This window comes from Prunus avium, chromosome 5 (assembly GCF_965620075.1).
Source record: "Prunus avium chromosome 5, drPruAviu1.hap1.1, whole genome shotgun sequence".
Taxonomy (NCBI): Eukaryota; Viridiplantae; Streptophyta; class Magnoliopsida; order Rosales; family Rosaceae; genus Prunus; species Prunus avium.
Window position 1 is genome coordinate 15,830,936 of NC_142288.1, and position 108,140 is coordinate 15,939,075.

The following is a 108,140-nucleotide window of genomic DNA, read 5'->3' on the forward strand; positions in this document are numbered from 1 at the left end:
TTAATTATTTAAGTATTGGAGTGAACAAAGAAAAGTGTGGAGTTTAAATAAAAAAACCTCTTTTCTTTTTCAATTATCTCTCCTTTTTAATTTGATTTCATGTCTATTTCCCAACTTCATAACCCATCTCCCTGTGCAGCTCTGTTACTTCCGCAACTCCCTTTGTACATAATATGCTTGGAAAATATCTTATTGCACTAATTAAGATAACTATAGTGAGAATCTCCCTTTACATATTCAATGAAATCCAATAGGAGATATCCTTTTTTTTATTTCTTTCAACAAAGTAGTTTTATATTGATTTTTTCTTTTGTAATGGGCGGGTCGAGGAACCCATTCCCAACGAAGGTGGGGATGGGGAATCCCCGATATGAATATTGTGGGTATGAAGGCGGGGATGGGGAAAAAAGCTTAACGGGGATGGGAATGGCATACCCACCCCAGATTCGACCGATTCCATCCATACCCAAGCAGATATAGATTATTTATTCATCAACCTCACACCCCACACTTACTTTTTGCATTTCATTTTCTTCTCTCGCATATTATTATGTGTTATGGTAATATCATGTGGCATATGTTATGTGTCGCTATAAGTTCACTCAAATTATAACATTTGTAATATTATAAACTCTAAAATTATATGTGTGTTATAATATAGGTTTATAAGAAAATCTGATGTCTCACAAGGAGTATATTTCTTTGTCCCCCAATACTTATTATGTGACCATTTTATGTGAGGGCTATAAACATATAGGAATATATCCCAGAATGCAAGTAAGATTCTCTCATAGACATAAATTTTATGTGCGATATTGTCGAAAATGTACCAATAACATATCGATATATTTTGTTACCAAAAATAATATCGACACATAATAAATGATATATCAAAAATTCATTTTTAATAAAGAATGAACGTCTAAACTATAGCCGGACTACTCTAAAGAATTCATAATTCCACACATATCACGCCATGTTACCCCCACCACACCTATGCAAGTAGTAAAAATAAAGAATAAAATAAGAGAGCAAACAAGTTCCAAGTTGTAGACTTATTTGGCAGTTGATTGCAAGAGATGATTATTCCCCGGAATACTTTATCCACTATATTCACTCTCTGGTCTCAACTGCAAGTTGTAAAAACACTTAAAAAACAACTAATGGTTTCCATGGAATCACACCGACCCTGCAGATTATTACCATTACTGAATCCTTCTCTTCCTCTCAAAATCTTTCATCCTAGAGAGACAATGTTCCCGGAAAACGAAAGAAAAATCACTGCTTTCCCAGAAAATGATCGAGCCAGAAGAGGAAAGCCAAACTCAAGCCATTCCGCCAAAGTCAAAGAACGTGGTAGACGACAGAGAAGCTGCGCTCATGGAGTTTGTGCTAAAATATGAATATGGGTTTGAATATGTTCAGGTTCTTATTTTATTCTTCTCCATAAGGAGGTATATATAAGAGTTTACATGAGTGCTTTACAAGGAATTAGATCTAGTAAAGGATTAGGAAAATATCTCCTAATTATACAATGATTTGACAACTATATAAAATAGGAAAGTAAATCCCTTAATTAACCAAGGAAATAAATCTATAAAATAAGAAAGTAAATCCCTTAATTAATCAAGGAAATAAATCTCCTTGATTAATTAGGAGACTCACTTCAACACTCCTCCTCAAGTTTGTGCATATACGTCACAAATGCCCAACTTGGTAAGTGAGTCATGAAATTTGTAGCACCCAAGTCGATAATCCATGCAATTTTTGAGAACATTAATCCTTTTCCAAGGGTTAACTTTAAGTACCTTAAGATTCGATCAACTGCATTCCTATGAGACACACTGTGCCCATGTGTCATTCTTCTGGAGAGCTCGCATTTCTTCATTCTTGACTTCTTTCCATTTTTTTGGTCTTCTAGTGCTTCAATTACACTATTGGGAACAGGTATGTCGGCTAACTGCTTCACAAAGTGTACCCGTGACTCTGATAATCTGTTGAGGGATACATAATTGTTGATGAGATATTTTCCATTTGCATTAAGATCTTCTTCGTAGTGAACTGGAGGTTTACCACGATTCTTCCTTTTTTTAGAATCTGATATGCAGGCTCTGTGCCTTCTGAATGACGTCCTCAGCAGGTGATTGGTGTGGTACTGGAGCTGAAGAATTCTCCAGAGCGGGCACAAACTCCTCAATTTTCTCCTCCTGAGTGTGATGGCAGGGAGATGACTGAAGCGGAAAAAAAATCTCATAAGATGGTTCAATTTCCTCCTCCTGATTTTGACAGCGTGGAGAGAACTGATCGTTTTCCTCTGGTGACCGGTCGCTGGATTTTGGCAGCCAGTCGGTTTGAAACAGCTTCTTTGGCTACTAGTCGCTTTCCACTGGCGACCGGTAGTTTTGAAGCAGATTCTCCGTGTTCAAAGAACTAGGGGGGCAGGTCGCTTTCCACTGGCGACCGACCATTTGATTTAGGAACTTGATTTGAGGAATTTGATGTATGAATTGGATTTGGATTCGGATTCAGGTTGGAAGGTTGGGATTCAAATTCGGATTCGGATTCAGATTCGGATTCAGGTTGGAAGGTTGAGATTCGGATTCGGATTCGGATTTGGATTTGGATTTGGATTTGGATACGATATCCATGGCAGCGGAAGGATTTAAGAATAAGATAAAAAAGATGTGTTTTAGGGTTTCGGGATTCAGGATTCAGGATTCAGAGTGTGTTTAGGGTTTCGGGGTGTGTTTAGGGTTTCGGGATTCAGGATTCAGGATTCAGAGTTTCAGGATTCAGGGTTTCGGGATTCAGGATTCAGGATTCAGGGATTCAGGATTCAGGATTCAGGATTCAGAGTTTCAGGATTCAGGGTTTCGGGATTCAGGATTCAGGATTCAGGATTCAGAGTTTCAGGATTCAGGGTTTCGGGATTCAGGATTCAGGATTCAGGGATTCAGGATACAAGGATACGGGTTCGTGTTTCAAGGAATTCGATACGAGGGATTCGGGTTTAGATCTGAATCTGAAACAAGGAATTTGATTTAGGATACGAGGATACGATACGAGGATATGAGGAATGCGATACGATGATACGAGGATTTAGAGAACACAGAAACCCTGTGAACACGGTTAAAGGACACAGAAACCCTGTGAACACGGCTAAGGACATAGAAACTTCTCTTCAATTCTCTTCTCCCCCTGAAGAGAAGGGTATGTCGGAGTCAAGAAAGAGGCAAAATCTCCATAATAAAGAGAAACAGATCCGTTTTCACTCCCCCTCCCCCCCTTGAAGAGGAGGGGAGGAGAAATTTTGATATGAGAATTTAGAGACAACCGAGGATCGATTGCTTTGATACCATGCTAAAATATGAATATGGGTTTGAATATGTTCAGGTTCTTATTTTATTCTTCTCCATAAGGAGGTATATATAAGAGTTTACATGAGTGCTTTACAAGGAATTAGATCTAGTAAAGGATTAGGAAAATATCTCCTAATTATACAATGATTTGACAACTATATAAAATAGGAAAGTAAATCCCTTAATTAACCAAGGAAATAAATCTATAAAATAAGAAAGTAAATCCCTTAATTAATCAAGGAAATAAATCTCCTTGATTAATTAGGAGACTCACTTCAACAGTTTGATCTTGACCTCGATGCTTTTTGGCCGTTGGATCCGATTCACTTTCCTTCTAACCCCACGTCCCCTCCTTTGTTCTCGTCCACTGACCAGCCCTGTTCTCCTTTATGGGGTTTTCCTGATGGTGATGCTGATAATGATGATAAGCTCGCTGGACAAGTTGATCAAGCTCTTTCTGACCGTCCTCAATTCAGTTCCTGTGAGTTTTTCATATTGGGTTGTGTTCTTTTGTTTTTTTCTTTTCTGCGTCGATCAGTTTTCTCTGTCTTACCATTGAATTTGGTTTTTCTGAATCAGAAATGTTTTAGAAGTTTGTATGTTCACTGTGATAATCATAGAACTCAGCTGAACAAATGCTTTCCGGGCAGTGTTCGAAAAATCGGCCTAGGCGGCTAGGCGGTCGTGTCCTTTTTTATTTTATTTTATTTTTATAATTTATATAAATATATTTTTTTTACTGATTTTAAACATTTATTTGGTATTGAGCAATAAAATTGTACTCCCAGAATTAAACAACAAAATAGTTACGGGTCAAAAGGTGTTTCCTTTACTCGTTTCTCAATTCTCTACAACTGAATGGACTATACTCTGTTATACTCTACAACTGAATGGGCCAGGAATTGAATTCGGAGACCTTGGTTCCTCTGAAATGAGTTATGCTTGTTCATTAGAACCCAGACCAAACCTAAACACATAACCCCCAAATCGAAGAACCAACGAGAAAATTTTGAAACAATCACAAGAAGGGATACCCATACCTGTTTCAGATAGAAATTTCGCGTGTCTATACTATTTAAATATTCTGATATATTTAAAACGCATAACCGAGCGGCAATACTTAAAAATAAAATTAAAAATAGTATAGCAAAACGGCTAGACTATTCTTATAAATAAAAAGTAGTATAGCAAATACATTCTTTTTTTGACATTATAGTTGTATAGGCTTGCTAATTTTGGGTTTGTGCTAAAATAGCCCTTTTTCACAATTTTTATTCTATAATAGTCATTGTCCAATACAATCTCTTTAATGTAAGGGGGGCTATTTTAAAATAGAAGTTGTGAAATATGGTTCTTTGCGGGGGAACATTATCAACAGTTGGGTCCATAGCTCAGTGGTAGAGCATTTGACTGCATATCAAAAGGTCACCGGTTTGAACCTGGTTGGGCCCTTCCATCTATTTTTTAAGTCTACATTTATAGATCATCCTTGCAAAAAATTAGACAAATCGGAAACCGGTTCGATATCCAATTGTATCCTACATAATCTATGAATGTAGAATTAAAAAATAGATGATTTGGATCTTTGAAAAAAAAATTAGTAGGGGACCTGGTGTCCCTCAAATAATATATATCCCAGGCTCCTCTACAAGTTTAATTTGAGATCGTCCCACCCATCATATTGCCAAGTTGAAGGGGAAATATTACCATTGTCGATCCTAATCCTATATATATATATATATATATATATATATAATAGTACATATAAATATTCTATTAAAGTGATTGTGCTGACTAAATTTTATATTTCCTATTATTATATTATATATTTATATAATTTATACCTTTTTTTTTTTTTTGAGGAAAAGACTTTCATTAATCAAACAAATGTCAATACAAAGACTTCCGGCATGGATAGAAGTGGCCTCGTTAAAACCTCCCTAAAGAAAACCCAATGGGACAAAACTCTAGAGGAGGAAAAAGAGTGCCACACACGCCAACTTACAACTGAAAACTTAACCAGAAACACTAGTCTCAGACCTATCGTCATACACAGCATCCATGAGCCACAGAGGGCCCTCATCCAACCAGCACAACAGACTTTGATCCCGGAGACTGAAGCGAGCAATGCGATGAGCAGCCTTGTTTGCATGGCGAGAGATATGTGAAACAGAGACTATCACATGATTAGTAAGAAGGCGATGCACTCCGTCCACCAAACCCCCCTCAGCCGCAAGACATTCCTCATCACAATTAACCATATTAACCGCCAATAGAGAGTCTGACTCAATCACAAGAGGTACCAAAGACGCATCCAGCGCAAAGGATATGCCAGTCTTAAGAGCGTACAACTCAGTAGCAAGAACAGAGATCCTGCTCGAAGCACGCATTGCCAGAGCCCCTACCAGATTTCCTTGAGAGTCACTAACAATTACACCAGCTCCCCTATCTCCCGTCGCTAAATCAGCAGCCTCATCCACATTCAGCTTTAAAAAACCATCAGTAGGCGGGTGCCACTTAACATCATGAATCGGCGAAGATAAACTTCTATGATTGACAACAAGAGAACGTGTAAACTCATCATCATAGTCCTTCGCACGTTGAACCAAAATTCCAAGAGGGGTGGGTTGGGAACCAAACAGCACCCCATTCCTTTCATTCCACAACACCCACACCGTAAATGCAAAAAGGGACTGCTTAACAGGAGGAATTAGATCCCATGCAGCATCCACCCAAAAACCAGCATCATTCAAATTGAGAAGGAGGAACTCACTAGGAAAATCTAATGCCTCCCACACCTGCATACAAACATCACAGCCCACTAAGGCATGCATCGTAGATTCACTCACAGCAGCACAATGAAAACAGGAGTCTCCTGTGTAACATGACGCCGGAACAGCACCTCCTTGGAGGGGAGGAGATTGTGAGCCAAATGCCATAACAAATGAAGGATTTTCTGCGGTACCTTGAGCTTCCATAAATGCTTCCAAAGTTTCAAGGAAGGAGAAGAGGCACCAGCAAGACTCCCAACCGACAGCTCCTCCAACCGCTTATACTCCAAAGCTGCCCAGTACCCACTTTTAACAGAATATCTCCCATTTTTAGCAAAATGCCAGATTCTCCGGTCCAAAGTATCACCCATTAAGGGGATAGAAAGAATTGTTTCAGCTTCCGGAAACGAGAAGTTATCAAAAATCTTATCAACATCCCACCGACCAGTCACGGTGATAAGGGCACAAACTCGGGAGTTAGTAGGAAGAGTGGGTACAGATTGAACTGTGAAACTTCTGTCATGAGGCACCTAAGGATCCCCGTAGATATTAACCAAGCGTCCATCACCAACACGCCATCTGAGGCCCAGCCGGAGCATGTCCCGTCCCCACAATAATGATTGCCAAGTAAACGATGGTAACGACCCAACCGAGGCCTCCAGAAAATTAGAGTGTGGAAAATAGCGCGCCTTTAACATACGCGCAATCAGCGAACCTAGGAATTCCAACAAACGCCATCCTTGTTTACAAAGCAATGCTTGATTAAAACTTGTCAATTCTCTGAAACCAAGCCCCCCTTCAGATTTATGTTGACACAGAGACTTCCACTTTTTCCAGTGAATACCTGTTGTGAATTTATTGCAAGCGCACAATCCGCACAAGTAATATAGAAGTAAGTAGAGTGTCGTTCCCACGAAGACTGTAATTTCCTATTAATTACCAATTATGATTAATTCAAAAGTTTATTTGAACAGTTGATTAAGAAGATTGATTGATGTAAGTAAACTAAAACAATTATGAAAAATAGCAATTTAATTAATGATAGAAAATCAAGATGATGAGACACTAGGGCATCCGATTTCACCATAACCAATTCCACTTAATTCTTATAGCCAATTAACCCTAATTACTATCCATGTTGACAGTTGGTTTCTCCTAATTCATTCGATATCCCCTCTCGGGCTCAACCAAAAGTATTCTTAATTAACAACCCATTCTCTCTCGAGCAATGGATTTAGAAAATCAAGAACCCATTAAGTTCTATGAGAACCTACAAGAAAACTGCATGAGTCATGTTAGTCCCTCTCGGGCACTCATTCAAGACATGGTATTTGTTCCGAGAAGCAAACACCAAACATCTCCTCTCGGTCTCCGCTTGGATCATCAAATCAATTAAATATTGGCCAGATATTCAAAGCATTAAGAACAGTAACAAATACTCAACATGGGATAATAATCAGAAATTAATATAACTATAAAAATTAAGTATTCATAGTTAGGCTACATCGTAGCCCTAGCAAGGAAAATTAGTTCACGACAAAAGAAAATATAAACAAGAGAATTATTGTCATAAAACCGATTTGGCCGATGGACTTGATCTTCGGAGTCTCCACAGGAACACCTTCGAAAGCTCCTCAAGTAGTGCAGCAGCAAATCCTTGGCTCTCTCTGATGTTTCTCTGGGTGTATGAAAGTTGGTGGAAAAGTATGGTATATGGGAGGATCTTATATAGTGTAAAACAACTAAACCCTACCCTTAAAAGGTCTGGAAAAACTCTCCTAAAGCAAAACAAAATCCCAAACAATTAAGGAAACAAATTAGGAAAGAATCCTTCTTTGACTTGGAAACACGTCAGCCAACTTGCACGCACGTTTTAGGGTCGATCCACTTCCTAGTAAATTCTGGAAAAATATGAGAAACATAGCTTTACCTCTAAGATATGAGAAACATAGCTTTACCTCTAAGATTTTCAGGCATATATTACACGCCACTAGGAAAAATCGGAGAGGTCTTCAAATCTTCAATCTTCCACAGCAGTGCAGTTCTGACGGGATTTCAACTTAGGCTGTCTTGACTTGCAAGTCTGGAGCATTTGGCTTGGTAGAAAATTATGAAACTTTGACACTATGATCTTCAATGTCTTAGCTTTCTTCTCCAATTGGCCTTACGCTAAAATTCATTCGAAAAGTTGATTTTCAGTTGAAATCCTTCCAAGAGCGCAGAATCGCTGAAAATAAGGAAAGTAAGGTAATAATGCTCTTTTCAATTAACTTTCCCTACAAAAACCAAATAAAAGAGGTATAAAAATATAGGAAATAATACACTTATCAATACCCTTACCGTCACTTTTAGCCCACCAGAAATGAGCGATAATGCCTTCAATCTCACGACATAGCCCCACAGGCAGCCGAAACACACTCATAGAATAAGATGGGATGGCTTGACACACTGCCTTAATAAGGATTTCTTTTCCAGCCTTGGATAGGAGCTTTCCTTGCCAACCGTTCACTTTATTCCACACACGGTCTTTAACAGTGCTAAATAATTTCTTCTTGTCCCGACCGACAATGGTAGGAAGGCCTAGATAACGCTCGTGGCACGGAACAATAGACACAGCCAGGATCTCACTAATAGCGTCTTGCAGCGGCCATGGAGTGGAAGGGCTAAAACAAATAGCATATTTATTAAAGTTGACCTTCTGTCCAGAAGCCGCCTCATACACACCAAAAATACGCTTCAGCTCTAAAGCCTCACCAGGCACAGCATTACAGAACAAAAGGCTGTCATCGGCAAAAAAGAGATGATTAATGGACGGAGCGGACGGGGCAATAGAAACACCCTGAACCCTAGAATCCCTCTCTGCTTGCTGGAGTAAAGCGGAAAAAGCCTCAGCCACAATGAGGAAAAGATACGGTGATATCGGATCTCCTTGCCGTAGCCCACGAGTGGGCGTAATATGCCTAAAGGGTCGTCCCCGAATTAAAAGCGAATAAGAGACAGTAGTCACACAACCCATGATTAAAGTAATAAACCGGTGTGGAAAACCCATAGTACTCATCATCTTCTCCAGAAAAATCCATTCAACACGATCATAAGCCTTGGCCATTTCTAATTTCAGAATCAGTTTCTTTTTCCCATTTTTTCCCCTTCTCTTTAGACAATGGACAGTTTCAAAAGCAGCTAGGACATTATCCAAAATCATACGGCCTGGGATAAAAGTACTCTGGAATTCAGAAATAACCTCAGGTAGGACCTTCTTAAGTCTGTTGGCAAGAGTTTTTGAGATAATTTTATAGAGGACATTACATAAGCTGATAGGACGAAACTCTGAGACGCAGGTGGGAGAGCGGACCTTTGGAATCAAAGCCACCAGCGTATGGTTAAAAGTGTTGACACCACTATTACCATTTTAAACCTGCAGACATAAGTCACCGACGTCTTGACCCACAATGTCCCAATATTGTTGATAAAAGAGAGCGGGCCTACCATCTGGACCCGGAGCTTTCGTCGGGCCAATAGATTTAAGAGCTATTTCAATTTCAGATCTGGAATACGGGATGAGCAAACTCTTATAAGAGCGGGAGGACACTCGCGTCTTAACCGCAGTAAAAATCTCCGCATCAGCAACTCCAGCATTGGACTTAAAAAGGTTGTTATAAAACTCAACAAAAACTTCCCCTATTTTATCATAGTCACTCTGCCATTGGTTATGAGCATCCAGAATCCCACCAAGGGCATTTGTCTTCTTCCTACTCGTGGCTTGCTTATGGAAAAAGGACGTGTTACGGTCCCCATGACGAAGCCAATTGACTCGCGATCTCTGCTGCCAATAAATTTCTTCTTGTTCAAGACACTTGTCAAGCTCAGATTCAACCAATGTAAAGGAGTGGAAATTCTGTGTCGACGACGATTTTGACTGAAGATTTCCCAACCTGATCCGTAACTCTTTGACTTTCCTGGGTACCTGGCCAAACTTTTGGGCACTCCAACGTGTTAAGCGGCTTGCACAGTTAGCAATATTCTGAATAGGCTCCACCATAGATTGCCACGATTGACGAACAACCTCACTACAAGCAGCCTCAGTAGTCCACGCCTCCTCAAACTGGAATCGACGACGACCTTTAGGAAGTCGATTAATGGCATCATGAGGAATGTCAGATGTAATAAGAATCGGATGGTGGTCAGAGGAGAAGGCAACTAAATGATTGGAGATGAAGTTGCCCCAGCATTGCAGCAGTGCTAGATTACCAAACCCTCTATCCAACCGAGCCTGCACATTAGCTGCATCCTTCCTTTTATTGCTCCACGTAAACTGATAACCTGTAAACTCGAATTGAAATAGACCACAATCTGAAATAGCCTGTTTGAAATCCTCCATAAGCGTATCACGTCGCAAAAGGGCTCCACTCTTCTCATGATGTTCCATTATTTCATTGAAGTCACCACAGCAGAGCCAAGGGCCGACATGCACCCTACATAAACGCCGCAGCAATTCCCATGAATGATGGCGCTGGGTATGGTCAAGGTGACCATAAAACCCAGTCACCCTAAGAGACCCAGTCACCCCAATTTTTAATTTAAATTTTCACAATTTGTAAGAAAACCCCACTATCTTCCCAAACTACCCTTAAATACACCCCAAGTTGAAAAAAATAAGAAATAAAAGAGATTTTCTATTTAAACCCCACAAACTACCTTTGGAGGAGGAAGTACGTTCTGGGCATGAGAAATAGTAAGTAATTAAATTAATTTTTTGTAAACACATATGGGATTAAGAGGTTGCAAAGGGAAGTTTCATATTTCATGTAGTATGAAACACGCAATGGTGTGATTCTTATTTGACAGACACGGCAAATTGTTGGGGTTTTTATATTCCAAATAGGACAAATTGTTCAACGAATTTGACAAACACTTGATTTGTTGACAATGTTAATTTATAGATTGGTAAATTTTTCGTCCATAATATGTGATCCTTATTTGATTTCTACCTCCGAATGCCATCTAGAATTGGTGGGGTTTTCAAACATTGAAACACTATGTACTGAAGCTTTAGGCACTTACTTTGGGTTGATTCATTCCACTATTATTGTTCCCAGCACTTACTTTGAGAAAGAGAACAGCTTTACCAAAACATCAGGTATAAATTTTAAATCAAAAATCAAAACAACAAACAACCAAGCAATCAACAGCCAAGAGTACCCAAAAAAAAAACAGCAATCAACAAAGGGAAGAGAAGAAGATTATTACAGCGAAACAATCAACAAGTCTTTCCATCAACTCCCACGTAGATTTCAAAGAGGTAGGCTCGTCAATGTTCTATGTCTTTAAAAGAGGAGCAATCTAGCAATAGGATGTAGAAGAGTTTGTATTTTTCTAAAACTTAATTTGAAGTGTGGTGGGGTGTGTGGAGTGTGTGGGGTGTGTGGGGTGTGTGGGGTGTGTGTATAGATGTACTAGGGTTAAGTATTAAGTTGGATGACCTTTTTTGTCTTTTTACATAATAATAAAACTTACAGCTTAATGATTTAAGTATTGGGGTGAACAAAGAGAAATTTGGGGTTTAAATAGAAAATCTCAAATAAAATAATTTAAAAAAACCAACCTAGCTAGATGATCTATATGATCAATTAAAAAGAAAATTCTAAAACATAAAAGAACAATTAAAAAGAAACCTAGCTAGATGATCTATATGATCTACGAATTGAAATAACTAATTAAGCTTTGGAAGGCGCCTTGGGTGGAGAGCTTTGATCAGCGCAACTTTGTCTAAGGGCAGGAACATAATATCTATTGTTGAACTAGTCTAACATCACGCCAAAACAATTCTGATCAATTCCATCGATGGCAGGGCAATAATCTGGTCCAATGCGACTATAATCGCCAGTTAAAAGTGCAGAAATGAGGTCTCCCACTAATTCAGTTAGTGATGACCAACATTTTTCGTAATCTTCTTGCGTTGGTGGCTTCCATGTTGGCGGTGCTGGAACTTGTGGTGGCAGCTGCGAGGCTGGTGCTGATGGTGGTGGTGGCGTCAAAGGCGGCCCAAGGTAGAACCATAGTCGTCAGACTGCCTTCGGATGTGCCTCATGATCAACATTAGGGTTATGTCTCCCTAACGCTACATTGAACAGCAATGTAGTATATTTCTTTCGCTATAAACTCTAATTATACGTGTGTTATAATATAGGTTTATGAGAAAATTTGATGTCCCACAAGGAGTATATTTCTTTGTCCACAACACTTATTATGTGACCATGTTATGTGACAATTGCTTTAAACACAAAGGAATATATTGCATATTGCAAGTAAGATTCTCTCATAGACATAAATTCTATGTGCAATATTGTCGAAAATGTATCGATAATATGTCGATATATTTTGTTGCTGAAAATAATATCGACACATTATAAATGATATATCAACAATTCATTTTTAATAAGAATGGACGCTAAACTATAGCCGAACTACTTTAATGAATTCATAATTTCACACATGTCGTGCCATGTTACCTCCATCACACCTAAGTAAGATAAAAGAAGAAAACAAACAAGTTCCAAGTTGTACTTATTTGGCCGTTGATTGCAACAGATGATTATTCCCCTGAATACTTTATCCACTATATTCACTCTCTGGTCTCAACTGCAAGTTGTAAAAAAAACTTAAAAAACAACTAATGGATTCCATGGAATCACACCGACCTGCAGATTATTACCATTACTATATCCTTCTCTTCCTCTCAAAATCTTTCTTCCTAGAGAGACAACTTTCCCGCAAAACGAAAGAAAAATAACTGCTTTCCCAGAAAATGGTCGAGCCAGAACAGGAAAGCCAAACTCAAGCCATTCCTAGTCAAAGAACATAGTGGACGACAGAGAAGCTGCGCTCATGGAGTTTGATGCTTTTTGGCCGTTGGATCCGATTCATTTTCCTTCTAAGCCCACGTCCCCTCCTTTGTTCTCGTCCACTGACCAGCCCTGTTCTCCTTTATGGGGTTTTCCTGATGGTGATGCTGATAATGATGATAAGCTCGCTGGACAAGTTGATCAAGCTCTTTCTAACCGTCCTCAATTCAGTTCCTGTGAGTTTTTCATATCAGTGCAAGATCTAATGTAAGGAGATCAGATGGACTTACCATTGAATTTGGTTTTTCTGAATCAGAAATGTTTTAGAAGTTTGTATGTTCACTGTGATAATCATAGAACTCAGCTGAACAAATGCTTTCCCGGGCAGTGTTCGAAAAATCGGCCTAGGCGGTCGTGTCCTTTTTTTAATTTTTTTTTCTTTTCTGGGTCGATCAGTTTTCTCTGTTTTACCATTGAATTTGGTTTTTCTGAATCAGAAATGTTTTAGACGTTTGTATGTTCACTGTGATAATCATAGAACTCAGCTGAACAAATGCTTTCCTGGGCAGTGTTCGAAAAATCGGCCTAGGCGGCTAGGCGGTCGTGTCCTTTTTAATTTTAATTTTTTTATATAAATAGATTTATTTTCCTGACTTTAAACATTTATTTGGTATTGAGCAAATAATTGTACTCTTAGAATTAAACAACAAAATAGTTAAGGGTCAAAAAGTGTTTCCTTTACTCGTTTCTCAATTCTCTGCAACTAAAGAGTATACCCTATTATACTGAAAATGTTGCATTTTTACATTCCTGCTGGGCCAGGAATTGAATTCGGAGACCTTGGTTCCTCTGAAATGAGTTCTCCTTGTTCATTAATCTTTGTTTAATTCTATCTGGTCTGAATATTCTTAGAATTTGAAGTCAACCATCTAAAAAATAAAAAGTTTATGGAAACTTTTGTCTTTTTGGCCTGAAATTCCTAGGAACTGAAAACACATTTCGTTGGCTTAACATATTGCTTCAGTTAGCATTTTGCAGTTGTTGAGTAGCAGTCAGGAGGTTCACTCATTTGAGTTTTCTCTCATATAAAATCACAAAAATGCAGGTATTCCTGATCCGGGAAGGGAAATACCAAGAGAGAATGAGGACAGAAGAATGCTTACATCCCCCTTTTTGGGACTGGAACCTGTTGAGAATCCTAATGCTTATTGCTTAATTAAAGAGAAGATCACTCAAGCTCTGAGACAGCTCAAGGAATTGACTGACCAACAATTTCTAGCTCAGTTTTGGGCACTGGTGAAGAATGGGGGTCGGTATGTGCTCTCAACTTCAGGGCAACCCTTTGTTCTTGATCCTCATACTAATGGACTTCATCAGTATAGGATGGCTTCTCTGATGTATATGTTTTCTGTGGATGGAGAGAGTGATGGAATGGTTGGGCTCCCTGGCCGTGTTTTCCGGCAAAAATTGCCAGAATGGACCCCAAATGTTCAGTACTACTCCATCAAAGAGTATCCACGGCTTGGTCATGCTCAGCATTACAATGTTCAGGGAACCTTAGCTTTGCCCGTGTTTGAACCCTCTGGACGGTCCTGTGTTGGTGTTCTTGAGCTCATAATGACTTCTCCGAAGATCAGCTATGCTTCTGAGGTTGATAAAGTTTGCAAAGCACTTGAGGTTGGTTTATTATTTTATTTTCTGAGCATATATTAGTATTACATATTGTGTCATGCTCTTATTTAAACAAGCTTAGTGTACTTATTTTTTAAATTGATGGCTTTTGTTTTCATTTGAATACTAATACGGTTATATGAGTGAGCTTCAAACATGAAGAGGTTTGTCAGTGAAACATTTTCATTTCTCCTGCAGGCAGTAAGTCTGAAAAGTTCAGATATATTGGATCACACGAGCATGCAGGTGAGCTGCAATTACAATGTGTGCCTAATTTGGTATTCTTTTGGAACACAAGAAAGTAAATATGGATTTCTTCTATCATTTTCTCCTCCTCCATTCTCACAGATATATGCTTGGCACTTCTTGTAACAAGATTCAAATATGCAATGAAGGTCGCCAAACTGCTTTGACTGAAATCTTGGAGATACTGACAGTGGTGCGTGAAACTCACAAATTACCGCTTGCTCAGATATATGCACGGCTATACTCTTTAAAATAAATAAATAAATAAATTGGGCCGCCTAGGTGCTGTGTGGGTCCTTTTCAATAAAATAAATAGTATAGCCGCGTGCCTATACTCTTTAAATATCTAATGGGTGCCTTTTTTCTCTTTTTTTTTTTTATAAATTTTTTGTCCCTGATTTTCCTTTGTCGATAAGGCTAGTCTAGAGCATTATCCATTACATTTAGGCCATTCCCAAGGTATAGCTATTGTCCCCTTTTGATTTCTTACTTTTCCAAAGTTTTTATCCGTATAAAGAATTTAGCATTTTCCCATTTAATATTCGTATTATACACATATGTACGTATTTTTCAATAATACTTTCTTTTTTCATATACGTCTTAAAGACTTGGTATAATGAAAGCAAATGTATAATACACGTATTGTACACGTACGCAAGTATTTTAATGATTATTTAATATCAAAGAACAAAAAACAAAGTTCACAAAATAATTCAAAACAATTAATTACTATTTACCAAGTAATTTACAAAATCAGTAAAATATTTAAATATTCACTAAATAAATAATAATTAAAATCTAATCTATATATATAAAGCAAAAGGCAGAGAATGGTGAAATATTCAAAATACTAGAAAATGTCCTTGGTTAATTCAAACATTAAGAATTGAAATTATTAATTAAATGAGGATAATATGGTAAATTCACATTTTTCATATTAAAAAAATAAAATTAAAAACAAAATCAGATAATAGGTCCTACTTTTATGGAACATAACTACCCATGTTATCTTTTCTTAATTTTAAAAATAAATAAAGGCTTTTTATCACAAATGGTCCCTGACGTTTGCGAAATTATCACATTTCGTCCCTAACGTTTTTTTGTGACACTAATGGTCCATAAAGTTACCATCTACACATCAAAATGGTCCTTGTCGTTAGCTTCCGTCAAATTTTCTGTTAAGTTACTGACGTGGCACGTGTGTAGAGCCCACACATCCAATAGTATAAAGCCATGTGGCTTTAAATAAAATAAAATATATTTTAAATATTTTAAAACTTAAATCCATAAAAAAGAAAAAGAAAAATACTTGCCCCTGCATTCTCACTCTGCCTGCGCGCTTCCCCCCTCGCAGACCCACCTCTTGCCTCTCTCTCCCTACTCTTCCTCCTCTTCCTCCTCTTTCTCTCTTCCTCCTCTTTCTCTCTCTCCCTCTCCCTCTCCCTATCCCATATGATTATGTGCAGGCACGGAGCCACTCTTCAGCTCCAAGTAACTCCAGCATTTCATAAAAACTTTACACTAAACTTATGTAATTGCTGGAAAAATATGAAAAAATCTACATTATTGGCCCCACAAAAAATGATGTGGAATCACGTCTAGAACATGTAAATGAAATTACCCATAATCCACGACCTTATATAAACCAGTTCTTTCACTTAGCCAAAGAGATGCATTTTTGGTTTAATTGGAGGGTCAAAAAATCAATATAGAATAGTGGGTTATATTTCAGAAACTAATGGCAGGGACCATTTTGATGTGTAGAGGGTAACCTTAAGGACCATTAGTGTCACAAAAAAACGTTAGGGACGAAATGTGATAATTTCGCAAACGTTAGAGACCATTTGTGATAAAAAGCCATAAATAAATAAATAAATAAAAACCAATTCGCACATGCGTGAGCATGTGCCAAGGGGCAAGTAACTAATTAAAGAAATTTAAAAAAGGCTAAGGTATTACTGACTTACATGCATAAAATTAAAGAAGTTGGCCAAAAAACAAAAGTATAGAAACTAATTTTATATTTTTTAAATTTAAAAATAACAAATTTAAAAAAAAAAAAAAGAAGTAAAACAACCTCTCCCGACGAAATTTCATCGACATAGGTCTACGCCGGCAATATTTGCATGATTAGACCTCTCATGACGAAATTCACCTATGCCGATGAACTTCGTCAGGAGAAAACTAATCCGGCAAACGGTTGCCGGCATAGACTTGTGCCAACGAAATTTAGTCAGGAGAGGTTTTAAAAAAATAAATAAATAAAAACTTAGTATCTTTAGGTCAATATATATATTTATAAATTTTCTTTTCAGTAATTAAATAAATCTTAGCCTGATTTAATTACTTTCATTAGTAATTATGTTCTAACTATCATTTCTCTAGTGAATAATTAGTATTAAATATTTTAATTAACGTCATAAATGATATTACTTAATAAATAGTATTTAGTTTTAAAAAATTTTGAATTTAATAAAATTCTTAAATACTAATTATTCAATAATTAAAAAATAATTAAAACATAAGTAATAATTAAAGTAATTAAAAAAGAGAAATTCAGGTTATGGTATTTATAGAGTATAGCCGCGCGGCTGTACCTTTAAAATATTCTATTTGTAGCGTATAGCCCGGCAGCTATACTCTTTAAAATAAATAAATAAATTGGGCCGCCTAGGTGCTGTGCGAGTCCTTTTAAATAAAATAAATAGTATAGACGCGCGCCTATACTCTTCAAATATCTAATGGGTGCCTTTTTTTTCTTTTTTCTTTTAATTTTTTCTCCCTGATTTTCCTTTGTCGATAAGACTAGTCTAAAGCATTATCCATTACGTTTAAGATTTTTTACTTTTCCGGAGTTATTACCCATATAAAGAATTTAGCATTTTCCCATTTCATACTCGTATTATACACGTACATACATATTTTTCAATAGTATTTCTATTTTCCATATACATCTTAAAGACTCGGTATAATGAAAGCAAATGTATAATACACGTATTGTACAAGTACACACATATTTTAATGATTATTAACACCAGAGCACAAAATAATTCAAAACAATTAATTACTATTTACCAAGTAATTTATGAAATTAGTAAAATATTTAAATATTCACTAAAGAAATAATAATTAAAATATAATAACTAATTAAAGTAATTTAAAAAAGGCTAAGGTATTACTTAATTACATGTATTAAATTAAGGAAGTTGGCCAAAAAACAAAAGTAAAAAAACTAATTTTATATTTGCCGGATTAGGTTTCTCCCGACGAAAATGCGTCGCCACATGTAAATTTCGTCGGGAGATTTCTAATCCGGCAAATATTTGCCGGCATAGACCTTTGCTGACGAACTTTCATCAGGACAGGTTTTCTTTCTTTTTTAAAATATTTAAAATATATAAAATTAGTTTATTTGCTATACAGTACAAGTAGAGTATTTTAAAAGTACAGCCGCACAACTGTACTCTATAAATAGAAATTTTAACCGTATAGGCGCGCGACTATACCTTAAATTTTATAAATAACTTAAATAAAAGAAAAGGAAAAACCGAGTATAGCCGGTCGGCTACACTATTTTTTTTATAATAAAAAAAAGGACAAGACTAGAGCGCTACGTGTCAAAAAAAGTACGGTCAGTTACTAAAAAGAAATATTAATTAACTCCTTATATTTAAAGCATATGTTTAAGGAACAAATGAAAAAATATATATATATTAACCAAGTTGAAGCTAGAAGATTGATTGCTCATGAAGAAAACTTATCCCATCTAATCCCCACAAAATTGTAGGATAGCAACACTTTCTAATTAATCCCTCCTAATCCCCCCAAAATGGAAAATCATTCACATCTACCTTCATTTCCTCCTTCACAATACCTTAGATTTAGTGACTATTATCCAATCCAATCCGAAGTGAGCAATCTTGAGCTGGAATTGGTGGAGTTGGTAAAGGGTGGAGTTGTCGTCGTTGTCGTTCGTTTAGGAGAGAGCGAAGAGAGAAGGGAATTTCGAGGGGATGTGCATGGTGGATTTAGTCTAGACATTTCCAAGTACATACCTTTTTCTCACAATTCTCTGGTTTGTTTATCACGTTATTTGGATTTTAATTTATGAGTAGAATCGAAGGTTGTTCTTTTCGACTTATGATTTTATTTCTCGTCTTACTGTCTCCTAAATGAGGGGATAGATTGTCCAGTTTCTATTGCCAACAACCCCTTTGATCCCGTCACACAAAACCTTAGAGTCAATTTCAAAAGGCACACAATCAAATTTCATTAGTTTTGTTAACACCAGAGCATGGAGAGCAACCAAGGCCTCAGCCATCAGCACTGAACTACTTCTTGTCGGAATAGCCATACCACCTCGCAATAAGCCATTTGAGCCTCTTGCCACCACTCCTAAGCCAACCTTGTGGGAAGACCAATCCCATGCTGCATCAAAATTAACTTCAATCCAGCCACTTCTGGGAGGGAGCCAAAAACAATCATTAGCTTCGCCCACCACAAAGGTAGATGGTCTGGTTGGTTGTGTGAACTATGGATATTAAACAGTTAGTGAGTTAGGTGTGCAAAGCACGTGAGTGGTTAGTAGTGAGGAAGTTAGATAGCTGGATTGGTTAGACGGTTAAGCCTTGCTTAACAGGTATAAAGTGTAACAGTGCTGTAGCAAAACAGATTAAGCAATATAGAAATCAAGATTGCAATTTCTCTCTGTCTATCTTTCTCTCTTCTTCTTCATTCCTCTTTCTCATACTTCTCTGAGAATATTAGTTAACATGGTATCAGAGCCCTCAGTGGCTTTCACCTAATCACTCCATCCTTTCTGCGCTTTCTCTGTCTTTCAAGTCGATCCTTGCCTCGTTTTCTTTGATCTTCTTCTCTGTTCTCTCTATTTTCTCCTTCAATTTCACTTCTAGGTTTTTCTCTCTGCTTCATCATGGCTTCTTCTTCCTCCATCAAGATTGATGGCCTGCTCAGTATGGTTACCATTCGTCTCTGTGACAACAATTTCTTAAAGTGGAGTTTTCAATTGGAGTCTGTGTTGCAAGGGTATGAGCTTTTTTGGGCATTTCGATGGCTCTATCGTTCAGCCACCAAAATTTGCAATCTTGGACGAAGAGGGTGTTACATCTCAAGTAACAGCAGGTTACAAGGAATGGCTGAAGACTGACAAGGCCCTTCTCAATTTGCTCATCGCCACTCTATCGGATGAAGCTTTGGAATATGTCATTGGGACCAAGACGGCTCGAGATGCTTGGCTCAATTTGGTGGATCGCTATGCCTCAGTTTCACGAGCTTGCATTAATCACTTGAAGATTGAGCTCCAAACTGCTCAAAAGGGGGGAGATTCTATTGAAAGATTTCTGCTTCGTTTAAAGCATGTTCGAGATCAACTTGCTCAAGCCGGTGTGAAGGTCTCAGATGACAATTTCATGGTTGCTACCCTCAATGGTCTACCTCCTGAATATGATATGATCAAGACTGTCTTGATTGCAAGGGATTCCTCCATTTCTTTGAAGGATTTCATAGCTCAACTGCTCGCGGCTGAACAAACTGCTGAAGCACGAATCTTGACCCACTCTGCCATGCTAACCTCTCACCATCCTTCATCTGGGTATCATTCTTTGGCGTCTTCTTCCACTGGGTATGCTCCTATGTCGCCTTCTCTGTCTAATGGTACAGGTATACTTTCGACCCCTCCTGGTTCAACAGTTGCTTTTTATGCTTCTAATGCTCATAACCGATATCCTGGTCCACGTGGGGTGTCTGGTTCGAGTGGTGCTCCGATGTATAATGGGTCTAATGGCTTTGGTAGAGGAAAGTATTCTAATGGGGGTTTTGGTAAACCAGTATCTACATCTTCTCCGATGTCTGGCTCCCAGGTCTCTGGCTCCAAGTTAGGTTCTAACTCCTTTCATAAGAGCAACATTGTCCCTGAATGTCAGATTTGCTGCAAGCTGGCCATACTGCTGTCAACTGCTATTTTAGGCATGATGCCTCTTCTGCTCAGGGCTCTGCACAAGTGGTTGAATGCCAGATATGTGGCAAGAGGGGTCATGGAGCTATCGATTGTTTCCAGAGATCCAATTACTCCAATCAAGGGCAACCTCCATCTTTCAAGCTCTCAGCGATGACTGCACAGAGCTCTTATATGCCTAATCAGGTCTGGATTGCAGACAACGGCGCATCTCATCACATGATCGCAAATGTTTCATCTTTGCATCAGGTTACTCCATGTGACTCTGCAGAACAGGTTACAGTGGGAAGTGGCGAAGGTTTGGAAATTTAGAATATTGGCACTACATCTCTTTCTTGCAACTCTTCTTCTTTACATATGCCTTTTGTTTTTCATGTGCCTAAACTGTCTGCAAACCTCTTATCTATTAATCAGTTGTGCAAGGACAATCAATGTATTATATGCTTTGATGCTTCCAGTTTTTATATACAGGACAAGCGAACCAAGACCATTCTACTCAGAGGCCTGAGCCGTAATGGTATCTACCCGATCCCCTGTACATTGTCTCAGCCTTCACTGCCTAAGGCAGTGGCTTTGCTTGGACAAAAGGTTAGTTCCTGAAATTGGTACTTAGGTGACGAGGGGTAAATTAAATGACACTCAAATAAAAAGCACAACAAACTTCACACACTTTAGACCTTGACCAATACTCAGACATGAATAATTACAACCAAGAACATACACAGAGCATATCAATATGTACCTGCAAGCCTAGAGAATTACTAGTGACAACCTAGGCACTCAGAAGGACCCGTCAATCTAGGCATCCCCTGTGCTAGCAACAACTATGGTGAAAGTGTGTGAAAGCATCATAATCAAGTAAATATCAAACAGCAGATAATGATGACTAGTCAACCACCAAGAACACAAACCCAGAAAAATTACAGATATGCAAACCAGATTTTGTTCACCCAGAAACCCACCAGTGGGAAAAACTGGAGGTCATCAACCGACCAGGCAATCCACTAAGTAGAAAAAGATTCTTACAAAGGAATACAAGCAAGCTCAAGCAAAACCTAGATCTATTTAGGAAGATGAGCTATACCTCCTTTGTGCAATCTTCTTCTCCAACTTAGCAAAGCTTGAAGCTCAGTTCTTCATGGCAATGGCAACTCCTTCTTCAGCTCGTTCATCCCATGGCACTAGCTTGCAAGCTCCAACTCAAACCGAAACCAAAATTTGGATTCAAAGGAGAATGACCAATTTCTTCAAGAAACCATACTCTTGAAGAAATCAATCTTGAATCTGACCTAGATATAAATGAGAGAGTGTTTTAATTAGCTAGATGCAGATTTTCATTTTTCAAATGCAGTTTTCAAAAAGAAACAATTTGGAAAACTCAAAGATGAAAAATATGAAGATGGCTCTTGAGGAAGAAGCAAAAGTTTCCAAAGAAACTTTCCAAAACTTGGCTACAAAAGTGACGGCTACCAAAAGAATAATTGGTTTCCTTTTACACCAAAATTCCTAGGTTAGAATCGTACAATGACAGCTGGGAATTTTGCAGAATAAGACAAAAACATATGTGTAGGATCCAGCTGGAACAGTGAGCTGGAATTCCTACTGAGGTAGAGGTTGACTAGTCATAATCTTCAGAAGTTGGAAAATGCAATGTAATGCAATGCAAAATTTACCTTTGTCAATTTGCTTGAACCTCCATAGGATAGTTGATAGTTAAGAACACCTAGAGAAGCTATTCTTAATCTAAACTTGAGCTTGATAAAAACAATAAAAATCCTATTACAAAATTGTCAAGGGAAGCCAAAAGAAATACTCAAAATTCATACATTAACAGTTCCTCTTTATGGCATCGAAGACTTGGTCATCCTGCCAATGCCGTCGTCAAAATGATGCTCAAGAATTCACAGTTAGGGTCTTTAAGTGATGATTCAAGTGTGATTTGTTCTTCTTGCCTTCATGGGAAAATGCACAAGCTGCCTTTCACAGAGACACATGTTAAAACTAGGATTCCTTTTTCTAGAATCCATAGTGATGTATGGGGTCCTTCCCACTTCAAGTCTCTAGATGGCTATAGGTACTTTGTATCATTTCTAGATGAATGTACAGGTTACTTGTGGCTTTTTCCACTATTCAATAAATCATAAGTTTTCTCTAAGTTTCTGCATTTCACTGCTTATGTTGAGAATCAGTTTAAGGCATCTATTCAGTGCTTACAAAGTGATAGGGGTGGCGAATATATTAACCACCTGTTTTCTCAATTTCTGTCATGAAAAGGTATTCTCCATCAGGTGTCTTGTCCATAGCAAAATGGGATGGCCGAAAGAAAGAATAGGCATGTTATCGAAACAACTATTACTCTTTTGACTGAAGCATCATTACTAGGGAAGTTTTGGTTTCATGTTACTGCTCATGCCGCGTATTTAATAAATAGAATGCCTAGTTCTATTTTGGATAATGAAGCTTCATATTTTCGATTATTTGGTAAGGATCCTACTCTTCACTCCTTGAGAGTTTTTGGTACAGCTTTATATCCATATCTTCGCCAGTACAATGTGCACAAGCTACAACCTTGAACTGCTCAGTGTGTGTTTTTAGGATATGCCACAGGATATAAAGGGGTTATTGGCTACAATTGTGCTATTGGAAAATGAGTGATCTCTAGGCATGTAATTCATGACGAGTCTATCTATCCGTATGTGCCCTCCACTACTCCTAAGCAGTCGTCTGTTGTGAATACATCTCCATCTCCTATTATAATTTCTCTACCTTCTCAATCCCATCAAGATTCACAGCCTGCAGTTAATGATGTATCTGAAGATGAAGTTCCCTTAAGCTCTAGCTCCGTTCTAGCTCAAGCTATTCCTAGCAATGCTTCCATGTCCTCTGCGTCTTCCTCATCAAAGTCTGCGAATTATCAGCCGGGATTTAGTGATCAACAATTACAAGTGATACTATCTTCTGAAGCACCTTCCTCTCTTCCCCCTTCTCCTACTCCAGAACCAGTCAACACTCATGCTATGCAAACCAGATCCAAGTCTGGTATCGTTCAACCAAAACAGTTTCAAGAGTATCAAGGCTATTTCACCTGTTTAACAGCAAGTGTTGAGCTAGATGAACCTTGTAGCTATAGAGTGGCTTCTTACTCAGCTGAATGGAGGTAAGCGATGCAGGAAGAAATAGATGCCCTTCAGTTACAAGGTACTTGGAGTTTGGTGCCTAATCCTGGCAACAAGAATATTGTTGGAAGTAAATGGCTGTATAAAATAAAGAAGAGCCAAGGTTCCCACAAGCATTCAACACACTGCATTGATCTTTTGGCTCTGACCATATCCTAGTCCACTTATTCTCAATCTCAAGCCACCTCCAAAACTGTATATTCCCCGTAAAATCTATCACCAATCTTGTATCATTGTATTCTCTCAGTGGCAGAATTGCTATTTGCTTATAAGAAGAAGAGTTCCCACTTGTATGTGTGAAAATGCTGCTGGAGTTTATTTTTTTTAAATAACTCTGGCTGAAATTTAATAATAAGTAAGCAACTGCTGGAGGCATTTCATCTGAGATACCAATTGCTGGTTCTTGACTTTTCCAGTAAATAATCGATTTCAATTTTGTGATCATATACTGATTTTGGTTGTCTAGTTTGAAGGTGAAGTTTCCAATTCCTGGGTCGTCTTCACCTCTCCATGAAGTCAATTCCATGTTTTTATCCATTATCATCCCAGGAATGAATGTATCAGTTGGACTTTTAAAGCTCTGCCACAAAATATTATTCACTGCCAACCGATCGTTACCATCACTTAACACCAGGTTCCCAGAATCCATGAGCTTATGCCTAACGTTCTCAACTGAACTAATATGGCACCACCATCTTGGTTTGCCTTGATGAAACAAACACACAGGTTTTGAAGGGAAGTTGAAGCCCCTATATTTACAAGGACCCTAAAGCCATATTTTGAGTGAAGATCTCCATAAGGTACAAATTCGTAACGATATACCAGCAGATGATGTAGATGTTTGAGCTTCAGGATTTCAGTAACCAGAGAATGCTTCATATCTAAAGTCTCAAAAAATTGTCAATGCCCTCAATTTCAGCCCCGAGGCTATGGCCAACCAAATCCCACTCATCAATCCTGCGCTTGTCTTTGGTAGCCAAAACACCACTGACTGCTACAATTGCAAGGGGCAGCCCCTCGCACTTTCTTAAAATATAATTACTGATCCCCTCTAAATGAAGAAGAGTTAGAAGAATTATGGGCCTGTCAAAGAAAATATTGGGTTTAAAGTTGAAAAGCAAGGACCGACCCAAATCGAAATGGACCCCAAAATATTGTGTCAAGTTTGTAATTCATATTTTGGGCCTATTGCAATTCTATCGTTTCCTTTTTCAATTTTCTAATAAAAAAATTGCATGTTACATTTTCCACTATAGTGATTTAACTTAAAATCTCATATCACTCCACCAAAAAAAAAAAACTCAAAATATCATACGGCATGTGGGTTGTTTATTGGTTGATGTCATTTATGTGAAATTACAAAATCTTTTTTTGGTTTTAGTATTTTCATTGTGATTAAGATTTTCGAATACGACGATTAGATTCGTTACACATCAAAATTGTAGTTTTTATGTTGAATACATAGTTAAGGTTATTTCTTAACTAAATTTATGCTTATAAGTCGTTTATTTAGATTTTACTGTTAGTTTATTTTAATTTTTGTTTATAAGAGCATTCACAATCACGCTCTCTATTTTTTAGTTAAAATTTAGCTAAAAACATATAAAATTTAATTTAGGAGTCCTCTATAAAATTTAAACCCCAATCATGCTCTCTAGTTTAGAGAGTCATAAATGCTATAACTCTTTTTTAATTGGTCCACCCCTATTAAAAAATAATATAAAAAATAGGGAGTATGATTGGAGTCCTTTCTCTCTCCTCAGATTTAAGAGCTCCTAGAGATCTATCTATTTTAGGAGGTGAATAGGGAGTATAGTTGGAGTTGTATTTCTCCAATTCTTCCCTAAAATTTGTCTAAAAAAATGATTTAATGAACCCATTATAAATGCTCTAAGTTGTTAATTCTTAATAAAGTTTCCGACTCATCACTATATATATGGACATGTTTTCTTCCTCTCTCTGCTATCCCAATGCTTTAATTTTGATTGTTGGGATGTTGGTTGTCCTCGTAGTTTCGTGCTTTAATTTTTTTTTTTTGTCTGAACCATGAGGTGGTCCTGGATGGACCCCATTTCGTGCTTTAATTTGAGTATACTCAAAAAGAACAAAAAAAATTATTGTGTCGATTGTAAGTGTTATGACATCAAATTTGCCAGACAGAAGAAGAAGGCAAATGCCAAACGTTTCTTCTGATGGCGTTAGGGGTGTGAGACCTAAATTGGTCAATCGGTGGACCCCAAAATTTAAAAAACAAAACAAAAAAACGTCCATCACTTTATATCCTAACTGCATGGGACCCAAACTCCCCAAAGAGGCGAAACACATAACTCCTCACCTAGAGAAAAGTTTGTCTACATCCGTTTTACGATGGGTGTCTTACACTTGGTATATCCTCGTGTAAATGACGTTGCAAAAATAATAAGTAAAAAAAATTATATACACTCGTTTTATTGACGGGTGTCTCATTCTTGATAGAAGAATGCTAGCAACCTTTTATCTTGCATTTCTGTTCTTGTTTTTCTCATTCACTTTATGTTACGTTTGTTTCAATCGTATATCGATTCGATCTATGTAATACAAAGTATTAATATTTTGTTTAGGTTTTTGAACACATTAAATACATAGATTTATATATGAATGGAATACACATAACATAAACTGAATAAGAAACATAAGAACGAAAAGGCAAAAGTGAAATGTAACTAGCATTCCTCTACTAGAGATACTTGAGATATTATACGAATGACATATGAGCTATATGTGAGCCAACAGAGTTTAGTTCAGGAAAAAAGGGCATTGATTTGCACACAAATAGTCTCAAGTTCGAATCTCTAATAGTGTGTGTATGAGAAATCTCTCCTCCTTGTAGTTTAGCTAATGCTAGTATTAACAAATTTTTTTTTAGAGATGATAATAAATCAATGAATTAAAGAAATAAATACAGCTATTGTTGTAGCACGTAGCTGGGCTTGAGTTGAGTAGGTATGTGAATGTCTGGTGTGTGAAATATAATGGCGTCACATGTTCCCACCAAACTCCATATATACATTTATTATGTGACCAAATTAACTCTTCCCCTCATAACAGCAACTACCTCCCAACTATCCTCTGTTCTCCACGCTCTTTGAATGCCAGCCACCCGTCTCTCTCCCTCCTTCCATTCTGGCCCTTCTACTTCTCTATCTAAACCTGCCCTACTTTTTTTCAACGCAATAAATTCATTCTGATCATAATCATTCATTACTACCAAGAGTTTCACTAGATAATGACCATCAATAATTCATCAATCTACTGAATATAACAGCTTTTCTCCTTGTTAGGATGATCAAAACCTTCACGTGTAGAGATGTTCGCATAATCCTCTTAGTCCGAGTCCATATTTATATTTCTTTACTTAAAATATCAAATATCAAGCGAACACTCTCTTGATAGGTATGTGTATTTTTTGGGCACACCTTTGGTTGCAATATCATAAATGATAAGTGAGGATGAAGTTAAAGGTTTCAAATTAGAGCTCTAATGCCGTATTAGACGAGATATATAAAAGGTTAAATACTCAAATATGAGCTAATAACGTATTTATAATTTTCTTCTAGAGTATTTGCCCCATCTTAATTGAATTTGGGTAACGTGTGGGACAACTTGTCCTATATATAGCTCATCGCTCCCTCTCTCAATAATCAAAAACTTGCAACCCCACTGGTCTTGCCAGCTCCTTCTTTAAACCCAAAAAAACTTCTCTCCCTCTCTCTCTCTCTCTCAAAAATGGCACCAGCATCGGACTCTTTCAACCAGACCTCCAACACAGTCTGTGTAATGGATGCATCAGGCCACGTAGGCACCACCCTCACAGAGCGCCTGCTGCAAAGGGGTTACACAGTCCATGCTGCCCTTCAGAGCCATGGTGGGTTTTAATCAAAATCTCTTTTCTTTATTGGTTTGGGGGTGAATTATTCTTATCATTTTCTGTTTCTTAATTGGTTTGGGGGTGTTTGAATATACTTAGGTGAATCGCGGTTGGGTGAGCTTTCTTGTGACAGAAAGAAGCTCAAAGTATTCAATTTAGACCCATTTGACTACCAGAGCATACTTGATGCTCTCAAAGGCTGCTCTGGCTTGTTCTATGCATTTGAGCCTCCACAAGACCAACCCAACTATGATGTATGTTCCATTCTTCCCATCCATCTTCTGCACTTTTCATTTTTATTTGAGTTTAATTTTGTGATTTTCTCACCCAAAAAAAAAGAAGTTGCAAGGGCTTGTAGCTCAATGGTTAAGTGCAATTTACCCCGCACTTGAGGTCTTACGATTCGATTCCCCTCCCCCAGTATCGCTTGTATAAAAATAAAACTGCAACTGTGGAAGTTTTTTTTGTTTTGATAAGGCAACTGTTGAAGTTGGGATGATTATGTAATGAAGGAAGGGTAAAGTATACAACATGAACTTCAAACATTTTTTTAATAAAAAATTAAAAGGAAATTTAATGATGTGAACTGATGCACTCAACCTTTCTCTGATTGGAGATTCAATTTTCATGCACTTTCAATGGTGACTAGAGGAGCAACGTTCCTTTACGTCAAGTAAACTCAAATCACTCTAGTTTAATTTGCTCACTGAGTTGCTTGTCAATTCCTATTTCAATCTCTTGCTTCCTTTTGAGGGCCGACAGTCATTTCAGTTATTACTGGAATTTTTTAATTTTTTTTTGGAGTAGTGAATATAAATAAATAAGTGATTGCTTGTTGAGGGCTAAAAGTACTCGTTTTTTTACGCAGAAAATATTAAAAGTGCTTATGAATCAAGAAAAGCATCTGGATTTTTAATAAACATTTCGAGCTCGTTTGGGAGTGATTCTGGATAGGCCAGAATCACTTATAGGAAGAAGCATCTCCCATGTGCTTCTTCATAAAACTGATTATTAGCCTCTCCAAAATCACTCTCAAAGGAGCCCGAAAAGTGCTTAAGAACTTAAGCAGTCCTAAAGGGCCCCAAAATTAGTTTAATAAATTAATTTTTTTCTCTTTTAATACAAGCGTTATTGGGGAGGGAGAAGTTGTCGAAATAAGGGTGTTGTATTTGGATTTGGATTTGGATTTGACAGTGAATTTAGATTCGTGAAAAAGAACTATGAGAACATTACATGCGAATATTATAAAGTAGATTTGAAATTATAACTTAGATGTAACTCAATCCACATGCATGTATGATCTCCATGTGCTTCTGCTTCTTCTAATGCAAATATAAAAATTATGTATTGTCAATAGTTCAATCAAGGTCTGTTTAACTATATAATAATAATAATAATTAAGTATTTAGATTCAAAATCAGTCATTTCAAATGGGACCTAGTTTTATTTTTATTCAGTAAGTTTAGGAACCACTTGGAATACACTTTTCTAATTGCACGATTTAGCAACCACTTGGAATTTGTTCTTTGTTTTTTCTTATTGTAATGGGGTAGACAATTTGATTAGATATGAGCAGTTGAATTATATAATTTTAGAAAGATGACATGCTACTTAGCTGTGTAATAGCAGTTTTACTGATATTTCAGACCGAAAAAATCTATTCCCGTTACATGAGAGTTTCTCTCGTTTCAAACGCCTTTTTGTCATTTCCTCTTAAATTATTTCATTAATAAGTTGAAATTTTGCATCATGTGTTTATATAGTTTTAAAAATTTTGATCATTTTATTGAGATTTGATGGTGACGTGTAGGAATACATGGCAGACGTAGAGGTGAGAGCAGCACACAATGTGCTAGAAGCATGTGCAAGAACAGAAACCATGGACAAGGTTGTGTTCACATCTTCAGCCACCGCAGTGGTTTGGAGAAACGACCGTAAATCAATGGCTCTGGAGTTGGATGAACGACACTGGACTGATGTCAATTTCTGTCGCAATTTCAAGGTATAAATTTCCAACTAGTCAACTGGGTGTGTTTATTTATTATCACGTAGGGTCTTACTTCAACAAGACTTTTTGGTGCTTGTGGCCCAAAAACCAGTAACAACTTGGACAAAGTGTATGGTGCCAAGCCAAGGAGAAAAACTTATATATCACGTCACAGGGATAGTACTGCGTTGCTATCTCCAAACCAATCACATTCTGTTACTTGTAAAAGTTATCACGAGTGGTGGAGTGTGGCTGGTCCCTCGATATAGAAGTTTTTCGTTGATGCCGGGGCTTTCATGTCCCCACACCTTAAGTAGTAGTAGTTACAGATTGTGCTGATTAAGTAGTTAGGTTAGGAGGAATGTGATCCTCTTAACAACGCATGGAGACCTAAAATCTGCTCCAACACTTGCTAACAGTTGGTTTGTTGGTGTGGAATTTAGTAACTTTGAACTTTACCGTTTGTTGGTGTGAATTCTTAATAATGATATGGCAGAGCTTCATGATGTTGGTCTGGCGACCATAGACTCCTGAGTTTGCATATAAACTATATTTTAGTTTTTTTTATTCTTTTTTTCACAAAATATTAAAATATATATATATGATGAAATTGTACTTTTTTATTCTTTTTTTGACAATTTCAGTCCTATGGTTTTCTAAGACGGAAATCTTATGTCGCTCTAACGTGGCAGCACGACACGAGATGTGGGCTGAGATTGAAAATTGAAACTACAGAAACAAAAGTAGAAAATTACTCAAACTATAATATGACTTTTAGAAAAGCTATATATAATGGCTCCCTCCAGTAAAATATTTAGATCCCTAACCCTTATGAAAGCTTTCTGGCCCCATCTGGTGAGCAAAGCTGGCATATATTTCCCTTGTGTCCAAAAGTGACCTCGAAATTATTAGATTTCCTCTTTACTTCTGGGTCTACTTGATGTTGGCTAAAACATAATGAAATACTAAATTAAATCTAACCCTTGCATGTTTTGTTCTTGAACAGTTGTGGCATGCCCTATCAAAAACCCTAGCAGAGAAGACAGCATGGGCATTAGCAATGGACAGGAGCTTGAATATGGTGTCTGTGAATGCAGGGTTGTTGATGGGTCCTGATCTGTCCATCACTAACCCCTATTTGAAAGGAGCGGCTGAGATGTATGAAGATGGCGTGTTGGTGACCGTCGATGTAGATTTCTTGGTGGATGCTCACATTTGCGTCTTCGAAGATGTCTCATCCTACGGTCGATATTTGTGCTTCAACAACATCATCAATCGGTCTGAAGATGCTGTAGAGCTGGCTAGAAAGTTGACCCCTTCTGCCCCCTCACATCCCAAAAGCCAAGATCAAGATGATATGATGATCATTCAACAGCGGATTAGCAACAAGAAATTGAATAAACTAATGGTGGATTTCAAGAGTAAATCCCAAGAATGTTGATGATGATGTTGGCAATTAGAAGGCGCATGTCATTAAGAATTTCAAAATAATGATTTTTCGTGTATATTTAATATATATAATAGTATAATGGCTAATTGTTAGTAATATCTAATTTGATTTCCTTCTTTTTGAAGCTCGGAGGTTTTCAGTAGTGCTTTGGACAATCGGCCATGGACGACTGTGTGAGCATAGGCGCGGGCGGTTGTCTTTAGCATTTTTCGAAATTTTTGTAGTTGCATTATTATTTCAGAAATCAACCAAAGCACCCTGTTCGGTAATGTTTTCAGAGAATGTTTTCTTAGAATATTTTCAGAGAATGAAAACAAGAAAACGAATTTGCATTTTCAGGAAATAAAAATGCGTTTGGTAGATTAATTAGAAAACATCTTCAGAAAACAAAAACAATGAAAATGTGTCTGGTAGTAGTACAATTTGAAATAATAATATGTGAGTTATTTTTATGAAAACATTTCCCATGAGAATGAAAACAACTTTTTTCTGTTTTCTACAAGTACACATGAACTTGTTTTCATTTTATAAAAACATTCTCAATGTTTTTTGTTTTTGGGCCACCGAACAAGTTTTTGCCTCATTTTTGTTCTATGAAAATGAAAACAACTCCTTAAAACGTTACCAAACGGGCCTGGCCATAGAATACAAAGTTTCAAATTGCTTTGTAAGTTGTAATTATGGCTATCATATTAATTTTCTCCATGTGGGAGTCATTGTTAGAGTTCAAATATTAATTTAAAGAGGTCCCAGTGGGTACTTTATCCCCTGGGATTTTAGGTCGCTAGTTAAATAAATCTAGGATTAATGTTAAAGAACTCCTACACATCGCTTTAACTGTTAAAATAATGTAAGTGTTGACCAAAGTATCCATGATGTTAGCTCAATAACAGTTACAAGAGAATCCTATACATCGCAACAATTCTACAAGTTTCAGCTACAAATTTGCTGGGAGGGATCGCCTGCTCTAATAGTCTTTTGAAAACCTGCCACAAACAAGCATTCCTTAAATTTACAAGATACATTATTAAAATTCAAGATTATTTCTCTTTGAAAAATACTTACGGTAACATGCAGACAGAGTGCAACTGTTACCTCTTCTTCACCAAAAGCTGTTCGACTAGTTGAGCGAAGAATACATTGAATAGAGTTTAGCGCATTCCATTGTAGTTTAGCTTATGCTTCCGAGGCAAGAGAACTACAAACGAGCATAACTTGGATATTTAGGCAAAGCAATAGCTAGCTACTAAGATAATGACATTGCACCATAAAAGTACCTTCAGATATGCTGCAAAAGCTTTCTCGGGGGAAGATCGCCCCAGGGTCTGCTCTATTCCGGCAAGAGACAGCCAGAGCCAGGCAATTTTTACTGTTGAGAACAAGATACAACTAATTAATGAGTTTTAGAGGCGCATTACCAGAGTTGGCAGTTTCAAAGGGTACACAATGTATTCCCTTCATCAAGGTGATTGCAGAACTCTATAATTTGAAGACCGTATTTCACCTAAAACGAAAGAGAAAAATTGAAAAGCATACCTTGACCATGATGGAACAAATTTACTATTTAGCATAGCATCGTCATCTTCTTCGTTTTCATCATCTGATTGTTTGTATGGAGAGATTTCATATGACTGTTCTGGACGTGTATTGGCAGCAGAATTCCCATTGTCTATTGCTTTGTCTAAATTGCTCGGTACCTTAAAAATCACATGAAGTATCAGCATGAAGCTGTAAGACAAAGTAATGTACATGAAATATGCAGCCATTTATGTGCAAGAAAACTTTCTAAAGGTGGCTCAGGTTGGAGTTTACAATAAGCTGTTAGTAGTTACCCTCCAGCCTGCAGCAAAAGCTCAGAAATTCTCTTTCACATAGGCCTCCGTAGTATGAACTATGCAAGTAAAACCACTCAACATATGAATAAATGTTATTTCAGAGGAAGGAATAGGTTTAATTGTCTCGTGTGCTGTACAATATGCAAGTAAATCCTAAGATAAGTGAATATCAATTCTTAAGAAGTCATTAGCATTTACCTCTGCGTTATATCCAAAATTACTCAAGGCCAAACTGTGTTCTTCATGTATAATACTCTCTCTTCTGGCATTACTTGTTGAAACCCTGGAAGTCCTAGGCTCAGTCTCTGAAATGTTCCTGAAAGTGTCATATTCCCTTTCTTCCTCCATTGACTTATGCGCTGTTTCATCCTTGGATTCCTTACTCTCATGTCCTCTTCCATCCTATATAAGACAGTCCAATACTGAATGTGATTTCTAAAATAGCACAAAGATAGACTTAATAAAATGTGAAATGGCATGAAGAATCATACAATGGCCTGGTACTTCATTTCTTTATCTTCTTTTTCTGCAGGTAACTTGTCTTCATGTTCTCTCTGCTGTCTCCGTGCTTCAACACGCTTTCTTTTTCTTTCCTTCTCCTTCCTATCTTCCTCTTCCCTTTGTCTCTTCTTTGTCGCCATATCAGCATCTTTTTTCTTCCTCTCTTCTTCTTTCTGTTTCTTTTGCAGCTCTAACTGCCTCATATTCGCTTGCTCCTTTCTTGACCGCTCAAGCTTCAAGGCTTCCTTCTTCATCTTACGCTCATTCTCTTTCTTTTGTGCAAGATGCTTTGCAGTTTCGGCAGCCTCCAGGGCCTTCACTTTGATGTCCCTCTTCCCTACAAGAAAGCACAAGAAGCTCCAAATACTGAATCAAATCATCGGAGAACAAAAAGAAACAAAGAAAAGAAAAAGATTCCAAAATCTTCACGGGACATTCACAATGATACAATCAAACAACAGATGAATCATTGTCAAGCTCCTACCGACATGATGAGTTTACCAATAAAATACTTTATTACTGAATGATCCCAGACATGCAAAACTTATTTACAGCTCCGAACATAACACTCCTCGATTCAGTAAAAACAAAATGATCATCCATACTGTAGTCCAGTTTCCACACACCGTTATGATCCACACTCTAAATACACTCATATGGAATATGTACATGTAATGCAATTCCAAAGTTCTAGAATTGACGATTCTTCATGATTAAAATTACTAGTAAGAAATTACCTGTTACAACAGCAGCTGATTGTTTCTGTTGAACAAGAGGAATGAAGGAAGTCATACTCGACACAATATTGTTACGCTTAGGCTCCCGCTCTAACAAACTTGGACCGCCTTTTCTCAAGCTGGATTTTCCAGACAATTTTGGTTTACGAAGTGATCCAGTGGTCCTCTTAATATCATTTGTTCCCCGTGATATGCTCAGGTTCTCCTTGTTGTTATATCTTCTCTTGATGCTGTTTTGGATTCCATGCTTCAGTTTGAAGCTCTTATGAGTCCCCGTTAAGCTGAATTCAGTGTTTACTGAATCTAGACTAAGTCTATTGGCATGCAGTTCAGCTTTCAAAACTGATGCAGGAGGGTTTGAAATTTCAGTAATGTCAGCAAGTGGTACTCTTTGTATTGAGCTATTTAATACTTCTGAAACAATGCCATCTCGGGAAGTATCAGCTACCTCATCTAAATTCTCATTTTCTTCACTAATGCAGGGAAGCTCTGGATTTAAGCTCCCTCGCTTCCCTGAGCTGCTAGTGCTTGAACCAGTTCTATCCCAGAGTTTCCCAACTGGCGATATGTAAGGCTTCTTAATGTCCCAACCAGATTGACCACAACGATTTGGTAGGCAATCAGAATAGGACCTTCCATTAAACGCCTGGCCAACTTCCTCACTCAAGCAACTATGACCATCCTTTAATGGCTTGACAGCATCATTCATAGGCAAGCCGGTCCTCATATCCACACCGCCCTCTAGAAGCCCAGTTGGAACAGACTTGTAGAGATTTGGAATTTTGTGCAACTTATATGAAGCTGAAGAGCATGCTACTGGAGTTTGCATGCAAACAGATTTGCAAAGCTGCTCCAAAATGCTGGCATGTTCAAATGTAGTGCTCGGAAGGTTGCACTCATCAAAGTTAATATCCTCTTGAGCAATGCTTGTTGGTTCGTCATCTGTTTCTAAAACGAACCCCTCAAGCTCAGGCTTTGTATCATCACTACCAATCAAATCCAAGGATTGGCCACGTGGAGAACCAACTGAAAAATATGAAAATTTTCTGGTTCCCCCAAGATCAAATCTCTTTTCCTGCAGGGCTCTTCCAGCGCAAGTCCAATTTTCAACATTTCCTAGTGTAAGATTATCCTCAAGAGGAAGAGAAACATGGTTCCCTTCTATGCATGGACTTCCTGTATCAACAATCAAACAATCTTGAGACTGGCCAGCACCCTGCTTCATCAAACTTGAGAGAAGTGATGCTTCCAATTCTTCATGCATAAAAGTGAAAGGTGCATTCCCACTTCTGTCCCCCTCTCCCAGGCTGATTTCACCCTGTGAAACACAATCTTATTAGAACAGATTAAATAACAGCAGACAAGCAACCTGACCAATATAAGAGAGAACAAGTAAACAGAAAATCCCAAATAAAACAAGACTGCTAAATAGGATAGCAAAGATATAAGGGAAGTAGCTTAGCTGAGAGAGAGAGAGAGAGAGAGAGAGAGAGAGAGAGAGAGATCAATGCATAACAGAAAATTGAGTACCTCTTTCATATGTGCTTTAGGTGAAGATTCAGACCTCTCTATCATTTGGTGATCCTCATTTTGATGTGATTCTTCAACTGGACTTCTACTGACAATTGATTTCACAACATCCTCCGGAGAAATTGAAAGGCCCTGAGATTCTAGTATGGCCTTTGGACTATGCGCTACACTTCCCAAGTTTCCACAAATAGAATCTCTATTGAAAGTGTGAAAAACCTTTTCTATCAAGTCTCGTGAAGAAGACAGGTGCTCAATCTTTCTTCGTTTATGCTGAGGCCATGAACCCTCCATAGAAGAGCTAAGACTTCTTCCCTTGGATTTCTCTGCAATCCGGCATTCAGTTGATTTGGTATAACCTACATCTACCTTATCACCAATACTCCACATTTCATAGTTTGGAGAAATCTGTGACCGTATAATCGGCTGAGGCAAGTTACCCTTCATCTCATCCGTGGAAGCAGCACAAGGATTCTCAACTGCAAGATTCTTTGCATCCGGGATTCTAAAAGAACCAAGTTCGGACACCATAGTAAAATCAGAATCTGTTGATACTGTAGGATTACCAACGGCATGAGAATCCAGTGCACTCTCTTCTGTGACCAATTCAGTTGGTTTTGCAGCATTAACATTAGACAGGCTTTCAACCAAACTTTCCTGGGCTACTTGCAAGCCAGTTGGATTATCTATCAAAAAGGATTTCTGAACTTTGCCACTTTCTAGCAAAGTATTAGCAACTCCATCCTTATGAGCATTGGATGTCTCTTTTACTGATGAGGCAGCATTTTCATTCGAGGCACTTCCAGATTTATGCAACTGCTCTTCTGGGGCTTCGGATAAACTATTCTGGAGCTCCTTTCCTCTGACAGAAACTTCCCGATCCCCCAGAAAACTCATCTCCAGTGGTGTGTTACAATTGTCTTGGTAATTGACAGTTATTCCTTCGGCCAGTATATCTTCAGCATGCATCAAGGAAAGAGAACTTTTTTCTGACGACCTGCCCTGCATTCCCTTCTTAAGAGCAGGAGTAGAAATTCCATTCAAACAGGACTCTTCCACGTCATCAAAATTAAGTTGCTTGGGATTCACAAACGCATAATCAGCGGGCTGCCTTGAGTGTAAAACTTCTCCTCCAACTCTAAGCCCATTACCATCCAAGTTAGATCCAGAATGAATAGGATTAGCTTCAATACATCCATCAGGATCAATTTCAGTTTTTCCAACACTTGCAACTTCAACAAATTCACTGGTTTGTGTACAAGGTACCTCTTGTACCATAGTACTGAACACATCCTGATGCCTGATACCTGCAAGCCCATGAGTCAGGTTTTCTGGAAAATGCTTGTTTGAAGCAGCAGATCTGGACTGTGTACCCCTGTGACCCAAAACCTGGGAATTGACAAGTTTTGACATTTCTTCTGTCGCACAATTAATTTCTGTGCATGTATTTCTACCAGCGTAGTGATCTGCAACAGTTTCCTTGTCTGAAGAATCTATTGAATTCACTGCACATAGGTCTAGATCCCTTTGAATTGGAATAGACCTTCCAGTAGATATTTGAGTTCTCTGTGCAGCATGAGACTTGTTCGATGCAGCAGACATTGACTGGTTAATTCTTTGACCAGATATGTTGCTGCTGGTATCTTTTGCTACAATTCTTTGACCAGACATGTTGGAGCTGGCACCTTTTGCTATTCTTTCAACACTACGCACAACTTGTGACCCAGTACTTCTGGAGACAAACTCCAAAGAACAATTATCCTTACTTGAATGTTTTTCCCCATTTACTGCACTTAAATCTAGATTAACACATGTATCAGGAGGCTTGACTAAGTTCATTTCATCAACATGGTCAGATTGTAGGAAAGATATCGCACACCCAATAATCCCACCAGCACAACCATTAACATTGTTCTTAACCTGTGAACTGCTTTTATTGGCACTGTTGCGAATTGCCAGAGCTCTTTGTCTGGATTTGGATCTTTGAACTCTAGCCAGTGATAGAGCTGGGTCATGATAAGTGTTTGAGGTTTTTGCATCCCCCTGACCTTCAGGAGAAGTAACACTTGGATCCTCTTCTCTCTGATCTTGAGGAACACCATTGGAGGAATCTCCTGCATTACTAATGGGGCACTCTGGCAAAATTGTAACCTCATCTCCTGCACCTCTAGCTGGTGATAGAGCTGGGTCATGGTAAATGTCTGACATTCTTGCACCCCTCTGATCTTCTGGAGATGTAACACTCGGATCCTCTTCTCTCTGATCTTGAGGAACACCATCAGAGGAACAACGAGCGTTACTAATGAGGCACTTCGGAAAAATAGATACCTCATCTCCTGCACCTGTAACCGGTGATAGAGCTGGGTCGTGGTAAATGTCTGAGATCCTTGCATCCTTCTGATCTTCTGGAGATGTAACACTAGGATCCTCTTCTCTCTGGTCTTGAGGAACGCCATTGGAGGCACACCCAGCATTACTTACAGGGCAGTGTGGCAAAATCAAAACCTCCTCTCCTGCACCAAAACCTCTGCCAAAACCATGAAGTTCAGTGCACAAACCATTTGGTAGCTCCCCATTGTGAGCTGTAGGAACTGGCTTGTCAAACACAGGGCAATGGCTATCGGTAAAATGGATCACAGGCTGTGCGCAAGGGAGTGGAACTCCTGAAATCAGCTCTTGTTTGTTCAACACTGTAATGAACAAATCAAAAGATTCTTAAGCCATTGGCATAACATAAGGGCAAGGACATTGCTTACATACAGCAAGTATACAATATACATACAGTATACAGATGTGTGTGTGTTAGTTCAGGCCGTGCAACTGAAATTCCCTTTTCACTGAAGCCATTCTGAGATACTTGTCATGACCAGTTGATGTATCCTTCAAATTACAAATAATATCCTGAATTACAAACTTTCTTGGAAACCAAACAGAGAACTAAGAAATCCTTGTGGTTCGAATTATACTAATACATAATGCAATATTAAAAACCTAGGATTCATTTGTTTCATCATCTAAAAACTTAATTGCTACTAAAATCAAAACAACACAGAAACTATTTCAGTCTAAAGCAACAAAATTAACAATGTTATTAAAAAGATGCCTTCCAAAACCACGCAATTCGAAGTGAAAATGACAAGAGTTGTAGAGAAATTATGAAAATGGAAATGAAGGTAGGGAAAGTAGTACGCACCATGATTGGGGTCGGAGGAGGAGGAGGACAAAAGCCACGGAGGAGGGGCAATTCCGTCAATAAGGCATTTGGAGGCGAGGTGTTGCTCGAAGAGGTAGGCCTGGTGCTTGGCTTGGTTGACGATCCATTTCTTCCTCTCGAAGATTTGCACCAACAGCTTCTCTGTCGTCGGCATTTTCACACTTGAACCATGGATTTCGATTCACTTAGTTACAGAGAAAGAGAGAGAGAAAGAGAACGTCTCCTTGGTCCCGCTGAAGCAAGAAGGGCTCGACGAGTAAGTTTCAAGGTGGGAGAGTTGAGAGAAAAAAGGCACTGCCGGTTCAGATGTTGGGAAAGCTGAGGCGAGGAGGAGGGTCTGAAGACTCAGTCGCAGGCGCAGGGTCTGTATGGGTTTTGGTTTTTGTTTGCGTTTAGGCTGTTTTTTTGGCTGGCGGGGGAGAGGGAGATTTGATTTTGTTTTTTTAAATCTTTTTCCAACTTCTAAAGCTTGAATAATAAAACAAGGAGAATTCCAAAAAAAGAAAAAAAGAAAAAAAGAAAAAAGGGAGAAGTAATTTTTTTTTTCATTCTTTTTCTTTTCAAGTTTCAAAAATATAAACCCGATATTTTGAAGTATTAGTATTTTTACATCGGAAATCTTCCTGTCAAAGATTTTATATTAAGGATTAGTTAAACACTTTTAATCTCATTAATCACATGTATAGTATAGTACATATTAAAATGTTTAACTCACTAACACATCTAATGAACGAATGAGTTTAAACATTACTAGCCTCTTGGCCAATTGGGTTTTTGTTGTTGTTATTTTTAATTCTTATCTATTAATTAGTTAAATATATAAATATATAAAAAGATAAAAAGATAAAAAGAAAGTAAAAACAAAAAATAGATGCATGTGGGTATAGTGGAGAGAGATGAATGTGGTGGTCAAAACAACGCACGCTCAGGAGCAGACGATCACTTCCACAGTAAAAGACAAAACCTTGAAAAGGAAAAAGTTAAAAAAAAAATACCGAAAATGGTTTAAATATGGAACAAATGTACAGAGCCTCTTTCTGTCTCTCCTTCCTTTGATGTGAAAATTTGGAAATCTCCTCCTTTTGGGGGCTCTCTGAACCAAATCTATCTCTAAATTCTCTTTCTTTTTCTTTCCTTTTAATTTCCTCATTCCTATCAATTCCTCTACCACGTTCCCCTTACTGATTCAACAATTTCCCATTTTGCTAAGCCATTTTCTGATGGTCTCGTCATTATCTTTTGGACATTTTGAGGCTGTAGATCCAACAGCAATTCCAACTTGGTAACTTGTTTCATTTTGGTTAGATTTTTGTTCAAGTATCTTGCTTTGATCTGTGCTGTGCCTCCTAATTTGTTGTTGTAGTAGTAGCAGTAGCTCCTTGCTATTTCTCGGGAAGGTTCTTAGCTAAAAGCTTTGTAATTTGTGTTGTAGATGTGTTCTTGAAGTACCCATTTCTCATATTGCTAAGATTTCTCAAAATTTCAGCAATTTGTATAGAATTTTGGTGAATTCAGCTTGTGGGTACTTTCCTTTGTGTTACGAGAACCTGTAAGATAGCACTTAGGGTTTGTAATACTCTTGTTTTCTTTCAAGCACTGTACTTTTTGTGTTGAGGAATTATACTTGCAATGGATTATGGAAGAGAAACTAATGTAGTCCAAGTATTCACTGGGAGTAGTGTTGGGGGTGATATTTGGCCCGCTGATCAAGCAGTTTGGGCTACTGAGGATGAGTACCGAGTTTGGAATAATGGTGATGCATTGGCGGACACCATGTCCAACTCGAATTATGATCAAAGGCAATCTCAAAGTCGCTCTGGAAGCGAACCCCCAAATAAGAAATCAAGGAACTCCCAAGATGCAACTTCGTCTAACCGGTCAAAAGCCATTGGGAAAATGTTTTTCAAAACCAAACTTTGTTGCAAATTCCGTGCTGCGACGTGTCCCTACGTCACTAATTGCAACTTTGCTCATAGCATTGAGGAGCTTCGAAGGCCACCCCCAAATTGGCAAGAAATTGTGGCTGCTCATGAGGAAGAAAAGGGGGTATCTTCGGAGCCAAGGGAAGAATATCAAATTCCAATAGTCTCTACAGGTTATGGTGTGGAGACTCAGAGGTCGTATAAAGGGAGGCATTGCAAGAAGTTTTATACTGAGGAAGGCTGCCCTTATGGGGATAATTGTACTTTTCTTCATGATGAGCAGTCGAAGAATCGAGAGAGTGTGGCAATAAGTTTAGGTCCAGGAGGGTATGGTGGTGCTGCAAATGGAGCAAATAACAAGCCATCAAATTGGAAAACAAGGATTTGCAATAAGTGGGAATTGACAGGATATTGCCCATTTGGAAGTAAATGCCATTTTGCTCATGGCGTTGCAGGTATGATTTATTTACTTTTTCCGTTTTTGCTTGATGGAAAGCATTTGATGTTGATTCTTTATATATGATAGCTCAGTTTTGAAAATTCAGTAATTTTGCTTGCTCTAAGATTTGAGAATGATATTAATCCATCTTCCATAGCAGTAAATAATTCCCTTGTGTTGCCACTTTTTCAATGTAACTTTTCATAGAGCTAGCCATCTTGCTTGGGCTCCCATTCTATAACTTTTATCTCTACTTTCAGTTTCATTACATAGATGCTTGGTGTCCTGCATTTCCGATGTCCAAATAAGTGAGACACTGCTAGCTATAATTTGTGGTAGAAATTTTAATTTCATGCAACATTTAAGTCCAAGCTTTTCCATGTTTTGCTTTTGATTTAGGAAAGCACTTGAGTATATATTTTTTTTTTGGACGAAGCACTTGAGTATATTAAGAAATCAATTATGGTTAAATACCACTATTGTTAGTTTTGTAATAGTTTCAAGATTATGGTATACCAGTTAACTTGTTCTTTTGGCGCATCATTAACAAAGACTAACTACATATGCTTTTTCCTTGTAAAAGAGAAACATGAACACATGATTGTTTGTTTTTCCTCATAAAGCAAAGACACTTGTCAATGCACTTTTGCGTTCATTTGTCTATCATAGAGAACCTTGGACAGAAGTTCTAGATTGCAAGATCATAACGTGATTCTATTCCCGACCGGCCAACCCACCTTTTATTTTATCCAAGCTCTAGGGCGCTTCAGTGAAAAGTTACCTGAACAGAAATATGCAAACTACATTGTAAACTTATTGTTTAACTTGTCCACCTCGGTTATTGGTTATGGCAGAGAGTGTATACTCATTATGCATGGAAGGGAAGAAATTTCCTCCTCTCTCTTTCTTAACCATCTGTGGCCTTCAAGCAAGGTGCTATTGAAGTTGCCCATGCTGATTGGCCCAATTGAATAGTTTGTCTGTTTCTTTATTGTTAATATAAGTGTACATGAGTATGATTAGAGAATAGGAAGGTAAAGGAAGAAGACCAGCTGAAGCATGCCCTTAGGACTCGAGTAGCCAAGTAAGAGGCTACCATCAGTACAGATTAAATTATTGCAGTTAAGCCTAAGCTTTTCCATGTCAAGTTATTGTCGCTTGTCCACCCCTGTTATTGCTTATGATAGAGAGTGTATACTCATTATGCACGGAGGGAAGAAATCTCCCCCTCTCTCTCTCTCTCTTTTATTTGTATTTATTTTTAACCATCTATGGCCTTGATGCAAGGTGCTATTGAAGTTTCCTATGCTGATTGGGGCAATTAAATAGTTTCTCTGTTTCTTAGTTCTAGTAGAAGTCTACATGAGCATGATTAGAGCATAGGAAGGCGAAGGAAGAAGGCCAGCCGAAGAATTCTCTTTAGACTCCAGCAGCCAAGTGAGAGGCTACCATTGCTCCAGAACGAATTATTGCAGTTTAATCCTGGAAGAATACAAAGAATAAAAGACCATCCACAATCAGCAATTCATCCAGGGGGCTGGGTCTATTCCCCAACCCGCTTAAAAACCTTAGCAGAAAATCCAGGACAGAACAATCAGTCCAAAAAAGGCCTACATCTGACTAAGGAGGAGGCCGCAAGTATTATTAAAAAATATTTAATACAGGCATATTTAAGCCTAGGCAAGGAAAGTTCCTAATTAGAAGCTCTATATCATTTTTTTAATTCCTTTTTACAAAACTAAAATTGGACGTACCACCTGAGCCTCTATAGTTTTGGAAGAAACAAAGCTTTCAGCATAATTAGCAGTAGAGAACAAGATGGTGTACTGACTCTCCACTGCTGACACAGAAACTATTTGTGGAAATTTGTATTGTTTTGGTCTGCGCTGCCCGTAAGCATATATATATATATTTTGACATAGTGCCATATAATAAGTAAAACATGCACACACGCATACATTCCTTTTTCTTTTTACTGCTTAATATCTCCTTAAGCCATACAAGTTTCTAACTCCTATTATGCCTTCAAGGGAGGAAGAAAACAAATACACAAACTCTAGTTCCTACTCTGGATGTTGCTAAGAAACCTGAGGTATTTAATATTCCAACTGTTAAAGTTTAAAACAATTGTTTGCACATGTCCTAACTGCTTAAGGTTTTGGGATCTAGTGATTGCCTAACATAGGATCAGAGCATTGGTTGGTGGAGATCCTTGGTACGAAATCTCCAATCCCCATTCTCACTTCTTTGTTGGTTTGCAAGGTGCAGGATGGGGCTGCACCTATACGTTTCTCTCTCTGAATTTCTCTGCCACTCCGCATGTAGGATGGCGCTTGCACGAGAGAGAGGGTGTTAGTTTGATATACATTCCCTTACAGCTTAAGCTTTTGGGCAAGTGGTAAACCAAGTATGTATATCACCTGACAAACTGTACCGATGGTGTTAAACACAAATTAGGGACCGGCTTAAGAGAGGTGTGGCTGGACCACTTTTGAGGTGATCAATTTTTGCTCATTAAGGGGTTTGACTGGTGTATTGAAGTCTAGAAAAAATCCTACATCTTTCCTGAGGGAGGCTTGCATGGAATTTACACCTCAAGAGATAAAGCTTAAGCAAGGCTCATGTACATGCATAATGTTGTTGTACAACTTGATCTCGTTTGGCTGCCAGTGCTGTTACTGTTGTATTGTGAGTTGTTTTGGTAAGGATTACTAGTTTGTTTATTTTGCTTACTTTACGTTTTTTCTCAAATTAGTAAGTTTATCAGCTACTTAAGCATTAGTTTAAGATCTGGCCACAAAGTAAAGTGTTAGTACAAGTTTGTATGGTGTGATGTCTCTGTTAAGGTCACGAGTCAGCACACTTTGTTGACATTAAATGAAAATATGCTCTTATCATCAGTAGGTCTTAAATTTGTATGCCACTGAAGAGTAGCATGCTAATATGTTGTCTGGAATGTGGATGATTTGTCTTCAACTATTTAAGGGTGCTTTTTTACGTTTGGGTGCAATATCTATAGAGACTGTAGTGATCATATTAATATCCTCTTTCCTGAAAAGAAAATTGTAATAATCAAACTGCAGTTCAACTTAAACTGATGATGCTTTCATTATCTAACTTTGGAATTCTAAACTTCTGACTACAGAATTACACCGATATGGTGGTGGGCTTGTGGAGGGAGACGCTAGAGAGTCTTCTTCAGCCCCACCTGACAATAAGCAGGGTGGAGTACCTTCTAAAACCCCAGCAGATACTGTGGTAGTATCAGTCCCGCTAGTTCCTCATTCTGATGTTTATCACCTCGGAGTTCCATCACAAAGATCATCGATTGTAATTCAGAGGCCTGGGCAGAGAGCCCATCAGAAATGGAAGGGACCAGACAAAATCAGTAGGATATATGGTGACTGGATTGATGACATCGAATAAAATCTGGGATCCTCGCTTCCAAATGTTAAAGATGTACTGCGGTAACTTACATATATCCTCCATGGATTTAGATAGAAAACTAGATACCAAGTCTCTGCAAGAGATTTTGGGATCATGTAGCTGTAACTTATCTGTAGAAGTAGTTTTTGTTTCCTTGCTTCTAGTTTAGGTTTCATGCCTGGCTTGGTGAAGGCACAGCCCATCTGTTTCATGTGCGAATTTTGTTGTTACAATTAGAACTTGAAGCTTGTATCACTCTCTTAGTTGTCCTTATTACCATATACAATTATGGGATGACCCTCTTCGTCCAGAGAGACGACGGTCATTATCTTGTACCACTTTGTTCAAATTATCAATTAAAATAATTAAACATCTGGCGTTCACCCATTATGGCGTTGATCATGATACTTGTATCAAGGTTTTCCCTATTTTGAGGTTCTTTTTCCTGTCTGAAACTTTCTTCTCTGAAATGATTGCAAAATAACTCGACTAGAGTAAAGGGATGGGGTGGCAATGGGTTGTGTTCGGGTTGATCTAATTTATATTCGAGTCCTATATTTGTGTCGTGTTTGGATCGTGTAACAATATAATGTTTCTTCCAATTGGATATTTAATATTGTTTACTATTTAGTATTTAATGTTTCTGCCCTCTATGATATGAAAACTTCATATCTACAAATTTAATTAAAAACGTTTACCCTTTTGTTTGAACAGCCAAAGATGAGGGCGTGATATATTGGTGGCTTGGATTAATAGTGAAGAGAGTAATTTGTTGAGCCCATCCTTCTCACAAGGACTCGCTCAAAGCTCAATAGCTTTGGTTCTTACCAAAGACTAGAAACCAACACTTCCACATCACCCTCCCAAATTAAGCCAATCATTTTTGTATGCTCACAAAAACCAGATGCATCGACATGCCTCCTTGTTTCTCTCTTGCCAATGACTGACTGGAAGCAATCCCACAAACACAAACTAAGAACCCAACACCAACACCAACACATTGTTGTTCTCTTTGTAGCTTCATCTCATCACCATTCTTGTTCTTCTTCTCTGAATATCCATGCACTAAGGCTGGCCGGAAGTGCAAGCCGATCTCCGGCCACGTGGTTTTTAATAAGGTATAGCTGCTCAATCTTAGTTATGCAGGGAATGTCAGCATCGACCACACCGGATGCAGCTTATCCCCCATCCTCACAGCATGCGTCCTCCCCGCCAATTACTGTCGTTCTGACCGTCCTTCTCCTCGTGTTCTTCTTTGTGGGATTCTTTTCTATTTACTTTTGCAAGTGTTTCATGGACCATATCCTTACCTCCTTTCAGCGCTCTCCTGCCGGGGATCTCGTGGGCACGGCGGTTGTACCTAAAGAAGGCCTTGACGTCTCACTCATAGAATCATTTCCAACTTTCGTGTATGCAAGCGTCAAAGATTATCGGATAGAGAAGTACGGCCTAGAATGCGCAATTTGCTTGGTGGAGTTTGAGGATGATAGCATGCTGCGCCTCTTGACGGCTTGTTGCCATGTTTTCCATCAAGAATGCATCGACCTCTGGCTCGAGTCTCACAAAACTTGTCCATTTTGCCGTGGAAATCTCGAATCAATGCCCTCGAACTTAGCGGAGAAGTCTCCAGTGCTTGCTCACGAGAACGTCGCCATGCAGGAAATTCATGAAGGGAATGAGCCTGTGTTGTTGGATCCGGATGCTGTCCACGTTGACATCAAAGATGAACAAGGCCAAGATCAACATCATCAAGGAACTAGTACTAGTGATTCGTGGCCTCCGAATAAAAATAAAAATATTAACAATATGGTTGCAGAAGATGAACAAAGTAGTAGAACTAACCATGATCATCAAAACGTAGAGAATGAAACCGAAAGATTTTCGAGGTCACATTCGACAGGGCACTCCATAGTTAGGCCTAGAGCAGAGGAGGATAGATATACACTGAGATTGCCAGAGCATGTGAAGATAAAACTTCTAAGAGGGCATCATAACTGGACAGGAAGCTGTACCACATTTGGGGAGTTCTCACGCCAAACACACAATGCGGCTGGTGGCCACTTTGGAGAGGTCTCTGGCTCTGACGGTGGAGGAGACAATGAGAGACTTTAATTTTTTGTATTTTCGTTAATTTGTTTCTCTTCAAGATCTTCAAATATTTTTTTTCTCTCCTTTGGTTTTGTTCTTTTGCAAATACAGAAGGGTAGCTTAGCTAGCAACTTAGATGTGTTGGTGCATTTTTAGTTGGTTTGCCTTTTCTCTTGCGCGCCTGATCTTGCTGTTTTTTTTTCTTTTTCCTTTCCGAAAGAAGAAAACATTACAAAGAAGATCCCCATACAAGTCAAAATACAATATATGTAACACCTCTTTAGGAAAATTCCCAAACGAAATACACATATTCACAAAAGCATGTCCTTTTTTAGCCTCCGCCACTTGAATGGTTTCATGATAGAAATGTGATAAAGGAATAATTTTGAAACCCTGTAGAAGTTTCGAAATGTCTTAAACAATTGTTCGAATTCTGCCATTGGGGTGAGATATGATGAGTTAGAATTTGTATTAGAACTTTGGAATCGCCTTCAATTTCCAGCAGGGATAACTTGAGACACGAAGGAAGCCCAGATCAAAGCATTCCTTAAATGCCATAGCTTCAGCCTGCAAAACAAAGAAAAGCCAATAGGAATAGATGCAGCTTATAAAGGGTGAGCATAGTGATTTCTAATAACGAAACCCGTAGCAGAACGACCGTTTGCTAAAACAGAATCATCAAAGTTTATTTTAAAATAAGTATTGCTATTTTTCAACTTTTCAAAAGCTATATGATTAGCTTGCCAATAAAAACCACCACAGACTAACTTGAACAAGAAGGAAAACAAAGTAATGGAAAGAAACCAGACAAATAAATAACACAAGCTAGGCAAACAAATAGACAGCAGCAAACCCTACCCTCCGTTTGGATGAAGGAATTGAAAATTACATAGAATTCTAAAATGATTGAATTTAGATTTTCATCATTTCAATTTCTGACAATTGAATATTTTAGTGTTTGGATTTATATATGTCGAATTTTGTAAATGACACTATGGAAATTGTGAAATGACGCATATTTTGGTGGAAATTAAATTTGGGAATTTGATACCCCAATTTTCACAATTTTTGTTTTGCATCATTTAATAAATTCTGTGCTTAAGTTACCATAAAAGAGAATTGTTAATTTCTCCTTTTAAATTCCGAATTATTTTTCCTCATCCAAACGGAGGGTAGTAGGATTGGGATTAATTCGAATTCCTAATAGAATTTGTGTTTCCAATTCCAATGCCTATATATCTTCTGTTTTATATATAATAAGTAGAAGGTTTGGTCTTCCTTTCCATACCATTGTTGTGAACTAGTACTATATGGATAGAAAGATGTCAAGGGAAACAGATGAACCGGAGATTCTGCGGTGGCGATGGAAGGTGCAGCTCGCAATCGAGACCAATTGGTATGTACAAGGTGAGGGGTCCCCGAGACTCGGGGCTCTGGCACCATGCCCACGAGCCTAGTGGATCATGGGTACATGTGGAGCCTCAATCGTGCCGAGATATTGGAGGGTACGTAATTCTAATCCTTGTTCGGGCATCCATGCTGAAAATCAAAGGGTTTCTTCGTGACTACTTCCGGAGGCACGGGTTTACGGTTGAAGTGCTGGATAACAAGGTCGAAGAGTTTACTCGAGGGATACTAGGACCCAACGTGAAGTGACTGTGCGGCTGTGCCCTTTCAGTGGGTACAGAAAACGAGAGATCGCTGCGTTGGTAGTGATTGTGGCTGGCTCATTGACGAGGAGGCCAGGAAAGTCAGCAACCTTTGGCAACTCGGCCAACCCTGTGGTGTTGATAATTTTTTTATTTTTTATTCCTATTGATTTTCATTTGGCTGCTACGTACTGCTGCTGCTGCTGCTGCTTCTGCAACAACAAGAATCCCTACTTATAAAGAAGTCTTGCTCCTCGTCATCCTCCTCCTCGCTCGCAGGGTTGCGGAGCTCTAATTCCTCTTTATGGCCAGCATTGATTTGGTTTATTTTGCTTCCCAGTGTACACATGATATATGAATGCAATATATTCTTTTTTACTTTCAATTAATCAATCAAATTTACTTTTGTGTATTATTGTCCATTTTGAAATGCAATCTCAGTTTTTATATATATCAAGCGTAAATTCCTCATAGAAAAAGTGGGTAAATTGTAGTATTAATATTTTTTTTTTGGGCATTTAGATACATGTGTGTGTGTCCATGTTGTACACAATTCCATCCCTAGATCAAAACAAAAACATGAATCTTGTAGTGCAAGAGTTTTTTTCCAGTTTTGACATCATTTGAGACTGCTTTTCTAGAAAGCACTTTTATTCATAAGCGCTTCTAGCAAAAACACTTTTATTATAAAGATATTGAAATTTTCATAAGAAATCTAAGTGCTTCCTCCCAAAAGCAATCACAACACATGCTATATCATTCTATTTTCGCTATCTTGTTTATGTGACATGTTTAATTTAATAAATGTGCTAGACCTAACCTAATCCTCTTAATTGATCTGATACCACATGTAAGATTACTTCCAAACCAATATGTCAACAATACTTAAGAGACACAATATGTATGAAAATAAATAAACTACCTGCTATCAGTGGCAGATTCTTGGTGGTAAGAATCAAGACAACAATTATCATAACCTTTCAGTATTATAATAAAATATACATAAAAGAATTATAACCAAGTTTTCGACCCAAAAAAAAAAACCCAAGTAGTTCAAGCAAAATAATCAATCCTGAAACTGTTTTTAAGTTTTCTTCCACTTAAGCAACTTCTTGCTGTTATTATGGTCATTATTTTCATATATTTTCTAGTGCTTGTACACATGTAAGCTTGAATTGATAGAGAAGTAGGAATAAGGTCGGGGAGGTATGTAGAAGTTAGTTTTATTTTGTTCTGACTGAGAGGCAAAGTACGTTTTCGGCATTTCATCGAACAGCTTATGCGCGTCCATCCGTAGATTATAAGGGCGTGAGTTGAAGAATTGTGTAAGGGTAATTTCGAGACTAAAGTAAAACCAGTCAGTCAGAACACTATCTCCGGCGAACAGAAAAATCCTCCGTTCTCCATGGATTCTCTCCCCAACTCCTTCAATCCAAACAAACGTCTCAAAGAAGAGTTACTATTCTCTCTCTAAATTCCTCTGCTTAACTAGAATTTTTTGATTCATTTTTAATTATCTTCTTCTGAATTTTAAAACTTTTGCAGGTTTGTGAGCAATTTGACTGGATCGTCCATGATGGAGATTGCCGCGCTTACCACAATAATCCCTGTAAATTAACCTAATTTCGGATTTTCATTTCTCAAGTTTATAACGAAAGGGTTATGTTTTTGTGTGTGTGTGTGTGTGTGTGTGTATGTTTTTGTAAATTCTGATGCCATTTTCCTGGTTGCCTTGCTTTTTTCAGATTCTGATTATACTGCGGCACTCAGTTGGCTCCAATCCTGTTGTTGGTAAGCCACAAGGACTTCTATTACCAATCAAATTTTTCTTTATGTTCTTTGTTCTCAAGTTACTAAAAGTTGATCCTTATAATTATTTGGGGGTAATGAACAAAAAATGGGTTCTGTAAATTTGTTGTTGTTCTTCTGGTGTGTGTTTGTGTTAATGATAAAGATTAGGCACCAAGGGTTTTGTGCTGTGTGATAGAACATTTATGAGAAATAAGTAAAATATCGTCTTGCAGTAGCATTGTTGACTTATCCCTTGAAATTCAGGCCTAGTTGGCTGACTGATTGTGCATGTAGGTAAAATTATTCTCTAGCTGTTAGATTATATATAGATAGCTTAGATGCATTCTCATTTGTCGCATCTTAGTCGTCCATGTTGGTGCTAAGAGTTGCCTTAACTATCAACAAAAAATCGTCATGGACTACAACGTTATAAACTTCCCCTTCACATGTCATGTTCGTGACCACATGCTAATCTTCCAAACCATGTGCAATTCTCATGACCACGGGCACCTAGAAACAAATCAGAGGCAAGATTGTCTAAGGTGTCGTTGTGACACTGGCCAAGTAGTTTGCAACGATTAGGTTAAGGTGCAATCTAAAATCAATTTTGGACAGATTTTGTAGGGTTTTGGCTTTTGGAGAAGTTTTGCAACGATTAAGCTAAGGTGTCGTCTGTGTGATGCAAACATATTATCTGATGCTAGCATTGTACTCTAAAAGATTATGTTTCATATTTTCTGACATCATCTTCCTCTGTTTTGGTAATACCAAACGAAGTCATGCATCTATATTGTATCTATTCACAGTACCATAAGCTTCTGGTCTCCAAGCTCGTTTGATATGTGATGCAGCTAATACGTTTTTTTTTTCTGATATTAATTTTTGTCCTGTGATTCTTTTACCATAGATGTCACATTGAAGAAAAATGATGATGCAGTAGTCGGTTCTAAGGGCAGACCAGCTTACATGTCTACAATGGCTTTCGATTTTCTTCTCATCGTGCTTCCAATCGTCTTAGTTTACACTGTAAGTGTTTTTAACTTGAGTAATTATGAAAACTTCTGAAGGATCCAAGCATATTGTGTTTGACCAGTTTTATGTTAGCTTTTGAGTAATCTTTGGATTGTGGCTTGCAATCATTTTTCTCCCACCATCTTTTTAAGAATCTGACAGCACTGCCCTTGTTCATGAACAGTCAAAGTTTCTCATAGTCATAGTGTCTAACTGTAGAATCTATATAGTTGGGCCTCCTGGTGTGTTTACATTATTTATTATGCATAAATGACATATACCTATTATATTCACAATGATCATAACTCACAACAGGTTTTAGCAGAGTGGATGTATATCTGGGCAACTTTGTTGACATTGTTACTGCTTATCAGAATTGCAGCCAACAGGTAAAATATATTAGATCACAATTTTGTTATAAAGAAATTATCGGATCTTTATGGTTTACTTTTGCATGATGAAGTCATTCATGGAATGTTCACAATGCTAAAAGATATTTGTATGAGCAGAGGAGCATATATATGGCTTGGATATTGATACACTGCTGTATGCACTTCAATACAGGTTTGGTTCTTATTCTAATTTGAAGGAAGATCCCTATTCTGTACGAAAAAATATATCATCTTACAGGGTCGCTACGGTATGCAGTCTCACTTAGGTCTGCATAGGTTATTTTTTATTAAAAAAACTTTCCTGTAACTTTTACTATTTTCTCGTGTGAACAAAGTAATTGCTGCAGATGATCATTACATGCTTGTGTATCTTGGCTGTTGACTTCAAAATTTTCCCTAGAAGATATGCCAAGACTGAGACTTATGGTACTGGCTGGGTAAGAATTTTGAACCAGTATGCAACAAAATTATAATCTTGTTAAGTTTATTGTAATATTTTTGTTCTATATGATTACTTTTGATTGAGTTTGACTAGATTTTGTTTATTTTCGTTAGAGTGTTACCTGTACTGTACGACTCTTCAAAATGATATGTCAATAATGTATGTTTAATTTCTGTTCCATTACCAGCATTTTCTTCCAGGTTATCATCAATTGCTGATTAGTTTTAATTGTCTGAATTTTATTTGATAACATAACCTCATGACTATTTCTTTCATTCTTTATCAATATAGTCAATGTTTAATAGCAGACTTAGGGAGGCAATCATATTAAGTTACTCAGGCTCACTAGTGCTCTAGTACTAGTTTTAATTTTTGTTTTGAATGAAGAAATGTAGAATTATTTCGGATCATATTTTTCTTTCTTTGCCTTTCTTTCCCTTAATTTTTGTGTACTTTAGATATTCACTTTGCCTTGAGACCTATGCCACATGTGTTAAAACATACATATCTCTACTGAATGAGTGTTCATTGAGAAAAGAAATCAAGAAAGAAGAGAGGAGACCTCTATTGAAACATTTTCCATACGTGATTGTGTCAGATGGATCTTGGGGTTGGCTCATTTGTTGTAGCAAATTCATTAGTTTCACGGCAAGCACGAAATATATCATCCAGGTGAGTCATTTTATGATTCTCTTAGTTTGGGCATATAATGTCTTGATTCTCTCTCTCTCTCTCTCTCTCTCTCTCTCTCTCTCTCTCTCTCTCTCTCGCTATATATGTATGTATAATAAATTAATATGTAACTTCATGTGAAACTGTTTATTTGTTGTAAGATATTATTTTCTCGATGTGCATATCCCTTTTGAAAAGACAGACAAATACCTATAAGCAAAAAGTTCAGAGAATAATAGGATTTTAAATGATGGAAAATATATGGAAGTTTGAGCTTTCCTTCAAACCTAGCAGCACACTTATGGAAAAAAAAAAAGTTACCCAGACTAGTCTCTTAATGCTCCCAAGTAATCCTCAGGTTATGATTAGTAAATGTTTTCATTTTTAACTCTCGAATGCTTATTTTTCCTTTAATTTTTTGTTTTCAGTCTTCATGATGGGATTTTGTATGGTATGAACAAATGGAATGCAGTTTCCTCCTGTGGTAGTGTGAATATATTATGATGTAGTGACGTGTTTTTTTTAAAATATTTTTTTATTTATGCTTTTTAAGGAAATGGAAGACTGCAATTCAATCTTCTAGTCCACTGATCATCCTTGGGTTTGCCCGTCTTCTCTCTACCAGAGGTGTGGACTATCAGGTAGGTTTTATGATGTTACTTTGCCCCTCTGTTTAATAGATACTTGTTGAATCAAATTGGGATTGCAATCAAGAAATTTTGAATTTCTACATGTAATTATGGTTTCCTGTTTTGAGGTGTTTCATGCCTGTTGGAACTAGAGGTTCTTGCTAGAAATTCTAATTATGAATAATGAGAATTTCCTAGAAAGTTTAGTAAATGGAAGACGGAAGTGTGTTCCTGTGAGAATTGAAACAGCCCCTTTTTCTTTCCCTAACAAGAAAATGAGCTTCAAAGCTTCAACCTGGACCAGAATCCAGCTCAGTGAGGTCAGGCTTTTGAAGCTATTAGGGACTATCAGGTCAATTTGGTATTCGGATTGTGGTCACGCCTAGCGTTCAATTTGAGCTAATTTTAGAATGTAGGGTGACCACTCCATTGAGCTTCTGTTGTTATGAGTCCTTCCATTTAGACACTGATCAGTCATGACAAATAACTTGCCAGCACTTTTATGTGTTCAATAAGCTGTGCTGTGCTGATTTAAACTCTTCTTGATGCTTGTCCTAAACTCTTCTGCTTTTTCATGTTATATTTACACCTTGTAGGTTCATGTGGCTGAATACGGAGTACACTGGAATTTCTTTTTCACACTTGCTGCAATATCAATTCTTACGTGCATAATTAATGTTCCCGCACAGTATTCTGGCATTCTTGGCTCACTAATTCTAGTAGGTACTATCTAACTGAGTAATATTTTTTTAGGTATACCTTTTATTACTTTTATTCTTCTAGTAGATGCAAGACTATTTTATAGCCTAATGGGGTTTCCTATCCTCCAGGTTACCAAGTTTGCTTGACACATGGGTTAAACTTGTATCTGCTTTCTAATGAAAGGGGAACTGATATAATCAGCCAAAACAAGGAGGGTGTTTTTAGCCTATTTGGTAAGTGCTTAAGTTTGCAGATTTGTTATGCTTTATTGATAATCTATATAGTTTGGACTCTAAAATCAAGTTAAAAGGACAGGTTTTTCTTACCTCAAAAAACAAAAAAAAGAAGTGGGATTCATGTATTCAATCCGTCATAAATCATCTCATGACTGTTTTTCTTGATGAAATAGTACATTCTTTGCCTGAACATAAACTGCCATAGGTTGGATGCTGTGAGGGATAGTGTAATATTAGCTTTCCTTTTCATAATGCTATATTATACCAAGTAATGGTAGAAAAGAAAACATCAAAATTTTCCATTTAAAATGTACTTTTTCTTGGAGAAGCAGCTGAGTGGGTGTTGATGGCTCAAATGAAGTTGTAGTATGATAACCAAATTGAATGCTGCACCCAGATTACTTTTTAGGAAGAGCAAACTCTTAAGTCATAATCTCTGCATAACATATACAATACAATCATGATATTTCTCTATGCTCGTGTGTCAGATATACTGTAAATTTTGGAAAACAGGGAAAAGCAATCTAGATTCAGTCTTAGAAAAAAAAGGTGTGGCAGTTTAACTGTGCAATTACCATCTTCATGGTTAAGTCGGGCTTGTAATCAATGTAATTTGGTGCTAGGATCTAAGACTAGTAGTTCTAGCGATCAACTCGCTGCTTTCACATTTTCTCATTATTATGAAAAGGTAAAGGATATAAACAATGATAGAAAGATGAGATTGGCTTGTTTTATTAGGTATTTAGCCTGAGGTCTTTTATCTTTTAAATTAAATGAAGGTTCGAAGCTACAATACAAAATGAAAGTGTGTCGAATTATTTTATTTTATTGTAAAAACTACCAAAATCATCTTTTATAATAGTGGGACAATAGTATCATTCATAATGATACATGAATCCCTTTAAATATGAAAAGTTCAAAATTCATCATTTGATAATTGAAAAATTGTAATAGAATTCTGAATCTTGTTTTCTGAATGTTCTTAGTCACTACAATTACCTACCATTATCCTTATGATCATCACCATCACCACCATCACCACCGAGCTCACTCACTCTAATCTTGATATTTACTAGAGTTTTCCGTAACTCAAACAACGAAGTTAAATGGGTTCCATAACTAAACTTTGGTTGTGATGCAATTAGGTTGCATTTAGTTCATGATTTAATTCATTGGATGACCTAATTGCGGGTATTTGGGGTTCAATGAACATCTCTGATATATCTGGAGAGAATGTCATGTTCTGCTATGCATTGGAAGAACAATTCCGGTTAACATGTTATATACCTTTCTTTTTAGTGGTAATGGATTTGGTTAATCATATGTATAGGAGGTGAACTGCTGAATACTGGACATGAACACTACAAAAACCAATTAGGATAAACTGATGAAAGACAGTATGAAAATCCAAAAAGTTGAGAACTGAAATTATATGAAGTAAATTTAAATGATCACATAACACTGAGAGGAAGCTGAATTATAATCATTCAAGCATGTCTTTTTGAGTTTTGCTTCTTATTGCTTTTTTCTATTCCTTTTGTAAAGTATTTGATTGTTTTCATTCCCAGGATATTGGGGTTTGTACCTTGTTGGTGTCCAGTTAGGAAACTTTCTTTTCTTCAATAACCATTCCTCTGCAACAATGAGGAGCACTAACTGGGCAAAGATTAGAGTCTGGATACTTTCACTTCTGTTTTGGTATTTCTCTTCTCCAATTTGCTTTTTCAAATTTATTTTCTCTCTCCCTTCTTTTCTCTGGTAGCAAGGTTATTGCTTAAGGTGTTATATGTTTCAGGTTATTAACTGTGATTATAGACCGCCACGTCGAGAGAGTTTCCCGTAGAATGGTATGTGTACTTTTGTCTTCGTTTCCTTAATTTATGTACTATTAGTTTTGAGGAAACTAAAATGTACACATTGTGCAGTGCAACCTGGGCTATGTTACACTGGTATTGGCAGTAAATTTACAGGTTATTCCCATTTCCTGTGATTTGGATTTATAAAATTTAAATGGCATATCCATTTCGGAAGATTTTAGTTTCATATATTATTTATTCATTTTGGATAGTAACGTATATAGGGAACAGAGTTGTATTGGTTTATCTTTTTTATTTTTTTCCAAGTTGCACTCTGTCAATTGTCCAACTATTGCTGACTTAAGTGTACATCCCATTTCTGACCAACTGCTCTTTGAAACTGGTTTGTACATTTTTTTTAACTCTTCAAATCGTCACTCATTTTCAGGTGCTGGCAATACTACTGCTCTCCGATTTTCTTCCTGGAAGCAAAACTTCAGTACTGGAAGAAGCATATGACCGGAATTTGCTGGGGACATTTCTTCTGGTATATATATATTTTTTCCCTTCTTGTGGTAACCAACAAATTTTTGTTTTGTTTTTATCAACATTTGGCAGTTGCTCGTCGATCACACTTGAAATAATCTTAATCTTCTGTTTCTTACAGGCAAACTTGCTCACAGGTTTGGTGAACTTGTTTGTGGATACCCTGTTTGCATCATCAGTCAAAGCCCTTTTTATTTTGATTGCCTATGCGTTTTCCCTATCCTTCCTCATTGGATTGCTAGATTTTTGCGGTATCAGACTGAAATTTTGGTAGGGGGACAATCTGTGTGACAGTCTAATTAGTCAGGGACAGGAACTAAATGAAAATTCCTACAACATACTTTTAAATTCACGCATGTTTTTTTTTTCCCTAATCCACGCTTGATAACCGTGTTTTTTTCGGTAAGGGTGGGGATTTACAAAAGAGAAGGAAAAAGTCATTTTGGTCATTGTAGTTTGTCGAATTTTCTACTCCGGTCTGTGTGGTTTCAATTTTGGCGGTTTGACCTATGTAGTTTGATATTCATCATAATGCAAGGATACGTTTGGATTGGACGTAAATTCGCACTTCTTAGAATTGCGATGGATATCAAATTACCAAGGTCAAATCGCCTGAATCAAAACAACATAGACCAAAGTGAAAAATCTGGCGAACTACAAGCACCAAAAATTACTTTCCGTCGTAAAAAAAAATCAATCAATTGAGGGTTTGTGCAAGTATAATTCGAGTATACATAATGCAAAATAGAAGTATGGAGCTAATGGCCTAACATAATGGCGCCAAGTCCTGATGATGGCATGCCAAGGATTAGGCACAACATCTGGCCTGGGGCATGCACATGAAAATGCATTTGCCATTGGTTGTCAGTTTCTCAGCAAATACAACGACAACTCATGCAACGATTTGTGCATTCGAAACGTAGATGTAACCATCAATTTCCAATAGTACAAAACACTACAGTAGTCTTTCCCCCAAAAAAAAAACACTACAGTAGAAGAGAAAGATACTTGACACGATACCCAAAATAACCTGTATGTGGGGCAAAAAATTAGGGTTGATTATGGAGAAAAATTTGTATGTAATAGGGATGTCACTGTTTGATATCTCCAACCAATTATTTTCCGCTATGCGTGATAAGAATTCCACAAAAAGTAAGAAGATAGGAATAGAAAAATAATGATATCCTCATGAGATGCAAGTCCTCTAGATTATGGTTAATCACAGCAAAGATGTACTTTACCTAGAGAAGGTCACATGGATTAACTTGCAGAGAAGAGGATCTGACAGTTTGGACCATCCTCCCTCCATATGTCCTCGTCGCTAGATAAGGCAACAGTTTTCAGATCTTTCTCTTTGTTTTTGTTTATGTAATTATTAATTCTTTTTTTATAAAGCCATTTGAATATTGCAATAATTTAGTGTACAGTTTTCCATAATGTTATCAGAAAAAATTCTGCTTACAGTCAAACCACATCATTATGCTGATATGCTATGAATTTTTTTTTCCTCATCATTTTAACCCAAGATGTATGCTCACCATCCTTCTTAATACTTGACATATGTTCATAGACATAATCATGTTTAATTTTTTTACTTTGATTTAGGTAACCATGATTATGCTTATGAACACGTGTCAAGTGTTAAAAATGGCGGTGAGCATACACATTGGGTAAAAATTGTGAGAAAAAATGCTCCCATTATTTACTAAAAAAAGAGCATCTACTCTGGTAACATAAAAATAAGCTTTTAAATGGATTTTTATTAGTGGTTGGATTAGATCTACTCATTATGATGAAGTTTTTTTCTTTTTTTATTTTATTTTTTGGGTAAGCCCTAATGCTTGAGATTGAGAAAGTACAAATTAAGCTGCACAGGCAGAGGGACAAGTCTTTTTCACTCTGTTTCTATATACAATGGAACACATGGAGAGGGTGGTTTTTACACTCAATGAATAGTTTGTTTTCCCTTTTAAATAAAGTTGATCATTTTCTGAATGTAACTTGCAAATAATGGATCCTTTTATACCAATTATTGATACCTATACTATGTATGATAATACAGCCTTTTTGCTTTTCTGGATGGATGGGATAATACTAGTTAGCTGGTTGTATAGTATTAAGCCTCGCTGTTTCTTGATATAATTGGCCTAATATTGTTAAGCATCAAAGCATTAGCAATAGAAAGAATGAAGAAGGCTCATGATTAGGGTTAATTAATGAGCTTTTGATCCCTTTAATACTTAGTGTTGCTGCTCACATTTTCCTTTCAATATGTCAATATCACCTACAGGGTTGACAATTGACGTTGCAATGACCTCCTCCTCCTGCATTTGCTGCTGGTCTTTGACATGTAATAAACCAATTTTCATTTTATTAGGCGATATGTATATACATATTATATCTACATAAACATGATAAACATATATTGTAAACATGGTATAAAGCAAAGAGGGATAGTAGAAAACACATAATGTCCGCATAGGAGAAATTGTATGTAGAGTTTATAATAAATAAGAGGAGAGAATCTATCTATGTGTTGGTAGGGTACGTGAGCCAGTCACTTCCTCCAAAACCAAACACAGATTTGAATGTGAGGAGCTGCTTTTGCACAGCTTGTTGTGTTGTTTGTATGCATATATCTATATAGATTTGGGTCCCCCACCTTCCCTTCTCTGGTCCACTGCACATACTGGGCCACTCTTTTTGACACCGTCTACGAAATTGGGAAGGAAACCAAAACTAAGATGACAGATAGAAAAGAGAGAGAGAGACAGAGAGAGAGAGAACCCTCTTTCTCTCTTTCTCTTTCCTTCACTTTTCGAAGCTGAAAAGCACCTCACCTTTTCTGCCTCTCTCACGTGCACCATTTCCCTCTCTCTCTCTCTCTCTCTCTCTCTCTGTTAGGTTGAAGGGATGGTGCGGTGGGTTTTTCTGTAAAATGATTGTGGTCCTTGAATAGAAAAGGAGCTAAAGGGTAGTGTTTATAAGTCAATATATATTCAAGTGCCAGTGAATCAAATAAAGGTGCTGAAGAAGAAGTGCCAACAGAAAGAGAGAAATACATGACAATGGCTTTAGAAGCTCTTACTTCTAATGAGCCTTTCAACTTCATCATTTATGATACCATCTCCGCAACCCCCTACAGCTTCGAAGACTCTTCAGGGACGACTAGCAATTTCATACCTCCAGACAAGTACTTCTGCACCAGCACCAGTAGCATGAAATCTGATCAAGACACCCAAATTAAGAGGGCGTTGAATTTGGAAGCCGCAGCAGCAGGTGGTGGTGGTAGGCAGAAGCAGAGTTCTCTGGGTGTAAACAATAATAATGCTCAGCAGCAGCAGCAAGGGCGGAAGAAGAGGAGGAGAAAGCCAAGGGTTTGCAAGAACAAGGAAGAAGCTGAGACTCAGAGAATGACTCACATTGCTGTTGAGAGAAACCGCAGAAAACAAATGAATGAGCATCTTGCCATTCTGCGCTCTCTCATGCCTGACTCTTATGTCCAAAGGGTTCTCTCTCTCTCTCTCTCTCTCTCTCTAAACACACCCTCACTAATTAAAATTGAAGAAGAAAGAAGATTAATTAGTATCAAGAAGTGTTTAAATACAAAATACTATCCTTTGGTTAGGATTTTAGTGAAATTTATGACATGCACGCTTTCTATTATTATTTCTTCTCCTTAACTCATGTTGTGGTTATTAGACACTGTTGTTAAATTACTTCTAATCCCATCATAATCAATAACATTTCTCAATTTAATTATATATAATTATCATAATTACTATACACTGCATGTCCACTTTTTCAGAACAATATATATACACTGTTGTGTACACTTTATACATGAAAAAGTAAGACCAATAATTTAATCTCCTGCTTCCACTTTTTTCATCTTGTTTTTGTTTCCTTCTCATTGTTTGTGTGTGTAGGGTGACCAGGCCTCCATAGTAGGAGGAGCCATAGAATTCGTGAAGGAGCTTGAGCACCTCTTGCATTCCCTTGAAGCTCAGAAACTCCAACTTCTACACAATGCAGATGTCTCCACCTCCACCTCCAAAGTCGTGCAAACCCCTTTTGCACAATTACTAGAATGCCCTCAGTACACTTGGTCTCACTGCCCCAACAAATTCACATCAAAAACCAAGGCAGCCATAGCCGATATTGAGGTCACATTAATCGAGACCCATGCAAACCTTAAGATCATGTCACGCAGAATTAGCCCCAGACAGCTTTCCAAGTTGGTTGGTGGAATTCAATCCCTTCAGCTCACCATCCTTCATCTCACTGTTACCACCATGGACCCTTTTGTTCTCTACTCCATCAGTGTCAAGGTACGTATATACGCAATAATAAGGAAAATGTTTGTTCGGAACTCTTACTTTCTTATTAATCACTTTGACATACACGTATAAATTATTTTTACATACGTATCAAACCTTGATCTACTAGAATCAGCGTCTTCGTCATTCTGTTTTGATAGTTTCACCACCAATAATTAAGGTTTTGCATTTTTGTGTACGTTAGAGACGTTTCCTTATTTGCAGATATTTGTTTGCTTTTTTAAGAAATCAATGAATTTGGGTCTAAAATTCGAACATTCTAATTCTGCATGCAGATTGAAGAAGGGTGCTTACTGAGTTCGGTGGATGACATAGCAACAGCAATTCACCACATGCTTAGAGTAATTGAGGAAGCAGCTACCTTGTGTTAATTAAATTCTCCTTTTATATATATTTTTTTTTTTCTATTTTTCTATTTTCCTTATGTAGCTACAGTACCGAAAAAGACCTTGAGTAGGATCTTAATGGGCTTGGGCTTTCTGAGGCCCAGCCCATGCTGATGGGCATTTGAACTAGTTTTTCTGACCTGTTTGGACAGTATTAGAGTGAACATGTGAACTATGTCAATAAACTTTCATGAATGAGTTTAGGCTTGTTTAAATTACATCTTATAATACATTAGAACTTTGAGAAAATCCTAATGTATTCTTCTACTTTTTTTTTTGTTTGTCAAACGATAGGGAGATGTTTCGTTCATCGCCGCGAAGGTTCGTTACAACAGCCATTAAAAGCGCAAAAATGCCCCGAAGGGCACCGGTCACAAGGACCATATAACTGATTCTACTATTTTGGTACCCAATTCTAAACAGCTCATAAATAAATATGCATGTAATTTAACCGATTCGTCAAAATGTACAAAATTAGATCCCTGCACTGCATGATGCCTGATGGTCTGCCAATGCATAGAAGCTGCATGTATGTTGTAGGTATTGAAAACAGTGATAAGTTTTTGTTAAGTTCTGAAGAAAAGCTGCTTTTGCTCGGTCGATGAGTTTTTCCTAATCTTGTATTGATTTTCTCAGCTTCCAATTTTGTTTCTTGTGTGAAATGAATCTGCACCATCATTAAGACTCGTCACGTCCTCTTGTGCAAACAAGAAAATGACGTGCATGCAATGCATGGCCCTCACAAGTTACAAGTGTGTGTGCCCGTTTGTGTGTGAGAGATTCCGAGCCTCCGAGGGAGATGATTTTGGGCCGGCCACGTAGAAAGGTGACAAAGCATGCAATTTCATACGATATACATGTTACTTAGCATGTGGGCATATAGATCCATTTAAGAGTTTCAATTGAGGAATTTTTTAGGGTTTAGGGTCACTTTGTTTATACCACGATTTAATTTTGCCTCATCATCAAATGTAGTTGTGCTAGTTGTAGATTATATAGAAAATGGCATTGACTTCTAGATCAGTGGTCTTAAATCGACAACGGACTCTCGTGTGTGCACACCCCAATGTACGATTGCATCTCAACAGCTGCCTTACCATGTGGTTTCCCTCTTTAATTGTACTCAACAACATTTTTTATTTTTTGAATTCTTCTCTTCACAACTCGGCTCACTTTGTTTATACCACGATTTAATTTTGCCTCATCATCTGTGCTAGTTGCTTTTTTCTCATTACAAGAAACAAATTTCATCTTCTTAGGGGACTTGTGTAGCTTGCTTTTAGTCGATTTGTCTTCCTTACTTTGAGCTTTTGAAACATTGCGATCTTATTTTGAGTTTTTTTCCCACTGACTTCCTTACTTTGAGTTTTTGAAACCATGATTACAGAGGAATGAAAGAATATAACATGCACAAAGACAACAAGTGAAAATATTTTTAACATTTTAAAGTATGAAAAATGACGGTATTTTGAAAACATCGTCGTAGTATTATATTTCATACGTCGCTAGATAAAAACCATCGTCATAGTATGAATTTTAACACTACGGTAGTTAAAAACCGTCGCAGTATTTAGACGACGGTTGTTGAGGCCCGAAAAATCCAAGGTTGGGCCCAAATATGTTTCTAGCTTAGTACAAAGCTCAATGGAGAAAGAAGCTCGACTGGGGTACGCAGAAATTTGTCGTATGTGCTTACACAAGTTATGGTCCGCATACCATGCCAAGCCAATACGCGACCCACCACGCAAAGAGATCACAACGAGCCTATAAAATGAACTGGTTCCAAGAACCCACGCTCATTGTCCAGTCAAGCACAGCTTGGCCCAGCCACAGCCCGTTACAATACAGCAGAGCCCGGGCACAAACACGCCATATAACACGCAACGTTAAGCGAAGAAAACCTTTATTTTAGTTCCGAGCCACATTATAAGCTTAAGTGGACCTAAGCCATGCAAATGCCTGAGGCTTGCTGAGTGAGTTGTGGCATGGTTGGTTATGAGTTTTTGTTAATGTATGAATTTTGATTAATTCTTTTGGCTTCCCTTGACAATTTTGTAATAGGTCTTTTATATGTATTTATCAAGCTCAAGGATAGATTAAGATTAGCATCTCTAAGTGTTCTTAAATCTCATCTATCCTATGGAGGTTCAAGCAATTTGACAAAGGTAAATCATGCATTGCATATCATGCATTAAAACTGTTTTCATAAAAGATGACTAGTCATCTTTGCTCAGTGCGATTTCCAGCTGGTTAACCATATGTTTTGTCCTATTCTATTTCTCTCTCTACTGCCATGTGTCAGTCTGACCTAAGGGAATCTTTTGTCTGTAAAAGCAAGAAATATCCCTCATTTGGAAGCCGTCTCTTTTGTGTGGTAGTTTTGGAAAGATTGGCTTGCCATCTTTCTCTTCTTATTCCACAAGAGTAAACCATATATTTCATCTATGAGTTTTTCTAATTGATTTCTTTTTGAAAAACTGCTTTTGAAATATGAATTTGCATCTAGCTATTTAAATCATTCTCTCATATAGATCTAGATCGGATTCGTGACTGATTTCTTCAAGAGTATGGTTTCTTGAAGAAATGGGTCTTTCTCCCTTGAATCCAAAGTTTGGCTTCGTTCTAAAGTTGGAGCTTGCAAGCTAGTGCCATGGGATGATCGAGCTGGAGAAGGAGCTGCCATTGCCATGAAGAACTTAGCTTTGAGCTTTGCTAAGTTGGAGAAGAAGATTGCACAAAGGAGGTATAGCTCATCTTCCTAAATAGATCTAGGTTTTGCTTGAGCTTGCTTGTATTCCTTTGTAAGAATCTTTTTCTACTTAGTGGATTGCCTAGTCGGTTGATGACTCCCAGTTTTCCCAATGGTGGGTTTCTGGGTAAACAAAACCTGTTTTGCATATCTGTAAATTTATCTAGGTTTCTGTTCTTGATGGTTGACTAGTCATCTATATCTGCTGTTTGCTGTTTACTTGATATTGATGACTTCACACACTTTCACTATAGTTGTTGCTAGCACAGGGGATGCCTAGATTGATGGGTCCTTCTGAGTGCCTAGGTTGTCACTAGTAATCTTCTATGACTGCAGGTACTCTGTGGCATACTCTGTGTGTTCTCTTGATTGTTGAGTTGTTGTGTCTTGTTTGTTTAGTTAAATTTACCCCTCGTCACCTAAGTATCAATTTCAATTGGTATCAGAGCTTCAGCTCTTAACACAAATAGAGAGATCCTAAGATTTGTTTTGGTGTTTAGGTGTACTCACTATGGAAAGGGATCGAGTTGCTGGATCTTGCAACTCACCACCTTATTTTGACGGAAATAACTATGCTGCTTGGAGAGAAAAATTTGAGATATTTCTTGATGCTCTTGATGAGTATGCAAGTGTGTATCTCACAAAAGAGTGGGTTGCTCCGGTCAAGACTGTTGAGGGTGAAGTTGTGCCCAAACCTAGGTCTGAATGGATTGAAGCAGAGGTGTTTGCTGCATATGCAAACAAGAAGGCCAGAAATGCCTTAGTTACAGCTTTGTCTAGCACACAGTTTGCACATATACAACACATCCCAAATGCTAAAAAGGCTTGGGATAAACTAAGGGTGGTTCATGAAGGGGATGACCAAGTTAGAACCCTAAAACTTCAGATGGTGCTTGCACAATTTGAAGAACTTAGGATGTCTGAAACTGAGTCTATTTCTGAGTTCTATGGGAGAGTAGAAATGATTACAAATGAAGCCATGAGTCTTGGTCAACCTATTCAAGAGCTTCTTGTTGTTCAGAAAATTCTTCGTGTTCTACCATCTAGATTTAGAGCAAAGAAAACCGCAATCATGGAGGTCCAAAACTTAAATGAAATTAAGCTTGGCAAGCTTGTAGGAAAATTAAAAACCTATGAGATGGAGTTGAATATGGAAGAAAATGACACTAAAAAATCAAAAAGTGTTGCACTTCAAGGAGTGCATGTTTCTTCTCTGAAAGGTGGTGAAAAATCCTCAAATTTTGAGGATGAAATGGCCTTGTTTGTCAAAAAATTTAGGAGGATTCTTAAGGATAAGGGAAAGTTTGCTAGAGAGGGTAGCTCTGGTAGTGAGAGACAGTTTAGACCATCAACTGATCGGTCTAATGAGAGGAACAAGGATGTCAAACCTTTCACTAAAGACTTTAGAAAATCTATCGAGTGCTTCACATGTGGAGGCATTGGTCACTATGCTGCTGACTGTGCAAACAATCAGGAAAAATACTCCAAAGGAAAGGACAAGGCCATGAAAGTGAGTTGGAGTGAGAGTGAAAGTGAAGTGTCTTAAGAGGATTCATCTTCCTCTGATAATGAAGACCAACATGTTGCCTTCGTTGCCTCTGTGCAGCCTGTGTCTGATGATTCTGATTTTGAGTCTGATGACCTGTCATTCGAGTCATTAGGAAGAAAATATGATTGCTTGTTCAAAGAGACTTTTTCCTTGAAAGAAGAGAGTCTTAAACTTGAGGCCAATAACCAAGAACTTCAACATGACCTTCTCATCTTAAAAGAAACCAAAAAGGAGTTGAGTGACAAATTTGAGTCTCTAGAAAAAGAAATTGTTGTACTTGTGTCAATTAGGAGTAATCTTGAAAATCAAGTTAATGTGCTCAAGGAGAGTAACATTGGGTTCCAGAACTCAAACAAACAGCTCCTAGGTGAATTGAATGAATCAAAAAGTAAGATTATATCTATGACCATTGGTGCCACAAAAATTGACAAAATGTTGAATATGGGAAAACTTCATGGGGACAAAGGTGGTCTTGGATTTAATCATTTTGATTCTAAGTTTTCCAGCTCTACCACTAAGTTTGTCAAGTCAAAAACTCCAGCCATTGGGGAAGTGCTGTCGGCTGAACATGCAGAAATTCTTGCAGCTCGTGAAGGGGTGGTGCTTGCTCTCTCACTTGGGACTGCATCTCCCATCTTTGAAGGGGACTCTGCTGTGGTGGTTGCAGCTGTAAACCGAGCAGGACAGGATTATTCAAACATTGGTACCATTGTTGAAGATGTAAGGCATCTTCAGAAACAATTTCCTGGCTCTCTTTTTCAATTTACTTACAAGGAAGCAAATGGTGTTGCACACCGACTTGCTCGTTTTGGTCTGCATAATGTGGACAACTATTTTTGGTTTGAGGTGCCCCCTGATCTTATTCAGGACGCCCTATTATGTGATGTGTTGAGTCGGGTCAGGCGTCTTGTCCCCCCCGTTGTAATTTTTCGTTTTATCAATAAAGTCTCCCTCGTTCCGTCGAGGTTCTCTCAAAAAAAAAAAAACAAAAAAAACATCTGCATCAAGAATATCCAACAAGGAGAAAATTTTTTGAGTGGGAAGTTAAACATATCAAATTTTACTTTGTGGGAAGCTCGATTGAGTTTCAATAAACAATTATATCAGATGCTCTTAGTAATTATATCAATAAACAATTTGATTTAAATCACACCATTGACCGGGTGGATAATCTAATGTATCAAATAATTTAGAAGGCAATATGCTCTTTCCTTTGAGAGGAGAGATGATGTATGGAGACATGGGAGAAGACAGAAATGGAGAAGCTAGAAGAAAGCTATTGTTCTTGAGAGAAGACAGAAACAAAAAAAAGGTAGAACTAGAGAAGAACACGAAAGCGATGGAGATAGAAGATAATTGTATCAAAGAGATGAGATAAACAGTGAATTACGGATTTACTTAACGCTTAATCCATTGCTTAACTAACTTTAACAGACCCACGTGAACACTAACAATCACACACATCAGCATAATGGACAACTCAGCTTAACACCTGGACTTTTGCCAATTCATCTTGAGGAGTATTCTATAAGCATTAAAATGCTCACACCATAGATAGTGTAAGTTTCAATACAAGTTCTGAGGAATGAGAAGTTTTATTTGTATCTAAAAAGAAAATAATAAAATCCCCTTCTCTTTTACATCCTTGAGAGATAGTATAATATTGTTTGTATCTAAAAAGAAAATAATAAAATCCCTTCATGAATGACGTCATTTTTCCATCCTTTAGAGAATAATTGTGTATTTTAAAGTCTTGTTACTGGAAGAGGTAGTTGTGAATACACCCTCCATAGTCATTAAGCGTACGGATTGGATACCAACCCCACCCCCAAGTCATTAAAGCTACAGGCTACAGCTGGAGTTGACCGTGATACAACACGTTTCTGAGGCTTGTCGGTGCCGTGTTGGACACTCCACCTTATTTCAACGAATGCTCTCTCTCTCTCTCTCTCTCTCTCTCTTACCTATAAAAGAGTATCCGGATTATATCCTTATTTATTCTATCTGCAAATTTCCAATCTGAAACCTAATTTCTTTCTGTTCTTGTGATCTTCTTAGCTTCAATTCTCGATTTTTCCAGATTTTCTCTCTGTTCTTGGATTTTCTACAAATTCTAAAACCCAAGCTTTCTCTCTATCAATGGCGTTTTCATTTCTCTGTATGGTGCCTACGCGACTCAAGGATGACTTTGAGTGGCCATTTCTAAATGTAAATTTATTCGAATTTGGCGATTCCATCAAAAAGATTCTACTTCCCGTCAAAAATATCAATGATGATGCGAGAGTTTCAATTTCTGTCGACGATCTCAATGGCTTGCCATCGGACTACGACAATGCCATAGCGCACTTGATTGTGATCATCGATCTAACTATGTCTACCAAGGCACTTCTCCTCCTGCTACACTCCCTGCCATGACAGCTCAAGCATCTTTCTCTAATAATGAAAATGTTTCTCCTTTTCTTTATAAAAGAAAAAAAAGAAAAAAAAGAAAAAAACTTTCTCCTTTTCAAGGTCTAAAGGCATCAAAATCAGAGGGTGATTCTTCTTCTACATCAGTTCTAGTTCCATCAGTGTTAGCTTCACCAGATATTACTCTTCCCCAAGAACCTGAAATATCATCTATGGCACCGGCAGCATCTACCTTAAATCCTCAAGAGACATCTTCCTCACAGGTTTATTTGCCAGTTTTGTCTGCTAATCAGTCTGAGGTGTTATTACCACCAATTTCCAACTCCAATTCTTCCAGTGAGGGTTCTCACGTTGGTTCAACTCTATGTGCACCTGAGGATGTTGATGTTTCTGCCACGGGTATACTTGCTCCCTGTAATATAATTGGCGATGTTGGTTCTCGTGATTCTACAGCGTATAAGTTAGCAGGGGATTACAATCACAAGGTATATGTTTCTTACTTCTCAAATCTTCTTCATCTTCTTCTTCCTCTTCTCATCTGTTAACAGGTGATTCTGAATTCTATTTGAATTTTGAGTATTGAGTTCGACCTCAACTGATGTTCGCTTCAAAACCCAAACCGAGATCTGGTTTCCTTGGCAGAGATTCAACGATACATTTCATAGCGGTATATTTCATTCTTTCTAAGATATTATGTATTTGTTAAAACACTAACTCACCTGCAGAAGAAGAAGAAGCACAAGCTATTCTTCAAATCTCAGCAACCCAAACTGCCTTTGCTAATGTATAATACTTACACAAGGTTTCTTTGCAACCAACATCGACTAACATTTCACAGATTCAAGTATACATGATAGCCGAAGCATGCATGTCCGGGTGAGGTCCCAAGATTATACACTCAAAAGAAAGCGGGGCCAAGGCATCTATATCATTTCTGGGAATACAATTATTGCTAACAACTCCCAGCAGGTAGGAATTTTCGATTTTGGAAATAAAAGCTCCACCAAAACAAGTCCACTAGAGAAACAGAATTCACCAAGTGTTAGAGTGTTTCTATTAGGGCTATTTGATATTGCTGTGTTTTTTTTTAAAACTGCTTCTGCTGTGTTTGGTAAACTGTATTAGAAAAACTTCAAACTCATAATCTTATCTGTTGTATGTACTTTTGAATTCTAGATAGTTTCCTGTGTATGAATATATGTGATAAGCTCACGTGTAATTTGAGATTATCTCTAATTCTTGTAACAGATTTACTCAATTTTGAATTATACATACATGGATCCATCGTAGTGATAGAATCAATTCAGCCAAAACATTCTCTGTGATTTCCTAGTTTTACATGCTATCAAGAGCCCTCTTGTCTAACGACATTTTTTTTTATAGGTCAAGAGTACTTTCAATCACAAAAGCTAGAAAAAAGACAGAATGAAAAGGAAGGAAACAGCAACAACATAAAGCACAAAAGCTAGAAAAAAGAAAACTAGAGAGCAGTAACTATGACGCCTCCAAAAGGGGAGCTCGTCCGCCTCCAGCACAGACGCACTAGCACCGCGGGGGGCAAGGAAGTCCTTCAGCTTGCAACACAAAGACCAGAGAGGATGGGGGGCTGGAAGCCCAAACTTCATCGCGCATCCTCCTCCTAGCTCGCCGAGCTGCAGCATCCGCTGCTCGGTTTGCCCCTCGGGGGATAGAGTTCTCAGTTTTTTGACATTAAGAAAAAATATCATTAAAACGTACTCCAAAGAAACAATATATTAAAACGTACCAAGTATAGTCCTATGTGCAACGGGTGTATACAACGTCCTTTTGACAAGAACCTTCATGTGTTGGTTTTAAAACCTATAAAGGATGTTCTATACACTAGTTGTATACTATAATTCTCGATTCGTAGAGAAGACTCACTCATTAATGGATCATGAACAAATAATTGTAATAGCTAATTAATCCATACCAAAATCTTTGATTTGCCAGCTTAATCCATATTCCCCCAAAGAAAACCAAAAGACTGGAAGTACTGTATTTCGAGCTCTTGAAGGCCTAGTGGGAAAGAATCTTCCACTTGAAAATGATCTCTTCATTGCAACAGGACTCATAACACAATGCAGGAGCAACCTTTTTCTATGGCTAGATTTGCCAAGAGGTAGGAAATTAATTCAAATTCGCCAAAAAACATTAACATCTGCATCAAGAATATCCAACAAGGAGCAACTTTTTTGAGTGGGAAGTTAAACATATCCATAAAGTGCGGTGGAAATTTTACTTTGTGGGAAGCACGATTGAGTTTCAATAAACAATTATATCAGATGCTCTTAGTAATTATATCAATAAAAAATTTGATTTAAATCACACCAATGATAGGGTGAATATGTTAGAATTCTTAGTTTCAGCATTTCATATTTTGGATATTTTGGGAGCAAAGAAGAAAAATCACAGAAAAATTGAGAGAGGGCGTTGCTCTGGAGAATGAAAAAATGCTTATGTGTATTTCATATATGTTCCACTGTTTGGTTATAATCGTTAGGCAGAGAGAGGAAAAGAGATATTCTTCCCTGTACCATATTTACAAAAAGCTCAAGTTCTAGCATCCTATTAGATGCTTACACATGTCATTTAAACCTATGCTAGAGATTAAAACACTTGGACTGTGATCCAAGGGTGCACAATAAAACTGAAGAAAAAATAAACAACTAAAAGGAAATGAAAACAGAGCAGACACAATTCCTTTAGCTCCAAAAACTCGGCTGAAGGATTACACACCAACATTCCCTTCTAATCCTTTAGCCGACTTAACACCAAGTAATTCCCTTAAGTATGCAAACCTGTCCTTAGGCAAAGCTTTAGTCAGAATATCTGCAATTTGCTCCTCAGTTCTGCAATAGACAAGTTCTATCTCCTTGGCTTGAATTGCTTCTCGAATGAAATGAAACTTTCTGTTAATGTGCCTTGACTTCTGGTGGAAAACAGGGTTCTTTGCCATAGCAATTGCTGATGTGTTATCACACATTATCTGTGTTCCTTCAATCTGTTCTTCTCCAAAATCTTCAAGTACAAATCTCAGCCACTTTGCTTGAGAAGTAGCCTCTGCAGCACTTATATATTCTGCCTCTGCTGTAGACAAAGCAACTGTATTTTGCTTAATTGAAGCCCACGAAAACACTCCCGATCCCATAGTAAAAGCATACCCTGAGGTACTCCTCATGTCATCTTCACTTCCTGCCCAGTCACTATCACAATAGCCAATAAGAGTAGTTTCTTTTCCCTTCTCAAATACAATTCCAAAGTCTATTGTTCCTTGAATGTATCTCAATACCCTTTTAGCAGTTCCCATGTGTTTCTTGGTGGGATTGTGCATGAATCTTGCCAAGAGGCTAGCTGCAAACATTATGTCAGGCCTAGTTGCAGTCAAGTAGAGCAAGCTGCCCACAATCTGTCTATATTCTCCTTCATCTGCAGCCTCACTTCCATCATTCTTACTTAACTTCTCATTCATTGCAAGTGGTGTAGCCACTATTTTGCAATCTTTCAAACCAAATTTTTCAACCAGCTTCTGTCCATACTTCTTCTGATGCAAGAAAATGCTTTGTTTAGACTGTATCACCCCCATTCCAAGAAAATGGTGTAATACTCCCAAATCTGTCATCTCATAGTGTTCCATCATATCTCTCCTAAATTCTTCAATCATTTGAGAGCTGCTACCCGTGTACACTATGTCATCAACATATAGAGAAACAATAAGAACATCTGAACCTTCTGCCTTAACATATAAAGTTGCCTCACTTGGACTTTTCTTGAAACCAGCCTTGTTGAAATAGGCATCAATCTCGTCATACCAAGCTCTTGGTGCTTGCTTCAAACCATACAAAGCTTTGTGTAACTTGTATACCTTTGTTTCCTCATCCTTCTTTACAAATCCTTGTGGTTGCTCCACATATACTTCCTCCTTTAAAACTCCATTAAGAAATGCAGATTTCACATCTAGTTGATACAAGCTCCATTCCTTATGTGCAGCAAGAGCAATCAAGGTCCTAATGGTGTCTAGCCTTGCCACAGGGGCAAAAGTCTCATTGTAATCAATACCGGGCTTTTGTGAGTAGCCTTTAGCCACTAAACGAGCCTTGTTTTTCTGCACAGTACCATCTAGATTCAGTTTAGTCTTGTAGACCCACTTAACACCAATCACAGGTTTAGCAAATGGTCTCTCGACAAGTTTCCAAGTGTCATTTTTTTCTATCATTTCCAGTTCAGCTTCCATTGCCTTTCTCCATGACTTATCTTGAGCTGCATCTTCATAATTTTCAGGTTCCACAATACACACATTACACTTAGCCATGATTTCACTTACACTTCTCCATTTCTTTGGTGTGTGATCAAAGAATTGAGAACTTTCACCTATGCCTTCATCTTGCAGAGTGGTATCTTCAACTATTTGAGTTTGTGTATCCAAGCTTTGACTTGGTTCAGCTTGTAATGTGACTTCTTCATCCATTTGCAGTGGTGTATCCAAGCTTTGACTTGGTTCACAGCTTTGATTCTCAGTAGGCAAAGGGACTACCATCTCTTCTTCATTTGTATTTTCCCACTTCCATAAGCCATTTTCATCAAATTGCACATCTCTGGACAGAATTATCTTCCTAGTACTTGGATCAAACAGCCTATATCCCTTTTCACAGAGACCATAGCCTACAAAAATACACTTGTGACTGTTTTCTTCAAGCTTATGCCTCAATGCTGAAGGAATAAACACATGACAAGGAGATCCAAATATTTTTAAATGTGCAATTCCTGGTTTTCTGCCAGTATAAGCTTCAAATGGTGTTATCTTGTTAAGAGCCTTGGTAGGACATCTATTCAGCAAATAGACTGCTGTATTTACAGCTTCTGCCCAAAACTCATAGGGAACACCTTTCTCATGCAACATGGACTTGGCCATTTCTGTTGCATTCCTAAGAGGACACAAATTAATGTGCAAACAACCAATTAAAAATACCCGCAAGTGCACGAATCTATTGAAGTATAGATTATGTAAGTACGGGGTCGATCCCACGAAGAACTTGTCGGCTTCCTATAAGTTCTAATTTGAGTACGTAAAGAACACTTAATTGACACACCACAAATGCACAAATGCAAAATGGAAACTAAAAATAAGTAAGAAAGTGTAAAAGAAATGAAACAACACAAGAAAACTAAAGAAAAACACAAACAGCACTTTCTATCGCCCTTTTATCACCTATTTATCACCTGTGAACAGTGCTGTGAATAGTATCGTGAACAGTGAAAAATGAACAGTGATGACCGGTCGCATGAACAGTGACGACCGGTCGTTTTTGGCAGAGTCGAAACTCAAATTTGGACGTGATGAGCGACCGGTCGTTAGGTGAAAGCGACCGGTCGTTTTTCACAGAGTCGTTTTCTCTGTTTTTCAGTTTCGACCTCTGTCCAGTGTTTTGCCTATAACTTTCCAACCGTTTGTCCAAAATTCACGTTCTTTATACGGTTGGAATCAGCACAAAAAAACGAAGATCACAACGCTGACCAAAAGTCCAAAACAGTTACGAAAATAAACAGAATTCAATAAAGAAAACACACAACGTTTCAAACACACACACAACACAATTTTGGGGGGGGGGGGGGGGGTTTGGTTTGGTTCAAGTGACCTATTTCTATTGCATGAAAGTAAATGGACTTTGAAATTGAATAAGAAAGGCAGAGATGAATTATCAAAGAGTGGAATCAAGATGTAACAAACACTAGGGTTTCGGAATCCACCCTAAACAATTCTACCAATGTTCATGAATACTCAAGTGATGAACTCTAAACGTGTTGTTGAAGATGTTCGCAATCAAGACCAGTACGAGTGGCTCAAGACGCATTGATTCTCTCTAATGTACGTAAAGTGCAGTACGAGTGCTACAATACTTGTGCCTTCCCTATAATCGAATCTAGGTGTGCTTAGTACTTTGATTCAATTACAAGAAAAACCCATTAAGTTCAAAGAGAATATGAACATCACAAGAACCCTAATAGCATGGTGTTTACATTAGGTATTCAAGAAACCAATTCACATGGATGGTTCTTACTCCATCCATTTATTGCTTAGGAAAACATGAAGATACACATAATCCCAACAATCTCAAGAAGCATGCTTTCAAAGATGGCCAACCAAGGAAAAACACACATCAAGGATAGATTAATTTGGTGAATTGGAATTCAACAATATCTAGAAATTCATACACTCAAGCATCAAAACAATAAGATAATCATGTTTAGGGCTTCAACCTAAGCCCTAGCTATGGAGTTTAGTTGCTCATACTTATTCCAAATACAAACTCAAAACAAAATTAGAAAGAAGTTACAGATTTTGTGAACATGGGAGCTCAAGATCTTCAATGGTGGAAATCTCTTCCACTTCTTGCTTTGTTGTCCTTGTCTTCCTCCTTGAGCTCCCTAGCTCCAAGCTTCATCTCCAGCTCCAAAATCTCTGCAAAATTATGGAAATGATGTCATGGATCCCATACCCCCGTTCAAAAGCCTCTCCAATATCAGATTGCACTTCCTTTTCCTTCCCTCTCTCCTCCTTTCCAGTTTTTACTTTTAGTATTCTAATGCAAAGTCTTCACCCATTGTCTTCTTGTCCCCTTGCAAATGATGAAGCCTTGTCCTCACAAAGATGCCAAATGCTTCAGAAAATATCTCATCTACTAAGGTAAATTCTTGTTACCAAGTGTTATGGTAACAAGAATAATCAAGATGACACAATGGAGGTAAAAGCTGGCCAATTCCGGATTTCCAGAGCTGTGGTAACATGCTGGATTGGTTGGATAGGCAATACTTGTCCAATGGAGCTCAAATTTGGATATGTTGTAGTTAACATCCATTGGAACAAGTCTCATGAAGATCATGATCTCATCCGAGCACCAGAGCATGTTGATCCCAGGCCAAGAAGTTGACCTACGAAAATGAACAAAAACAAAGTTTATAACCAATAATGCACTTTTAGCTCATTTTCATTCCAACCAAGGTAAAATCTAGCAAAACACAAAAAGGAAGTAAAAAAGCTATAAAATGTCAAGAACTAACTCAAAATAGTGGGTGAATAACATGAAAAATCATGTGTAAAAATGAACCGAACAATTTCCACTACTGTCCTGTTCTTCCTCTCGGCCACTCCATTTTGCTGTGGAGAATATGCCATAGTTAGCTGCCTTTGAATACCAGATTCCTCACAAAACTTGTTGAATTCTCCAGATAGAAACTCTCCACCCCTGTCACTTCTCAAGCCTTTTATCTTATACCCACTTTGCAGCTCAGTCATAGCTTTGAATTTTCTAAAACATTCAAATGCACTTGACTTATTTCTGATGAAGTACACCCATGACATTCTAGTAAAATCATCTGTAAACAGTAGAAAGTACCTGTTTCCAGATAGTGATTCTGTTTTCATTGGTCCACAGATGTCTGTGTGAACCAATTCCAAAGGGTTTGAAGCTCTCCAAGTGGATTCCAAAGGGAAAGAATCCCTATGCTGTTTTCCAAGCATACAACCATCACATACAACTGACTTCTGCTCCAAGTGAGGTAAGCCATGAACCATCCCTTGATTCTCAAGCAATTTTATACTTCTTTTATTTAAATGCCCCAGCCTCTTATGCCATGTCTGCAAGCAATGTGTGACACTTGCTTTTAGGACCAACTCACTCGCAGGCATCATTGTCAATGGAAAGCATCTGTTATTTGTCATCTGCACCTTCACAATCAGATTTTCTAGTGACTGATTGTCATAAACACTCACCACATTTCCTCCAAACACAAGGTGATAGCCATGTTCCATCATTTGCCCAACACTAAGCAGATTTTCTTCAAGGCCAGGTACAAGCATTACTTCATGAATGTGCTTCTTGCCTAACTTAGTTTTTATCACCAAGGTCCCTTTTCCAGCAACTGGGACCACTTCTCTAGTTCCCATCTTCACCTTAGAGCTCAAATTCCTTTGAATATTGACCAAAAGTCCCTCATCTCCTGTCATGTGGTTACTACAACCACTGTCAATATACCAAGAGTGATTTACCTTCACATCAGTTGCAGCATTACACACATAAAACAAAGTGCCACAATCTTCCTCCTGATTTGCATAATTCACTCTCTGCACATTCTTGTGTCCATAGCAATCTCTGATCATATGTCCAGGCTTCCCACAACCATGGCATTTAGGTTTCCCTTCATACCAACATTTGCCATAATGAAATCTGTCACAATGTTTGCAGGCCATTTTGTTTCCATCATTGGATTTCCAATTTTTCTGAGGTATTTGATCTGCAGAAGCAATTCCATTTTCAGGGTTTTTCCTACCAACATTCAGACTAGAGAAGGCTTTTTCTGTAGAATTCTCAGTGTGTCTATCCAATCTGAGCTCAAAGCTTTTCAGTGAAGCAACAACCTCTTGAACCTCAAGAGTTTCAAGGTCCTTAGAGTGTTCAATTACAGAGCAGATAGAATGATAAGATTTAGGCAAACTAAACAATAGCTTCTGGACAATTCTCTCTCTAGATAGTTCCTCACCATAACTCTTCATATGATTTACTATATCAAACAACCTAACCAGATATACAGATAAAGATTCACTATCCTTCATGCGGGTATATTCAAATTCCCTACGCAGCCCTTGCAATTTGACATTTCGTACCTGTTTATCTCCTCTGAATTCCAGCTTCAGAATATCCCAAGCTCCCTTCGAAGTTTCCTCATTCACAATCCTTGGAAATAGCTGATCTGAAACAGCACTTTGGATCAATCCAAGTGCACGTGCATCCTTCATCAGAGTCTGAACCACCATAGACTTCTCAGTGTCTACAGCCTCCTCTTTCTCCTTCTTCAGATCTAGGTCACTTAACCCATTCTCGACCAGATCCCATAAACCATGAGATTTCAGAATAGTTTTCATTCTGATACTCCAGAACTCATAATTTTCTCCATTGAAAATTGGAGTTCGCAGCTCAGAGGTACTCGATCCTGCCATATTAGACATTGGATTTGAGAAATCGCGATCTTCAGATGAGCTCAAGTTTAGCTCAAACAAAACCCAATTTCTCCGATTCAATCACAGATTCACGCCCAGCTCAAGCAATCGAACCTGGCTCGCGATACCATGTTAGAATTCTTAGTTTCAGCATTTCATATTTTGGATATTTTGGGAGCAAAGAAGAAAAATCACAGAAAAATTGAGAGAGAGCGTTGCTCTGGAGAATGAAAAAATGCTTGTGTATTTCATATTTGTTCCACTGTTTGGTTATAATCGTTAGGCAGAGAGAGGAAAAGAGATATTCTTCCCTGTACCATATTTACAAAAAGCTCAAGTTCTAGCATCCTATTAGATGCTTACACATGTCATTTAAACCTATGCTAGAGATTAAAACACTTGGACTGTGATCCAAGGGTGCACAATAAAACTGAAGAAAAAATAAACAACTAAAAGGAAATGAAAACAGAGCAGACACAATTCCTTTAGCTCCAAAAACTCGGATGAAGGATTACACACCAACAGAATAATCTAATGTATCAAATAATCTAGAAGGCAATATGCTCTTTCCTTTGAGAGGTGGGGAGAAGACAGAAATGGAGAAGCTAGAAGAAAGCTATTGTTCTTGGAAGAACTTTCCTTTCTTCTTTCTGTGAAGAAAGTGTTGGCAAGTACACATAATTGATGCCAATATCAAAAGCTCCCTTTTGTTTCGGCTAACTCGATTCCCGCATATTTAATAATATTTATTGTAGTAATATTAATTGTGGGTGCTTCGTGTGTCTAATTTTCCACGCGGTCATAATAGATTTCATTAATTAATTGTGGGTGTTTCGTGTGTCTAATTTTCCACGCGGTTTTATTATCTTAAATACAACCTTTACAAAACTTTACATAATTAATAAGTTTTGTTCACACTCGAAAGTGGTGGAGGACTTTTCAGACTTATGGGAGAGATCTACTACATGGAGGAGAAAAGGAACAAAGAAGGAAAAGTACTGTTGGGCCGTAAATTAATAGCTTTTCGAGATGTTAAATTCAATGTGACAATTTTAGTCATTGCCGACCCTCATTTCTGGGTGGCTCGGGGCCAGAAATTAAATTAGGTCTTTTCTTTTAGGAACTCCACTTTCTTCTCATATATCGTTTGTATATAATAAAAAATTAATATAAAGGCAAAAAAATATAAAATATTAGAATTTCGATAAAACCCTAATACATGCATATAAATATAACTGAGTCAATTCTGAGCAGCTCATAGATAAATATATGCATATAACAGAGTCATCAAAATGTACAAAATTCGATCCGTGCATGAAGCCTGATGCTCTGCCAATGCATAGAAGATGAATAGATGGTATTGAAAACAGGATACCTTTTCTGTTAAAGTTGTGATTTGCTCGATCAATGGATTCTTCATAATTTAGTATTGATTTTCAGCTTCCATTAAGACTCGTCACGTCCTAATTTCTTTATTGTTTTTTTTTTTTCTTATTTTCTTCATTGTATATTTGTTTTTTGCTTCGAAATCCCAAGTATTCATTCATAGAAAGAGAGAAAGACAAGGAAATGAATATACAGCAAATTAGCAACTCAGCAAAACAACCCAGTTTACTCTTTCGTCAAAGATTCTTCAAAACCGTGTGGTGGTGCTTTATTTTATTATTAATGTTTTATAAAAAATAATTTGTAATGCAAAAGTCGGATGTGCAGGTAAGATTTTGGGTATTAATAGCTGCTGCAAAAAGACATAACGTGGAAGAACCAACAAAAATCAACGAATGCTTTCTCTCTCTCTCACACACCTATAAACACCGCCGCCTCTCTTTCCTCTCTCCGCTTCGTGTTTTAAAGTTTTGTTACCGGAAGAAATGGTTGTGGATCGGGTCGGATCGGCGCAGATCAAACAAAATCAAATGGATACCCTAAGCCTTTGGGACAGGGTGGTGAAGGAATCACGGGCGAGTTTGGCGAGTTACATTCAAACGGAGTTGGAGGAGATGCAATCCAATCCCTCCGACGATTTCAAGTGCCTGGCGCTCAAGGTTCTTTGACTTTGGTTTAATTTCACTTTGAAGGATAAGTTAAGAAATTGGATTGGTGATTCTGAATTCTATTTGAATTTTGGGTATTCGGTTCGACCTCAATTGTTGTTTTTCGCATTCGAATTTGTTTTAAGATAATTTTATGGTCATTTGCGAAAAAATAAAAAAGCCTTTTCTCTTTTTGAAGAAGTATACATTGGGCATAATTTGTCGCTTCATTTTTTTGGGCCTTTCGGCTATTGAAATTGGGCTTGTTGTTCGGCCGAAATGCTAGTTGGTCATATCATTGATATTTGTTTTCAGTCGAACCCATATGATTGGCAATTTGCAATCAGAGGCCCTAATGGAACTGAATTCGAGGGCGGGATTTATCATGGCCGGATCCAGTTTTCGGAGAATTACTTAGAGAGGCCAATATGCACGTTGTTGACGGTAATATCATATGTTGTTGCTTTTTGAGGTTTATGTGGGCTCTTTTGCTACCTGGGTTAGTTTCTTTTTTCTTTTTCAAATTATCAAAATCATGATGTGTGTATACTTTACTTGCAGGAAAATGGTCGCTTCAAAACCCAAACTGAGCTCAGTTTCCACTGGTCTTTCTCTTTGTCTTCGGGGAAGCGGTCAGTCGGGGGTACATTTTATTCTTTCTGAGACATTATGTATGGATGTATATAATGTTAGAATGCATCTCTTAAAACACTCACTCACCTGCTAAAGAAGAAGACACATAATCCAGCAAAACAGAAGCTATTCTTCTACTCTCAGTAAACCAAAATGCTTTTGCTAATGGATGATATATGGTTTTAGCCTCATTATTAGAGCGTCTCCAATCGATATGTCAAAAGTGCCACATAGTCATTTAACATCTAGAAATAACATCTCACACGCTCCAACCAATGTGTCAAAGCTGATGTGGAATGAAGGCTGAAGATTTAGATGTTATTTTTGACATCCCAAAAGCAAGATGTCAAATGAATATTTTATTATTTTTTTCTTTTATATTCTTTTTTAATTAAAAATAAATCAACACTAAAAGGTAATAAAATAATAATTTAATTTGACATATCGGGTGGAGTGTAAAGCTGTGTAAAATGTCAAATTGCCACATCAGCCATCAAATTTAAATTTGATGTTTGGTATTTGACATCTCCCTTGGAGATGCTCTTATAAGTTGTCTCGACTTCATCCCCTTGTTTTTTTTATATAGGGTAATGATTTCCCCACTCTTATTTTGACCACTTACACTTTTTTTTCAGTTATAAAATGGAGTGCAAGTGGACAAAATTGGAGTGGAGAAATAACCACTCTTTATATAATGTGCCATTTTGCTAATGTACTGTTGTTGTTGGCAGTGCGAAGTGCTTTACTTAAACTTATTGAGTTATTGCCCACCTACCCAAATGGTGCATTGGGTTCAGTAGAATACGATAAGGAAGAAAGGCGTGCCCTAGCCATCAAATCTCGTGAAGCAGCCCCAATATTTGGCACTACTGAACGTCAAGAGTTAATTGATGAGGTACAATTCTGACACAAGGTTTCTTTGCAACCAACATCGACTAACATCTCATCATGAAAACTTGCTAAAGAATAATATTAATTTCACAGATTCATAAATATATGCTAAGCAAAGTACCCCCTGTTCCTTCAAACGGGGGAGGGGATATCCCGTTGAGTTCCCAAAATGATCGAGACGGAAGACAGCAGGACATGGTTACCAAAAAAAGAAAAAGAAAGCAGGACATCAATTTAATTTTTGGGAATACAATTAATGCTGACAGTTGCAAGCAGGTAGGGATTTTCGATTTTGGGAAGAGGATCAAAAGCCTATGGTGGTGATCATAGAACAAAATGTCGGCGAAATGATCGTATTTTTGGGGCAGCAATATTTTAGCATGTTTGGTTACATGAATTATTTAGGATGGTGGTGTTTTTAGATGGGTTAATTAATGAATTATTTAAGGTGAAACGTGATTTGCTGTTTATTGCTTTTGAAATAAAATCTATTTGACTTTTACGGGCCTGAGCTTTATTTACAGGCCTATTTGGATTGGTGATTCTGAATTCTATTTGAGTTTTGGGTATTGGATTCGATTCGACCTCAATTGTTGTTTTTAAAATAATCCCGTCCGATACCGCTATTAAAATAACATATAATATATATTCAAAATAGTCATTTTCCAAATTAGCATAATTGTTACTACAATTCCCCAAAAACCAATAGCCCAATACAAAGGTGGAGAAAAAATACCTATGTGGAGTTGAGAAGAAGCAGCCTTGGAACTGGTACAACTGAACGATAAGAGTGTTGGGTTTTTTTTTGTTTGGTTAGCCAGCCTAGTGGGGATTAGTTAATAAAATTGGCCTAGGCTAGGGTATTATTTTAGTCTTTAAAAAAACAAGTCTTCTGGGCTATAGCCCAGGTTAGCTTGTTAGTGGTACCGTCCCTGATTTGTAGTGTAGCCCTCTTTTCTTCTTTTCTTTTCTTTTTTTTCTTTTTATTTTTTTTACAGGCATGTAAACCATAAATTTCATCCAAATAATTACGATTTTGATTTCGATTCAATTGGAAACAGCATACATCATCATTAATAGGATTAGGGTTTAGAACATCATACATCAACATCAATTGGAAGCATCATACATCATCGTTAATAAGATTAGGGTTTAGAACATCATACATCAACATCAATTGGAAGCATCATACATCATCATTAATAGGATTAGAGTTTGGAAACATCATACATCATCTATATATTTCAATTCGATTTCAATTAAATTGGGCCGACCCAATTAGTTTCAGTTTGATTTTGCGGGTTTAGTTGGATTGGGCTTGACCCCAATATTAGTTTTTTATAGACCAAGATTTTTCTTTTTAAATGCCCAATATTGGTTTATTTTTTTCCACTAAATATCAGTTTTTGAAATAGGCCAGCCATAAAGCCCATTTCGTTTTACAGTATCTATTGTTGTAATCTTGTAAATTCATTTATAAATCCAACATTTTTTTTTCCTAATAATCACAATCATCATCCAACATATCAGTTTCCAAGAAAATAGAACAGACATGTGTGCTTACTATCAATCCAAGTATAATCTATTAATTCTTACTACACATGACAAAAAATACACATAAAGCAAGAAATTCGGATTACGCTTACAACCCATGACCCAAAAAAAAACATAAAGATAAATTCATCCATCGCCAAAACACAGAAAACACTAGCTGCAGCAAAACTCTAGCTCTGCAACCAAAAAACCTCCATCCAACTAGCTGCAGCAACATCCATTCAAAGGACTCGACAAAAAAAAATCCATCCAAAAGAAAACCTGCATCACAACCAAGCAACCAAACCAACAACACTAGAACAATTAAAACAATGGTTAATTTCAATTTAATACCTTGAATTCTTATCCTTAAGGCATGTTTACTCCTGAACTTTTAATTTTAACAATAAAGTACCATGTGTTTGTAAATTTTTTACAATGTGGCTCAATCGTTAGATTAGTTGTTAGAGAATCTGTTAAGTGATGACGTGGCAAATTTGAGAACCGTATATTTTTTTTAAAATAAAATAAAATATTAGTAAAGTTTTCATAAAATTCAATTAAATAAGAAATATGATTTTTTAAACCAAGCCCAAACAATTATAATCCAACCATTCCAAACAAGATGATTGTGAAAGGATTAATTCAGATAAGAGAACTTGATCCAATGATTCGTGTGAGATAAAATCTTATCTCGTCTGTCTCACACCTACCAGATAGTGCAAGTGGTTAAGTTAGGCACACTATCAATGTTAGTAGTGGACCGCAGGTCATCCCTCTGTAATCTTAACATGGTATCTGTTGTGTAGATACAGCTGCACCAAAATGGATTCAGTTGCATCCTCAACTTGTGATACTCGCAAGTGCACGAGCCGTTCGGTAGTATAGCGTATGTAAGTGCGAGGTCGATCCCACGAGGATTGGTGATTGAATGATTCAATTCATTTTCCCTACACAAAACAGAAATGAAAAAGAAAGGAAATAAATACAACAAGAAAAAAAAAGGAAATAACTCAAGCAAATAAGTTCCCAAGTTCAATTTAGATTAATGGATTGATTCTAGCTAAAGTATGATTAAGCCATGGTGTGTGGTCATAACCTTGTGTTCCTAATTCCCTAATTTGATCATTTGTTGTCTAACCTAAAATTAAGCATTAGGAACCCATTAAGCATAGAAGAACATTTTAAACAACCAAGTATGTATCTAATCCCTGTTGTCGAATGTCCATACATACTCTTCCTATTCATAGTTCAATTCGAATTAAAGCATGGTGTATACTCTTAATTCAAACCAAGATAGCTAACATGCAAGCCTAAATGGTGATCAATCATTCAAACTAGCATATTAACTTATAAGCATAATGAATAAGAACATGAACCATAATTGAAACTTGGAAACTAATCAAACTTGAAACTAAAGAAAAGAATTTACATAATGAAAAGTAAAGTGGAACTAAGAAAAACTTAAGGAGAATTTCAGCACAAATATTTCATTACAACAATTGAAAACTAGAAAATGAAACTAAGAGAATTTGAGGGAGAGAAGGGAAGGGAGCTCTAGAGAAGTGTTTGAGAGCTCCCCCCCTTGGGGTGTGTTTACAAGCTTGGGAAACCTCACTATATATAGGCCTAAGGAAGCTGAAAATCTGAATTAAGTATGGCTAATGCATACAACACTTGTTTTATAAAATCTGAAATGGTTGATGCACTTCACTAATGCATACAACACTTCCATTATAAAATCTGAAATGGTTGATGCACTTCACTAATAAATCCCACCAGCAGCCCTAGCTCATCTTCATGTCACCATGACCAAGCTTCCAACCAGAAATAATAGCTCATCCTGAGGTCAGCATGATCAGAAACTTCAAGGGCTTACGAATTGGGCTTCCCTTAAGCAAATTAAGACTTTAAGCACTCAAACTTGAAGTTCAGAATGTCTTCTTTCCAGCCATATATCATTTGGGCCAATCCAAGGTCGGAGGAGGAAGTTAAGGCCAAAACAAATTGCTAACTCATTTTGCGCGCTGATAAAATCCATCCTGAGCATGGCTCTGTGTTTGCTAGGTAACAGACTCCATATTTATCCAATGGGGCTGAATTTTGGATATGTTATATTACACACCCATTGGAACAACTTTCATGAAGAATGTGGCCTCATCCGAGCTATGTAGGTTGCTGAAACAAAGCTTGCAATATGACCTACGAAACTGAGCTGGCAGGGGACTGTAGCCAAAATTGAGTTTGTCTTTAAGCTCTTCATCCATTCATCCAAATTAGGCCCTAACATGCATGAATTGCATCATTTACTATCCAAAGCCCTCATTATTACCTAAAGCTCAATGAACTGAAAGATAAACACAAAAAGGATTAAAAGCACAAGTTTAACTCAAAAACATAACCAAATCATAAGCTAGAAGGGTACAAAATGATATGTAAATATGCACCGATCAGTATCATACGTGGCCGATTTACGGGGCCAATTGAACCTTAATAAAATGAATCTCCAATTTGAAACCTCGAATAAAATATAAAAAAGTTACTAATGTGGAATTGGTTGCATATATGGGGGAGTGTGTTGAAGAATATGAGTCCCACGTCAAAAACTCAACAAAATAAAATACAACATATAATGAATAGTTTCATTGTTAATAATATCCAGAATTTTTGTATAAAACCACACACCTGCCAAATTACGTAGCTGATTAAGTTAAAGACAATATCAATGTTGGTAGTATTGAGCCGGGGATCCGTGGCTATTCTATTTTGATCAAACCGTACTTCTAGATTTAATATATGAAAATAGAAGTTGGGGTGTTTAACTTTTTTTGTTGGCAAAGGAACATGTGTTAGGATTTAATGCTAAGCAATTATGTTGGCAAAAAATGAAATAAATAAGTTAAAAGCACAAAATGATTCATTCGAAATGCTTTTTTTTTTTTCTTTTCATTTTTTCATTTTTTTCATTCGTTGGCAAAGGAACATTTGTTAGGATTTAAGACTAAGGCTAGTGGGGTATAGCTCAGTTGGTTGAGTTCTTCGACCTCCACTCATGTGCGCATGTTTGAAACTCCCAAACTCTTAATGAATATTTGTGTAAACCTCCCTCCCCCAAACGCTTGTGCTAAAAAAAAATGCCTAAGTAATTATGTTGGCCAAAAATGAAATAAATAAATTAAACGCAAAAAAATAATTCATTTGATTTTTTTTTTCTTTTTTTTATTACTCAAATCTTGTCAAAGATTAAGGCCCCTGAATCTTGATAGTTTAAATAAAAAATTTAACTTCTCTAAATTTGACATGTCAAAAACAAAATCTAAATTTGAAATCACTCTATCCAAATGACTATTTATAAAATTTGAACATGCAAATCCAAAATTGATCAAGTATTATCCCATGGGTAACAAAAATAATTACAAATGACTCCAAACAAATAAAATATTAATCGGAAAAAATTTTAGAATACAACATGTGTATACAATGCCCTCTTGACAAGAACGACCTTCATAAGTTGGTTTTAGTACCTAAAAAAGGATATTTTATACACTAGTTGTATACTATAATTTTCGATTGGTAGAGAATTACAAATCACTCATTAATGGATCATGAACAAATAATTGTAATAGCTAATTAATCCGGACCAAACTGTTTGATTTGCCAGCTTAATCCACATTCCCCAAAAGAAAACAAAATACAAAAAGTTTTCTAGACTGGAAGTACTGTATTCCGTGCTCTTGAAGGCCTAGTGGGAAAGAATCTTCCACTTGAAAATGATCTCTTCATTGCAACAGGACTCATAACACAATGCAGGAGCACCCCTTTTCTATTGCTAGATTTGCCAACTCCTTCAGCAATATCATCTGACTCTGAGTTCATATCGTCCTCCTCGTCCTCCTCGTCCTCTTCATCATTCCTGCTCAGAATATCAGCTACTAAAACTCGATTATTCTGACGCCAATCGTCCATTGAAACCGACCTTCTAATTGCTTGATGATACCCTTCATGATCTCCTTGCATTGATTCCACATTTTGAGAAGTTTCGGAATTTTGTGCCGTGACAACATTTTGATCATTTGCTGGTTGGCTTTCAGCCATGGATGATGCATCATGATTGGTTGATGATGGAGTTTCAGTCACGGCAGGGTGAGGCAACTGATGAGGAACTATGTTGGCACGACACAATGGGCAATTTGAGTGAGATTTAAGCCATGTATCAATGCATGGGAGATGGAAAGCATGGTTGCACTTAGGCAACAGCCTAAGCCTCTCATCTTCTTCAAACTCACTCAGACAAACTGAGCAATCTGTTCCTTCAACAAATCCATCTCCTTTCTTGTACTTACAAACTGTTAATGACTTGATCAGAGCCTCGTCTAAGCCGGCCGTCACGACATGCCAGGGTTCATGGATGGAGGGATTGTGAGGGTCCTCCATCTCCTCATTCTGCTCCTGATCTTCTCTTCTTGCTCTCCTCCGGTCCGCATTGCCGCAGTACTTGGATATTATAGTGTAGTAGCTAACAAGAAGAAAAGCACTCACCAAAATGCCAATAATTGCAATAACAAGAGGAGAGAAACTTGGGGAAGATGAATTGTCCTCAGGAAACTCAAAGACAGGTGGAGGTGGTATTATCCTGTAACACCATTGTGGACAATACAGACTGCAAAACCCTTGAGAACAATCTTTGGTGTTCATATATGGTATCCAAGTTTTTGGGCTGCCTCCTAGAGACCCCATCACTAATCTAAATTCCAAAACCACCCACAGAAAATTTCTATTTTGCTGATATTCTCAATATCATATTTTTCTTTCTTCCCTCTGGTTCACTTTTTTCAGAGAGAATTGTAATTTCAGACAGTAGGGCAAATCATTCAATACAATTTGCCCTAGACATTAACACAAAGACTAAATAGAAACAAAAGTTTACCTGAAGATTGGTATTTGGATTGGATGGCTTGGGGATTTTTTCTTCCCAACAATGATCAAGGTTCAAGAGCACATGAGCAAAATCTAAGACACTGAATTTTTCAGATTCTGCAGAGTTTTGAAGGCAAGAACAGCAAGTGCAATAACAGAGTCTGTGCAATATAAATTTGATTGAAGAGACAAGATGGGTTGGGAGGCCAAAGCAGCTTACATGGAAAGCAGAGCAAAGCAAAGACTGCAGGATGCTGCTGCTGTGCGTTCTTTTTTGCTTTATTTTTTTTTAATCATTTTAATTCTTTTTCTTTCCTTACATATTCATTCTCTTTTTCTTTTTCTATCTTTTCGGGAGATAATGTTGTTGACTAACGTGCTGGTGTTGGTTGGGAGCTCACTAAAGTAATGAATGCTTTTATTGTTGGCCAAGACTGTTGTAGCTGCAAGCGAGCATATTGCATGGTGCTCTTTGCTTTTACATTAAATTGTAACCAAACTAAAATAAGAGCCGCCAAGATGGATGGGTCAAACCGAAAAAAACTTGCATATCTCATGTTTCATACACCTTTCGCTGAGACATAATGAGAGAGATAGAGAGATGTATGAAACATGGAAAGACGAGTTTTACTCATATCAAACTCACAAGTGCTCTTTTGTCTTCGTAATTTTTTTTTCTTCGAACATTATGCACAAACTAATTTTCTCAGTCAGTCAATCTGTGACAAAAATTGATCAACACAGTATCCACTTTAGACCAAAAACACCATGTGTATCAATGATGGCTTAGCCTTTCAATGTTGCATAAATAAAGAAAAGAAAGAGAGAGAGAGAGAGAGAGAGAGAGAGAGAGAGAAATGTAGTGCTCCATTTTCTGTTCCAAATGCATAAAAATGAAAATGCGGGCCTCGGAAAATGGGGCCTTCAGATTCGTTTTGAGATGAGCATATATTCGCTTAAAGAGTGTTGTAGGGACCAGCATCTCTTCCCAACAAATCAACTGTTGGACTAATAATCTACTTTCAAAAAGAGAACAAGCAAAGCATGATTTTGAAATTCCTAAAACCCAGAATATTGGTCAAGCAAAACAGTAAAGGTGAAGTCAAAAACTAAAGGAAATGTTATGTCATTGAATTAAAAGACAACTTCAGATAACCAAGAAGCTGTCTTCTGTCAGGAGCCTTAAGAACTAAGACTTCTCTCTCTAACAAACTTCTTCCCAATCTTTGGAAACTTTTGCTTTCTCCAAAATGAATATTTCCCATGTGAAGATGGAGTGGAAAACTTAAAGATTTGACACACTAAATTAAGGTACCCTTAGCACTAAGACAATAAAAAAAGTAAGAAGTATAGAATTCTCTCTCTGCTAAACAACTTCCTTTAAACTCTGGACCACCCTTTCATTTCTTTAGACCTACTCAGTGATCTCTTCTCCAAAGTCACGCCAATCATTTATACCATCATACATATATAAGTTGAAATTTAAAGAACCAAGATGTATTTTTGTATATTAAATCTTCCCACAATTGCCTAGAAATGAGGATATCGTCAAAAGTGATTCCAATCTCAGAAAAGTTTCAGCAGTAAAATTCTCCAAACACCAGCTTTGTGAGAGGGGAGGGTGAGGAAGAGAGAAGCATTTTGATTCCAACCAACTAATGGAATTTTGGTGCAAGAAAATAGAAAGTATCAAAGAATAACATTTGACATGCTTTTTCGATAGAATTTTAATGGTTCTGATGGCATATTACTCAAAGACAAAAATATATGACCACCCTTTGCGCGCCCCCCCCCAAAAAAAAAAAGAAATTAAAGATTTCTAACATGATGACCTTAAGAAACGTTAAAAATAAATCTGTATATGTAAGCTGAATATAGTTATATATATGCATCCATCCGTATATGCATATGTATACAGTACACACATGATAAACGGAGAACGGCCCAAGAAAATACAAAAACTAACAATATTTGTACATTCAAGAGTTTAATGTATTAGTGTTTTTTTATAATCAAGTTTAGAACCTAGTTCCCTTCATTTCCAGTGAGCCCATAAAGCATGACTAAATACACCCAGACTTAAACAAAGTACTTCCTGGTTTATGAGCCATCTTCTCCTTCCACCTTTTCCCAAGGGAAAGTGGTAAACATATGGGAAAGCCAAGTTCTTGCTCCCAACACCACTTAATTTCATGGGACAAAAGAAAAAAGAATAGCTAAATTACTCAAGGCAAGACATAAAACAGGAAATATATCCAGTTGCGTCAATAACAGTTATTGACAATAACTAGCTCTTACTCAGAGCACACTATGAATTTCTGTTGTATGAAAAAAGAAAAAACACAAAAAGCAGCAAAACCTGCTGTAACACAAGTTTCTCCATTTCCATCCTCTTAGTGATCATGAATTTTATCAGAATATTTGATCAGTTTTGCTCATTCAAATCAACATAAATAACTTATTCAGCATTTATTATTTGAAGAGAGAAAAAGAGCAAGAAAGAAAATGAGGCAAAGACAGGTAACAGATATTGTTTGAGATTAAGTCTACTGAAGTAATTCCAGCTCTCCACGTTCTTTAAATGTGCTTACCCGAAAATGGTCTGCCCATATGGATCACTTGGCTTATTGTATTCCTTTCTTGTTAAATATGAGCAATTTTTTACTGAAAAATTTATAAGTTTCTTCATTTCCTAGTAGACACACACAGCATAATATCAAGATCAATTAAGAGCAATGTCAACAAATATTTGAGGGTCAAAATCAAGCCCATCAATATATGAACAACTTTGACTTGAAAAGGGAGCATCAACTAGTTTATAATAAGCTATGCTCCTGCCTAAGTTTGGCTACTCTAAGTTTATCCTAGCCAATTTCAGTGCTCATCAACCCTGCAGCTTCTGACCACATTTTTCATCAATCAAACCCTCCTCAAGAAGAAAACAGCAAGAACAAAAGATTTATTTATTTACAAAATCTGAAGACCTACCTCCTGTCCAAACAAGACAAATAACACAGCACAAGCACATGTACAAAAACACACACCCATGTGTGCAGACAGACATCTTCTAATATCTAAAGGTATTGAGCATATACATATTTTGTATATTATCCACAAAATGTATTCACTAATCAACTGTTGGCCTAGACTCCAAAGAAGCTGCCCCAACAAAGGATCAACTTTCATATATATATGATTAGCACCAAAATTTAAATAAATAAATAAAACAAAACAAAACCAAAGTCTGAAGGAAATATAGCATGTGTAATTTAGAAAGCACAACACCATTGCATAAGATTTATTCCATTGAGAATCTAACTATTCCTCTTTCACTTAAGTATTCCAAAACAAAGAAATGAGAGATAATCTGCTGAATAACATTTGATGGTATTGAAAATTTGATGTCCTCTTTGGAGTTGATATTACTTCCAGCATATTTAGTAGCTTGATTATTCTCTACGAAATTGACATGAAGCCACAATAGCATTGACCTCCAGGAAAAATAAGAAACTTGTTCATAACACGAAGTGATGCTGTCATACTTATTTATGATAAGTGAAAATGTGTACAACTATTAGAAAATGTAAGGGCTTAAAGTCCACGGTAAGTTACTATGAAAGCAACGAGTTTCAAGTCCGTGTTTAACACCATGGTATGAATTTATTAGCAATAATATCCTAAGAAATTAACACCTCAGCAAACGACTCCATTGTGTGGGCTTAAGCTATCCAGGCTGTTCTTTCGACAAAAAAAAAAAAAAAAAAAAAAAAAAACTATCCAAGCTGTTCTAAATAACTTTAGGTCCATACATATATAGCTTTGAAAATCTCTCAATCTCCATCCCTCCCTCTCTAGCCTATGCTTCAAGGGCATAAGCTTCTATTAGTAACAACCTAGTTGACTGCATTAGTAGGGTGATGTAACAAGTCAACAAGTAATATGTGCTTATGTATTAGAATCGTGAAGCCTTAAATATTATGACTTATGAGCAGCACAGGGATGCTTCAAAAGCATAATATTTATTTATAATGTTGTAAAAGAGGCTTCCATTGAATAATCATATAGAATAAATAATTGCTCTCTCTATCTGGAACAATACAGTAATATGTATGTCAACAGTTGTTTTAGCAAGACACAGAAAACAACAACTGCTCTAAGAACTGAAAAGATAAATAACAAAAGGAGACACTAATGCAAATTTACAGACAACAGGAGGACACCATCCCTCTCTACATGGGTGGTTGAGGTCAAAATTTCTGCTTTCCCAAGATTCCACTTATAATCTGCAATAAAAATAGATCAATTTGGTTAAAGACTGTCTGTGGACTTACAACTCTTCTGGTTGACCCTCAAATTTTTCTTCCTCATCCTTTTGGCTTCCAGAGTCGCTGACATTTTTCTCACTAAATTTTAGATTTAGCGGCCGGCCCATCAATTCCTGTCAAATAAAAGTAGTGCACCATTTCAAATGTAGGAATTTGACTTAATATCATAGTCAGATGTAATGTTAATGACACATAAATATTTGGATTTGTATTGAATGTCAAGAAAGAGAAGTTTTTGTCGCTAACAGTATACAGTCAAATTATTCATTGTTTTTTTTTAATAAAAAATGTCACATTGTATCTAGTTATTTCAAATGTCTCTTTCAGCCAATGTAAACGTATTTTGAGATATTTATCCATTTACTTAATTCTCGCATCCAAATGCACTGTAATTTATTTCTGCTTGGTCTAAAAAGCTTTTCTAGTAACAGAATGCAAGTAATTATATGTGAATAATCTAACTAACGCCCAAGACAATGCTGGACTACATATTCATATATTGCACATATGTAGTTCTTTAATAGCTCTCTCTCTCTCTCTCTCTCTCTCTCTCTCTCTCTCTCAACTGATTATACACAAATGATTAGAATCTTGTGCTTTCATTCATGACTGGAACACTTCTGGAAACATATATGGACTATGGAAAGAAAATCTTACATAGATGGTGGCAATTATGAAACAACTTATATTATTCCTGTTAAGATTTCAAATAGACAAATCAACAGCCCACTACTTTACATTCTTCAACACACTTCTTTGAGTGGGACCACAATATAGTAGGCCACATGTGCAGCCAATTCCACATCAGTTTGTGATCTTAAGGTAGTTTGTTAGTCAGGCTCAGTAAATCGAGCTGAGCACGTGCTCATCCAGCAAACTTAGTAGAAACACAATAACCTGGGCCCAGTCAATCAATCTGCTCTGAAACCATGTTAACATTTCAGAGAGACTGACCACTGGCCTGCTACTAATTGGTCCAACACCAATACTGTCCCCAACCTACATAGACAACATGTGTGGGGTTTTTATCACAAAAGGTCTCAATGTGATTAGTAGTGAAACCATCACTTATTTATGGTATTTCATTTTGTCAAGTTTCCGATGTGGGATTTTACATTCTTCAACAATTTCATACTTAACCCCTCTTTTTGAACCAAGAGTGAAATTATTGCATGCACATAAAATAAAGTTTTCTCTAGAATAACTGCATATACCCACAGAGTCCTATAGACGTATGTGTGCAATTAAAAAAGTCCAGGTAACAGTTTTCTGTTGAAAGGTATAAAGATACTAAACTAATTTATATCACTGTAGGAAGCAAAATAACCACATCCATTTGAACTGATACCTTCCAAGCTTGAGCAGAGTAATAGCAGAAAATAATGAGAAAGATTGACAAAGTTGATAAATTTTTCTTACCTTCCCATTCAAAGAAGAAATTGCAGACTCTGCTTCCTCCTTTGAAGCAAAAGAAAGAAATCCATATCCACCAGATTTCCCGGAGGGGCCACTAAAGACAACCCTGGCTGAGACAGGAACTTTAAAATTTTCTGAGACAAAATCTCTGAGATGGCTTGATCTTATTTTCCATCCCAAATTAGAGACGTAAAGCTTATAGCGCGTCTCCACAATTTGGGGGTTGGGAGGAGGTGGAGAAGGTTTCTTAAATTGCTTTGCAAACTCTACTCTGATAGTCCTATCCAATACCTCCTGAAACAAATAACTCTGAGGTGAAAAAATATGTTTCCAGATATAGGAAATTCCTTTTACTAAGAAATAGAATTCTTTTGAGTCAATACAAGTACATTCCTTGTGGACAACAAGATATTAACCAAATACTAAACACCCAATGCAAAAAAGATCTAGCTGACATACAACATAAACGAAAATATCTAGATAAGAATAGCTTTCCAATCCGCAAAAATTGCAGAAAAAGGGAATTCCTGGAAGTCCAAAGAAACCAAAGCCCAAAGTGATGTAACCTAACTTTGTCCCATTAAACACCCGCCCCCTCCCCTCTAAGATCCTTTTGATTCTTTCTAACCAAACAACCCAAAATACAGCCAACACCCCGAATTCCATACCACCTTTGCCTTCTTTCCTCCTCAGCAGTGCAACCAAAAGAAAGCTGAAGATTTACCCAATATAGTCCAGCCTCCGTAAAATAGGACAACTGGTAATTAATTGTTTCAATCTGAATTATAATTTCTCTCTCTATAGAACCAGATATTTGCAAATATCCTATAAAGATACTTTGATAGAAACCGAACCATTAGAAAACTCATTTAGGATTCAATGAAAGGAAACTACAACCAAAACAAAAAAGAACAAACAAATTCCTAAGAAACAAAAAATTTCATTGATTTGGCCAATTCAATTGAAGTAGATAAACTTGTATCTATTCCACGCGACTTCAATCTCCTAAAGTTCCTTCCCTTTTGCTATTGAACCCAAAACTACAAGTAACTTTGGAACCCCATAATTCAAATTATTATTGCTAAACCTACAAACACAATAGAATACAGATAACAAGTTGATTTAAAGAAAAAGAGGAAAATATTTTTCCTCTAGTAGTAGAATAAACAGTCACAAATCAAAATGAACTGCCTACAAACAATGATGTACCTATTCTAAATATCAAATTGTAATGCTATTTTTCTCTGAGTATCAATCAAACTTTCATCAGAGCTAAAATGTTCCAATCATAAAATGCAGAACACCCAAATACCAAAATAACTTACATGAGAGTGAAACTTTTCAATGACAGCCTGAGCTTCTTCCCCAGAAGCCATTGTCACAAAGGCAAAGCCTCTGCTCTTTCCATTTGGTTGCTTTATAATCTGAAAATCCAACATACATAACCAAAATTTCAATTACAAATCCACATAAAGACAGAAACAAGATGACCAATTTAAGGAGAACCACAAAAGAATAAGAACCTCAACATCTGTAACAGTCCCACATTCGCCAAAGAGGTTCTTGATATCCACCACAGTGAGAGACCAAGGCAAATTCACAACGTAGAGCTTTCTCTTCAGGTTTGGCGTTTGGGTTTCCCCTGCTTCTTCTTCTACTGCTTCATCTCCTACTGCTTCTTCTTCAGCTGTAACCTCCTTTACCGCAGAGCAGATCAGCTCAAAGAAGGGTTTTCTTGTTGTGGGGTTGTTGAGGATGCATGGGGGAGAAGAATACAGAAAATTGCGGGAAATAGGAGGGATAGAATTGGAAATATGAAGCTTCAGGGAGGTGGATGGTTTGGGGGATGCGAAGAATTTAGAGGAATGAGAAGAAAAAGAAGAGGAGTAGAGGGAGGAGACAGACAGTGCAGCTTCAAATGCCGCCATTGTTTTGAATATTCTGTGCAGAGAGGAGAAACTGGATAATGGGTGGTCCGGGTGGACAGTGGATAGTGCATTTTATCTTGCAGGGATAATATAGTCCTTTTCAAAATTTTCTTTAACATTTGGGAGTGTATTCAATTTAGATTTTAAAAGAACTTAAAAGAAGTTTAAAAGTTCATGTGTATTCAATCACGATTTTATAGAAGTCTATACAATTCTTGATGTATTCAATTCTGACTTTTTAAACTCCATTCAAATTTGGATGTATTCAATCATGACTTTAAAAGACTTCATAAAAATTGGGTGTATTCAAAAATTTATTGATTTTAAAGAAAATACAAAAAGTGATGGATTTCGTTTGATTATAGACTAATTTTAGACCATGAAAAATCTTTGCTCCCCCCCCAGAGATTTTGATAGATATATTATTTTTATTCTCAAGATATAATTTCACCACTTCTACTACTACCATCTTATGATGGCTATCACCACCGCCGCCACCACCACCACCACAGTCATTGTTGTCGCCACCACCACCACCGACATCACCGTCACCACCACCACCACTACCGTTGCCGCCACTGCCATTGCCGCTACCACCTCCACCACCACCCACTGCCGCCCTCACCACCACCCCACGGTCACTACCACCACCCCCACCACCATCACCATCACTACCACCGCAACCGCCTACACCACCACCACCCTTACCCCCACTTCCATCACCACTACCACCCCCACTATTAATCACACCATCATCCCCACCGTCACCACCACCATAGTCACTTCCACCACCTCACAGCCACTACCACCACCACTACCACCCCCACCTCCTCCACCACTACCTCCCCCACCATCACCCACAAACAACCATCACCACCACCATCACCATCACAACCACCGCCATCACCACCACAACCACCACCGTCACCCTTAAACCCTTTGTTTTTTTAGTGCTATAAACTCCATTAAAATCAATAATAAAACTCTAACAAACTCAGTTAAAATCTATACACGAATTTAGTCAAAATCTATGTGGAATTTGTAGAATTCAGTCAAACTCAATTATTCAATTAAACTCCATCAACTATATAACTCTTTTAAAACAATTTAAAATCTAAATTAAATACACCCTTATATTAAATTGATTAAAATATGAATAAAAAAATTAAAAAACTAAAAAATTAAAATTAAACTCTCTCTCCCCCTCTATCCCGATTTCTATTCCCCCCAAACTTTATTTATTTTTATTTTTTTTGTTTTTTATTTGATTTTATTTTATTGTTATTTTAAAGATATGATGTTTTATTCATTTTTTTGGTTTTAATATAAAAATACTATTTTGCCCCTGCATTTAACAGAAAAAGTTAACAAAATTGACGGCATGACCATTTGTCTTAACGAAAGTGAAGTTAAAGGACCATGAGAACGATTTTGGAAATTGAGGGACTCAAATGCAAATCGGGTCTAAGTTCAGGGACTAATAAAACGATTAACCCTATTACTGAGTGAAACTTACATTAAAAACTCGACGGTACGAGTGAATTGCATTAATAAATAAAAAAATATACACTTAGTCATAAGAGACGTAATGAGCATTACTCTCAAATCCATCTCTATACATAAATAAAAGCTTAACCAAAAAAAAAAAAAAAAACCTTAAACTAAAACAACAAGTTGCAATGCAATACAAAACAACACTATTTCAAATTTCAATATGAATAATATGCAAAAAGACCTTTAATGACCACAAATATTATCACCAAATGACCAAAGCCCATGTTAGACAACTCATTTTCAAATCCTAAAAAATTATAATAAGAAGAAGAATAAAAACTCAATTCATATATCAATAATAAAAAAAAAAACATAGTAGCAAACTAAAGCCAGAGTGAGGGAGGTTGGGCTGATAAGGCTTGTTTTCTTTTGTTTGGGCTGGGCTGGGGTAATATTTTATATGTAGCTTCTTTTTTTAAGAAAAAATTGGGCCGGGTAGCTGCCTAACTTGCCCTTTATGCATGCCAACTACTGTTCTTAATATCTTGAGTTACAAGCTCTCCTTCCAGTGTTTTTTGTTATTTTCTTGCATGATAAAGAAACTTTACACCTACAAGTAGAAGTGATAAATTTTGACATGATTCAAAATTGACATGAAATCATAATTTTGAGTTGGAAAATGATATGAAGGCCACATTATCATATTGTTGTGCATCACATTTTTAATAAAGATATTACCTACTTATTGGGGGATCTTATCTCTAGCTAGCATCTTTTATGTTAAAGGAATTCGAATCAATCTGTCAAATTACACAAATCAACACTTGATAACATTATACTTTAGTCACAAACGTACTTTTATTACATATTTATAAGAGCAATGTGTGTATTTGATAAGTGTGACTCTATTGGAGCCCACCTTTTCCATAAGTCTACTCAAAAGCTTAACCGATCAACCCAGGTCCATATCAATCAGTCTTGAGGTTGGTCCCCCAATTTTGAGAATAGAAAACAGTCCTAGTATGAACCAATTAATATTGTTATAAAGTCTTGAGTGGAGCCCACGCATTTGGAAATAATGAAGAATATAATGATGATGTTGGGGGAAGATTTTGGAGATGCACTACACAACAACGGGAAGCCAACAGACTTTGCATATAAGTGGGCTTCCGTCCTTTCATTGTGATATACATAAAATGAATCAATGAAAATATCATAAGGGCATTCCTATCGCTATTGGAATTCCCTAAATTCTCTCCACAATTTCTTTAGTTTTATAACAAATATATTGTTTTAGGTGCACAAGAATACTTTAACATAAGCATAATGCATTGAATATAAAACTTTAAAAAGAAACTAATGCTTCGAGTTTATTATTCAAAAGACATTTGTATGCTTCATTTCATTCCAAGAAAAATTCTTGCATGTAATATTCATCATCATCAGAACCCATCCTCAAACGAGAAAAAAAAATAATTCAAAAACGAATTCACCAAACGAGAAAAAAAGCAACTTGGCTCGTTTTCTAAAATGAGCCTAATAAATTGGTTGAGATTAGCTTGTTTCTTTTATATATATGAATTCACCAAACTCAAACGAGAAAAAAAAAAAATCAAAAACGAATTGAACTTGAATTTTATCGATACAATTTATAACCGTACATAGTTATGGTAGGCTTACGAGAGCTTGTCGTGTAACATAGTTAGGGTGCGAAAGGCTTCTCTTTAGTTCAATAGATCAATTTTTATTGTATAAGCATGCCTATATGAAGACTATGAACATTGTATAAGTTTTGTACATGTTTCTTGCCAATGAGTTGGTTTTGTGCAAAGCAAAATTGCAAGGGGAAAGCGATCCCGTTACATGTGAATGCATGCAGTTGCCAAAAGCATATCGTACAGGCAGTTGCTTTCCTAAAAATCTTTCCATGATACATAAATGAGTTGCTTGCAGCTAATATCTCTTGTCTCTTTCTCTCATCTTCATCATGTACAACAAGGTATTCTTTTTCAAAAAGGTGATACTCGAAGTACGTGAAGAGACCTAAAACATCAAAACGCGCTTTAAAAAATTGTTACCACTTGCTTTACTATTAGCTTTACATTACATGGATCCAAGGCAAGGAACAAAAAAGTGTGGGGTTTGGAGACAAAATCTATCATACAAATACGGCCATTTGCTCCTCCTGTAATCTTCTCTCAAGAAAAAGAAGTAAATGGCACTTAGCAACAATGTCATCGGAGCCATCAACTTTGTTGCCATGCTCCTCTCCATCCCAATCATTGGTGCCGGAATTTGGCTTGCCACAGAGCCAGACAATTCTTGTGTCAAGATTTTACAATGGCCTGTCATAATTTTGGGCATCTTGTTCCTGGTTGTGGGCATTGCAGGCTTTGTGGGAGCGTTTTGGAGAATCCCATGGCTCCTTATCTCTTACCTCATTGCCATGCTGGTTCTTATAGTCTTGCTTGCTGCTTTGGTGGTCTTCATCTACATGGTCACCATTAAAGGCTCTGGCCACCTCGAACCGAGCCGGTCTTACCTGGAGTATCATCTGGATGACTTCTCAGGCTGGCTTCGCCGTAGAGTGCGAAGCCCTTGGAAGTGGGACCGCATAAGAAGTTGTCTCAGCTCAACAAATATGTGTGGTGAGTTGAATCAGAGTTATCGCATGGCTCAGGATTTCTTTAACGCGCGCATTACCCCCTTACAGGTAAACAAAACTATATTCATATATATTATAGTTCAATCGCTTCAAATTTTTAGATAATTTTTCTTCCAAGATCTGAATGAAACTCATTACTAAGTGTTTGGAACTATAAATTTAGGAGTACTTTAAAAAAAATTGATTTGGATAGTTTTGTAGGATTTAATTCCCTAGGTGAATACATATTTTTACTTTTTTATTTCTTCTTAAATTAATGAAGTATAATCTAAATGAGAGAGATATTAATTTCTGTATATTAGCTCTTGGACACCCTTTCTTTGTTAGCTTAATTTCTGTATATTTCATACTCATGAGTCATGAGAAATTATATCCATTTTTCCTGAAAAATAAAAGAAAAAACAGGGTTGTACAATCATTCTAATAGTTCCTTTTCCTTCATTGTTTTTTTTCTTTTCAAATAGTAATCCCAAATACGCAGTCGGGGAGAGAGAGAGAGAGAGAGAGAGTGAGAACTGTAAATTCATGAATTTTTACAGATGTTCTTTCCCTTAAAATATATTCTTAGATTAACCTCTCAATAATATAGAACAGCAAATTAGCAACTCAGCAAAACAACCCACTTTACTCTTTCATCAGAGATTCTTCAAAACCCTGTGTGTCCAATATTCTTCTTTTTACCCAAGGAACCTCACCTTTATGTTTTATTTCTTGTGGTGGTGCTTCTTTTTTTCTTTTTTCTTGCTTTACAGTCAGGATGTTGTAAGCCACCCACACAATGTGGCTACACGTTTGTGAATCCAACGTATTGGATAAGTCCCATAAACAATGCAGCAGACATGGATTGCCTGCAGTGGAGCAATGACCAGACCCAACTTTGCTTCAACTGCGATTCTTGCAAAGCTGGCTTGCTTGCAAATCTCAAGAAAGAATGGAGAAGAACCGACATAATATTGCTCATCACTCTTGTTGCTCTAATTTCTGTGTATTTGATTGGCTGTTGTGCTTTCAGAAATGCCAAGACCGAGGACCTTTTCAGAAAATACAAACAGGGCTATACCTGATAGCAAATAGTTAAAGGATGTGGTGGGGGGTCTTGTATTATTAGAATTAATCTTTGGTTTCTTTCTTCTTTCTTCTCTTTGTTTGACTTCATTTCGCGACATGAATTATTTAGGGTGGTGGTGTTTTCAGATGGGGTTATTTTCATGATTTACCTTACTTCGATTTTTGTGTCAAGTTGCCAAAGGTGAACGTGATTTGCGGAGGGAACCGAAAGCTGGTTTTTGCTTTTGAAATACATACCCTATATTCAGATGTTTTTTTTGTCATTTTTAATGCAATTATCAACTGTGCATTAAAGACTTTGTGGACCTTTAGGCTATAGCTGCTGCAAAAAGACATCCCAAGTATGAACTCGAAGAAAAATGAGGTGTTCTGACAAACTAGCTCGTGTCATGTTATCCTTAATTCTTTTTTTTTCTTTTTTTGTGTGTGATTATTTTGGAAGGAATGGGATCCAAATTAAATTATGTAACTAGTCGCACTGATGTATACAACATTCGAATATTTTTTTAAGTAAATTGAGGTTACACCCATAAAATTCATTTAAAATCATCTACAGCCCATCCTTTTGTTTTTCTATTTAAAATATCCAATTTTTTAAGAAAATATCTGATGACTAGGATCCAACTAAGCAGTTACCTAATATAACTTAAAATCTGATTTATTATATTTTTCGGATTCCAAAACTACCCCTATTTATAATTTAACGTGTTATGTGGGAGGTGTATTAAGCCTTGGTTCCTGAATTTAATTTTTTGATTTCCTCCCACCGAATTAGCCTGCAATTCAATCCTCTTTATGCATAAGTTTTGATTATGAATAACAATCAAATTACTATGCATGGAAAAAAGAAACAACTAGAGTAACTGCATTAGGAGTACGAACACTTAAACAAGAATAGTACCAGCACACAAACAAAGCACGTAATTTACCTACCCAATCAAACCCCCCTAAAATATGCACGTATTTTACCTACCCCATAATGTATCAAACTCATGTACATGCACGTAATTTACCTACCCTAGAAAATCAAACTCATGTACATGCACGTAATTTACCTACCCTAAGAATGATACCAAACAGCATAGGAAAACAACAGCACATAATCAAAATTAGTAGCAGCGAAATTAGAAAGAGAACTTCAACATGATGCCTATTAGTAGTTAAATCATTAGGTTCGCTTATATTGGCATACTCCTGCATGCCATTGCCCATCATTTATCTGTTGTGCATTATGTACCTACCTTTATTCATTTGTATCAAATTAATTTGAACCCATCTTTTTACATCTCCTAGATTATCTACACTGTTGGTATTTTTGTAAAAAACGTGATGTGCAAAAATTAAACACAAACCCAACTTCTTGCTGGAAAAAAAATACTAACTATGCAAGCGACAAAATAAATTTTAGCAAACGACCAATTGTATTTTGATGGATATATCATTTGCATCAAATCCCCACTACGTAAATTACTGCAAAGAAAATTCCTAATTATGCAGCCGTAATTTACCTACCCTAAAGATGATACCAAACAACACAAGAAGAGCCAACAACACATAATCAAAGCACATAATTTACCTACCTCAAATTGCACATGCCATTCAAATATGATCCCATAATGTACTCACTAGTACCCATTTGTAGAAACTACAAGGATCTTATCTACTTACATCTCCTCTACATATAGAATAATGACATCACACTTCACTTGTGCTCTCATAGCTCATATTGGAATTTCGTCAAACACGTGGTGTGCAACTTAAACAGACCCAACTTTTGGCTAGAAAAACAACCGACTATGCAATATAGAAAACAACACTTAGCAATGTGAAAACAGAAACATAACTGGAAAAAGAATTGAAATTGATTGCTACAATCTAGGTAATGAACGGTACTGATAAGAAGGCAAGAGTTGGGGTAGATGAAAATGCAAAATTTGGAATAGATGAAAAGCTGACAAAAATAGAGACAATAAAACATAAATTACCTGTTCTATAGTAAATTGAGCTCAGGTTTTCATAATAACAGAGACAATAAAATATAAGTAAAAAACTGTAAATTTGAATGTACCTACGAACCTATATTATCAAAGACTATCATAAATCATATATACCTATCAATGGTTTCTCGATGTCCTTCTATATATTGACAAAGAAAATCAACCTCAGAATCCAAACAATCGAAAACCCTTAAACCCAAACAAACCCAATAAATCAAATCTTCAATCCATGCCGAGTTGGCCACAGCCTTCGTTACAAAAGCAATCAAATTTATGGGCGGCTTTGAAATTGAAAGAGGAAGCGAAGATGCTGTTGGAAACCTACCAGGAATTAAGTCGTCGGAGCCGGAATCTTTTGTCAGAGTCAACGTCGTCTTCTCTTTGCAACTAGTCTGAAAAATTGAATGCACCTACGAACCCTAATTTTAAATGGTAGAGACATGGAGGGAATCAAACCTTACAGAATCTCTGGTTTTCAATAATGGGCATGAAGCAAGGTTGAAATGGAGGTAAACTGTTTTGAAGAGAATGTAACGGTCGGCTGAGTGATATTTTGCTGATGAAAACGGTCGGTCTGTGTGTTTTGAAGTCTTGTGGCAACTATGTAAAAACATAGAAAAATTATGACCTTTTATATCCTACGTGTCATTTAAGTTTGAAATTGGGATCTTACATAATGGTTGACAAATATTTATAAGCCAAAAACAATTCCTCAAATGGTATAGAGTACCACTTCTATATCATAATGAAGAAGTTGTAATATGTGGTATTTGTTAATGCCTAAATTTGGTTAAACATCGGAATAATTTCATTGAGATAAAGGTCAACAATCCTTCCAAATAAACTTGACATGACCAAGTAGGTCGTTCTCTAAAACGAGTTCTAAGGCTTAGGGATTGCAAGTTGCAAATAGAGATTGAGCATGCAATCAATAGTACCTTTTTACTTGTGATTTTGTTGTTTTTCAACTTTTTTTTATAGGTGGTGTTGCTAGTATTTTGCTTTAGTTGTTATAGATGCAAAGACATATCAAGTAAGTTGTTGTTTTGCTTTGGTTGTTGATGATGCAAAGAAATTTCTTTGCATCCGCAACATGAGTTGGTCCAAGTGGAAGGGATTTGGATCCTTTAAACAAGAGGTCCTGGGTTCGATCCCAGGCACTTGCGAATAGAGTAGACTCTGTTGGGAGAGGTCCCCGCTTTGCGCCTGACCGTACCTCGAGGGATTTAGTCTCCGCAGTCGCGCGGGGGATACCCTGGGAAACCTAAAAAAAAGAAATTTCTGTTATACTTTGGATGTTGCGGATGCAAAGAAATTCAAGTAGGTTCCTACTGTTTTGCATTGGTTGTTAAGGGGCCGTTCGGTAACGTTTTCAAGGCCCCGTTTTCATTTTCTACCAAAAACATGTTCGGTATGTTGTTTTTATTTTCACTGGAATTGTCTTTTGAAAGCAAATTCAAACTCATGTACAAAAATTGAAAACACCAAACTATCATTTTCATTTGCTACCCAATGTATTAGTTTGATTGCTATCTCTTTCTCTCTTTTTTTTCTTTTTTTTTTTCATTTGTCTTTTTTTTTCTTTCCATTTTCAGTTTTTTCATTCCACTTCATTATTTTATTTTGCTACACCAGTGTATATTAATTTTTTGATAAAACCATCATATATTATTCAATTTCATATTTATTTTCAAATATTTATTTTAAACTAAAGATAATATTATTTTATTATCTAAGTTTTTCTAAAATTAGATTTTTTTTAAAATTTTAATTATACATTATTATTCTCAAAGTATACATTTTTCATTGTTTGAAATAATTTTAGCCTTTAAAATATCAGAATTTTATAAATAAAAAAAATTAGGACAGAAATTAGCAAAAAATATACTTGAAAAATAACTCACATATTATTATTCTCAAATTTTCCTACCAGACACATTTTCACTATTTTATTTTCTGAATATGTTTTCCAATTAATCTATCAAACGCATTTTCGAATCTTGAAAATGCAAATTTGTTCTCATTTTCATTCTCATAAAATATTCTCAGAAAACATTCTCCGATAACGTTACTAAACGGGCCCTAAGGATGCATAGAAATTCAAGTAGGGTGCTGCTTTTTTGTTTCAGCTATTGAGTATGCAAAAAAATTCAAGAAATCTGCTGTTGTTTTGCTTCGGTTGTTGAGGATGCATAGAAATTCAAGTGGGTTTATGTGGATAACAGAATGCTCAAGGAATGTGGAGAAGAACTTATCAATCATGTGGAAGTTTTAGCTTTAAAAAACAGAGTTAGAATTTCATAACATGTGTCCTTTCTTTACTCAAATTACATTGTCGTTTGAAGATAGAAATGATTGAATGCTACAAGATTCACTATAATGTATCAGACTTCTCACATATTTGGTTTTTTTTATTATTGAAGTTTGAATGATATCAATTATTTATCTTGAATGTTAAATTTTTAGTTAACTTTGACAAGTTAAATCTTCATCTTTTTACTTCAAAAATGAGAGTGAGTGTATCACATAAGTAAAAATATGAAAATTGTAGACTCACTCTCATATGTATTATAAACGTACATATATATATATTTTTTTCACGAATAATACATGTTCTTTCATATTTTGTAATAATACATGTATTGTTCGCGTATTTTATCCTTAATTTTCAAGTGCTATTGAAGAAAAGACTATTGTTGAGGCCCAAAAAGTTCAAAGGCCAAAACGTGCTCAAATACGGCATGAACATGCACAACCTAGCAAATACTGCACCGAGTAGCAAGGATTAAGAAAAATTCATTCGTGATGATTTTTGTGCGATGTCGAGCGAAACCATAATTTGGCTCTTGGGAAGATCACACCAAGCTCATACAATCTACTCATTCATTAGGCGATGAACAAAGTCGTGTCAAGCCCATGCCCTTTGAGCCAACTCTTTTGCCACGCATAAAAATACCATGCAAGCTTCCAACAGCTGCAATTCAAGCTTTTGACTACTTTATATTGCCCAACACGTGCTACATGTATCTTTGCAATGCCAAGTAACTTCCTTTGTACCAAACCATCCAACAAGCTTAAGTGCACACAACCAAGGGCTTGCTAAGTGGGTTGTGGTGTCGATGGTAATAAGGTTCCACAATTCCCATGATAGACTTTAGGATGAAGGTCTAAGGCTATTTAGGGGCACCAAAACCCAAGCTCATCTGGTAAAGCTCAAGTACATAGGTAAGCATCAAACAAAGCTAATGTTCCATTACAAAACCAACCAAACCTTCCCAAACTCAAACCAAAAGCCAATGAAAAACAACTAAACTAGCTCAAAACCCAAAATGTCATTAATATGTTGATAGCTGGAATCTTACCCGCAACGAGCTTTTGGAAGGAAAAGAGGAAGAAAGCAAAATTGACATCTGCCAAGGAAAACCTTGCAAAAGCCAGCTGCAAAGAGATGTTGGGCATCAGTCTCTTTTGTCCAACAACTATTGGATGGCCTTTATGTTGGAAGGCTCATATGGGCCCTATTTTTGAGTTAGCAAGACTGGGCCGAAAACACACCGAGAGAAAGTGGATCTTAGGGAGTGCTTAAGACAAAATCAGAAAATGGTTTGACATAGGAGGCACGAAGTGTGGAGCTAAAAGACCCACAAGTTTAGCAACTGAGAATGCATGTATGTCCCTTGGTGTTGACTATGCTTAAGCCTATGGTCTCACAATCAACCCCATTTTGGCCCCTATGTCTTTGTCGGCACATTTAGAGGTCTGACGTCCTCATCAGCACACTTCCGATTAGGTCCAACCCTGATACCAAATTGTCACCGCCCACACATCTCGCTAGAGAGATGGACTCTGCCCATATGAGGCACTTCACATTTGCTCATCCAATTGGTGTGGGACTGTAGAAACATCGCATGGTCTCACAATCAAATTGTCAATTTCCTTACCCAAGCGATGTAGGATTGTGGCACTATCTCATGGTCTCACTTCTAATCACATATAAGAATTGAAGTTTATTCCAATTTCCATGACCATCGCCACCACCTTTTCATGGTCATTGTCATCACCATCACCAGTACCAGAAGCATCCACACCACTACCTTAGGCCCTCACCATCATTTGACATCCCCATTGCTATGCCAAATTGTATTAAGCTCGTCCTTGTGGAAATTCGGTAATCCAAGCCTTATTTTATACAAACACAATTATGCATTTTTTTCAGTTATGAAACAATCCATTTCTAAGTATCCTGTTGATTTGCTTCATTTTTCCATAGTTTTCTGAGCAAACAAATAGATCATACAATAAAGAAAAACGAAGAAATCATCCACAATATATTTACATGGTCTACAAAGTGTTCAACATCAGAAAACAAATACTACCAAGGGTAGAGTGCAAAAGACCAAATACGTCAATAAAGCGACATCATAATGCACTTCCAATAAATAAGGTACCTCTAATCTAATTAACAAGATGAACCATATCTAAAAAATTAACCCAAAGTCTTCTCAAAACAACATCCACATCCTCAATCGTATACAACCCACCACGTTCCTTAAAATGCTCGTAGGTGTTTCTAATGAACCTCAAAAGATCAGCCAGGCAACCAGTATAATCCTTTTCATTTTTGATAAGCCTTTATATTCCAATCACATAATCTTTTTCATTTTCGATAAGCCTTTATAATCTTCATTTTATGATAAATGTTGGCAACATAGTTCATTATTTCATAATGAGTTATTAAAACAGGTGATACTTCAACTTCTCAACGTAATTTTATAGTTTAAAAAAGGGGGAAAAAACAATGATAAACACATAAGTATCAAAGTATATTTCAAAGAATTCACTCCGAGAATGCAACAATGTAAAAACATTTCAAAAACCATAACACTAGGTTATTGATTTTTAGTTGACAACAACCACCGAAATGCATCGATGAACAATACAAATCTTGCATTTTCTTTGAATTTTGTTTAGCTAATTAAGCAAAAAACCCAACAATTTCAAGAAATTTGAATAAGAAGTCAAATTATGGTGTTTGCCCTTGAAATCAAACCCTAATTTGCTAAGATCCACAAATGAAGATGATGCTTTCATTTTAAACAACAATCAACCTAAAAATCAAATTCTACTCGAAAAAGTAGTGAAGGAAGTATGATTCAGAGAGTGATTTGGGAAATAAATTAAGAGAATTAGAGAGTTTGAGTGAGATGAGGAAGTGTTATTGCAAGGAAGAAGGAGAATGAATAATTTAAACCAAAATGACATGCCCTCGCATTTGAGAATCAAAGCTTCCCGAGCTCGAAGTCGCATTTGAGAAGGTGTTCCAAGGAACTCCGTTCTCTTGCATACAAAAACATGCCTAGACAACTCCAAACCACAAATATCCACCTATCACGTTCACAAGGTTGGTGAATCTAAAATGCATAACAACATGCATAATCCTAAAGGTTGACTAAACACCAACCCCATAAATCTAAACAAAACAAATATATAATCACAATGCACATTAAATTACATCACCATTAACCAAGTTCAATTTTGAGTATTTGAAAAGAAAATTCAAATTCAAGTTCAAGTTCAAGAAGTAGTAAAGGAAGTGTGATTATGAGTGAGATTTATTGAATAATAGAGAGAATTAGATAAAGTTTGAGTGAGAGAGTACATAATGAGGAAGTATAGTCGCAAGTCAGGAGGAATGAATAATTTAAACAAAAACAACATGCCCTCACATTTGAGAATCAAAGCTTTATAAGTTTACCATCCACATATGCCCTTGCATTTGAGAAGGTGTTCCGAGGAACTTCGTGCTTTCTCATACAAAAATATGCATAGAAAACTCCAAACTGCAACTATCCACTC

The 108,140-nt window shown here is 37.0% G+C and overlaps 12 protein-coding genes, 1 long non-coding RNA gene and 1 other non-coding gene across 19 annotated transcripts; 10 read left to right on the forward strand and 4 right to left on the reverse strand.

Moving 5' to 3' along the window:
• The first annotated feature begins 4,739 nt into the window (after positions 1-4,739).
• Positions 4,740-4,811, forward strand: TRNAC-GCA (transfer RNA cysteine (anticodon GCA)). Its single transcript has one exon. It is a non-coding gene; the product is annotated as a tRNA-Cys (tRNA).
• A 563-nt stretch (positions 4,812-5,374) lies between these two features.
• Positions 5,375-10,556, reverse strand: LOC148294394 (uncharacterized). The gene is made up of 5 exons (XM_088253737.1): positions 9,546-10,556; positions 8,471-9,353; positions 6,781-6,845; positions 6,325-6,660; positions 5,375-6,157 (listed from the first exon to the last, which is right to left on the reverse strand). Exons 1-5 carry the CDS (start codon positions 10,554-10,556, stop codon positions 5,375-5,377), a joined length of 3,078 nt encoding a protein of 1,025 aa, XP_088109863.1.
• A 2,315-nt stretch (positions 10,557-12,871) lies between these two features.
• LOC110768369 (protein NLP6-like) lies at positions 12,872-15,408 on the forward strand. Of its 2 annotated transcripts, XM_021972098.2 has the most exons (4): positions 12,872-13,208; positions 14,078-14,649; positions 14,842-14,889; positions 14,992-15,406. In XM_021972098.2, the coding sequence occupies exons 1-4, from the start codon at positions 13,016-13,018 to the stop codon at positions 15,013-15,015; spliced, it is 837 nt and encodes a 278-aa protein (XP_021827790.2). In that variant the 5' UTR covers positions 12,872-13,015; the 3' UTR covers positions 15,016-15,406. The 2 variants fall into 2 exon arrangements, with proteins under 2 accessions (XP_021827790.2, XP_088109728.1); XM_088253602.1 differs by having other exon boundaries at positions 14,842-15,408.
• Positions 15,409-27,706: 12,298 nt separating this feature from the next.
• LOC110768358 (cinnamoyl-CoA reductase-like SNL6) lies at positions 27,707-31,507 on the forward strand. The gene is made up of 4 exons (XM_021972085.2): positions 27,707-27,943; positions 28,046-28,200; positions 29,757-29,948; positions 30,940-31,507. The coding sequence occupies exons 1-4, from the start codon at positions 27,805-27,807 to the stop codon at positions 31,372-31,374; spliced, it is 921 nt and encodes a 306-aa protein (XP_021827777.1). The 5' UTR covers positions 27,707-27,804; the 3' UTR covers positions 31,375-31,507.
• Positions 31,508-32,240: 733 nt separating this feature from the next.
• On the reverse strand, positions 32,241-39,614 carry LOC110768360 (uncharacterized). 2 transcript variants are annotated; one of them, XM_088253231.1, is made up of 9 exons: positions 39,177-39,614; positions 35,987-38,673; positions 34,457-35,774; positions 33,710-34,056; positions 33,417-33,620; positions 32,920-33,080; positions 32,661-32,752; positions 32,479-32,581; positions 32,241-32,369 (listed from the first exon to the last, which is right to left on the reverse strand). In XM_088253231.1, the coding sequence occupies exons 1-8, from the start codon at positions 39,349-39,351 to the stop codon at positions 32,535-32,537; spliced, it is 5,031 nt and encodes a 1,676-aa protein (XP_088109357.1). In that variant the 5' UTR covers positions 39,352-39,614; the 3' UTR covers positions 32,241-32,369; positions 32,479-32,534. The 2 variants fall into 2 exon arrangements, with proteins under 2 accessions (XP_088109357.1, XP_021827779.2); XM_021972087.2 differs by having other exon boundaries at positions 32,449-32,581.
• A 614-nt stretch (positions 39,615-40,228) lies between these two features.
• Positions 40,229-45,371, forward strand: LOC110768365 (Zinc finger (CCCH-type) family protein). Its single transcript, XM_021972092.2, has 3 exons — positions 40,229-40,479; positions 40,630-41,574; positions 44,704-45,371. Exons 2-3 carry the CDS (start codon positions 40,827-40,829, stop codon positions 44,982-44,984), a joined length of 1,029 nt encoding a protein of 342 aa, XP_021827784.1. The 5' UTR covers positions 40,229-40,479; positions 40,630-40,826; the 3' UTR covers positions 44,985-45,371.
• Positions 45,372-45,494: 123 nt separating this feature from the next.
• LOC110768359 (RING-H2 finger protein ATL29) lies at positions 45,495-47,230 on the forward strand. Its single transcript, XM_088253404.1, has one exon. It carries the CDS (start codon positions 45,924-45,926, stop codon positions 47,094-47,096), a length of 1,173 nt encoding a protein of 390 aa, XP_088109530.1. The 5' UTR covers positions 45,495-45,923; the 3' UTR covers positions 47,097-47,230.
• A 2,542-nt stretch (positions 47,231-49,772) lies between these two features.
• LOC110768357 (transferases, transferring acyl groups) lies at positions 49,773-57,290 on the forward strand. Its single transcript, XM_021972084.2, has 16 exons — positions 49,773-50,176; positions 50,267-50,330; positions 50,467-50,512; positions 51,420-51,538; positions 51,839-51,912; positions 52,088-52,163; positions 52,263-52,352; positions 52,956-53,029; positions 53,583-53,670; positions 54,255-54,381; positions 54,489-54,593; positions 56,165-56,294; positions 56,392-56,443; positions 56,522-56,566; positions 56,841-56,939; positions 57,060-57,290. Exons 1-16 carry the CDS (start codon positions 50,127-50,129, stop codon positions 57,210-57,212), a joined length of 1,392 nt encoding a protein of 463 aa, XP_021827776.1. The 5' UTR covers positions 49,773-50,126; the 3' UTR covers positions 57,213-57,290.
• A 2,499-nt stretch (positions 57,291-59,789) lies between these two features.
• On the forward strand, positions 59,790-62,247 carry LOC110768367 (transcription factor bHLH71-like). Of its 2 annotated transcripts, XM_088252929.1 has the most exons (4): positions 59,790-60,447; positions 60,868-61,269; positions 61,554-61,619; positions 61,959-62,247. In XM_088252929.1, the coding sequence occupies exons 1-4, from the start codon at positions 60,001-60,003 to the stop codon at positions 62,004-62,006; spliced, it is 963 nt and encodes a 320-aa protein (XP_088109055.1). In that variant the 5' UTR covers positions 59,790-60,000; the 3' UTR covers positions 62,007-62,247. The 2 variants fall into 2 exon arrangements, with proteins under 2 accessions (XP_088109055.1, XP_021827785.1); XM_021972093.2 differs by lacking the exon at positions 61,959-62,247 and having other exon boundaries at positions 59,793-60,447; positions 61,554-61,913.
• Positions 62,248-67,941: 5,694 nt separating this feature from the next.
• LOC148294395 (uncharacterized) lies at positions 67,942-70,334 on the forward strand. Of its 2 annotated transcripts, XR_015835658.1 has the most exons (3): positions 67,957-69,038; positions 69,210-69,340; positions 69,755-70,334. It is a non-coding gene; the product is annotated as an uncharacterized LOC148294395 (long non-coding RNA). The 2 variants fall into 2 exon arrangements; XR_015835657.1 differs by having other exon boundaries at positions 67,942-69,340.
• Positions 70,335-78,618: 8,284 nt separating this feature from the next.
• Positions 78,619-81,483, forward strand: LOC110768573 (ubiquitin-conjugating enzyme E2 32-like). 2 transcript variants are annotated; one of them, XM_021972345.2, is made up of 6 exons: positions 78,619-78,741; positions 79,098-79,429; positions 79,733-79,861; positions 79,979-80,060; positions 80,782-80,945; positions 81,035-81,483. In XM_021972345.2, exons 2-6 carry the CDS (start codon positions 79,256-79,258, stop codon positions 81,263-81,265), a joined length of 780 nt encoding a protein of 259 aa, XP_021828037.2. In that variant the 5' UTR covers positions 78,619-78,741; positions 79,098-79,255; the 3' UTR covers positions 81,266-81,483. The 2 variants fall into 2 exon arrangements, with proteins under 2 accessions (XP_021828037.2, XP_021828038.2); XM_021972346.2 differs by lacking the exon at positions 78,619-78,741 and having other exon boundaries at positions 79,290-79,615; positions 79,656-79,861.
• Positions 81,484-85,894: 4,411 nt separating this feature from the next.
• On the reverse strand, positions 85,895-88,130 carry LOC110768567 (E3 ubiquitin-protein ligase Os04g0590900-like). The gene has a single exon (XM_021972340.2). The coding sequence runs from the start codon at positions 87,209-87,211 to the stop codon at positions 86,180-86,182; it is 1,032 nt and encodes a 343-aa protein (XP_021828032.1). The 5' UTR covers positions 87,212-88,130; the 3' UTR covers positions 85,895-86,179.
• Positions 88,131-91,440: 3,310 nt separating this feature from the next.
• LOC110768570 (RNA-binding (RRM/RBD/RNP motifs) family protein) lies at positions 91,441-95,130 on the reverse strand. Its single transcript, XM_021972343.2, has 4 exons — positions 94,656-95,130; positions 94,458-94,556; positions 93,136-93,426; positions 91,441-91,829 (listed from the first exon to the last, which is right to left on the reverse strand). Exons 1-4 carry the CDS (start codon positions 95,058-95,060, stop codon positions 91,719-91,721), a joined length of 906 nt encoding a protein of 301 aa, XP_021828035.1. The 5' UTR covers positions 95,061-95,130; the 3' UTR covers positions 91,441-91,718.
• Positions 95,131-98,595: 3,465 nt separating this feature from the next.
• TRN2 (Tetraspanin family protein) lies at positions 98,596-100,536 on the forward strand. Its single transcript, XM_021972341.2, has 2 exons — positions 98,596-99,267; positions 99,972-100,536. The coding sequence occupies exons 1-2, from the start codon at positions 98,770-98,772 to the stop codon at positions 100,281-100,283; spliced, it is 810 nt and encodes a 269-aa protein (XP_021828033.1). The 5' UTR covers positions 98,596-98,769; the 3' UTR covers positions 100,284-100,536.
• The last annotated feature ends 7,604 nt before the right edge of the window (positions 100,537-108,140 follow it).

What these genes read in the sequence shown, in the direction of transcription:
- LOC148294394 (XM_088253737.1), bottom strand. Translation starts at nt 10,556, where the DNA reads ATGGAACATCATGAGAAGAGTGGAGCCCTTTTGCGACGTGATACGCTT. An exon ending in TCGGTGACTTATGTCTGCAG is followed by an intron (nt 9,354 to 9,545) that starts GTTTAAAATGGT and finishes TCTGAATTCCAG; the next exon opens with AGTACTTTTATCCCAGGCCG. An exon ending in CTAATTTTCTGGAGGCCTCG is followed by an intron (nt 6,661 to 6,780) that starts GTTGGGTCGTTA and finishes GGGGATCCTTAG; the next exon opens with GTGCCTCATGACAGAAGTTT.
- LOC110768369 (XM_088253602.1), top strand. Translation starts at nt 13,016, where the DNA reads ATGGAGTTTGATGCTTTTTGGCCGTTGGATCCGATTCATTTTCCTTCT. An exon ending in CCGTCCTCAATTCAGTTCCT is followed by an intron (nt 13,209 to 14,077) that starts GTGAGTTTTTCA and finishes ACAAAAATGCAG; the next exon opens with GTATTCCTGATCCGGGAAGG. An exon ending in AAGTTTGCAAAGCACTTGAG is followed by an intron (nt 14,650 to 14,841) that starts GTTGGTTTATTA and finishes TTTCTCCTGCAG; the next exon opens with GCAGTAAGTCTGAAAAGTTC.
- LOC110768358 (XM_021972085.2), top strand. Translation starts at nt 27,805, where the DNA reads ATGGCACCAGCATCGGACTCTTTCAACCAGACCTCCAACACAGTCTGT. An exon ending in AAGACCAACCCAACTATGAT is followed by an intron (nt 28,201 to 29,756) that starts GTATGTTCCATT and finishes GGTGACGTGTAG; the next exon opens with GAATACATGGCAGACGTAGA. An exon ending in ATTTCTGTCGCAATTTCAAG is followed by an intron (nt 29,949 to 30,939) that starts GTATAAATTTCC and finishes GTTCTTGAACAG; the next exon opens with TTGTGGCATGCCCTATCAAA.
- LOC110768360 (XM_088253231.1), bottom strand. Translation starts at nt 39,351, where the DNA reads ATGCCGACGACAGAGAAGCTGTTGGTGCAAATCTTCGAGAGGAAGAAA. An exon ending in ATTTTGGATATAACGCAGAG is followed by an intron (nt 33,081 to 33,416) that starts GTAAATGCTAAT and finishes GTGATTTTTAAG; the next exon opens with GTACCGAGCAATTTAGACAA. An exon ending in CTTTTGCAGCATATCTGAAG is followed by an intron (nt 32,582 to 32,660) that starts GTACTTTTATGG and finishes GCTCGTTTGTAG; the next exon opens with TTCTCTTGCCTCGGAAGCAT.
- LOC110768365 (XM_021972092.2), top strand. Translation starts at nt 40,827, where the DNA reads ATGGATTATGGAAGAGAAACTAATGTAGTCCAAGTATTCACTGGGAGT. An exon ending in TTTTGCTCATGGCGTTGCAG is followed by an intron (nt 41,575 to 44,703) that starts GTATGATTTATT and finishes TTCTGACTACAG; the next exon opens with AATTACACCGATATGGTGGT.
- LOC110768359 (XM_088253404.1), top strand. Translation starts at nt 45,924, where the DNA reads ATGACTGACTGGAAGCAATCCCACAAACACAAACTAAGAACCCAACAC.
- LOC110768357 (XM_021972084.2), top strand. Translation starts at nt 50,127, where the DNA reads ATGGATTCTCTCCCCAACTCCTTCAATCCAAACAAACGTCTCAAAGAA. An exon ending in TGGCTCCAATCCTGTTGTTG is followed by an intron (nt 50,513 to 51,419) that starts GTAAGCCACAAG and finishes CTTTTACCATAG; the next exon opens with ATGTCACATTGAAGAAAAAT. An exon ending in GCACGAAATATATCATCCAG is followed by an intron (nt 53,030 to 53,582) that starts GTGAGTCATTTT and finishes ATGCTTTTTAAG; the next exon opens with GAAATGGAAGACTGCAATTC.
- LOC110768367 (XM_088252929.1), top strand. Translation starts at nt 60,001, where the DNA reads ATGACAATGGCTTTAGAAGCTCTTACTTCTAATGAGCCTTTCAACTTC. An exon ending in CTGACTCTTATGTCCAAAGG is followed by an intron (nt 60,448 to 60,867) that starts GTTCTCTCTCTC and finishes TTGTGTGTGTAG; the next exon opens with GGTGACCAGGCCTCCATAGT. An exon ending in TCTACTCCATCAGTGTCAAG is followed by an intron (nt 61,270 to 61,553) that starts GTACGTATATAC and finishes TTCTGCATGCAG; the next exon opens with ATTGAAGAAGGGTGCTTACT.
- LOC110768573 (XM_021972345.2), top strand. Translation starts at nt 79,256, where the DNA reads ATGGTTGTGGATCGGGTCGGATCGGCGCAGATCAAACAAAATCAAATG. An exon ending in GGGGAAGCGGTCAGTCGGGG is followed by an intron (nt 80,061 to 80,781) that starts GTACATTTTATT and finishes TGTTGTTGGCAG; the next exon opens with TGCGAAGTGCTTTACTTAAA. An exon ending in GTCAAGAGTTAATTGATGAG is followed by an intron (nt 80,946 to 81,034) that starts GTACAATTCTGA and finishes TTAATTTCACAG; the next exon opens with ATTCATAAATATATGCTAAG.
- LOC110768567 (XM_021972340.2), bottom strand. Translation starts at nt 87,211, where the DNA reads ATGGGGTCTCTAGGAGGCAGCCCAAAAACTTGGATACCATATATGAAC.
- LOC110768570 (XM_021972343.2), bottom strand. Translation starts at nt 95,060, where the DNA reads ATGGCGGCATTTGAAGCTGCACTGTCTGTCTCCTCCCTCTACTCCTCT. An exon ending in TTGAAAAGTTTCACTCTCAT is followed by an intron (nt 93,427 to 94,457) that starts GTAAGTTATTTT and finishes TATTTGTTTCAG; the next exon opens with GAGGTATTGGATAGGACTAT. An exon ending in TTTCTTCTTTGAATGGGAAG is followed by an intron (nt 91,830 to 93,135) that starts GTAAGAAAAATT and finishes TTTATTTGACAG; the next exon opens with GAATTGATGGGCCGGCCGCT.
- TRN2 (XM_021972341.2), top strand. Translation starts at nt 98,770, where the DNA reads ATGGCACTTAGCAACAATGTCATCGGAGCCATCAACTTTGTTGCCATG. An exon ending in CGCGCATTACCCCCTTACAG is followed by an intron (nt 99,268 to 99,971) that starts GTAAACAAAACT and finishes CTTGCTTTACAG; the next exon opens with TCAGGATGTTGTAAGCCACC.